We start from the raw sequence: 131,111 nt of genomic DNA on the forward strand, positions 1-131,111 counted from the left end.
GTCCTACTTCTGCAGAAAACCCAGAGAATTACATGTCATGTCCTGAAGGTCATGGTACTAGATAGTGGTAACCAGTGCAAGGAAGTGAGACACAGAAACATCAGCATTACAGTGCAGATGCCCTGGCAGCAGCTTTCCAGATGACTTTAACCAAAGCGCCCAGTGCCAGGCAGAGAGCGCGCTGGGTACCGAGGCTCAGGGCAGCCTGCGCAGCACCCACAGCCACGCACAGCTCGGTCAGGATGCCTCTTCAAATACAGCTCTGCAAAAGCAGTCCTGACCTCCAACACTGCTTATTGTGGTTTTGAATGTTTCTTGAACAGCTACTGCCAGAATTGTCAAAATGAATGAAACAGAGAAAAAAAAAATAGACCCAAAGTGAAAGTCACTTGAATCATTTTTATTTATGACTCAATAAGAATATACATCTTCCACTTTTAAAGTCTGCCAAATAAAGCAATTTTAAAATGATGTAGATGATTCACAATCAGCAATGAATTTCAAAGACAGCCACCTGTTTCCAGCTTGTGTCAATACGTCTGAAGAAATGCTCTCGATTGCCTTTGGTATTCAAAGAGTTAGAAATAGAAGTTCACAAGATATTGTTCCTGTCTTTCCCTTCACTAACCAGACTGCTTTCTGATCTTCCTTTTGTCCTCAATCCGTTCCTTATCCCTTTCACCTCTCTTTCTCACTCTCACTCTGTCTCCTTGATCCATCAGACACAGCCAAGCTATCTGACACCTATGCCTTAAAGTAATTTTGGACAGAAGCAAAATGCCCTAGAATCCTTAGTAATCCTCCTCAGATCCATGTACTGAGCCCCAGTTTGGCTCTTTTATAGCCACAAACAGCCTTTCAGCTATCTGGCCTGGAAAACGAAAGCTGTTTCAGTAACAGAGGAAGGACAACAAGTCCTGAAAGAAAATGAGCCTGTTTGGGAAGGAAAAGAAATAACTCTTTTTTGCAGGTTAACATTAATGAATGAACAAAGCAATTAATAAATGAAAGCTAAAGAACCCTCGAACTACAGGAGGTAAATGAGGAGACAGCAAGTTCACGGTGGCAGGATCTGTCCTTTCCATGTCTTGGTACAAGACAATGGTTTATAAACACTGGTGGTTTTGTGAATTACTGAAACAGCTACAGTGTTCAGTAAGCCTGTAGAAAAATGTCTTTCAACCCTTATCATTCCCTATTGAGTCAAAGTGTAGTTTTTGACATACCAGAGAGGGATTTTTCTTTGTCCTCTTCCAGTACAACTAAATCAAAAGCCATATGGAATTCAGAGAGGTAAATAAAAAATAAAACACAAAAATCAATAGACTACTGCCAAAACCCTGTGGACCGTACTAAAGTCAGAGCTAAATTACCTTTCATGACTAAGCAAGAACCCAGAAAAACTGAAAAGACTGCTCGTACCTCACTGAGTTACAGAGCTGCCCTCCCTGTGGCTCAGGGTGTACCAGCACTCTCGATCCTCTGGTACAAAATGTAGATTTCAGTGGCAGTCCACAGGTCCTAAAGCTATCTCATCTTTGGGAGGAAAATAATACCTGACAAACTTATATATCTTTGTGTCGGAACATAACAGATCCTTCTCTTTGCAATTGTTTGCCTTGTCATCTTCCTGCTTTCTAATCTTTTCATAGAATCATTAAGATTGAAAAAGAGCCTTCATGAACCAACACTTCCCAGTGAAACAAAACTGCTGGATATATCCAGGGAACATAGCACAAGGTAAAAAGCAATGAAGGATTGCTTTTAACTTATGAGTATTTGTACCGAAAGAATGTGGGGATTTTTAGATGGGGAGATGAAGGAGGAAAGAGAAGAAAGAGGAGGAAACTGAGAAGCCAGAAGTTGCTTCTTCCTACCAAGGCACATCGGACTTCAGCAACTAACAGGACATGGAGCCAGACACCATGCGCAATCTATCATAGGGCGTGGGCGTAATTCTTCCTCAGCTCTGCCTTGTTGTTTCCATGGTAAATGCACAGGGATGACGGACACCAGAGAACTTAGATCAAACTTACTCTAGCATAACGAGGACCAGAACCTGGCATTAGGTTGTAGCAAATATAGTCCGATTAAGTAATTCCTGTCACCTCTGCCTGCTGTTGGTATTAGATTAGATTTTTGAAAGTTAAAAACAGCAGCTCACCCATTCTATAGATTTTAAGTGAACAGCCCTTTCTAAATCTACTGATTGATATTTATCTGCAATCAAACAAAGAGAAAAGGTAATATACAAGACTTCTGAGGAGGAGAAAAAAAAAACAAACCACCACACAAACATCAAGCAACATACCTGTTAGTAAGAGCTATGACACAGAGACACAGGCATGGCCAAGCCCTCTTCCTTCCCCCAAAGCAGCAATTTACAACTGTGAGAAGACGCAAGTCAGGGGATCAAACATCGGAAAAGTTTAAAAGCAGGTTTTGACTGCAGTAGTGATGCAACATAATGAGGGCAAGAACAACTTCATGCCACAGAAATCCATTTTTCTGGTAAGGCCAGAGGCTCTGAGGCAGTCTGACAGGTGATTCCACCTCTCCAGGGTGTCAGTGGGCAATGTTCTTCAGAAAAGCACAACCCAGACTTAAAGAAGCTTTACTCACTCTTTCTTCCTCACGAGTTGCAGCATGTGCCACATCAAGAGGCAGACTTCCAGCATTGCCATATCCAGTGCTCCTAGGATTAAGCTCTTGAAACAGACTGTTTTTTTTTTTTTCCTGAAAGTCCTGCTTCTAAAATCCATTTTTGCTTACAGAAAATGGAAAAAGAGAAAGACTGGCTTATCAAATTGAATTTAAATAAAAGCACACTACCACAAAATGATCATCACAAAAGTCATGAGATTAGACAAGTTCACAATTTTGGGAAAAAATGGGGTTTGACTGCTTTAATCAGGCAATAATGGATACTCAAGAATCTAATGTGAGGTAGATCAGTTTCTGTTCATATCTGTATGCTTCCACAATAATTAGTGGAACAATTTTAGGAAAAATACTGTATACAAGCTTTTGGTTTGCTTTATTTTGTTAAAACAGGCATTGTCAAGCAGGGGTTTGACCTTACTTTTGTGGATGGCTGACTTCAAAACACATTTAGTTAGTCTGCTTTACAATAGTCATTAGCTCATTTATTCAGTACTATAGTACCAAGGTAAATTTTTTAGTCACAGCCACTCTAGACATCCACCAATATAAATAGCTCGTAGGTACTCTTCATTTCCAAGGGTCAGTGCCATACACTAGGCCAAAAACAGGCATCCCTGTTTCAGCTCTTGCCTACAATCTAGTCAGTCAAGATACATCTACAAAGACATTAAAATATCCATAATCTTTTGCACACAGTAATATGCTCTACACTCTTTTCTGAAAAAAAGGGATTCAGCCTTATACACTTCATCCACAACAGCAGCAGATCTACTACAAAGTGACAACAAAATCCATACCTGTATAATCTGCATTTCTTCCAATTGTATTGGTACACTAGCTTCAAGCCACAAGCAATAACTGAGCAAGCACACAAGCAATAACTTTCTCTTCTTCTTAGTTAAAAATAATATTTTTCCTCTAAAACACACCTATTGATTCTGAAAGCATCTCCTCCTTATCATGTTTGTTCCAATAGATTTGTCCTCTTTACTCCACTATGCTTCTCCTATGCAGTTATATTTTAGAAGAAGCAGTTGCTTCCTTCTTAATTTTATATGGATTTTTGTCTTTTACATATGGTAATGTTTTAGCCCTAATACAGGTGTAAAATATACCACATCTTGTCCTATTTTCACACTTTCATTTTGCAGCTGCTCTTTTTAATGAGAAGTGTCATCCTTCATAGCAATTTTTTAAACAAATATATGAAAACTAACAAAGTGTTAATTCATTAACAAATGCAACTGACCAATATATAGCATTTAATGCAATTATAAGACAATTATCAATCTGAGAAGAAAAAAAATGTTGCTAATAATGAACCATTATTTAATGCTACTGTATAGCTCAAAAAGTTCTAAACAAACATTTTATTTAAGCATATTTAAGATGGCTGGACCTGTTTTAGCAAAACAGCCATCTGTCTTCCATTACATGTGTAGCTATGAAAAACAATCGTTCGGGACTTCAGTGGCCTTGCCCAGTGCAGGAGTCAAGCTGATATTTGCTGAATCAGGGTCTTAGCTCTAAATGATACCAATTTTTCTTTTCACACTTCAGATTTCCTCTCAAAAAAAAAAAAGAAAAAAAAAAAAGTGGGGGGAGGCAGTTTGTTCACCTGTTCAGAAACATTGTAGAACATCTACTGGTGAATTAAAAGGATTAAAAAAAAAATAAATAAAAAAAATCTACATTTCTCAGAAATTCCCAGTAGGGTTACACTAGTTAAAAACCATTAGTTTTAAAAAATAAAAAGGAAACACACAATTTCCATGATGAAGAGAAGGCAACTAACTATTAGATTAGCAGCATAGTTACTTCCATGTGCTGGAAAATATTTACAGCATCATCCTGTATTACTAGTTTTCACTACAAGGATAACTGGAAATTATCCAAGAGGGGCACAGTACAATTTCATTCGCATTGTTTTTCAATTTGGAGAAAAATATATCAGAATAATCACATCAGATAACTAAGAGTTTCTATAATGACCAATGTCAGTTTGAAATATTCTGGGCCACAGAAGCTGAAGAAGTATGATAGTTTCAAATGATATTTATTTTATTTTAAATCCTAAAGGACTGTTGGTGTTTGTGATACCTTTTATCATGAAAAAAAATATATTTTGCTAAAGGTAATGCTTACAACACTAATAGTATTAGTCCATTTTAGAAACTTAAGTTTACCCAGTATGTTTTCTTACTAAAACAACATATTGTCAGTGAAGTAAATTATTATTCTCCCAGTACTTTTTATTTCGCATGCCACTGTCATTAGAAATCTAGCTTCCATGTCAATGTATCACTAAAAACACTGGTATCTCTTAAGGTAAGTTGTATGTACGCTTGCACCCATTCAAGCTACAATTAAACAAACACATTTGTATTCTTGCTTTTTATCCTTTTCAACCTCATTTTTCTCAGTAGTCCAAACAATCAAGAATTACACATTTCATCTGTTGCCAGTGCCTCAATAATTATGATGGAGTTGTTAAGGAAATGATACTCTCCGCGGATGATTAAATCAGCCTAAACATTCTACTCATGATTCATCGCGGCATGAATGAAGACACCATATTCTTAGCTTTATATCTGTCCTGCTAATTTTCCTTAGCTTCATTACTTTTTTTGCCTGGTATCTTTGACCCTTTTTTTGCTTCTCCCCGTCATCTGTCTCTCTCTTTTTTCTTCTAATTAGGCCACTTCTTTTTTTTTTCCTGTCCTTCTTGCTCCAGGTATACTTCTCTCCCTGCTCTCACCTCTTTTCCACATTATCTCTTTCTAAGCACAATACCAATGCCACTTTTTTTCCCCTTTCTGATTTGTGAAAGTCTTTCTTTCCTCTGTCCCTGCCCAGGCTTCCTACCCCCTGCCTAAGCTTTTCCTTTCTCCTCTATTATGAGGTATGGTCTCTCTTATATTCTGAGCTCTAAAGTTCACTGAGCTTTTGGGGAGAGAAAACTACAGCTGTGGTGAAACAACATAGGTTTGTCCAAAAATGCTGCTGGCAATTCAATTCAGTTACCAGCTTTGTTTGTTCTCGATTAATAGTATAATTGCCCTAATTATTGGAAATTCGGAAAATAAATTAAAAAGAAAACCACACACACCCCACCAAGACAAATCTCTCGGGCAAATACACTTAGAGAAATCCTTTTGCCAGGAGTTTCACAGACTGCCTACACCGTGTGGTTGCTTTTTAGAGGATTATAACACAATACAGCTCAATAAAAATTGCTAGACTTAAGTGATGTAGATTGAAGCATCTCTACTAGCAAAAGCGCACTAACATAATCCAGGTGAAGAGCCAGTCTTAACGTGTATATTTGTGTGGTTATAACCCTCACGTGTAATATACACCCTTTATATCTATTCAGTTCAGCTTTTCTGCCACCTAATATTTAAAATCAATAAGTTTATTATATTATTTTGTCTGCAGTACTATATAAAGCATAAGAAGACTGAGGAAAGCGATGATCAATTGGCAGTTATTTGCAAAGACCTTCGATAAATGCACACAGAGGAAGAAATGCCGTAACAGTATACTCAGACTAGTACTCAGTCTGTCTGGAAGTATACTGCGTTAAGGCTGTTGTAACATTATCAGTACTTCTATTCTTTTGTAAACCAAAATTACACACCTTCACAATGCTCCTTATAAAACACCCTCTTTATGAAGACAACTCTTGAAACCCAGTGTAGGCATTTCTATAAATCTTTCCTGATTTGGGTCCCACATTTTAATTTCCTTGTAGTCTTCTCATTTATATTTTATAAAGACATTCCTACTTCTCCCATATTGAGAATATTATCTTCTATCTGTACATCTTTTCAGCAGGAACACGCATTGCTACAATATATTCTACTGCCTTATATCTTGCTACAAAACAAAGGGACAGGAAGATTCTTCTGGAAAATTAAGTAATCATAAATTACTGCTAGATTAATGGATTCTTTTAAATATTGCCTTTAGCTTTCCTTTTGTTTTACCTAAGGGAAGAAGTCAGAGGGAGGCCTTTGCAAAATAACCTGTAAAGTTAAATGGAGTTTTGTTGGAGTTAAATGGAGTTTTCACAGTTTGGTATCTTTTCTTGACTAAAAATATATCGCTGGGCAATATTTCCAAGGCCGGGTATTCATATATCCAAATAGAAGTGGCCAGTTGTCAGAACTCTGGAACACTTAGAGAAATCTTAATGATCACATGAAATACACTGAAAAAAGGCTAGTAGTTCCTAAGGCAGTAAAGGTTTATTTGGACATCTAATTTTAGGCATCCAAACCCAGAAATTTTGAGGTGCAGAAATTATAGTAAGCTTTCCAGGGAAATCATACCTTTGCATAAATATATTAATGTCTGCACAGAAACTATTAGAGTCAATTTATGGTCTGGCAGTCTTCATACCCAGTAGAAACATACTTGAAAGCTATTTAAAAGAGCTAAACTGCAAAATGTGAGAAAGAATAAAGACTCCAGCTGTTACTAAAAGAGGCATAAACCAGCATAGCATTAATGAAGGAAAAAAAAAATCTAACATACAAATTCTAGAAGGACTTCAATAAGGACTGAGAAGCAAACACACAGGATGTTTGCTTCCAAATGCTGCATGCTGTATGAAGTTTTGCATTCACACATAAATCAGAGGCAGAATTTACAGTCTTACATTGCAGTAGTCTCATTGATGCAATTATACATTCCACTTTAGGAACACTGTAAGCACTCTAAGAAAAAAAAATTATATAGATATATATATATATTCCATTCACTGCCCTTACATATTTTAGAGTCACTTTAAGATAAATAGTGCTGTGATAAGAGAAAAATAAAAGCATTAGCCACAGCATTTCAGCAAAACTATTTTATTCTGAAAGTTCTGCAGAAATTACACTATGCCACTGATAGTTAATCGTAACATAAAAATTAAACACCCTTTACTTGATATAAAATTAGGATAGTGTGTAAATTAAGCAAGTTTCAATTCATGTCTTCTTACTCACATCTGTTGGCAGTTTAAATAGTTTTAGTGTCATTAATTGTTATAAAAGTGCAAGATTTGCTGTATGCTTGCCACTTAGGACCAAAGGCACAAAAGTCTAATTGAACTAAGTAATTAGTAATTTGTCATTTCCTATTGTCAGCAATTACTTTCCATTAGAAACCCTCACTGAAAATTCTAATTTGAAGTGAGGTTTGCACTTTATTGCTGTCCATCCAAATTAGTTTAAAATTGACAGCTACATTTTAATTTAAAAAATTAAAGATATTAAAAGTACTTGAAGACACTGAGGCATATTTTACCCCATGTATGGTTGTGATGACATATCTGGACTCAAAAGAAGGAGAAGGAAAGTCCAAAATTCTTTTCTTCATATACAAAGTATGTACCACCATTACATAGCAGGCCACATCATACTCTTGCTCATGTGAACAGTCCCCTTAATTAGCAATTTAAATGGGTAACACAAACAGAGAATGACACACAAAGTTATATAAGGATTCATTGGATTTCTTATTTGCTTTTACACAGGGAACCAGAAACAAGTATTGAAAGCATAGCAGACTGTATTTTCATGCCTTGTCTTAGAAGCTTTTCCTTGTGGTTTTATTGCAAGAGCAATTTTTCTTTTGTTATTTTTCAGACTCATTAAAGCAACCAGCAGCGTCCAGTTGTGAATGCTTGGCGTGCAGCACGAGGCAGCACTTGGGAGGGCAGGAGTGCTGCAGGTTCCTCAGAAACAAACAGAGCTGATTAGCCATAAGGAGGTAGCGATTCATAATTAAGACGTGTCAAACTGAGACGTGACATCATTTCAGGGCTCGTAACGTGGAACTGCCTAGCAAGCAACACCTTGTAGCCTGGTAAAATGCTTCTGCTGCCCAGTCCAACCCGGTTCTGAAACTGGATGTCCCAAGGGACAAGGTGTCCACCTTTACTCAGCTAGCAGAAAGGCAAAAATAACGGTGGTATAAATTCATCACCTTCCCAGAGCTCTTTTGCAAGGAAGTTACAAATCTGCAAGCAAGGATTGTGGGGGTTTATTATTTTTAATGTAAAAAAATGCTCAAATTCTGATATAAGATCATACTTGGGGCCAATCAACAAATGTTTCAATGCTAAAGCTATCAGTTTAGCCAAGGTTCATATTAAATGTGTTCACAAGATACCAAAAGGATATCAGTTGCTACTCACTTGTAAGTAAGCCACATAAAACCACACACACAGAAGATAAAAGGTACGTGATAAGTTTTCACCATAAAGTGGGGGGAGGGAATTTGATATATAAAGACTTGGCCAAATGTGTAGTGATACTTTAATGTATTAATTTACAGAATTGGAAAACTATTAAGACCAGAAGACAGAGTTGCACAATTGTATGTCTAATAATGGAACAGTTATTAGAGGTAGTATCAAGCACATTTCCACTTCAACTGCAGTTCTGTAGTATACCGGCATCTTTCTTTTTCTCAATTTATATGATAAGATAATTAACCTTTGAATCTAGAAATGGTGATGAATTTCCTTTAAATAGTTATTCTACATTCATATTTCCTGAAAGCACACATCTTTCACTGAAACTCTCGCTGATAACTAGTTAATGCACATCACAGATCACTAGGACTCTATATTAACCACACATTAATTACTGTTAATTTGAACATAATTCGTATGAAGAAACATATCCAGGTGATTACAAAAGGATCATCACAGTTAATGCTATGAAAAAGAAAAGTGGTGAATTCTAATGATTCATCACTAATAAATAACAGGCATTGTCCACAATACGTTCCCAGAAGAAGTAGACTGTACCAGGGAAGCTCTCAGATGGCATCTTCTTTCCTTAAACTGATTTAAGCACTATATCTACTAGGAATAGATTTATTCCCTCTTCTGGGTGGGGTGGAGTAAGGGTACAAAAGAAAACAGGAGAAAAGGTCCACTGGCCTCCCAACACAAGGCCACTGGACTGGCAGAAACCTGACTACAACAGCCCCGCCACCTTCCACTGCAATCAGTTTTTCTTCGTGCTGTATTGTAAGAGCTAATTATAATTAGGTGTTTGATGTGTATTAAAGAAAAAACTGATCTCCAAATGCATAGACTGCTTCCTAGTTATGTGTTTCCTAATTCCTAAACCCAAAGCTAGGGTTTGGAGATATTTTCAGGATAATAAGGATAGTAGGTACATTGCAAACCATTATTCTGCCATTTCTGCAGCTGTGTTTAATTGCCAATAAGCCACTGAACAAAACAGAGAATTAAATTAAAAGTTCAATAAACACTGATCAATATTCTTGTAAATACTAAGTCTATAAAATGATCTTCTCTTTAAATGTAGTTATACTACAGGTACCATGTAGATGATCCACATTTGAATTTCATGTGTTTCTTCAAAGTCTAGTTAAATTTCTTTCCTGTAAAAACATTTTGAATCTAGGAATGGTGTTAAATAAATAAATAAATAAACAAACCTGCCTTTATTCTTAAACTGCTGCTGTCTTCCGATTTCACATTAGCTCACAATCAGCTGAATAAAGAAGTCATCTTCTGTCTAACATGTAAATAAATCATCAGCTTCAGTTACTTTACCACTAGCTGTTTGTCATTCAGAAAAATAATGGTTAATCGATGACTAATCAATGAAGATGTGTAACGTATTAGTTTACAGTCCTTCATCATCCTATTTTCCTCAATTGCCTGGGGGTTTGTGTTCAGTACTTACAGAATCGATTACAATTGTGAGTGATCATTCAGCTCATGTTGAGAGCTGTCAGCTGTGCTTTCTGCTACGAGTTTTTACCCTCCTGTTTAATACAAGATGCTAATATTTAGCTGCATCTGACAAGCTAGATACTATAGTAGAAAATTTTATAAGTAGTGCTTAAGTAACTAATTGCAACACTACATGTCACTTGATGAAACTAAACTTTTCCTGACTTCACAATAACCATAAGCATTACTGGCTTGCTGTGGAAAATTAAAGGAAAATAGCTGTCTGCTTGAGTCTGATCATGCCTGCAGGGAAGGTCTAAGAAAGGCAACTGACAATGATGCCTTTGTGCATAACTGCAGGGGGAAAATAGATAATTCTTCAATTTTCATATAAACTGACATCCTTCACCATATGACATTCAGGTATGTGCTCAGTTCCTACCAGAGCCACTAGAAAAGTTGGACACACAGACTTTTGATACAAAACAACATAAATGAGTAACAAACGTTTCTATAACAAAAGTAATGTTTCACTGCTTAACAAGACTGCTTGCTTTGAAGCAGATTTAAGCTTGTCACCAGCACAAGGAGAAAAGATTGGCTGTTGTTCCCACACACAAGGCAAATATATTACTAACAATGTATAGATTTATTCACTTTAATTACTGTTTTCATACTTTTCTTAGAAAATACGTGTCAGTGGTAGTCATACGGTGTGATGGCGGAAACTAATAATTGTTAATGTATTTCATTAAATATTTAGAACTGAGCAGTATCGATTAAAACGGCAACGTGTAAGGGAGCATTTCTGGTAGTTTCAGTTCCAACAGCTCCCTCTTGTGACTGAAATGTCAAACCTCCCCTGCCTAAACTGAGCTATACTTGGATGCCATGGTAAGCTTACTGGCACTCTTTCCATAGCCAAATTAAGAAAAAGATGGAAAGAGAAGTTGCCTTACCAGAAAATCATGTTACTGTATCTCTTTAACTTAAAACATTGAAATGTAAGTCAATAATCAAAGTCAATATCCAAATTTAATCTAAAAAAGTAAAAGGGGTCATTTAAGGAATATAACTCGCCTAGGAATTATTTTAATATTGTAGGGTATTGTTCAGTTGCTTTATTTTTAGCTGAGGTGATAGACAGGGAAGACCCAGCGAGACCTGGACAGGCTGGAGAGTTGGGCGGGGAAAAATTTAATGAAATATAACAAGGGAAATTGTAGAGTCTTGCATCTGGGCAGAAAAAAACCCAGGTTCCAGTATAAGTTGGGGAACAACCTATTAGAGAGCAGTGTAGGGGAAAGGGACCTGGGGGTCCTGGTAGGCAACAGGATGACCATGAGCCAGCACTGTGCCCTTGTGGGCAAGAAGGCCAATGGCATCCTGAGGTGGATTAGAAGGGGGTGGTTAGCAGATCGAGAGAGGTTCTCCTTCCCCTCTACTCTGCCCTGGTGAGACCACATCTGGAATATTGTGTCCAGTTCTGGGCCCCTCAGTTCCAGAAGGTCAGGGAACTGCTGGAGAGAGTCCAGCGCAGGGCAACAAAGATGATTAAAGGAGTGGAGCATCTCCATTATGAGGGAAGGCTGAGGGAGCTGGGTCTCTTTAGCTTGGAGGAGACTGAGGAGACATATATAAAGGGTGAGTGTCATGAGGATGGAGCCAGGCTCTTCTCAGTGACAACCAATGGTAAGACAAGGGATAATGGGTTCAAACTGGAACACAAGAGGTTCCACTTAAACATGAGAAGAAACTTCTTCTCAGTGAGGGTGACAGAACACTGGAACAGGCTACCCAGAGAGGCTGTGGAGTCTCCTACTCTGGAGTCATTCAAAACGCGCCTGGACACCTTCCTGTGTAACCTCATCTAGGTGTTCCTGCTCTGGTGGAGGGATTGGACTAGACGATCTTTTGAGGTCCCTTCCAATCCCTAACATTCTGTGATTCTGTGATAGTAATAGAATTCAGGAAACACTTTTCTACCCCAGAGGCTAAAAGCTGCATTGACACCCATGGTACTGAAAATAATCAGTTCCTGGTTTTCACACAGTGCACAGAAACAGCCCAAATACATCTTCTAATTCAAAATAATAAGTGACTCATTAGAAGTAGCTACAAAGCAATATTGTTACCTTGCCATAGAAAAGAGCATTCCCAACATTAAATCTTACTTTATTTCTATGGGTTTTGTCCTTCATCTGTATGGAAATAAAATTACCTTTTGGCAAAAGAATAGATATTCAGTTTTTCTCTACAGATCAATATAAACCACTAATTTCTAAGATGATCAGGAAAACTGCTACTTTATCTAATACTACTATATTAAAAAAAAAATAATCAATTAGCTATCACTGACAAGACTAGCACTAGACAAATAAAAATATAAGGCCTACAAATTATGTGTAGCAATGATCTCCCTACAAACAAATAACAAGAAAATATTGTAAAGGAGAAACATTTCATGCAGTGGAGATACTGGTCCTTACAGGTGGGGAGCAGGACACATCCTCTCTGTATTGCTGAAGCTCTTGGGACAGTTTCTCCAGAGCCAAGACGCAGGCCCGTAGGAAGGAAAAGAGACTTTTTATTGCTGGAGTTGGCCAATTCCCCCACAACAGTTGTAAAAGCATGACAACGACCACTATATTTAGCCTCCGTTTTGGAAGAAAATGCTGTATTTAAGATTGGCTACGCTGGCCCCAAGGATCTGAATAAAATTCCTACTGGTAGCTTGGTTGTTTTCCCCCTGAAGCTTCCTATAGTACACAGAAATATTCAGACATGGTCAAATCATCTTAACAACATCTTGAACACCCACCCCAGCTTCCAGCCCTTCAGAATGACAACACAAATAATTGCTCTGAAATCACGAAGTAAAGGAAACAACACTTTAAATCACAGGCAACATTTTTAGTGCAAACTCCTATTGTTTCTCATTTCTTACATTCCTGCCAAGTACTCAGAGAACACAAACAAGCAAAACAGATCCTTTCCCTCTTAGTTATTTGGTATCTACAAAATAGCCATATATTTTGTTGGACCAGTTAAGACAAGAACAAAAATACTCTAAATTACATTTTTTGTCAGCTGATACTTTTTTTTTGTCTAGAAGGCCCCAGCTCATGGTAATACTATTATCAATAATAATCAGAGTATGGTGACTATGTTGACTAAAATCTTATTTATACCTTTGCAAGTCAAACTGTTCTGACATTTCATGAAAATGCATTTCTAACATACCTTTCTTGGGTGAAACTGCTAATCTTCATTTTTAAAATGAAACATTTACACCAAAATATTTAAGAAATCATATTGCATAGGACTAACAAAAACAATAATTTTATCCAAACAATTGATATGAAAAGTCTTATTATCTATGTCATGATTCCTGATGCAGAGATCATTTTTCTTTTCTTTTTATTCCTCCTTTTTTTAAAAGACATAATCATCAAAACAATGACAAATGAAAGACTCAGAAAAGGTTATGACTTGACAAAGTAACATTTTTAAAACTTGGACACCAATCAAATTGATATAAGCATCAGTGATGCAACACTTTCTGACACTAAAGTCTTTACCACTGTCTAAAATATATAGAATAGCCTATTGTGATTGCTTAATGTCAACTTTTGTTCATAAGCTCTTTCATAAAAGTGAAACAGGAAAAAATGATTTAAAGCAGTTCAATTTGTCTATTTACCTTAATCTTTAACTATTCCCATATGTCTTAGCTACATGATGTATGACTTGCCATAAACCGATTTTTCAAAGATATACAAGACAGAAAAAAGTCAGGCTCCTAACCTTTTATGCACTGAACTTTCATAGACAGCTAGCAAAACAAAACACTTTTAGGCTCCAGAAAAAGCTGAAAGGTTATTTTGCTCTCTTGCATACAAGAAACATTTGCATTTGTTAAATAGGATACAGTTGAAATAACTCGTCATGACAAACAATCTCCAGGGAGAATGGTCTTTCTTTGAAACTTGAATTAAACCAAAAAGTTGATGGCTGCTATTTTAATAGAACAAGTAGACTTGCATTTGGGAAGGAAACACTAGAGTTGCACGCTCTTTTCTGAAAACCAGCCTGTGACACCATACAAATCCTGACATTAAAAATTACAAGTAGTGTCATCTCACTATCATCATGTGCATAACTCCAGGCATTGAGTCCAATGATGCTTTTTTCTAGGTATTTAGTAGTAACAGCCACATTAATATGCATCTGTCTGAAGCACAGGGCAATGCAACACACACTCTTGCTGTTGTTTAGCAAAACCTTCACTGGCTATTTAGAAAATAGTAAACACACTACAGAAGAAAAATATCTAACTTACCTAGAGTGGTTGGTAGACTGAAGCAAGGTGGGGATGTGTTAATTAACAGGAAGGTTGTGTTCCAACCAAGAAGTTGCAGCACAGCATCCATACTGGTGTGAATACCAGGTAGGATTATTCAGAAACTTAGTACTCCCACTCTTAAAAAAAAAAAAAAAAGATGGAAATTAGTTTAGTTTTCTTCTATGCAATAGGAAACATTTCTCTCTCTCTCTACTGTAGTAAAACCAAATATAATAAAATTTTCTATTCATATTAAAAAATAGCATTCATATTTTTTATTTCAATTTGAAATATTTAAATAAACTTCTACATTAAATGACAGAATTGTAAACTTCATAACTCAAGGCAGCTTCTCGCTTCAAAAGGAGCTGAAGATTTTCAGTAAACCTAAAAAAATACCTATTGCCTGTAATTTGACATGGCTACGCATTTACAAACCATTCGGTGTCAGAGACAATATCTGACAATAGTGGGGTCTGTGTGTAAATTTTTTAAGTGTATTGCCAGAAACCTCACAGTCATAAAATCCATTTGTGCTAAAACAAAACAAGAAGGTACATATATAGAAAGAGAACAAAAAATAACACACACACACACAAAAACAATACCTCTTCAACTTTAGAGAGACAAAAACAGTTTCAATCTAGAATATATGTATTTTATACATAGATATATATATATATATATATATAAAAAAAAATCCCAGAATTAAAATGGCTGGTTTTTTAAACTTCAAGTAAGCTTGAGAAACTGACCGCAGACCATGTATACAATGTAGGGTCAATGCTGTATTGAATTTCTAGACCATTTTCAGACTACCTTCTGGCAATGGAAGCATTTTGACCACTGACACTCCCTATGGGTATATCTGACTATCCTGGTACAGTGCACCATTCCCCATTATTGAATCTACAACAAACTGCTGTAGGTTATTCATTGATTGAGTGTTTAAGTGTATTCTTTGGGAGCAAATGGAGAACGAAATCTGTAAACAATCACACACACAAAAATCAGCAGAATTCTTCACTCGGATACGGTTTTCAGTTTCAGCACTTAATTATCTGTATTCTTTGACAACTACTCTGTAACTTTAAATGAAGATGCACAGGAATTCTGCCTTTAAAAGATACACTAAGCTACAACGTGGAGCCGCACATTTTATCTCAAAATAAAATTAAGCCATCATTGGCCAATATGACTACATAGGGACATAAGGTTTAAGCACATCTGCCATACTTTACGCTAACATCTTTATCTAGATCAATTACAATATGCACTATCACTGTTAAATAACCAATATAGATGCAGACTGCAGCTCTATAATATTCCTAATGGAGGTTAGAACAGATATTAAGAGCTACATTTTCATAAGCTCAAGCAGTAATTGCATGTGCTTGTACGCCTGTGCATATCTTCAATCAAGCTGTATTTTGATATCACAGGAAAATGTTCCTCTTTCCACTTTAACCAGTGCAAAAACCTATTCCTTTCTCTCATATATATAACTCTGAGTTCATTTGTACAGTGTTTCTGCCACTGTGTACTTATAGCTATTGCCTGAATTAGTGCTTTATACAGTACTACAGAGATTAAAAAAAAAACAACACACACACACACAAAAACCCCATATTTGAAGCTTACTTCATCATAATTTCCACCTTTGATTTAATAAAAAAAATAAGAAAAGGAGTCATCCTGAAACTACACAAATAACACAATTTCAGCTTGAGAAAATTATTTATATGCATCACTGCAATATAAAAGCATAAAATACGCATTCACTAGAGTTAAATCTTTAAGGTTAATTTTACCATAAATCTACAGTGAAGCTTTATTATTCCTTCCCCTTCTCACTGAAAAAAAATTAACTACTATATCATTACTTTAGCTTTCAAAATAGCACTCAAACATCAGGGATACAGGAGTGTTTGTCATGTGAAGTCCTTTCCATACATGAAGCAAAGATTTGACTGTCCTCCAAAAATTACCAGGCTGAGCAGTTTGGAGGAAAACTCACAACAGCAACAACCTGTTGAAAATAACTTTTTTGCCCTATGAACTGAACTTCAAACTACATCATGACTCTGTTACACTAAAGAATGCACAATCATGGACAATAAGACATTGAGGTGCAGCACAGCGAGACTCCACAGGTATAATAATTCAACCATTATAGCCACACATGCCAGACACACATGTGGTTGTGTTGAGACTACAGGTTGGACTGAGATCTTCAGCAAGGTCTGAACTCCTCCTTGGAGAGGTTCCCTCAGAGAGAACCTTATGTTCACAGTCAATCCAGAAAGATTCAGTTTAGACAATCAAGTAGTAAGGCTGTAAGTTGCACCATGGAGAGCATCTGCTTCTGCAGCTCAGACACTCCCAATAGGCACTTTGGAACGGACACTCGGGTGTGTTATTAAATTGTGGTAAGGTATCAATTTCCTCTGCTGCCTGACAAGGTTCAAATCCATGCCTCCTACCTCCCAGGGGGCAGCTCAGCCATCTGTCAAGTAACCCCAGCCAATGTTTTCCCTTCAACTTCAGTGGAATCATGCACATGTACTTGATGGGCTAGTGTGGGATTGGGCAGATTCACGTTCAGAAATACAATGCTATCAGCCTCTAGCTGCTTGCCTGATTGCATAGGTGCCCAAAGCTGTGCCCAAGAATAGGATTCAGTTGCATTCTAATACAAGTACTTTGGTAGGAATCCTAGCATATTGTGTCTGGTCTCCAGCTGGTGCTTCAGAAACACTCAGATTTCCCATAGTACATCATCTGGCTACATGCAGGTTGTGTTGAATACTCGAAGATGGTCTGAACCAGCACAAAGTAGATACATTTTGACACAGCCTACACTTAAACCAGCAATAGCCCATAATGTTCCAAGGGCATCTCAGACACCAGCAGCACTTTAACCATATTAGATTTCTTGAGGTGTGCTGATTAGGCACAGACACAGAAGTCATAGCTGATACAGTTCAACTACAGGCTAAAAAATTGAAACTATCTCTTCATAACACTCACTGAACTATGGAGGCTTACTCTCTTGTTCTGCATCTAAATATGTACAGAAGCATCTTACTCTTGAGGACTGAACAATTATATATCCATACAGCCTACTTGGAAGCTGCTTTTGCGAATGAGATTTCACACACTTTGTCTGAAACAGTTGGTTGGCCAAACAGTCACTGGAGCTGGAAGCAGAGACAGGGTTCCCATTCCTAGCAGAGCACTGCACCCAGGAGTACTGCTTGTTCCCTGCAAGCCAACACATCTCTTCTGCGAAGGGGTGGAAGAGCATCCTAGATACAGTGTAAGATACTGAGGCCTCTCACTGACAAAGGAGATAAAGGTTTGAGCCTCCACCAGTCTGACCAGTGCTCCTACTGCTGAAAACCTTTTACTAGCAGACAGAAATTCCTTTCAGGAAAGTAATATCCTGGTTTGCTTTTTGTAAAGAAACAGCTCCAAGGATCAAACATCACAAGATAACTTAAGGTTATAAATATCACATGGAGGTAGATGTTCAAGCTCTGAAAAATTAATGCAGCACTTCAATACTGCTTGTAATCATGATTTCTTATTGACTAATTTAGATAGTTGCCTTATAAGCGTCTTCACATGAAACAGATCAGTAAATCAGATGGTTTACGCTGTCAGAAAATCTCTATCAGTCAGAGAAGCCAAAGTAGAGGTTTCATATTGCAAACGAGGTTCCTAGATGTCAAGTGTTGCTATATGCAGTATCATAACAGCTGTACTGTGACCTTCTAAGGGCACATATACCTACAGATTCAAACACATAACCTACGGTGTAGACTATACAGAGGCCTTGGAAGCTCTTTAAGCATCACTTTGAGTCTCTTGTGGCTGACTAACTTCATGCTAATTGTGTTATGTCATAAGACTTCCTTTGGAAATTAGGGCTTATGTCATTATGGGAATTTTCATAATACTTCAAAGCAAGGCAACCACAAAAACAGACAAAGCAACAAGGAAAGTAATAGTGGGAGGGGTTGTTTGCTTTTTTTAAATATAATCAATAAAGTTATATGGCACTGGTAACTATGCTTTCTTTGTAAGTTCATCTTGTAAGGCTGAGTAAATCTAATAACAGCAGTATTTTAATTTAAAAAAAAAAATCATCACTTGAATTTTGTATTCTTTTATTTTAGCTGGTAGATGAAGAGAAAAACATGAATTTCTTCCTCTGCATACTAAATACATACAACAAAACAAACTATCTTCACAAAGAATTTTTCCTTTGGGACAGTTCTCTGCACACAGCTATCTTTAAATTATATTAACATGGAAAAACTAGGGCATTCAGCATCTTTCAGCATAGAAGTCTATCATGTTCTATTTCCCATCCTGAGAAAGACATCAAGACTGCATGTAATCAGCTTGCCACTGTTCCACTTTAAGAGTGGTCAGAACTTGTGCCATAAACTCCCAAAAGTGGGGCTTAGTCATTTGACCACAGATGTTTCCCTCCCCAAGTCAGGTTTGTAGATTTGTTAAAAGATACAGGCTCTGCTGCAATATTCATTTCAAAGCTGTTTTATTTAAAGTATATGGATCCTCTTATGTGTGATTACATCAAAAGGGCCACGTAAAAGAAGCCTGAGTGTATTTGGGTGAGCAGCTTGAGATCTGGCAAGGATGCATTTGCCATCAAGGCTATGCTGGGAAAAACTCGCAATTAGGAAGCAACAAGGCTGGAGTTTGCACACACTACATTAGCTCTGCTCCCTGAGGTGTATGTATTACAATACAGTCTTATATGGTCACTTATATATGGTCGCTTCCTTTTTCAGTCATAGTATGTACTTTCTATAGGTAAACACGTGTGGCATCCCTTGTTATATATTCTACTCAGAGAAAGTCTTCTGGAATATCCACAATGTACACGTAGAATAAGGAATACCATTCCAGAAGCATGTGCTAGCAGGCACTTTTTTTAGGAGCTATAGGGAGACAGAAAATCAGATCAAGTTTGCTTTTCACAAATAGTCCTAGTTAAGAGGGAGAAAAAAAAATATTATTTTGCTTTCCTTTTCGGGGTACAAGAGGAATGCATAACACAGAGAAAACTCTCTGAAGATTATTTAGGCACATGTCCAGCTTGACTCTGTAGTACTTGGAAATTACTACCCACCTTCTCATCAGTGAAAACATCTTCAGTTCCAATTATAATGATCCAGAATTTTACCTATTCTGTAAAATTCTGTAGTAAGAAAGGCTGAAAGAACACATTTTTAATAGCATTGTGCTTCTACTTTTACTTTGAAACTTAAGTGGGAATGGCAGAAGCAGGCAAAAATCCTGGCGAATCATTCAGGTTGGAGGAGACTCTCAAGGTCATCAAGTCCAACCGTTAACCTACCACTATTAAGTGCACCACTAAAAAATGATGATATATTAATAGTTTGGTTCTCTGTCTGGGCAACTGTTAGTCTCACATTTGGGAGATAAGACTTGAGAATTAAGTAAAAGTAAGAATAACTTCAGTGCCCTATACTAGGAAATCTAAAGAGCAAAACTCCTCAGAAGCAGTTTTTTGAAAGGATTGAGCTCTGATCTACCTCAACCCCACTTAGAACAATCTCCTTCTTATGAAACTATTTGAAGAAGAAAAAAGTGGCAGTTAAAAGGGAAGATTTCTACATTTTTGAAGCTTTATTGCTGGCAATTAGTAGATTTTTCTGGGTACAAGATAGTCTCTTAATCTAAGACTCTACATTACAGGTTTGTTGGTCTTATACCTTGACAGATTCAAAGAGCCCAACTAGAAGCAATATGAGCATATATATATTTAGGTGTTGTGTGGTACTAAAGGAGAAGAGCAACTTTAGAAGCTAGACTATGACACCTAAAGTGACTTCTGAAGGTGCTACATTTTGTTTGTAATGAGTATAAATGAGGTGAGTGCATTTTTTTATATCACCCCTCAGAAAATAACTGTTGATCTAGAACAGCTGGAAAAAATTAGTTATTGACACATCAGTTTAGAAAAGGCTTAATACAGAAGGACAAGGAAAGGGTTGCATGTTTAACATTAGCATAACAGAATGACACTTACTGCGAGTTTAATTACCTCATATGCATATTTGAAAACTGTCTGAAAATAATCACTGAAAACTTATTGTACTTAATGAAAAACTAGCAGCTCCAACTGCCAAGGATGCCAGAGGCTGGCAGAGGCAATGCTTGCTGCTGTCAGAACAGAGAGAGAAGCTGGTGGGAACGCAGACACATTTTGGTTAACTCAGGTAGGATTGTTGCTAAGGTATCTGGTGCAGATGGTGTGTAAATAGCCAGTTATAATGGGAGATAACAGCTACGAATAGTATCTGGTAGAACCTGAAGAACTTCCTCTTCTTTCTCCTTCTAGTAACGTGCTACTTCCAAGTTATAAAGAGCTAAGTATGCCTAAGAGGGTGGGAAATCAGAAGAAAAACGTAAGGCCAACTGATTGTTGCACACAAAACTGACCCTTTACAAACCTATGAGAAACTAGTCAAAATAAATGGACTTTGCCCATAGCCAGCTGAATGTGTGAGGTTAGCAGGGATGCCTGTGATTGACAGACAATACTTGGAAGTCCTGGAGCAAAGAGACTAATCCATGAAACACAAACCTAAAGAAGTAGGAAGGAAGGAAGGGAGGGCAGGAGAAGGGCACAAACAGCCTCCAAGACCAGACTGCAAACTCCTCTCAAGGATAAGAACTGTATAAATTTGATACGCCTTTTGATTAGTGGCTCTGATGATGGCGTATTTACATTGTTGTCAGAGGTACCTACCACATAAGCACCACCAGCCACTAAACTAACTTGGTCAAGACCAAAAGGCAATGTAAAACACAGCAAGAGCTGGTTTAGTCTCCCCTCAAAATATTTGAGTACTTCTGCATTGGTGTCAGCTAAATATCACTGAAAATGAAACTAATCTGAAATTATATGCATGCTACTAAGCAAAAGAAGTCAAATTTCATTAGGTTTAGCTGCTTGGCTCAAATATCGCTTCCAGACATCAGATAACACAATTCAGAAATCAAGACATTTAGACTGGGATTATATTTACCAACAATGTAAATTGTTGGAAGATTTCATTAAGATTATTTAAATGAAAGCTCGATCATTGTTACAATAATCCATTCTTACCTATTGGATTCACTGTTTAAATAACTTCCAAAAACCAAGACATAAGACAACACCCACAGTCATGTGACAGGGTTGTCTTGCCCTTCTTTCTATTGACTAGGACATGCATTTACCCATATTAGAACTGCAGAAGTGAACATGACACAATCTTACCTTGCCTTAGTTTTTGCAACAGTAGAATAAGTAAGGTCATCTCCTCTGTAACCCAGAGACTGGGCATGGAGAATCACCCATCTAAGAATTTTCCATAATTCAGGGAATTAAGTTAGAGCCCTTTATATCCCACCATTCTCAAGCAAAAGGGAATTCAAGGGAAGAAGAATGGTAAATTTGCAAATGAGATTAGAAGTGCGTTTGATTTCTTAGGGATCTGAGGGAGACACTGTCACTTAAAAGTTAAAAAAAAAAAAAAAAAATGCTTATGAGTGATCTACCACACAGCAGGCCTTTGGTTGTGGTTACTCACAACCTGCTCCCTGACAGCTACTCATCCATTCTGTGCTGGGTGAGTCTCAGAGCAAAAGGAAACGCTGTCCTGAATACTTGCTGCTAAAATTAAACTGTTCTGAACAAAATGAGTGGACATCAATCATCCAGCCATATTAAAACATACACAAGTCACTTGGCTCCTTCAAATGCTCTTAGAAGTACACTGAATTTCTGATCAACATAAGGAGTACAATGAAGTCTTCAATGATCACAGGTGGTCAGGACCTTGAATTTGCCTTGTCTTAGAGACCTGAAGTGTGTTATGCAGCTATACATTGAAAAACAAGAGTCTTGAGCTGTCAAAAGGGTATTCTTCCAGTTAAATTTAAATGTCGAGAAAGACTTAAAAACCCAGAACCATTTCATCCATGAACCGCCAAATTCAGTAAGCACTGTTCATTAAGTCACCAAAAGGAATAAACAAATTATAGAAGTTTCAATTTATGCCCCAGAAACTTCACATGTCTTCACTGCAAATTGGACTTTCATCTGAATAAAGGAAGTAAGAACACCAGTAATTTATTGAATCCAGAAACTTGGCATGAGCGGGAAGAAAAAAAGGAACAGAAAGAGCGGAAACACTGCAACATTTGAGCATATACTATGAGGACCAAAGAGGAAGACAGTTGATCACGCTAGTAATAGTTTATTTTTCTGCTCAGAGTCATTCACTTGAAGGCAAGGGGAGGGAAAAGCTATGACATTTTTCAGTTGCTTTATTCAGCAAACCGCAAGGTGTAACTGCACATCACATGTCATCGCAATGCACAGTCAGCCTCTAAATGAGGCACCAATCCAGGCTGCTGACCAATGGGCACTCACTTCAGGGTTGGGAGAAGGGACGTGAACTCTTCAAAAAAGAGCAAGACTGATCCTTTGCCTTTTTTTTTTTCCCCTGCCTCACCTGGATAAGGTATTCACTGATATTCACCACTTTCTTGTACAGAGTACTGAGCTCAAAAAGGCCATTAAGTCAGTAAACTAGCATTCAGATTTTCCCAAGGGATCTGGCATGCCAGAACAGCCTGAAAGCCTTAGAGGTATAATGCAGATTGTCACCACAAACCATTTGCATCCTAGTGGTGCTGGAGAAGACAACAGCCAGCAGTTTCAGGTCACTCCATGACAGCCATCATCTCTTGCTCTTGTCAAGAAAAGAAACTGAGCCTACACTGGAGTCTTCACTTCCAGGGGCAGCAGTCACACACCAAGACAATTCTTGCCCCCAAACTCTGGCAGTAGTAGGGACAAGAAAGTATTCTACCTCACAGCTCCCTTTGAGATCAGCCCTTCCTCTCCCCATAACAAGATGGACAGTGCTGGCTCCTTCTCAGCAGTACAGGAAGGTGCCAAAGTCTGTGCTTACAAAGAAAATGTAGGAGTCAATTAAGCAGGTGCCTGGTGGAAAAATAACCAGTATACATTGAGAGGAAATGGTGAGGGATGGATTCAGATATCCCAGGAAGAAAGGAACTTGTACCCCAAACAACTGTATCCACCTCAGGACCTCAAATCCAGCCCTTGTCTCTCACTCTTCCTCAAACCTGTCTCTACCATCGCCAAAATTATTTAAGTTCTACTTATGCTACAAAGAAGTCTTATGTCAGCTGAACATCAGTAGCATCAGTCTTCAGCAGGACTTAAATTGCATACAATTTAAGTGTACGACGCAACTTCAGCTTTATTGTGGAACATTTTTTATTGTGGAATGCTTTCAGAAACATTTGCTGCAATTCTCTGTTTGCCCAATTTCAGTCTTTTGCTAATATTTAAGACTTCCGTTCCCTCTTGCTTCTTGCTCTTAAGCCCTTGCCATGTCCAATATTTCATCTGCATTGACAAACTATATGAGGATACAACAGATTGGTTTTTTAAAAACTCATCTTCAAAAGTCAGTTCCTCCCGTACATGCACCAACAAGATTTCTTTTCCTTATCCTACCTCCTCTTGGTTTGTTACTGTGACTAGGATTGGATGGCAAGAATGGCTAGATTTTATCACTACTTTCATCTGAGTAATTGGATAATTCCCAGGTTCTTGAAGGCAACCTCTTTACTTCTCTCTCTCAGTATTTCCGGCCATTTTTTTTCTTAGCAGCCATCTCTTGAAAATAATGGGAGGGAATCAAATACACAAGAAGGCTTATTTCTCCATAGTGGAAGATTTTCAAGTCATAATTAAACAAAAAAAATTTCCTGTTTAGCTGATAGAAACAGTCTGTACTGTTGCATGTATAGGTTTGGGGTTTTTCTCCTCCTATGTTTACACACCACCGCATTTAGCCATAATTAAACTGAATTTGCACCTATGGCATGAGAAAACCTCTTTATACCACAGTTCATATGCAGTCCCAGGCAGCAGATCATTTGCTTGGCCAGTAGTTGTATTTTCATTCAGACATCATTATACAAGCATTTAATCATTCCCTTCTGCAGCCGGTCAGAAGGCAGCTTGCACAACCAACAACTCTGGGCAAATGAAATTGTACTGCCAAGGGCTGGACAACACTTATTGATGTGAAACTGTGCTAAACTTTGTGGTGTTTCTGCTTATCTGTGTGATATAGAGGTATTTCTAGGATCCTTCTATTGCAACATGTAAGCCCTACACTTAAAAGCTCCTCTCTGTACTCTGAAAAATTATGTTCACTCTACAATGAGCAGGAAACAGCTGAAAGCACAGCAGGACAGAGTTGGGGACATCAAAGGAGCAACAGTTGTGTCACTAGCCAGGTTAGCAGAGCCAGCAGGGAAGCTGCACAGAGGATAGAGGACATCAGATGTAATGAATTTCAAATTTTGAAAAGTGTTATAGAGATTCAAAATCAGATAGAAGTAGTACAGTTTGAGCAAAACTAAAAAAAAAAAATAAAATAAAATTAAAAAGTATTTTAGAAGGAGAAAATAGGAAGACTTCAATAATGAAGGCTGTGGTGAACAAAGATACAAAGAACAGCACTCAGCATTTCTCCAGGCACACTAATAGTATCACAGCATTAACAGATAGAGTTAGGGTATCCAGAAGCAAAATCTCCCTGAGCTCATGCACAAGACTACACACTCAGGAGAAGATCCAAGTGTCTAAATATACTGATGCACCTCTCTTCACTAACAGTGGTGCTGTTGTTTTCATCATGCTCTACAGTTTAAGTAGAAGAGATGACCCTTCCTTGGAAACTTAGAGGACCCTTACTGGGAAACTATATAAAACCAGATTTTCAGCAACAGTGAGAAGGCAGACAATTTTGCAAGTACAGAAGCCATTCTTTCAGGTGTTTTGACTTGTTTCTAAATTGAGACCTCTCACTAAGCTCCATTTGATTAATCTGGAAGAGGAGATGATCTAATCCCTCTATCAGTTTCTCTTCAATAACAGTTTTCGAAACAACAGCAAAGATGTACTACATACGTATCCGAGATAAAGAAGAAACCAATACATCTATATCCTACATTGCCATCTACCAATCTTCATTAAGCCATTAAAATTTATACTAGGACAAGATCATACCTCAAAAGAAATTCACTCTCAGTGTAAGATTCTGCTTTCAGTCTTCAAACCGCATAAATCAACAGCAAAATTGACCACTGGAATCAAATACCCCACAAGTCATCATGACCTGAAACAGGCAGTCACAGAGCAGTCAGGACAGAAGATGGCCATCAATTGTCAGGACCACACCATGCTAAAATTATTTATGCCTCTTTCAAAGTTATCCATGGTTTCAGCTAACCACTTCCCAACAACCACTGTGAGACCAAATGTGAATAGAGAACTGATAAAAGGACAGAAATAATATTAATTACTGCAGAATATTTTTTCACAAAACCGTTTCATATCTAATTTCTCAGCCCTGAAGTAAGGAAGAGCTGAAGGAACAAGAGACAAGACCAGAACATTCATAGCTCTACAGTGAAAACTGTAGTGACCAAAAAAAAAGTGAAAAAAGTGACAGGGTTTGTTTGTTTTAATATTACAGTTTATTCACCAACCTTCTACACCCAAATATTGCCTTAATGTTCCACAAACGATAATTATCTGTCTCTTTCTCTGTGACAGAGAGGTTAGTGACCTTGTCACCTCCCTCCTTGTTAATACTTCCCCTTTGCACCACAGGTCCAATCACCTTTTCTTTCAAATTGCCTAATTGATGAACATAATCAAGTTAAGTTCAGAGCAATTTTTCTCAACCTACATTTAATTTTGAAGGTTTTTTGCTTCTATTTCAGACACTAAGAACGGTTTTGCACTCAAAAGCTTGTTTGTATCTTCCCTCCAACCCTGCAACTCTATCAGTTGTTTTCTTACAAGTCTTATCAAAGAGCTTGAGCTAGGGAATAAAATTTGTTCAAACTAACCAAAAAGCTGAAAACCATGTCATTATTACCTTACTTAAGCCTTCAAATATGTGGAAAGTTTATCTAAAGATTCAATTTCTATCTAGAACCTGAAGTTCTGGAAGGAGAGATAGGAGAGCATGACAGTTTTCTGTAGTAATTTTTTCTAGACCAAAAAAACACAAGGTGTATATAAGGCAATGATAATAGCCCCAAGTCTGATGCAAAGTCCCATGTTAAGACAATTCCCCCCCACTCGGTTTCCAAACCAAACTTATCAAGGCTTCAGGATCAAGCTTTATGCCAAGCAAAACAAAGTTCTTCAAGTGTCAGTGGTACACCATTGCTTAAATAAATAAATAAATAAATAAAATAAAATAATGTATATATAACCTTAAACCTTCTTCTACTTTATTTCCAACAAAACTAGACTTCTAAGGTATCCCAGATCCTTTGAAAAATAGCGAGAAAAATATTGATAAAGTTTTTGTTCATGTCATACTCTGCTTTAAACCGAGGCATCAGAGACACAGATCTTTCCTTCTGAGTACAGAGAGCTGATACCAACTAATGTTAACCTCAACTGCATATTGTTACACTGTTGAGCCATCGGACACATCTGAACAGAATAATCCCATTATGGGGTCCAAATAATCAAGCTGAGCTTTACAAGTCCTGATACACACTACTGTCTGCTGGAAAGATGCACATGATTTGTAGTATCAGTGACTCCTTGGTAATAAAAACTATTGAAGGCTTCTAAGTATAATTTTGAAATTAGTCATCATATTAAGTTTTCATTTAACCTTCCTTCAAACTGGCACTGATGTTTCAGGTCTGTTCCCCATACAAAGTGATTCAAGTTATACATTTGTCATACTTTACTGTTATATATTTGAACAGTATATATTTTAATAGCCAAACACTACCAACAAACCACTCCAAATCACTTCTGCAGCTTTCAGTTTTAAATACCATGGAAAGAAAACCAGCTATTTTGCAACTGAGGTGAAACTAATCTATTGCTTCCCTTCTGCCCCTCAATACTTTGGGGTTATTTTATTTCTGCTGAAAGTAGCTATCGATTAATGCTTGCCAACTGACTTGTCACTGGATAGGCATCCTTACATAAGCACACCAAGCCAAGAGCTGCAGTATCCCCACTTTCCAGCTCTCAATGTGCTTATAATTGAAGATGCCGATAGTACTAAATGTTATCGGTTTTTTTATGGCAGCTATACCAGCAGCAAGAGAGAAACCACCAAACTCTGTTCAGTACCTGGAATATCAATAAAATCTAAACTCAAGTCTCCTGAGGTGAAAGGAGAGTGTATCAAGCCCACCATGCCACTAGCCCTCAGCGTATTAAAATCTTAATTAGTCACTTTCCTTATTATTCAGTCAAAATATGCTGGATTGAAACAAATTAGATTTTTAGCACATATTTCACACATTGGATCAAGTCTTGCAAGGGTTTTCTTTTATTATTTATAAGATCATGTGCTGTCTTCCTGCTGAAAATGAGATGGTCTGCATGAGGAAAAAGGTAAAAGAAAAGCAGAGAAATGAAAATCAGATATTCCCTAATGATATTTAAAAATAGAAATTTTGCTACTGTTACATACAGCATGTTCCATCTTTTGAGATTTAATGGCTCTCTTGTGGTTTAATGGAGAATTACTTTCAGTAATTGATTATTAAAATTTAAAATTGCTAACCATCTTCATTATTAGATGAGCGAACATGTTATCCTTGTAATTAAAAAAGCTTGAGATTCGCTTTCATCCTGTTGACAGAATGGGCAGATACGCTCAGCACTCCAGTGTGATTGTTTCAGGGTTCTTGTTTGACAAAAATAGCCAGCAAGTTATTTGATGATGAACATACAGAACATCCACAGAGACTGAGCAAAAAATAATGAACAAGGATAAAATAATAATAAAAAGCTCTACAAACTAATTAAATTTTTCAGTCCAAACTATCATAGGCAGAATGCATAAAGTATTTCACTAAACTCAACTGAAATTCATTGGAGAAAAAATATATATATATACACACACACACATTATTTGTGTTACAAATATATACTACATGATACATTGGAATTTTTTTTCCTAAATGCAGGGCTATTCATACATTTTTTAATTCAGTGCTGGACTTCCTACCTGCAGTAATACAGAAACATGTCTGTGATGAGTCTGAAGACTCCCATCTTCCCCCTTAAGAAATTAAGAGAAGTAGACAGACCTGGTACCTTCAGTCATGCTAGATAGTAAGGAAGAAGAACCAATTTTAAGATAACCTCTTAAGTACAATCCAAATGGCTAAGGCTTCGCACAAGAAAATTAATTCTTTGGCCTTTCCATTGAGATTACGAACAAAATTTTAGGTCTTAATACCATAGGCAGAACACAAAAATATTTATTTTTTCAGTTTTTCTTAATACAAAATTTAAACTTTCAAAGCATCCCACCTTTCTGGAACTGTCTGCATTATGCTGTCAGTTCCCACACCTTGCAAAATTATACAGGACCATGAAAAGTTCAACAGTGTTACATAGTAACTGAGCTTCAATCAGCCTGAAAAATCATCTTTTCACCTTATGTATTTAATAGCAGTTTTGTTGCCAAAGATAGCACTTGTATCAATGTACTGGTATCTTTTCTCCCATTTCTTCAGTGAGATAAGAAAATTACAACCCACATTTCTTAACCTGAAAAGCACAAAGAAGTTTCAAAAATATACTACAAATACGTTGAAGAACAATTTTGCTCATTGTAATTAGAGTAGGAAACACATACTTTTTAACCATACCATGATGTGATCTTTCTAACCAAATGTTAATACCAGTGTTGAATCTCTGAACTATGGCAGGAGCACAGTCTGCAAAGCCCACAGTGTTTATAGACACATTCTCCTGGTTGTTCCATGTTCTGTTTTCTTCCATTCAGTTCTTGCCCAAGACAGTTCTTTCCATCTCCTCCCAAAGCACAGCAATGCTACTTACCATATGTATATGTCAGCAAAGGTAGCACGGTCTCAGCACAATGCCATGGCAGATTGAGGATAACTAACAGCAGATTTTTATGCATCATTCACCAGTAACACCATGGGTTATAAAGTCAATACCACCTTCAAAATATGCCATGGAGGGAAATCCCAGATCCTTATCAGAGCATGTTCCAATACATCACATAAAAAATAGTACTGTTTTTTCTCCATATAGCTACTAGCAAATGAAAAACAGTAAGTATATTAACCATAAAATATATACTGTATTACATTCCAGTCTTAAAAAACGTGTTCGTGTTCATTACAGTATCCCAAGTAGTTTACTCAGAGCAGTCTCTAGAAGTGCTGTTGCTGCCTTTACATTAGTGCTTAAAGGTGCAATTTACTGCATGCCTAGTCCAATGCCACAAGAATTACACAAGAGGGGCATTAAACTATAGCTTTGATCACAAAGTAGGACCAAATAAACAAAGCTCTCTAACTGCAGTGCATCCACAAACCTTTATTGGCTGAACTGTATTAGTAAAATAGAAAATACAGAACCATCAATATCTGGTGACAGAGAACCCCTTTCTGATCCCATGTCTGTAGAACAAGAGAAATGTGCTTTAAGGATTGAATAATGTATTTGCATTACCCCAATGAGACAAAAGACTTTAAAGAATTTTCTTATTTTAAAGGAAAAATGCATATGTTTTTCCTGTGTAACAGGATGCAAGATGTACATAGCCACTAAAAAAAAAAACAAACCACACACTATGGCTTTTTAACATAGGCAATCTGCACCTTAAATTGTGATGGCTTATGATTTTCTGTGGCTCCTGCTACACATATAGCTCTAAAAATTACCTACTTTTTGCACAGATCTGAGATTGTCTTCATCTTCCAAACTGCAAAAATATTTCCATCAGAAATGCAAGAATCACAGAACAAATTAGAATGGATTCCAATAAAGGAAGAGTTCACTATTTTTAACTTCCCTGTGTGAATCGTTTTGCATTTTTATGCATCCCTTGTTTGAACACAAACACCTGGAGGCTCACTAGCAGACAACAAAATTCCAAAGTTAAATTATTTCTGAGAGCAAGCACTGTAGGTTTAGAACTAGAGAATTATGAATTGAGATGTTGATAGGTTTATTTACAGGGAAACAGCAGAACTGTATCTTTGATTATTAAAATCAAGTTCTCCCTGGGGTTTCAAATTATGTGAAAGTTTGTTTGCACATACCTGTGATACTCCATGACAATAACAACCCTACTGTCCTTTTTACTTCATTGTGCCTGCACTTCACAACAGGTATTTAATGTCTTAGCAGTGCAAGGACAAGGACCAGCTTTTACCCTCTTTGGTCCCAGGTAAACCCATGTCACAGAGATGTCCTAATGCTAAAGATATGGATGGGGTTGGGAACATTAAAAATAACAGAAAATCCTGAATATCTCTGTTTTTAGCTTCATCCTGTGAAGCACAGAAAGAGCAGGACACCAGCAGACACCAAGGTTTTAAGTGATACAAGTTACTTTCGCACATTCAAAACATCAGACTACCTGTTAGGTTTGGATTACAGATGAGATCAAGGTTATACAGAAGGACACGAAAAGTTAGATTTGTGGATTCACTTGGGCAGGCTTTCATGGATAGCAGAAAGTATTTTGTAGACATCCAATGCATTACACCTCTCTTCGGTCCGGTACTGTTCACCTATGAAGGCTTGGAGAGATGGGTGTTGAATGGACTATATTTGGTAATCTTCAAATAGTCCCACAACTACAAGTACTTTTGGAGGGGTGAGGGAAGCAGGTAAGGGCCAGGTGGAAGCAAGTCTCAAAAGCTTTATATAAAATAGTAATCCCAGTACGGTCCACAAAGCCTACAAGCCAAGCCAAAGAAGATGGGGAGCAGAAAAGGCAATTCACATTTGCCATAATATGCCCTTTCCTTTAAAGGCACTAAATTCCTGGTAAGCAAGCTCCACTGTTAGCAATGTCAATATAAAACATCTTTACAAGTGTCTAGGTGTAAAAGTTGTACCTCTAAGGCCTGAGGTTTGTTTTTGAAGAAGATGGGGTGGGAGGAAGGGAGAAGGCAGGAGGCACACTCCAAAAGTGTACAGATACAGCTTGGCAGGAGAGCCTTGAGGCCCAACTGTCCACAACATGCAGTCACACAAAACTAGTGCAAATATCCATACAATCACATGACTATATAGCACATATAAAAATCAAAACCCTGTGCATGCTTGTGCTTTTGTTAAGTAACTCATCATATTCTCCTATATGAAAACACTAAACACCTTGAACGTCAAAGGCTCTTTTTCCATAAGACATTTATTAAAATTGCAGATTGCTCTAATTCAGTATGTCATTAACTAATGTTGTTGTGGCTGGATTACAAACCCATTGTTATTGCTACATGTGATACACTGGATATCAGCTGGATGTTTGGCTCTGTGCCTGGTTACAGCATGGGAGACCCAAACCTTCAAAGCTGACCTTGTGTCTTTAGTCCCTCCTGAGAGGGTTTCTCCTTGTCCTCACATTCCTCTACTGTGCTCTTATTTTAATAACAGAATACCTAAAACATAGTGCAAAGACAGATAAGGAATCTCTATCAGGAAGGACAGAGTAGAAATTAACTAGTCAGGAAACATGTTTTTTTTTTCAGAAGTCAATTAATGCTAAACTCACCTCCTTGCACTTACATTAAGTAATGTATGTGTATTTCTTACGCGTGCAGGAAATGCTTTTTTGTCTCCTTGTTTTGGTAACTACATGCTCAGTCTTGGATCCAACACACATCACCCTGCATGAACTGATTTCCATTCCACTAATATTCCAAATGATGAGCTTATAGTAAGCAACTACTTGGATTTTGTAGTTTTATGGATGAGACAAAGAGAACTAATTGTTTTGCTTCTCAAGTGAATGAGGTGAAATTATGTGTAATTTATCATGAACAGTTTTTTAACCAAGATGAAGGGGAAAATTAGATTCTTAAACTTGCTCGGAAGCAGTATCAGAAGTCTATTTGTACTGACTACAAAAAGCTGGGTTTTATATTTTAAAGAAACCTTTTAAAAACACAATACAGAAGCATTTACAAAGAAAAATTCTACGTTAAGTTTCATAGAGAGAGGGAAACAAAAAAAAGCGTATAAAAGCAGGGAATTGACTTTCAACTCTAATTAGAATCTCAGGGATCCAAGAGAACACCCCCCAAAAAAAAAACACCACACCAAAAACCCCATACATAATCTTTTTATCTGCATCCAGAAATGGCAAAAATCTGATGCTGGAGACACTTGTACTACTACGTGTACACTACTGATATAATTTTTCATTAATATCTACAGTAATTCAGTTCATAAAATAATCTATCACACGGCAATTAATGCTTCATTTACAAGAGGATGCGCAAGTGCTTAGATACTGCATTTGGAAGAGGCAATTTAAGAAATCAGTATGTTTTTCAACAGTTTAACTATTTATCGAGACTTATCAAATTCACAGCATTACAAATGAAGTACTAGTTTGAATACTGTCCCACACAGAGAAAGGGGAAAAGTGAAGTGCACTTTGAAGATTTTTCCAAACAGCACCAGTGACAGAGACAGGTATGATATAATCTTATTCTACTGACACTTTTAAATAAGCCTGAAAAATCTCATTCCAATTAAACAGATAATTTTGTTAAAAACTAATAAACTTCAGCTGATAACAAGCCAGCACAGAACAAGCTATAGTGTATATGTGCTCTATATTTAAAGGCCTATGTCACAACCTGTACAAGTACAGTAAAGTATTACCAACTGAAAATAAGACTTCATTAAGAGAAGCTTGTTTAGTTTCATAATAAACTATTAAGTGATGGAAATTTTACTGTTATCTTCACCCAAAAAAATTTCAGATAGACTTCTTCTATTTTTGTAACCATGGCAATTGCTACCTACAATATAGCTATTTAAAAATAGCTTAATTAACATAAACAGTATCAACTTCAGTCAGTTTTGATCTTGCTGCAGGGAGTACAACCTTCGAGAGATTGATAACCCTCTCAACTAACTAAATTTTTGCTCCATAGCAAATCAAACAATTGGTTTACTGATGCATTCAGCTAACAGGATTTATGAAATTCCCTCAGTCAGGTTTTTCCATTGCTTTAAATCTATACCTGCTCAACTCGTAGGGTCTGTTTTAGCTTGCTAAACTCCTACAAATCCAGTTCTATTACAGTGCCAGAGGGATTTATAAGTGGTTTTGCTTTTATAAACCACAGACTGAAGACAAGGGATGTTTGACACCTCTGAGAAAACAATCCAGTCTGGCACACTGACAACTGTGAATCAGAAGTGGGCAGATTTACTGACAGACACAGGGATCCTCTGCAGGCTACGTGGAGCTACAGTCAGTCACCTGCCCCCACCACCTCCAGGAACTCAAAGCTCCACACCACCAGTCCCACAGCACTCCTGTGCTCTGGGGCAGGGGACAAGTCAAGCCCCTGAATCCAAAAAGCAGCTCTGGAAGCTCATGACCTCCATCAGCTCCCTGACTTCTCCTATCACTGCACAAGGAGCTCAGCTCAATCCCACCAAGGGCATCTATCAAGATATCAGGACCCTCTCCAAATCACTACTGAGCTGCAAAAAGGAGTCTCTTTGGTCTCAGATCAAAGTACCATAAATCCTCTATCCTGCATGCTCCCGTTCCTCTGCTTTCATACTCATTTCCCAGCAGAAAAAATGGCCCTCAGCCAGTCAGCTCCCATTTAACTAAGTTGTTCACAAGCAAGAAACATAAGTGACTAGAAACACTTGGATTTTGTGAAGGTACTAAACATCATTGCAGTAAGGTCTCTCCTAATAGCCAATTTTAGTTTGGTTGTTTTAGCAGAAGAAAGAGGGGTAAATAAATGAGTAAATAAAATAATTAAAGAAAAAAACCCACAACACCACACAACACACTAAATTAGTTTTTCCCCAAAAAATAAACATGGAACCTGATGTACATGCATACACAAGCAAAATATTCTTAGCTCTTTGTAAAAATCATACAACAAACTATTAATAAGTGTGCGGACTGAGAAGCAAGTCCTAGTCTGATAGCATGCCCATAGCATTTGTCTCCATGGAAAGCAAGGTGATGGGTGCACAGATGTTCAGAATCTGACCAGCATGATGTAGGTATCAGATATCATTTCATGGGCAGCACAGCGAAAGCAATAGTTTTTATTTACTCTCCATGGAACGTATTTTTTTCCTCTCTGCAGTATTTCATGAACCTTGTCACTATTCCTTTTCGCACAGAATCAATGAATGAGTTTTGTTTGTGGTTTTCTTGTTGTTGTTTCCTGAGGTTTGGTTGAGTTAAAAGCAAAAAAAAAAAAAAAAACACAAAAAAAAAAACACAAAGAGTGGTCATGCATATACATTGACTCACCACCATGGGAGCCACACACCACATACTCTTCATTACAAAATGTTCTTGGACCAACAAGAGAACTGCATGGCAGCCCTCATTTAGAGCCACAGGGAAGAGTATTTAAACTACGGTTATGTTAACCAAAAAAAACACAGTGCATTGAAAATGATTCATTTTCCAGTGCTTATACAATTTATATTTTTTCCATTCCACACATTTGCACAAGTACTGCGATAGCAACATCGAAACTGTTGTATATAGTTTATAACTCAAAGTTTGTGATTTAAGAAGCATGACTAATCATAAATACACAGAGAATACTGAGGATATTAACTATTACTACAAAAATCAGTGCAATGATGATAAAAGTACACTGACCTCTGAACTTGTGGCTATTGTTTAGTCATAGACTCCACAGGCATTTTACTCTTGCTTTATAATATACCAAATGGTTTAGGTTACAGATGTTACAGGTTTCTCAGTCCCACATTTGCAAGAAGAGCGCTGAAAGCCTGTAGCCAGTCTGAGACTGCAGCCCAGCAGCAGAGTATGTTACAGTTCCCTGCTGTGCCCGACACACTGATGTGGGAAGTGCTAGAGAACAAGGACAAAGCTTTGCCTCTCTAGCTCTAACAGTTCTGGAGTGCCCCAACTAACAGCCAAGATAGCTGGGCTTTTATTTAGCTAGAACAACCTAGAACCTGAAGTACCAACTGCCCAAAAAAAAAGACACCACCTCACATTAACTAAGAAAATTAATCAAACTATGTTTTATCCAGAGCCAAAGAAGTGCAAAAAAGCAATTCAGTGGCTGCTGGGAAGAAAGAAGTGCTGCTTCCAAAATTGATTAGGAAAAGAATTGCAATTCTAACAGTTTTCTTTTGGAGTGGGGGAGAGAAACAACAGACTGAGAGACATTTTAGCATTGTAAATATGTCTTATTAAACAGACACACTAAAAGCTGCCAGCTCAAACGGGATGTTTTCTCTTTCTGAAGGATTTTGAAAGAGACACCATTTTGATCAAAACCCAGGGGAAATTTGAAGTCGTAAGAGCAGAGGGAACAGCTCTTGCTCAGAACAGTGAAAAACAAAGATCCTGTTGTTCATAACTGCTCTGATCCTGGGTCACGTTAGCTTTCTGTGGCATTAGGCAACGGCTGCTCAAAAACTGTCTTTCTGCAGTCCAGGGGACAAAAACACAGCAGTGTAGATCATTACTTTTCTGATAACACTAAAAAACCTAGGGTACAGTTGAGCTGCTAATAAAGCCCGAAAAAGCCATTTTCTCACACCTCACATACTCTTCTGGTGTGTCTTCAAGGCACAGCTATTCCTTTTTAATCATATATTACCTGTTAGCAGTTCTTCATCAAAAGATTCCCAGCCTCCCTTCCTTTGCTGTGTAGGAGGTAGCTATCACCCAGTCTTTTAGCATTCTCCCTCAATTCCTGCAGAAAAAACTCTCCAATCCTGAAGTCACAAGTGTCCCTCTGCTCAGGGACCATCACCACCTATCTTCTCTTGTCTGGTTGCACAGCGTATTCGATTCTCTTTTTCTTGAGGTAGAGCTGAGTGCAGCCTTTTACATCCGGTTCCCTGGGGCTGGCAGATGCACCACTCTGCCACCCAGGAAGGTTTCTAGGCCTCTCTTCTACTTGGTGGAGAGGAAGGTGTTCCACAACACCTGCCTAAGTAACTATTACTGAAGCTTATGATCCTTTGAAACTTCACCTCACTTTTACAGATTTTCATCAGTAAACCAAGAACAGATCATTGACCTTCCTCCAGCCTCTCCTGCACTGGAATTTCAAGTGCAATAATCGCCACATTTTGTTTCAATAGGATTTTTACTGCTATTAAATTTAAACCAAGTATAAGTTGCAAATTGCTTCTAGCCTAGGGCAGATACATCTTACTCCGGGGCTTAATACTTTATTTGACCCTGGCTTGACTTCATATCAGGATCTACAAGACTAATCAGACAGGCAGCTTTAAAGAAGCTTCAGGCACTAGCTTTTTAGGCCTTTTCCTTAGAAATTTCTTCCTCTAAGAACAACCAAAACACAAACAGTAGTCAGTGTAAGAACATCAGGGCAATTGTTTCCACAAGGCTTTTCCTTTTCTTCCAAATAGGAACACCAGATTCAAGGACTTGCAAGTCCTCTATATACAGCAATGACCTTATCTAAAAAGGTTACGCATGAGGTAGTAACACAGGTACTATGAGGTGCAACACCAGTGTGCATTAGCAGTTTACTACGTGCAATACTCAGTCCACCCTCTTCAGGAATTCTGACCTCCTACTAACAGAGTCAAGAACAAACACAGACTGCACCCATAATAAATAGGCCTATGAGCAACACTAGTCATATTTTGTATTTACAGTAAACTCTCTAATGGATGCAGATACACAGCACTTAAAAGGTCTGAAAGCTTGGGATCTTCTTGTTGAGTTCATTGCTTAGCATCTGGAAGGATTATAGGAAATCTTCCCCCCACCCATTTTTGACCCTTTTGCCAAAATTCATACACTTAGTATCTTATGTACTGTGATAGATGAAGCTGCTTTTTCACCTCCGTTTGCATGGCATCCCTATAACTCATGACATTATTAACCTCTGTTTTTCTGCATCTAATAGATGTCACCAGCAAAACAGTTTTAATAAATGCATCCTGAAACTTTCAGTTTGGAGCTAAGGTACCATATCTGAAAAAGGAAAAATAATGATAAGTGATAAATGGGATAAAGATTTTAGGGAAATTTTATTGTATTTAATTAACCTACCATTTTTACTAAGTTGCTTTCAAGTGAAATGGCTTTTTACCAACTCCTTTTGAAAAGGTTAGAAGGGTATTCCCTGAGCTACAATCATTAGCATATAGATGTCTCTAAGTGTTAATTTCTGTTTTCACTGAATGAATGTAATTTAAAATGAGGTCCTTTCAAATCAGTTAACTTCGGCCATTTGAGAAAGATAAGAAAAACAGACTCAAGCAGAAGCCCCAGCAAAACCTGATTCTTAAGGATAAATACATGTCACTATTTAAGAGCCTCCATTGCCACATGCTGCAAATGATAGATTTCAGGAAAATTATGGGAAAGGGTGGGTGCTAGGATTAAAGTCTTACCACTAGGTGATAGAATACATTAAGAAGGTTAACAATAACAAAAAAGAAGGGTTATTTTTATAGTTAATTTTTTAAAATAGTTGAAAACCAGCCTAGAAATTAGAGTTTGTGGCAATTAGTTTTACACCTACAGCAAAACTCATTGAGGTCCTTCTTTCAGTTTTATGCTACAAAGGAAGAATAATTAAGGAGCTGATCAAGCTTGCAGTGAAATGAACAGTTCACCAACAGTTATCTTCAGCTGGATCAGGCTTAGGAGTGTTTAGAAGTTTTCCATTTTAAAACAACCTAATACAGGTTCAGTATGAGTACGCAAGTATATGACCCCGACGCAGCTATTCACCCAGGTGAGCAGGTCTCCAACGTATATACACTCTATGATATAGCTGACAGACAATATTTTAGTTAAGCATGTCTCATTCTACATCATGAAGTCATATCCTCACCAGATCATAACCTTCCCAAAATTACATTTCTCCCAGAGTGATTATCTCCTACTTGAACATCTTAACTCAAGAAAGAAAAAATGAAAAGAAACAACCAACTTCAATCTTTGAGAACATGTTTCCTCATGAGAAATATGAGATTTGGGAAAGTGAGTTGCTCTAACCTATATAGAAATTCCACTTGTTCTGGCAAAGGTACAAGGCTTTTGATTATATTTAATTTACACATAGTGAAATTATCATTGCCACATTTCGGCAGTTAAAATCATCAGTAAGTATGTTTGCTCCAAATGCAACAGGACCTGCAGCAGTCAGACCCAAGCCACACTATTTTCTTGGCAGCAGAAAATTTCTAAAGCGTGACAAGTACCAGAAAAAGAAAGCAAGATGACCACTCTTTGTTTTTCCCATACAAGATAAAATGATATTAGGGAGTGGAACAGTGCAATGATCAAAAAGCCAAAACCAAAAGTCAGTAAGAGGAGAAACTAATGCCTTGTCAGCCTTCTTGCCATAAAGAGAAAGCAATAGCAGCCAGAAGACCAGGTCTCATAGGTGAAAGTTGAACAGAAAGGCATGTCAGATCACACATATCAGAAATATGAATCAAAATCTCCAAAACCCAGGTTTTACATTCCTGTTCAGAGATCAATACTATTATCTTTCTATTTTTTTTTTTGCCACTTGTACAAGTTGCTCCATTAAGTCAAGTAAGGATACATACTGTAGGATATACTAGATGGATTGGACAAGAGAGAAGACAATATTGTTCTTTAAAGAAAAGTTCTCTTTGTCCCTACTTTATAATCAACTATACTGAAACAGCATTTATGTTGTAAAGTCAACATTCAACAGGGAAGAAACACTACATTAAACACACACTGACAATTACATGTGTCCATCTACTGGTTTAGCTTCAAATGAAGCTGTCTTCCTGAGAAAGGTAAGTGCAAGCTTTCCCCTCCAATGTGTCTTGATCATGCTTGAGATCAGTTCTCTTACCTCAGCCTTCCCTGTCCTCCACCAACAGCCAAAAGGCAGGCCAGCTGACGCCAGCTATTTTATGGATAAAAGTCTATTTGGACTAAGAGCAGCAACATGGTATATGAAATAAATTGAACAGATGGTAACATTCAGCTTTGATATTCTTTTTTACCCCAGTCAATTTTCTGCATCAGACTTGCTTGAAATATGCTGATTATGCAAACCCTGAAAATGAGCTTTATACTCTTCAAATATACATACATTATCGAATCTAATATCGTACCAGCAAGTATATAAACATACCAACTCCTAGTTGGTATTGCTGTGAATCCTTGCTAATAAATCCAGCTTGTTTAAATAAGTCATGCAGTGGCACTGCAGGTACTCCAGCCTCTGCTCTTCAATATGAATTGGCCACAGAGGGAGAGATTTCCCACCCACAGAATTCTTCATAAGATTTCCCAAATGTGCACTATGTATGAACATTATCTATGCTGCATATTGGCTTCAACAGCCCTGTTCTATGAATAAGAAGCATGTACGTGTAAAAGGCTGAGTGGAAGTTATGAAACCACCTTCCACAGTTATGAGCATATCTATACCATCTTTTATCCAGCGCTTTAAAAAAATTCTAAATTATAGCTTTATCTTTGTTTTAATTTTGGAAGATATTCAGGAAAAGCACACTACAGGTTTCACATGTATTTAAAGCCCTGAGATTCTATTTTATTTTAGGTTTTCCCACATATAGTTCCCATACAATTTCAAAAAAAAGTTCTGTTCTCTTCCACATCAAAAGTGTAAGCCTGTTTTTAGCAGAGCTCTAAATAAAAAATGCTGTCATATTCTCCATTTTTTGTAAGGCCCTTCATGTAAGCAGAATCCTTGTGCTCTGTTCTTAGCATGTATGAAATGTGCAGAGTCTTTAGAAATGCAGATAATCAAAAAAAAAAAAAAAAAGAGCCACTAGGGAAACAAAGTAATAACATTAGCTAATGCCACACAGTAATGTTTATTTAACAAATCTGTGTTGCATGCCTGACATTTCCCCTGGCATCAATTTATTTTGTTTTGCTTTTCTCTGATAGCAGCACAAATGCATTTAAAATGTAAACTTATTTTACACCTACCAAAGTGTATACACAATATAATAAAAACATATACATCTTTTTTAATATCTTATGGGAATACATACTGGAGATGTGCAGAAAGCCCAACAGCCAAATTAAACGATCTAGATTATGGAAAATGTTCATTTTTAGCTTTCCCAATAGCTACTAAAACTGCAATTGTCAGTGCGCTGTACATCACTGCATTATGTTATTTATAAAGTGCCACAATGTGACAAAATGATGCTATCCATCAGGATCCAATCTTAGCTGAAAGTGGCAGGGAAGTGGAGTGGATGGAAAGGTTTCTTTGCCGTCCATCCAACTGGCAGTTTGCAATGGTTACAAATGGCAGTTTTCAGAAGTTTAATTTACTGGTCATTTGTAAAAGTATACACAAATGATTCTGTGGACCAAATTAGAAAAAGCTTCCTACTTTCAAACTTCTTCATAACCAATCTCTCTCTTGCTCCACTTTCCTTCCAGCCAAATATACTGTTTCATTCACACCACTCTTGCTTTCTTCATTGCAGTCCTAGATTTGTCAGCCTTTCTTTTCAGGATCAGTACCTTTCTTCACTGAAAAAGCCAGCCCAGCCAGCTGTCTCCACAAAATCCTTCTTAATTCCCCTTTTCTGTTTCATCTACCAGTCTCTTTGCTGCCTCAATGAACTTTTTCAGAACATTGCAATCCCAAATTTTATGTTTTCTATTCTAAAATATTCAAGTTATGTCAGAAAACACCGAGAACATCATCAGACAACACACCAGGCAGAATGACATCATCTCTCTCATCTATACCCACATTCTACTCTCATAGTAATTAAAATTTTTAAAATATAGAAAAATAAGTGCCATTAAATTCAAACTAATGTAAAACACTAACCTGAAGCATGCACATACAATGGTTGGCCACAACTTGGATACTACCATTCTAAAAACATTAGAGTTTAAAGCTCTGCAGAGGTCAGGAAAATAAACAGTAAACTGTAAAGAAAGAAAACAAGAACAAACAAACAAATCTTGAAACACTATGTGACTTTGTAAATCCAAACACACACAGATCTTTCACTCTAAATGCACCTCTGATAACCTCATTAAAGGAAAGCAGGAAGTTTAGAAAAGTACAAGAATCATCAGGAATATAGAAAATGTCCAAAATGTAGAGTTCAGTTCTTCTCTTTCCCAGCAAAGGAGAATTACACCCCCATCTATAAAGCAGCAAACAGTGAGGTAAACATGATAACAAGTCACCTAGTCAATACTTGTCACTTATAAACATCTGGTAAACATATCAAGCAGCATGTTTTAAAAACCCACAGAGAACTTCTTCCACATAATGAGAACTGCAGCTCTTTGCCTGACAGATGGAAGTGTATAAATGAGAACACACAGAGCTGGGTCCATCCATATAGCCCCCTTTTCCTATTTCCTCTACCATTATTTACTATTGGCCACTAGTAAGAAGAGAATATTGAGTCCACTTAATTTGGAAAAATTACCAAAAATCATAATGAGCGTTTTCCCACCCTTTCAAGAGTTTCTGGGGCTGATGGGAAGAGAAAACTTTACTCTCAAATAACCGGTTCCTAGAGGCAAAGGTTACTCCTCTTTTCAAACTGTTTAACCTCATTTCTTCAGTGCTTCATTTTTGCTTTCTCCATCTCTCATAGAGAACTAGATAGCTTGCATTTCCACCTCTGGTAATCATTAGCAGTGTTCCAGGTGCAGGAATTTGGGGCAGAAGGTTTCACAGGAGAGAGGATACATCAAAATTATTCCTTGACCCAAAGGAAATGATAGCCTTCGAGTAATCTGCATGGGCCCTGTACCTCCAGTTACAAGCCAAAGGTATTCAGGAATTGAAGAATGAAAGCAATCTAACTGGAAAAAGAGTTTTGACTAGACTATGAAATACTGTAAGGTTTATGCTTTGTTAAGCTATCTTTAAGAAAAAGGCCTGCATATAGAATCTCTTTTATAACATGGGAGTCTTACTGTTATTGCTGCCACAGCAGAATCTGGAAGGATATACTAGGATATGCTGCCATATGGTCATATTTGCTCAGTTGCCCAGCTCCATCTATTTTCCTCTCCAATACAGGAGCAACTTGTGGTACTCAGGAGAGAGGGGGAAAAGGAAAAAAAAAAAAAAAAAAAAAAAAAAAGAAAAACCACAACAACAAAAAAAATCCACTTTAAATGAAAGGTATTATTCCAGGTATAATGCGTCATTTAAAAATCTTTTAGCCCAGATGCAAATATTGTTTACTTATTTGACTGATAACTCCTTTACGTGACATAAAACCAGAATGTGAACACTTACCCAAAGACACATTTTGCATTACCAAAAAAAAAAAAGCCACTTGCAAGTTGGTGTGCAATAACACTTGTACTTTAATGCCATTAAATGTACTAACAGCACATTGATGTATTTGGTACACTGCTATTCACTGTTAGTATGTACACAGTATACACGCTATACTTAACAATATTTCCTGCTGGGCACCAGTAATAGAATACTTGAAGAAATTCTACGCAATTAATTTGAGACTGCCATCTTAAAAATGGTTTAGCTAACGTTCAATAAAAAGCAAGCAACTGAAACGACACCTCCTTATCTGACCCCAGCGTATCACACCAGCATGATTCTTTTCTTTCTGTCACCAGGATCAACACCAGGTAAACTGACGGATAACTCATTTACAAAACAGAGACACCTTCAATGTTAGGCACCTAGCTCTTTGGTACTCTCTTCCACAGTTTCACGTGTTCTTGCTCTCTGTTACCTCTGCAGAAAACTAACCTTCTTTGGTCAGCTGAGGAAAACTGAAAATTTCACACAAATAGGAGTTTTAGTCACTATATTTATTCCACATTCAGCAGCATGATATAATGACCCTTAATCATTCTTTCTTATAAAGATTATTTTTTTTTCCAGCACAAACACTGGACAATATAGAAGTGTTTATTCCAGACTAATCTGCTACTGGCTATAGTCTACATTGCTTTCTTTCTCTTCTTCGGTGCAAGTGTTGTTTATTCTCCTATATTAATAGCATCACTCTAGTCCTTCCTGTGCCACAACTGTTTTTCCTAAACTGATAGCTGCCCTTGTCTGGGTCTGTTATTGGCTCTACCCCAAGTTTGGAGATCTTAAAAAGTTACAGACAAGATTTTCTATAGAAAGTCCATTATGTAATCATTACATGATTATGAAGCATCGGCTGCAGAGAATCTGCAAAAGTGACCCCTCCTTGAAGCCTTTTTTTTTTTTCTTGGGCATCTCCTAAGCATATATGAATCCTTTGGTTTGGATAAGGTGTTTGCATAAGGTGTTTTTAAAAACATTATTCACCACCTAAAAAAAGGCCTTATTCTAATACACTCATAATGGGGGTTGTTTCCCTGCCCCTGCTTATACCAAAGATACCAGAACGTTTTACAAAATGCAAAACTGAGTTGGAAGTCTAATTCAATACACAGGAAAGTAGTAATGCATTGGGATTGACAGAGAACCGCGGCTGACAGACTTGATTTACTCCTCTTCCCACTACTCATAAATACACATATTAATCAGAAAGATACCCACAAGTAACATACACATATATTATCATAGAGAGGAAAATCTGTTTGAGACCACTAATTAGAAATAAGTAGCATTTTGCACAGATTTTCCTTTACCAGATGGTTTCGACTAATATTCACTAATAAAAAGCCTGTTAAAGGAGCTTATGTTCCATTAGATTGGAAGAGGCCAGAAACAACACAACCATGTCAGCAATTAATTTCCTTAGAAAGATGAAGTCAGTTCTGTCCAGGAACTCTGTAGCTTTTACAGCTTCCTTTACAGCATACAGCTTTCATTTTCCCAGTGCTAGACACCTGACAACCTTTCTGTAGCAAAACTGTATTTTTTGGCTGTTAAGACAAAGTCTTAAATAGAATCTTATCAATATTTGTACATGCATGTATTCACAGGAAGCCTTGAGGAATTGCCTCATAATTCTACCTTGGTTTTCCATTTATTAGCAAATTAAGTAGTATCTAAAGTTTTGAATGACTACCCTATGACAGAGTTTGGTAAACCTATCAAAATGCTTATCATATCATTTACGATAAACACTTTTTCTATTGTCAAAATACTGATTTATTTCAAGAGTCAAAGCTCAAATGATTTTTGGCAACACTCATCTCTCCTGTTCCTTAGTACATGACCAACCAGAGAGGAAGTCATGGGAATGTATTTTCTATGAAAAAAATATTTTAATTCAAGTGGTAGGAAAAACACCACACTATTGGCCATTTATCAGAAGAGCTAAGGTAACATACACATTTAAACATGAAATGCAATCCCTTCCCAGGCAAATATAAAGCACCACCATGTAAAACCTAGAAGCTATTTGTTAAATATGACAAAATACAAGTAGTTCAGATTACACACACATATTTTGGATACGAACAGCAGCCACAAAATCCTTTCCAACTCAAAAAAGGGAACACCACCACCCCCCACCAGGAAAAAAAAAAACCACACATACACAACACCACCATACTATGTTTCTTTAGTGCCCAAGAACTGTTCCAACTCAAGGTCTGTCACTTGCTCAGCTCCTCTCACTTGACAACTTTTTGTCATTTTCCAGTGTTTTTCATTACATATGATTACATTACTCATTACATATCATTTACAATTATTCTAGCTTCCAAATACCATCAAATACCAAATACCGTATCTCCATCCACACAGAGGAGACCAAGTGAGTTGCTCCTCCTCTTTCCTCCTACACCAATGAGTAAACAAACCTGAGGTCACAACCGCTTGTTCTTGTTCCTCAGAGTCTGCATCCATAGGAAAAATACTCATCTCTCTGTACCAATTACACTTCCCCTAACCAGGTTAATATCATACCCTACTTTACTGAAACCATGTACCTTGAATGTACTCAGAACAGTACTGAAAGAAGAGGTTGTTCAAGATCTTCTTGTGCTCACTGTCAAGGCATTATTACATGTCCGGATACAGTGCAACTAGAACAAGAGAACCTCTTCCCTAAGACTAGTGCTGGAGCCAAGAGATTTAAACTCACATCACTACTCCTGCAAAACAGAGATTCTTTGCAAGAAAACTGTACAGAGGTACAGTCCATGAACAGGTAATTTTATTTCTTTGAAAAGGACAAGTATAGCATTATTCAGCTTATTTGACACTTTAAGACATTATGTAATGCGTGCATTTTTAAAAATAATCATCTGCATTATGAGGTTTGTGACATCATGAAAGATTCTTTACAGTACTTTTTAAACTGTCCCAGTTATATATGTGAAAAGAAACTATAAAAATCAGAATGAAAGAACAATTCTTAAATTAGTACAAGGGCAGAGCAACAGCTTTTTTCAAAAACAGCTTTTATGCTGAACATGTTTGCAGTTTTCAAATTTATGGGTGTAGCTGTCAACATGTATATTCACTTTTAGAACATCGTCCTGGCTTAATGAGGTCTTCTGGAACGATTTCTTTTTTATTAAAAGTTAACATGCTTACATATCTGGTTTCCACCTTCCTGCCTTTTTTTTTTTCTTTTTAATTATCTACACTGCTCTATAGCATCAAGATCACAACAAAGTTTACTTTAAAACTTTACAGTGCATTCAACTACTTCAATACTTCAAAGTCAGACAGCTTCCAGTTAAGCTTCCAAGTAATAGTTGTTGAAGCTTAACTCTTAAAAAGTATAAATCCACATCTTCAGCATAAGAAACCTAAGCTAGAAAAAAAGTCATGATACAATTGCATTTTAGTTACAACTACATGCCATCAGCAAATAGTACCACATTACTAAATAGAAATGAGACTTCTTAGTAGTCTCTCCATCTTCAGTCAAGCCTCATAACTGGCACATATGCCCTGCATCTATCTCGCTTCTTTCTGTCTCACTGTCTCTCCACCTGTCTCCTGTTTATGCTCCCGTTTCTGTTAAGCAGAACATGAGAGGATCCAATTCAGAAAACCTGCACCCCCTCAGAACAAAAATTCCCCTGTAACATCAGACTACTGAGTGCCAAGTTCAGAGTGATTCAGTAAAAATACTGGTGTTTCACTAGCTCGGAATTGTTCCACAAGACTCCACGCCTGACTGACAGAATCAGTGGCAATTTCCAAATTCAGACACATCGCACAAGAACGTCTCATAATCATGGGTTGAACAGATTAAGACTTCTCCCTGGCTCTAAGCAGCTGAAGTAGTTGTTTTCCTCTAACTTATTCCTTTCCATTTAATCTTTGCATTCATTCTTCCACTTTTCAGTGTTTTTCAGGGTTGAAACTGCCACAGCCTACTTGGCTAAACTGCCGTTGTTCTCTAGCTTTTACTTGGAGCTCGTTTCTTCCAATCTTATCACAGTTCTCTCCTTCATGAGCTCTCCATTTGTTTCATTTTTCTTCTCTTGAGCTACCCACAATCAGTCTGATATACCTCAAGCCTTTTTTTCTTGTCTGTACAACCCAGTGTAGCAGAATTTCTCTACAACTGCATTTCTTTGCAAGGAGCCTGCATAACATCAAATACATTTTTCTCCTACTGTTACAACTTTGAAAGCATTCTGAACAGTGCGTGTGCATTACTCCATTCAGTATCATGCTTTCAGCACTAGGTTCAGCAACTGTAGGTACAGAACCAACAACGCTTTCAGATTACATCCATAGTTCGTTAAACTGCAAAACAACAACACTTCGTAGAGCAAACACAGTATTTTACTCTTTTCCTAGAATAAGTTCTAGGAAAACAAATATCTGACCAAAAAAAGTATTTCAAAGAGAAAAATATTATTTTCCCCAAGTACTAAAAATATAATCTATAAAGGCAGAGACTTGAAAACCTAGAAGAATGTCAATAGTTAACAATCTTGTAGCTACTTGGATCAACACAAAGGCAAAAGCATATTCATTCTTCCCTGTGTTTCTAAATCCATACTGAGTGATTTGGCCTTATTTCAAGGGGAAGCAGGAGCAGAACACACATTCCTGCAGACAAAGAAACATTTCACTTAATCACAGAACAACCTAGAATCCATTTGTTGCAAACTTCCATTATCTTAAGCAAAGGGGTAATACAATTCACCTGTACTACTTTACTATGAGGAGGCCACTTTGAAGGACCACCTGTACAGCTGATACTCCTTGAATTAGTGTGTTGGTTTTATTTTGAGAAAAAAAAATAGAAATAATTAGATCATTCCCATAATGCTTTTTAGTTCCTACCTCTACAGTGCTGAGGAACTTTTTCTTCAAAGGTATCATACATCTTACACTTTCACAAGGCCAAGGCCATTTCAAATGTAGATGCCCATTGCAAATGTTTTCTTGTAAAGAAGGATTTGGTTTTTGGGGGGGTTTGTGGGTTTTTTTGGTTAGGTTTTTGTGCATGTGTTTTTTTTTTCTTAATCACACAATAAAGGATAAGTGAAAATAGCATTAGCAATATTCGAGTACTAAAGAGAAAAAACATTCTTAATCTTTGTTTCAACTTCATATGCTGCTCGTCATTTACCTCAAAAACAGAGATGGATATTGTTCAGTCACAGTGAACCTAGTGACCACAGTCCATCAATAAATATAATATCTGCTACAATTTCCACTTTAGCATCAATTGAAGTATCACCTTATTACACTTCGTGAATTTCCACAAGCCCTCCAAGTTATTTTTGACATCTTCGACTCTGATCCTGACAACACTTACACACATTATCTTACGCATATTGAAAACCATAGCATTATGCACAGCACACAAACAAGCACATACAGCACTTTAGAAATGAGGACTTCATTAATTGTTCAGTAGAGAAGAAAGCCCTTTCAGATGTGAGGTATACAGGTTAGGGGGAAAAAAAAAAAGTCACTCCAATAGCACATCTATTGTTGTTCCAAGTGTTAGTATTTCTTTTAAAATTCCTTCCTTATCCTTCCACCCTCCTACACACATCACCTCCTTTACATTCTCCTTAAATGCCTAAAAATAACTAACTATGCATATGGTCTGAGCGCCACAGCCCTATACCATGTAACTGGGGAGAAAGTATTTTAGTTTGAATAGCTGACCTCACATCCATCATCAGAGGAGATTCTTCCACAAGATTTTTCCAAGAACATTTAGCATAGGCTGTAGATGTGGCAATTGCAAAATTCCACACAATTTAACAGTTTTTTTTTGTTGTTGTTAAAAAAATACCACAAACTACAAATAAACAACCAACCACAACCTCTGAAAACTTCATGCATTTTTTCCTCCCACCTGCATCCTCCTGCATTGTAAAAAGATTTCAAATATTTCCTTTGACTCAGTTTAAGGATTTTTCTTCATAGTAGGAAGTTTTTGCTGACATTAAAAACCAATCTAAGGTTCTAATCCCACTTGGGAGCACATTGGCCTACCCCATACTTGGGAATGCAGGACTAAGGACTCATTCTTTTGTTCAGCTTCAGCCCACAATGATGAAAGCAGGAAGCACCTCATTCAATGTCCTCTCTGTTTTTTCTACCAGCTTGCCCACCCTACTTAGTGTTTTTTTCTCTGCTCCTTCTCTTTCGCCAAGGAAGTAACTGGCATAATAGAAGGGAAAACTGAAATACATTTGCGAAAAGTGATATTTTGACATAGCTCAGAGCAAGAAAGGAAAGCTGTACATCTAAGTCAGGGAACTGCAAAAACGCTTCCAGGACTATACTCTCCTCAGGAAGTTCCTAGGTCACAGTCTGATTTCACACCAAAGAGACACACCTGCTATTTTGGTTAACAACCATTTTTACTTCGATTTATTCTCCACAGCAAGATCCTAGCCATACAGGTTCAGTGGCAATTACAACCCCAACACCTCACCCTAGAAAAGGCTGTGCTCCTGTTCTGCTGCCTACTATGGCCAGGGCTAGAAACACACACTGCACTTCACATAACCAAAGCCTAAATAATCCTACATAGACCTTAGTATTTGAAAATAAAGGCACTGTAATTTATAAACAGAACAGAGATGAAGAAGAAAAAAAGAAAAAAAGCAGTTCAAAAGCTACATAAAAACCTCACCTCATACTTTCCCCTCCCCACCTCAAACATCTGATCTTAAAAAAAAAAAACAATTTCACCCACCTCAAATGCTGACCTCAAATCAACACATAACATGTCTCTTCCAAACACACACTTACTAGTTGAGCCTAGGGCACACACATCGATTAAGGGCAACTCATTACCTTGGATGATCTCCAGCTGGTGGGGCTCATCAGCCTCACCTGAGGGGTGACTCCTCCCTTTCCAGGAGATGAAGGGCACAGCAGTAGTTCCTGGGATGCTCACAGCCCCCTTTGCACAGGGCCTCCAGAACAGGCCCTCACCTTCCTTTCAGCTTCATACACAGCAACTCACTCTTGTGGGACACCTGGGGCCGTTGGCCATGGTCTTGGTCTTCAGTGCCACTGTGCCAGGCAGCTCAGAGGCAGAGCTGGAAGGAGAATAATGAATTTTTTGGCTCTCCCCGCTGCAGAGCGCAGCGCCTGAGAGTGCTGCGTAACAACTACCCCAGCTGCCCGCTGGGCACCAGTGCTGCGGCACAGCAGCACACAGTTCAGCCCTAAGCCTCCCTACACCCCCAGCCTGTTCCAGCTCCCAGTGCGCAGCCAGATCTTGTCACCTCCTGTACCCCCTCACAGAGGCATTACAAAACTCCTAACACATACAAGCAGATGCCTTGGCTGGCTCCAGCCCCATGAGCTCCCTCAGTGCCACAGCTGGTGCCCACCACCTTTGCTCTCCAGGCTGATCCCACACTGCCATGAGAGTTTGCTTCTCTCAGGAAGGTGGAAAGCAAAAATCCAGGCCCCAGGGCCACCTCTCCACTCCACATATTCTCTTTATGGGTAATAAAGTTATTTTATTTTCCCTGTGGTAGAGGAGGGCAGGCCTGACTCCTTCAGTGCCAGCCCTGCAGGTTCAACACCACTTGGCTGTTCCCACTCATGTGGTGCTCCAGAGAGTCCCACCTGCCTTCACCCCCAAATCTGCTTAACTGCTGCCTTGGGCACAGCTGTGGGGACATGGGTTCCTCTCACCACCACCACACATGCACACACCACTTCAAAGAACTGGTATGGGGGACAGCCCCTCTTTCAGAAGTTTTCCCTGGCATGTGCCACACTGCCCGGCCAGTCGTTCCCTGGTGGCATTAACATACCTGAGCAGTTCCTGTGGCACCCCAAGATTACTCACATGCCTAAAATCCAGCACATGCTTCAACGTTGCTGAAACTGCATCTTGATATGTTCTGGTTTCTAACCATAAAGTTTAGGGGAATGATCTGTATTATCAGCATTAATTACATAAAGTTCTGGTTTGAAAATATGACTCACTAGTGGATAGAGTTTTCCCAAATTGCTTAAAAGATTAATAAAATAATCAACTTAGCGGGGTGGGGAAGAGAACCACAAACTATTCCTGTAAGGAAATAATTTTATTGCCTATACATGTGAATGAGCTGGTTTAATACTCAGGTTCACTACCTCCTCTGCATTTAATCTCTCCTCTTTCATGTCCTACTCTGATTTTTTTTTTAAAGACTTTCAGGCTTTTTTAAAATTAATTATACAAATCATTAGTATTAAAAAGGTAATATAATGGTTTCAAGAACAAGCTTCACAGACTATCTGCATATTTAATCATCTCTGCTAATAAATTTTTAATCATTCATTGAGTTCAGGTTTTTGTCTTGAAGCTTAACTTGATAACAAACCTAGCAACTGGTAGAACTAATTGGTACAGGGTAAGTGAATAATTTATAAGAGGAAAAAGCACTGGGTGTTCTGGAGGTGTGCAGAGACCACAAGTCACAGATATTTCTGGGAGGAAGCAGGAAAACAGCAGCTGATTACAGGGATTTCGTGATACACTGCTGACATCCAGAGGCCAACAGTCAATACTGTTCACATATGTGAACCAGGCTGTAAAGTGCGCTGTAAAGACAGATTCATTAAGTTTTAAATATTAATGCATTTCATTAAAGTTAACGTTAATTGCACTACCATACACATTGATTATGCATAGACCATAAGTGTTTAACCTCTGAAAGCTTGCAAGTATATTCAAGTAATGGGGTATGTCCCATGTTCGATGATTTCAGTGAAAGCTTCAGTTATGAAGTTGAAATTAGAAACAGAATGCATTACAGTGCTAAGGAATGGTAGTTTGAAATATCAGAGCAGCGATAAAAATATTTATTTTACTAACCAAACAGAAATGCTGATGTAAGCTGTAAGTTGCCTTGTGTTTTTTCTAAATTAAAGTAATAAAGGTAACAAGAACTATGTGTAAGATTTTCTACTGCCAAATGCTAGACTGATTTGCAAGCTACATCTATGAAATAGGTTTAAACAGTTAAAATCAATTAACTGGTGGCTCAGTGGCTTCTATTTTGATGAAGACGACTAGCTTTAAACAATGTAACATCAAAAAAAGGCTATTCCCTTGAAATAAGCTGATTTATGTTTTAAAATTAGACACCAAAACCCACTTACACTACAGAATAATTCTACCCCTAGGGAAGCACACAATGCTACAATTCTTAAACCAGGATGTAACAGACAACATTTGACAGAAATTCAATTATCCTTGAAAGATCCCACTTGTAGTTAGTCACATAAGTAATCCTCTTTCATTTAATGGGTTAAAGCTCTCTTTCAAAACATTTAGTTTGATGACCTGAAGACTTGCTACATGTCAAAAAATTCATTAAGTGACTTAATAAGATTGTTGAGTAAAAACACTCAGAAATTTAAAAATGTCATTTAATGCTGCCCATGCAACCTTAATTCTGGCCGTGTATGTATACACACTATGAAACATCAGAGAATTAACTTTTAATCTCCTTTGAGCCAGAAAGATTTTAACATTGGAAACTAAGGCACAAAGGGCATGCCAACAAATACAAGGCTCAGCTTTAAAGCAATCTCGGCACTAGCCCACATCTTTCAGAGTGTACCCCTGCAGGGCTAATTACCCTGGACAGTTACACTGCTTCTCCTACCACTGCAGGACAAGCTCGGTTTTCTCTTCCTGGCCCTGCACTGTACTACACAGATAAATGCACAGAAGTATAAAATTTTAAATCTGAAGAAAGTATGAAGTGTTCTTCAAGTATCATGCTTCAAACCTAGCTGCTTTGGCACTGATTTTCCATCAAGAAGTTTAAGACTGTAGGTTCTGACCTCCCCAAAGTAAAGGTAGAAACATAATGATTTCTTATGTCTTTAAAACAAACAAACACTCCATAAAAATATCAATTGCAATTTTTTTTTTCTTTCAAAATCAGTCCTTAAATGCTCTTTGAGGTAGATATAAAATTGTCCATATTTTGTAGAGAAGCAAACCATCCAAGACAGATAGACTGGCTTGCTCAAAATAGTACTGATTTCTCCCTGAGCTGTTAAAAACCACTGGTTAGCCAATTTTCTTTGTGAAGGTGGGCAACAAGGAAATGTAGTATCTCTATTTAGAAGCCACAGTTAACACACTGAAATTCTGTTTGAACAGCATTGCCTAGACCCTCAAAGAACTTCATAGTCAGACATATCCTGGGTGGTATAATAAAAAAACTTTACCTCACATTAAGACTACCTCCTTCACGCTTCTTCCTTTAGTAGTATTTAAACAAGGAGGTGGCCTGTTAAGTCATTTAAACAACAAACTAAATTTTACTAGTTTTACTGGGTTTTATGGCATAGTCATGAACAAAAACACAGTTCAGGAAAGGTATGCACATTTGTAAGAAAAAGATTTTGTATTCTCAGCAAGATTTCAGCTTAGATTTTAATGGAGAGAGCTGCCAAAATGCAGGAGGCACCAGTTTACAGGGTAAGAATGCTTTGAATGCTTGCCAGTGAAAAACTTTCAAATACCCAAAACTCATGCTCAGTAAGTGATACATCATTTTACTGGGGATTTTTTTAATGTGCTTGTTTTGTTTGTTCTTTTCACTTGTGAACAGAACTGAAAAGGCAGGCAAAGATTCTTGATGGTTGATGGCTCTCCATCACATGACATAATCTCCACATTATCTTTTCTTTTCTGACAGGTCCAAAGGTGGATAGGTACTGATAGGTACTCAGCAAGAAGTTCGTTTCTCTACCAAGCATGCTAACAAATACATAAATACAAATAAAAATTATGGCAAAGTTTTCACATGTCTAAGTAGAAATGGACTACAGTAGACAATGCATTTCATTTGTCAGAAGATTATTAAAAAAAAAGGGATGCAGAGAATGTTTCTCCTTATTCTATATCACTCTCTGAAATAATACTAGGCCTGAGAAGTAATAACATCATTAAACTAAATCTGAAGAGGTTTTAATTAAAACTACATTTTTGTAATTACACTTTGAAATTGTATTCAAGGTTTAAGAGTTAAATTTATTAGACTGTGAAGAGTTTCACAAGGCATTCCTAATGTAATGAGTTTAGGCACCACATATGCTGCATCTTTGGTATATGTTATGAAGAGCTGCTTTTTTAATGAGCTTTAAAAACTGTATTTGCATACCAGAGAAAAAGGTCAGTGATGTGTGGATCAAGTCAGTAAATTAAGTATTATCACAGTATTACGTTATTATTATTGCCTTCCACAGACATACAATAACAAAATCACAGACTATAGTTGTCATAGTATTCTAATGCTTCCATCTAAACGACTTTGTTGGTTTATGCATATGGGTGCTGCTGGACCCCAGGTCCATGTTCCTCTGTCCCTTGTCCAGGAATCTTTCACTTTCTCTCCTCACCAACTCCTATATCAAAACAGCTGGTACGTCTGACGATCAGAGCGCCAGAACAGGCATGGATAGGGGGACTGGATTCAGTGTCCACCTCCAAGCACCGCCTTGCAGTCCAGGCCAGGTCCTGAACCCTCATAACAAGATCAAACCTACTGGACTGCAAAGCATCAGGACAGGGACATTTCCTTCAATCCAAGCCCCATGCCACTCAAGTCTTTGTTCAAGGATGCAGCAGTATCACCAGCAGTATCATCTCTTTTTCAAAACAGATACTGAAACTATTTCTAAGGCTATGGTCCAAAATTTGACCCACTCTACTGTAACAGTTCTTTCAGTTGGAATGTCAGATATTCAGTAATTTCTAAATATCCGTTGACTATACTGAAATTTTTATTCTGTGATAAATAATAAAATAACCTGGAAGCTGACACCTCACCAGCTTTTCAGCAAAGAGTAAAGTTCACTGGACTTACCTTCATTTATACGTATTGTAAATATTATAAAGTTACGTTTATTTTTTAAGGGCAATTGAAGATGATTCCCTCCCCAACTCTGAAACAATTCACAGTACTTAATAGGTCTCTCTTTCCATCTCTCTGTGTTAGAGACTGTCGTTACACACTAAACCATGTTATGTGCTACATGATACTTTATGTTTGTCTATACAGATCACAGCCAAGTAAGTGACACTCCAGCTCTGGATGAAGATTTAGTCAATATATTAGAGAAAAAAAACATTTAAAATATTACAAAAGTAATAGCACACAATACGACTGATCAGTTATAAGTAGTTTTAATGATTTTTCACTTCTTGTGTATGATAATCCTTGAAGTAGCATTCAAAAATATAGTGCAAAATATTTGTTCATTTTATTTACAAATAAAATGTGCAGTTCAGCTTTTTATCCTCACCACAGTAAGTGCTATTCTTCTATGTGATGAACAGAAATTATGAAATATTTGAAGAGACAAAAAGTTAATTTTAAAACTAAGAACAAAGATCTTCCCTTCAGTTGTATTTTTATAGAAGTTAACACAATATTATTTTTTTAAAAAACTGTTTTCAGTTGAAGGAAAAAAACAAAGTCCGAGAAAACACTAAAGAATTATATAATAATGTTTTTTTAAACCGTAATTTTGCTGTAACAATCACAAATTTCTTCTCTATATAGAATATTTTTTTTGCAGCTTTAACATAGAATCTTTACAATGCAATGCTTTTTCTTACTATACAAATTGCCTCGAGGGGAAAAAGTATTCTAGTATCTTCCTTTCCCTCTGATGAAACAACAGATGCTTTGGTTAAAGAGCAATTCGTGCACAATAGTGTTTTAACTTGCAAGGCAGTACTCCTTTATTAAGTTGGTAGAATTCCACTAGCTGGATGAGATCAGTAAATCTGGTGTGACCATCATCAAGGGTATAGAATAGCTTCCCATCATCTTCCAACTGTAAAAATGGAAAAGAAGATCAAATAAAATCCTCTTTTGCTATGGTATTTCTTCCCAATTGAAATATTTGTTTGTGAAGCCTTCTTGTAGACCAAGATATTAATAATCTTATCACTACCGAGAGAAGGAAAAATACAGTGATCATTCACAGCAAGATCAAGAATAAACAACAGAAAAATAATGCATCTTCAACTTCCACTTTAGGTTAGGTATGTGTCTAAAAGGAAAGAACAGTTAGACAAGCACAGGATGATTCTTTCTGCACTAACAACACTACTTTATGCCTTTGCATTGGAATTATAGCTTGAATTTATATGAACACTTGAGTTTTTACAAAGTAACAAGAAACAACCAACTTACTCATAGATTTCAACCTTTGTTCCATTCACAATTTGTGTAACTGTTCCATTTTTTATCACTTATTTTGTCAGGTGCAATGAGGCTACACAGGAGTGCACTGGTGAACTGGATGGTTTTTGCTACACAAGAAAATGCCCATAGCAAAAGTAAGGCTCTTGATGTAGTAATAAGTTCTTTGTTGCAGGAGAAAGAACTGCTGCAGCTCCAAACACGTGTAATAGCAGAGACACAGGAGAGAAAGAAGAAACTGCAAAACGTAGCTCCAAAGATTACTGTAGATTTTTAGATGCTTAAAAATTTACAGTCATCATTTCCCTGTGCTAGGTTACCGAACTTTAGCTCTCGCACCATTTGTATTGCACTGCTGACTATATACTTTCTCGATATATTTCCTCTGCTACTGCTATGTTCAGTATCACAAAGCTTGAGTGAAATAGTGACTAATTAGTATTAATGCAAATAGAGGGTAAGAAAACCTATTTAAACTATATTTAAAAAGGGATTGAGAGAGTAGTGAACAGATGATCCTGAAACGGGGCCAGCAAAGAGCAGCAGACTGTTTGCTAGGGAAACATGCAACTGTTCTACTTGAGAAAGGTGAAGGGAAAAAATCATAATTAGCTGTCTTACCTGTAAATAAGATTTCTGATCTGAAGCAGCTGTTGAACTGCTTATGACTCCTGGTTATTCTATCCCTTTCTACCATGTCTGGAAGTAGTTTGTAATCTCTTTTTTCTCAGACTTGGGTCAATCCAGGTCAACCACTGCTAGTTAAGGAATCACCAATGTGTGCATGTGTCAATTCCTATGCTCAGCCAAGAATCTGAAAATGGATTATCATCCCTTGGACTTTCCTTATCCAGGCAGTTTTTCTGACAACACACTGAACACAAGGAAGAGTTGACAATTCAGATGTCTGTTGACCAAGATTTCATTTTTAGCTTATTTTTCCCCTTCCAAGTTAATCCCAAGCCTTGAAGGGAATACCAGACAGACTGCTAATTCTAAAGCGATCAATATTTTGCAAAGTAAAAACTCACATAAAAGTTAGCCAGAAACCTAACACCTTCTGCAAGCTAAAAAGGCTGTTACGAGAGAACACATATTGGGAAAAGACAGTCTCAGAAATGTGTAACAATTCTTCTTCTTTGGCACGGACTATGGAACAGCTGATTTCAGAACAGACTACACTAAAGCTAGCTTGTATCAGCGCAGAATAGCAAGGCTGAAATAATAAATTTAAGCTATGAAGTTCTCCAGTTTTCACAGTGTGGGATCACAGAGGCATCCCAAAGGCTTTCTTTTCAACTTTTTACAATCAATTCCCTGCCACCCACCTGCAATACCTGCTGCACATGTTACCAATGTTTACATGATGCACCTGTTAATGTGGGGGAAGCCTGACTTGGCAGGCTGCATGTGCAATCTGAAGGGACACATTTTTAAATGCAGTATAACCTAAAGCGATCTAAAATGTAAGAGAAAAATAATTCATTTAGAGACTGGCTGCTTTTTAACTTGTAAAAAGACCTTCCACATACCATTTATTTCTTTACATTTAGCAGGAAAGTTTATGTTCTCAATGACTGGAAAAAGGCAAGAGTTTCGAAGAACAGTAGGATCTGAGTTCAGAACGTTAACCTTGTTCTCCAACTAATAAGCTACCAACTTACTACAGTAACACAAAATGCCTTGTTTCTTAGAAAATAACTTCATTTAGAAGATGAACAGCAACTGGAAGCAAAACCTTTCCCCCCTCAAAAAATACTTTTCTGAACTCCTTAAAGAGTATTGTTCTAGCAAAAGCAGAGCATGTGGTAAGTCACAATATCGAGAATAGCATGAGTGATATTGAATGTGACTGGAAATTAAATGACAGAAAGGAACTGAAATATGACCGTGTTTGAGGAACTAAGAGTTTCCACATTCACATTCTTTCTCTGGATTAAGTTGTTCTCATTACAGATTTTTTTTTTTTCTAGTAACTAGCATATGATAAATGGCTTTACTTCAAAAACAATTTAAAAAATTCCCTTCAAGTAAGACAGGTTTTGCACTGAAGTGGTACAGGCCTTCTAGTCCACCAGCATGGAAAAAATTGACCCAGGTCTGTAGACAATCTATGACAAAACAAAGAATTCCTGGTTCCTCCAAAGACTCTACAACAGGAGCGAGAGGTTTTAGCATGCATGTATATAATTAATTCCTCAAATACGCTGTTTAGATCTACAAAAGAACATTAGAATTGACCGAATAATTATTTTGAAGGGAAGAGCACCATCCAACTCACAGCAAACTGAAGGTAACTGCAGCTACCTGTTACATCTGCTCTTAGAGAACAGAGTCTGTTTCCTGATAGGGAAAGAAAATGTGGTCTCTTAAATCTGAGAGCTAGATGACATCCCAATGAAGTGGAATCATACCATATTTGTATGGAGTTCAGAAGGTTTTCTAAAGCACAAAACAGTTATCCCAAAGTAAATAACAGAAGTGACTACAGTCAACAGAAGCACAGAGATCTTACACCTGGGATTCTGATCACAAGAGCGTATGCCAATGCTCATAGGGGGATCCAGGGCACACCTATGACTTTTGGATGAAGGGCTCCTCTATTGTTGGTACTTAAAACAACAAAAATCCTGAGCAATTATTTTAACTAACTTTGATTCATACCTTTCCCAGATGCTTCAATTTATTCTACAGGAACACTTTTAGGGGAGGATATCAGCTACAAGCCCTAGGTAAGGCATACAGAAATTTGATGAACATTCATAGTGGATCAGCAGATCATAAACAAAATTAAAATGCCACTACACTAATTTCTATAATACTGAGGCACAGCAGAATCTGCTAGTAACTGCATTAGGAAGAAACACGGAGGGTAGACTATTATGTAGTCTGGAAGAACAGTTCTTGTGAAGAGGGAAGAAAAAGCTACAGGTCTGCTCAGTTGTGTCAAGCATTTGCGCCTAAACCACATAATGTTACAGTGTTTCTCGGCTCAACAGAAGCAGCCTGGAAAGAAAACAATGTAAACCACCTCTGGAGGAAGTGGAAGGCATGGGGAAAGCTGGCCATTCTGGCAGAACTGGATGACCTCTGCAATGAAAACTGACGGAAATGTGATTTCAAGTTAGAAAATTTCAGCTTACCTATAAGTAGCTTTACTAAATAAGGATATCAATTTTTTGCTAAAATTGTCTTCCTGAAGAAGACTTAGACATTAATATACCACAATGACATGAATCAAGAGGTCAGCAAATAATGTTTGACTCCAAATATTGAAACTATCCTGAACAGATGAGATATGAGATACACACACATGTTGTAGGCAGTCCACCCTAAACAGATAACTAAAAAGAAATAGTGCACATACTGAAATATGTAAGGGCAATATGGCCTTTATTATTAGATTATGTTCAACCTATCAGGGTTGCCTCTATTCCAGTTCAAATAGACTTGTCTGTTTTTTCAAAAGACTTTTTAGGATTTCATAATACTAGCCAAGCTTTATAGAAAATCAAACAGCAAAGCTCAAAAATGTCCAGCTCTACTCAAGAACACTAATTATTTTTAGTGATACCGGTATTATGTTTACATTTTCCATCTAACAGCAAAAGAAAAAAATATCCACCAATATTGTATCACAATGATTCAATTGTTTTGTTTTACAGTTATATATATAAACTGAAAAAATTACTTACTGGTACAATTTGAAAATGCTTAATTTTTAATCCATGACTCAATGACAATACAAATGTTTTGGGGTTACTTTGGCTATCACGTACCAGGAAAACCCTAAAAGAGATTGAAAATTTTCACAGTAAGATCACTCTGAAAAGCTTTTTGTAAACATCCAGTTAAAACTGTTGTAAAACTATTACAGTAAGTATTAGTGAAAAGCAAAAATAACACTAATGACCTAAGTTATTATTTTAATCGGTATTTCTTTGCAAATGTGTCACTGGAAATACTTTTTATTAAATTCTTCTTCACCTTGTCTATTATGTGAAAAATATGCATTCTCAGAATGAATGACACTGTAGGCATTAGTTTTCACACTGCATAGAATTACTATGCATCTCTTCAGACAGAAAAGTGTCACAGGGAAAAATCGAAAGGTGGTTCAACAGGAAGTTTACAGAAAAGCTGATGTAAAACATAGCAGAATGATTTTTACATCTGGCTGCAATTCGTAAGTGCACACTCACTTTTGCACATTGGCAAAATTCCCACGGAGAGCCACAGTCTGCTTACTTCACAGCATTATTCAAATTGCAACACTCAGTGGCCAACAGAGGCACTGCAATTAGTGAGTTCACTGATAACTTATTCCAGCCAGGTCATGGACAGACATAATTTTGCCATTATCCTGGTAGGATAATCTGGTACAGGCGAAAGACGATTAGCAACAAGAGTTAGCTTTCATTGAATCATGGGGTTTGGAATATCATCAGAGAACAGTCTGGAGGACAGAGGGAAGTATCTGATCCAAAGCTTTACAGTGGAGAGACTCTGACCTGCTTGTACTGTGCAGGTCTGGAACAGATATAGCTAACAAATGTACCATAGAAGGGTAATGGAGGGACAGCCATGGGCAAGGATGCTCCTCTTTCAAGACACAAAAAACGGGCAAGATGGACTTGCAGGTGTCAACCAAGTGAGCACTAGAGGCCACCTACTTTTGCCCAACCACACACCAGGAATTAGAGCACTATTATATGAAAAGAACAGATTTCAGGGAAAAAAAATCAGACAGAGTGGATTTTCATTGACTAACAGCATGGATCCAAACTACTAATTTAACCCTGAAGTTTCTAAGAGCTCTATGTGTACAAAGCAAGAAAATACCTGGAACTGAGAAATTTGGAGTCCATAATCATTAACACTTCTATCAAAATCCCCATCCAGTCTAATTCAGAGCTCTGACAGTAGTTCAGTTATTAGTGAGAGATAATTGCCAACTCAGCATAGGGCTCTAAAGAGCACACAGCAAGTCCAAGGACACGCTGGAGTTCCCAATAGCCTGAGGCTCTCCTAAGGGGCCCTCCCTCACCACCTACTGGCCTTCCACCTTCTCCAAGACATGAATTAAAATTTTCAAAGCACAGTTAGACAGGTTCTTTGCATAAACTTAAATCTTTCATATGTTTGCCATTAAAGTCAGGCATTTTATTTTATCAAGAAAAATAACATTATAAGAATGTGCCACTTTGCAGATATCCAAAATGGGGTTTCCACACCCAAATACTGAGATCTGCATAAAACAATACACAAAGCAACCACACTGGGTAGGAAAGAAAATACAGGTTGATCAGGATTTATGTTCCCATTCATCAGTTCTCTTAAAGTCAATTTTCTTACTTTTTTCCTTGTTTTAACAGCAAATACAAGCAACATTCGTCCTCCTTCACATAAAAAGATCTTTACTCTTTTCCAACTTTATCACAATAGAATTACTTTAGTTGTCAAAGAACCTTTAAAAAGATGACTTTATAATGAAGAAAGGGCAGCAGTTCACAGCATCTCAGAAATGCTGATTGGAAGGGAGCTTTTTAGCTGGATGCAGGATGACTCCAAACAAGTGCTCCTTCATAAACTTATAAAGAATTCTCCAAATGATCAGTTGCATTTTGTCATGGGCCTTTTGGTAATGCCATTATCCCATTCATCAATCAGATGCCGATCAGTTTGCAATCCTTTCAAGCATCTGTCATTGAAAAGTCTTCCAGTGTCCTTTAGAGAGCACAATAATGCTACAAAACATTTGTCCTGGATTTGGCTGGGATAGAGTTAATTTACTTCCTAGTAGCTGGTATAATGCTGTGTTTTGGTTTTAGTATGAGCTTAATGCTGGTAACACATTGATGGTTTAGTTGCTGCTAAGCAGTCAAGGACTTTTCAGCTTCCCATACTGACCTGCCAATGAGAAGGCAGGGAGTGCACAGAAGGCTGGGAGGAGACACAGCCAGGACAGCTGACCCCAACTAACCAAACACATATCCTATACCATATGACATCATGCTCAGTATATAAACCTGGGGGAACAAGAAGGAAGTAGGGGACGCTCGGAGTGATGGCGTTTTTCTTTCCAAGTCACTGTTATGCTGAAGGATCCGAACTTTCCTAGAAAGACTGAACACCTGCCTGCCCATGGGAAGGAGTGAAGTAATTCCTTGTTTTGTTTTGCTTGCGTGTGTGGCTTTTACTTTGCCTATGAAACTACCTTTATCTCAACCCACACGTTTTGTGACTTTCACCCTTCTGATTCTCTCCCCCATCCCACTTTGTGGGGGGGAGTGAGCAGCTGCGTGATGCTTAGTTGCCAAATGGGGTTAAACCATGACAACTTCTTGAATAAAGCTGGTTTTAGACCAGAGCAGTAGATCCAAAAACTTTATTCCTTCATACCATACCTTAAGATTCTTGCTGTCCCTAATTCTGTTATTGGGTTATTCACATACTGGGACTACTGTAGATTCTTATATAATAGTCCCTTTATCTTCTCTAAGCCATCATGAATAGCATATTTGTTGGTACATACAGTATTACAGAGGTCCTACCACCTCTGCCATATATACAGGAGATCTCCCTGCTTGGGATCATCTTAAAAGGCTCAATATGGATTATTTTCTCTGCCCCACCACCTCCCTGCCCCCAGAAACGAAAATCTTGTTATTCCCATGAAAAACTTTTATTTCTGGTGATAATTAATCCCTTCAGCCAATCAAAAAGCACAGCATTTGTCACCTGCTGTAATGTATTCATGACTTCACTGTAACACCTGATCAGGTATCTGACAGCGTATGAGCACTCATACTGCTACGTTCTAATCAGTTCTAGACAGTCCATGCTAGAGTTTCATCCTCAAAAAACCCACAATGTATATCTATTAATAGATCCAAGAATATAACATAAACAACACTATACTAAACTAATAGGAGCAAGGTGTTCACTTTCTTATCTCTAACACCATTGCTCTTTACTTGCCAGATCTTCTTGGTTTCACTAAACAGTACGTGTGTGCACCCATTGAATGGCTCAGAAATAGATGTTGGATGCACACCCATGTCCCGTCCCTCCCATACAACAAGTGCAAAAGTGAATGCAGAGTATAGAAGCAGTTTCAGGATTATTAGCTGGGCTTAAAAACAGGACCTTTGAAATTTAAAAAATAAGAAAAAACACAAAAAGGGAAGCCCAATTAGTCATTCTTGCTGAGAATCACTTTTTTCCCTCCCTTTCCTTCTGATCTATTTTTTCCCCCTAAAGTCCTTTCTGCAGATGTAGAAAACAGTATTACAACATATTTAACCCAAAACTGAAGGAATTTAACCAGTAATCTGGTATTACAGGTACCTAACTGGAAACAGAGAAACTAAAGAGTTTTACGGTATCACTCACTGAATGAAGGAGGCCTAAGTTTACAGTTAATATAGGAGTAAGGATAAAAATAACTAAATGAAAAACAGGAGGATCTGAACAAAAAATTCCTACTTGCTCTTTCTTTTTTTTTTTTTAATTAGTATTCAAAAGAGAAAAATAAAAGTGAATAATCTTATCCTAATGGCTGTCCCTGCACAGTTCATCTTAGGATACTGTTAGTCAATGTTTTGAGGCTTGCTTTCACTCTTTCATCAGTAATAAGAGATAGAAAAGACACCGGTGCTAAACTTGACAGTTCCCAGAGAATATTGTGCAAATACAGAGCTCAAGTGCCTGGCTCTAAGCAGATATAAGTAATCTGTCAGTGACAGAATCAAAGCATTAGATCACCACTTTATAGCTTCCAAAAGATATAAAATAGAAACCAACTGATCCCCAGATAGCCCTATATAAAAAAGAATTTTTATTTCTATTACGTAAGTAAAAAAATCTTCCTTCCTCCATCTCCCTCCCAATAAGAAGTACATGGAAATAGCAGTTGTTGACTAGAAATTTGTCTCAGAAGAGTTATGTAAAGAATTAACTTACCCATCTACAAGTCCATGCTGCAAAATAAGTCTCTGAGCCTCTTCTCTAGAGATTTTATGATGAAACCATGACTGAGATCTGTGTATAGCTATAGAAATAAAGATCTTTAAAAAACATTTCACCTTGATTGAAAGAACCACCAATCACATTTCTCTGGCAATTAATTAACTCACACATACCCATGTTAGACATGGCAATAGGACTGCCATGTGAGTTGAGTCGTAGACACCCTCTCCTCTGTACAAGAGAGAAGTAAAAACATGATTTCAAAGCTTTTTTGTTAAAAAATAAATAAAAAAAAAAAATCCAGAAAATACTATTCTGAGAAAGCAAAGGTGTTTATACCCGCCAAGCTAATCCTTCTTCAACTGCAACTGAAAGGGCTTCTGTTGGATTTTCTATAATTCTGCTTCTGTGTCCTGAGAAATCCATTGCTACTAAAGAATTTTCTGAAATGCTTCTCTGCAACAAAGAAAAATACATTTAGTTTGTTCATTTTTTAAAAGATCCATTTAAAAGTGAGTTTCTGAGAAAACATTATGTTTTATACGTGGTGTTTCAAGTATCTGCAGCGTTTCCCATCAGAGCCAAACACATTTTACCCTGGAGAGCACTTGTAATTCCAGTATGCTGCTGCAAAGCTCAGTTTTACAGTCTGGCAGGACAGATCATCCTTTTGCATTACTGCAATGGATGATAAATATAAGTAGAGTTTATGGCAGAGCAATGTATTTTTAACTATATTTAGCCCTTTGCATGTCAAAGCAAGTCAGGAAACTGTTATTAAGTTGCCCAAAAAACAGAAAAATGAGAACATATAAAATTCTTATGCATAACCATCAAATTAACAAATATTTGAAATATTTTTCTATAAATACGTCATAAATGTATATACTATCTATATAAACCTTCACTCAAAGTTTACCAGATTGGAGCATTGAAAACAGCCATTTCTATGGCTGTTTAACTTATTTTTAATACATCACTTCTATTCTCATCATAGACGTAACAACTGTAGGATCTGTTATTTAAAAATGCTTGGGATTTTTCTCCCAGTGAAGATCAAGTTTGTAACAACATAATAAAAAGCACTGAAGTTCGACAAAACCATCTTAAAACTCATAAAAATACTTAGCAGAAACCAAGGTTTACAAAACGAAGTTTAATATGTATTGTAATAGTTCGAATGTTGGCAGGCACTGGAATCTCAAATAATTAAAAGAACATTCTAGCATTCTATAAGTTGAAATAACATCTGGAACACAAGAGGCCCAGATTTCTGTAGGGTTAGCAAAGCTTCCCAGTTAAAACCAAAGCGGCTCTGTTTTGTTTCTATTTGGTTACAAACATGAATATAATTAGAAATGGAAGACAGCAATTCTGTAGTTCACTGCAATTCTCGACACTGCAGTCTAAGGTCTGCCTGAGTAACTGTCACCTGTAAAGGACTTTGAAAAAGTGAAAAAAACCAAGGGTAAAAATAAGAGAAAAGGTTTGCCTCTAGGAGAGCGGCAGGAACTCCTTGTAGCTGCCATAGTTGTGAGCTATGGAGGAGTGTGAAACATGGCAGTGGTTCCCCCATGAAGTGTGCTCACTAGCTTGTACACTTAACTCCCAAGTTTGTCCAATTTGCTGTTTAATTAATGAATTATATGCAAGTAGAAAAACAGTGCCATGCTTGGTACTGTTTATAGATTCTTCCTGTGTTAGGAGCTACAAAAGCTAAAATGCACCCTGCAGTGTAAGAGCAGAGAGAACCAGTAATGGCTCCCAGATCCCTTATAAAAGCAGCAGTTGGCTGTTTTAACAGCTTTACGTAACAAAACATATAGACACAGTCAGTGTATTAAGCGCAGTTTTGAAGCCACGCTTATTGGTAATACCACAGAAAACTACTTTTATGGATATCTCTTAATAGAAAATGCATATTTAAATACTTTAACAGCAAGAACTATAATAACAGCTCAAAAAATCCACCACAAAATCACTGCAACAAATAATTTTTACCTAATTTAGCCAATAAAAAACACAAAAGTGGTTTTCAGCCATGAAAAAGTCTGAAGCCAAATGACTCATAAAGAACTGGGATAACACAAGATATTAAAGAAAAGGACAACCTGATCCAATCCCAGCTGTCTGAGGAGATGGACATAGTACCTAGTATGGGCTGTCTTTCCACTAAAATCCAGTTCTGGCAAATTATTATGTTCCTCTGAAGTCCACTCATTATTACATGAGCTGAAATTCACCTCAAGTACTTAATGTTTTACATTAAAAAAAATAAAATGAAAGTACTATTGTATCTGAAAAAGGAATTTTTAGAGCTTGCTTATTCATCATTTACAGCATGTGTAACCTTAAACACTTTGCTTCTTTTTTTGATGCATTTATAGTTCTGCTGCTCTTTTTTCAAAATCCTCTTTCCATTCTTTTTGACAGTGATAATAAGCCAATGAACTCCCAAAATGCTAGAGATTTGACAAAGGGAAAAAGCCTGTTACCTAGTCTGAACTACTCAACTTGTATTAAGTGAATTAATTAGCCCTTTAGTCAACCCTGACACCCCTGAAGATTTCGGCAAGCATTCGCACATGCAAAGATTTGCAGGATCAGGTCAATAGTATAAATGACATAAGTTACTTCAAAATAGCATGATTGCAGAAACAGTATATTTTCATGGAGCTACTATGGGACATACCATAGGTGTTAGATTCAAAGGGCTGCAGCCACTTCTACCTTGATATGGTTGCATGTAATTCTGATACAGCTGCATCCCATACTAAAACCAGAAAATAACATGGTTAGCATTTTAAATTATAAACCTAACCAAGTAATTTTTTTCCAGATGTGCAAGATAATGTATGCTTTTCTTTACCATTAAAAAGTAAGTGAAAAATGCTGTGAGGATAAGGAAACATGTCGTTATCATTGCTGCTGCCTTTACAAAAGTACACTCTGCATTAAATATTATCCATTTAATACAGCAAGTGACCTATTCCTATTTTGTCACAAACAGACACATTTTAACCAATATTTAAGTTTCCTTCTTGTGCATTCTTGTAGTTTTGTTCAACATTACTCAACAATCTCACTGAATTCAACATGGTTACAAATCAGCCTAAGCTTAATGTAAAGTATTTGCAAGACTGAGGCTTCAGTTCATCATACCATCCCCTACAATGATTCCAGTAATTTGGTCTCTCTGTATTTTTGGAATGAAGAAAAATAAGCTTTCAGAGTGCAAAATGGATATTGCTATTGCATGGGAACCTAAGATTATGTTGCCACACAGTATCAAAATTTCACATAGTAAACTTAAGCAAGAAGTTAACTTTACACAAAAAAATTACCTTAAGCAACCTAATTGCTGTCATCCAACAGGTCCTAGTTTGTTCATCATCTGCACAGAGCTGTTTCAGGTCTCTGGTTCCTCCTGATTTGTTAGGCTAGAAGGCCACAGCACATTTTTTTTAGCATTAATGCATATCTTGAAGATAATACCTGTTGAAATAAAAGCCACTAATTCTCCTATTTTATAATAGACAGCTCAATATTGTTTTTAAAAACCTTAAGGAAACTTAAGCTTACCTAAGACCTGTGGCTTGCTTTAATACGTATGAGTATAATAAGCTTGTACCTTAAAGCAGAATCCATAGTTTGTTGGTGCTCCAGAAATCTTTTTGCCTGTCAAAGACATGTACATATCACTATTGCTGAATTCACAGAAAAACTGCAGATGCCTTGGCTCCTAAAAAGAAGAGCAATGAAATAAAGTTAGATTATTTTTAGCCATCCTCTCCAGACAAGAAATTCAGACAAGTACAGTAGTTATCCTGTTCCAACATATAGTCTTACATACTGCACTTCTAACTGTGACATCACGAAATCCAGAAAGAGACAACATCAATTTTATAATGCAAAGAAAAAAAACCTCAAACTGGTCAAAGTGTTCCTTCTTCCAGAGAGGGAGAAAAACCCAAGTATGAGCGATTTAATTTCTAGGAAAACATCCACTAAATTCAAGCTACGATAATATTAGAGTAGGAATCAAGTTTTGAGAGCAGTATGCCTTTCAAACATCAAAATAAAATATACTTTCATAAACTGAAAAAACAACATACTGTAATAATTACTGTCCAGTACTATTTCTAACCATTATCTCCATCCTGTAAGGTTAATTAAGTCAAGGAAGCAAACAAAATAAATTTGCTGAAGGACACAAAAACAGCTCAATGAACGTTCTGTCAATTAACACAGAAAATTCAGAACAAGAAAAAACATTGTCTTAAGTGGTTTACGTAGAAGATGTCTTAACTCCAGTGTACCCTATTTAACATAACCTGGTTTAAAGTACATCAAAAAGTTGCACTAGTAAAAGAAAAATCCAGTGACTAAATTTGAGAACTCTCAAAATCTTCCTGTAAAGTCCTTGTATACATAGGTTTTTGTTTATTTTAGATAATGAAGCATTATGTCCACCTTTCAGAGCATCCCGTATACTTCGGATTTTTAACTACTGTTTGAAAATTCATTTTAAAAGGGTATTCTGTTAACTGCTTGGAAAAATAGTAGCCAGAATGAAGCAAAGTTATTAGGCAAAAAAAATCTATTATTTCTAAGACAACATTTTCCCAATTGTATATCTCAATATCTGTCTAGGTTTTATCTGTAATGAAGTGTGGGTTTGTTTGTTTGTTTTTTTCCTTTTTAACACTGTAAGTTGAAATTCAAATTTTGGTTATTATTACAGCAAATGATAAATAGATTCACACTTGCTCTAACTTCATAGTTCTCTTTTTTTTTTCTTCCCATACCTTAGATGTACCTTTAGTGGAAAAATAAAGGCCAGATCTTCTCAAAATAAAGTACAATTTTTTCCACGATTTTTTCCCCTGTTCCTTTGCATACAAATAACCATGAATCTCAGGATACGTGCTGGAGCTTAGGAACATCTGAAAGAAAATATCAGACATGCATTTTTCTTTTCAGCTGAAACCAGCTTTCAGTTTCATTAATATACTCAGACAGGACCAAGGGGATTAACCCCCTAAATGCACTATCACAGTACACTAATTCAGTTATGAGTGCATCTAATCCCATTAAGAGTACCTCTGCTTTAAGGTGTGTAGAATGTTACACAATTCAAAGGTATGCTAAGCAAGCTACATATTTATTCGGAACATATGGTTTGAAATGAGAGCATTAGTTATGCAATATGTTGACTTCAGCAACAAAACCAGTATAAGAAGTTCTGATCCCATGCTTCAGACCATATTTAGATAAAACTGCAAATCAATGCTACCAAAAGAAAAGAAAAATAATGCTATGCCTCCTCCCCACCATGTTACAAACCAGATAAGGGAACTGATCTGAGCCAAAATTAACCCAGCAAACAACTCACAATATCTGAATCACAAAACCATGCAGGTCAGGCAGATATTACCATTTTCAATAAAAAGGGAATAAAAGTCTCAGGACCTGAACTTGTGCTTAAGCAGAAGCTTTAGGAACGTTAGTTGGATTAAAGACAGGAGAGGCAGATACAGCTCCTGTCTGTGCTCAGGGTCATGAGGCATGGAGTACTGAACAAAGCTGCATCAGAAGAAAGGAGGAAGTAAAAGTTGGAGAGATCAGCTATTTTGGTTCCAGAACTGGAAGAAAAAGGCGTGCACCCTCACAGGTCACAGAAACGCAGAATGCCATGGACAGACAGAGAAGTTAACTAATGCCCAGAGAAGCTGCGTGTTGGGCTGTCTCTACTCAAGGTATTCACTGGCTTCTCTTCTGCCATTTCAGCCAAACAGTCAGAGCCAAAACAGCTGGGATCTTGCTAAGACCAAGTACATAGTTTCACTCAGTCTGCAAAAGTACCCACTAAAAGCTGGAAACCATGTTAATTTTATTCTAATTCCATGCAATGCACTCATTTTTATTACTCTTCTTCCAAGAAAAGTACTCGGAACTATTACTCATATCTAAAGAGGCTAATTTAAACTTCTTCCATTTCCATATATGCAAAGGAATCTATATGGTTACTGATCTCTTCAAGGAACCTTGCCCCAGACTGGACTACAGCATCATAAATGCTATCAAAGCTTATATATAGGTAGGGAACAAGGGATTTTCCGGTTGGTATCTTCAGCTTTCATTGCTGCATTTTCTTCCTGTCCATTGCCATGTCCAGAAAATCTGATTTGAGGACAAGAAGAAACAGATTCTCAGGCAAGAGACAGACTGGCCAGTGCCAGAGTGCTGCAAAGTGATGAAGTAAACTCAATTTTGGAAGCACACAAAGTTCTTGGGCTACTAAATAATGTAGTCCAATCAAGATACACCAGGACTCTTTCGCTATTATTGTGTTCCTACCCTCCAGTCAGGTGCACTACTGTACAACCTGTAGACCGTCCTGAGCTAATTAAATTCAGTTGGCACAAATGCAGTAACCCTGGGAGGCTTCAACTGATGGGGGAGGGCCCTAGCCCACAACCAGGAATGCATTATGAATAGCTTCACTGCTATTCACCTGAATAGTTAAATTACAATAAGACCAGGTTCATCCATCTACATGTGCTGCTGGCACACTGTGTGCAAATGCAGTTTAAGCTATTGCAGCCACATTGAAGCAGACGGGTAGGTCCTGGTAGGTGTTCCAGCCTGTTAATCTTCCCATTTGCCACATATTAACAGGCTCGCTGGTGGTGAATATAAAGGCTAAATTTAAAAAGTATTCCAACTCCATAAGCAAAGTCAAATGGAAGTTTTAGGAAAATATAAACCGGTCAATGTATGTAAAAACAACATCTTTTTAGGCTTTATTATCTCTGCTGAAGATGAAAGGAGCGGTTGGCTCCCAGCCCGCACAAGTGTCTACCCCAGGATTTCTGCCATAAGAGCTTCAAACCAGAAGTGCTGTCATGAAAATCTTTTTTCTTACTCAGCAGACCAAAGTGGAGGAGCAATAGAAAGCTCAGCTTCAACAGTCGCTGTTGTACGCCTGCTATCAATTAAAATAAAGTAGCAATAATGCTAGGAAAAAGGCAATCCTAGATCCATCTTTTTCTTTCTAAGACAGCTGAGGACTGTGCGAGAAAATATAACATGAACAAGCCGTAGTAAAAACCATTAACTGTCAGAAGAAATAAGCAGTAAAAATATTTCACAGTGAGAAATGAATGTCTGTAATAAACAGCTACAACTAAAGATAGTAAAAAGATAACTTCCTCAGGTTTTTTGGTTGCGGGCTGGCTTTGATTGCACTTTTATTGTTGTTTTAGCTGAGTTGTGGGGTTTTTTGGTGTTCTTTTGGTTTGTTTGTTTGAATGGAGGTACATGCAAGTCTATTACAGGGCAGAATGGATACCTGTTTGTGCAGATAAGGGGTAACCAAAATAGGATAAAATAAGAAAAATAAGAAAAGTCCTTAATATATGAAGAAGAAGTGGGGAGAGTAAAATAAATGATGGTATGCTGCAGACAGGTATTACTGGTCACACAATATGCAGAAATAAGCTTTCAGCCTCTCCCCCATGCAGTGAAATACTTTATACGATATGTAGAGTGCTGTCAAATGTCACCATGGCTTTCAGATACTACTATATGACAGCACCAAGGACTCGATTACAATTTGATTAGCTGTAAAACCAACCAATTTAAAACCAATCTAAACAAAAAACAAAGCAAGTAAATTTCTTTTGTTGAGGTGAAAAAAAAAATAATCAACAAGTGAAAAAATAATGTAACAGGAAAAACACCACACCATCTCAGATGAATATAATATTAAAAAATGCAGAAATACTAGATATCACAGAATGCAATAAAGATTGAGAGCTGCACTCCTAACCACACAACTTATTTGTCTGCATCTGCAACATTTTCAATGAAAGGATGCTTGCAGTAGCAGAGACATTTGCTAAGGTAGATGTTTGTCAAGCGCTCGCATGATTTTACGGAGTTAAAGGAGCCATCGTTTTCATGACACTCTGTGAATCAAGTTTGAATCTGATGACTGATTTCTTCAAAGATGTGATCACAGCTGGCCTTGACCCAGCCTCGTGCTACTGGGAAAAAGCAGGACTTTCCATAGAATCTGCTGATAAATTTTAAAGGCACCAATTAACTCCAGAGAAGAACTGACAGTGATCCTCTGTATTGTCTCCTATAGTCCTCACTCAATCTGAGGGGTTTAGACTGGGAGAAAGGCTGACAAAACCTGGGGTGGAAGATGGGGAAAGACAACGGGCAGACTAGGACATGTTTAGGAGATTGGCAAGAGACTGAAATTCAGTGTGCGGCTATTCCAGCCGAAGATTGGAACAGAGTCAGATGAGAAACTGGTCAGGGACAGAGAGACTTGCTGTGGCAGAGAGATTAAAGAAATGAAAGCTTATATCTTTAATCCATGAAAGCAGAGAATGGGAACAACTAAGAACATGATAGCAATGGGGACAGGACAAAAGGAAAAGACACTATCAGTAATTCCACCTTTCAACAAATTATGAGTGTTTATGTTGGTAATCCTGTTCCATCTTTAATTTTTGCATCTAGAATCATAGAATATATAACATTGATTTTTTAATGTTTATTTAGGAAATATATGTGCTCCCATCTTTAATAAATTCTACATCAGGTGCAAGTGTTTTTTCATTGCTCTGGAAGATGGCTTGGACATGTGCTACCTAAACCAGCTTTTTTTAATGTATTCACATTATATGTAAAAAGCTATTAGAAAGAAGCAGCAAAACTGGTCATTATAAGACTTGAACTCTGAACTTCAAGTCTACCTACAGAACCTGAATATCAAATGCCTCTATTAAAACATGATGAAGAGGGGAGGAAAATAGGTCTATTCTTCAAGTAAAATCAGAAAAAAAGTGTAATTACCTGAGTTAATTTCAACCTTCTATTTTGAAAATGTCACTGTTAAATTTAAAATGCTGATTGACATACTGCATAGCAAAAAAAAAAATATGCTATAAATACAAAGATCAAAAAAACAGAATGACAAAACTGTGGAAATGTTATTCAAAGAAGAAAAAAGAAAAGAAAAGAAACCTAGGATAAAATTCTGACCCTTTGAAGTAATTAAAAAAAAAAAATTATTGACTTCAGTGAGACTAGGATTTCACCTACTAACTCAAGAAGACTCAATTCTGTCAACACTATCCATGCTGTGCAGTCTATTCATTGCAAATGTTGTAATGAATAAGAATACAAGAGGATCTCGTATGTACATGAATTCATCTAAAATAAGAGTTTTTCCAATAAACAGCCCATGTTTTAAACAAGTCAGAAGCCTCATTTAAAATTACATTCAACAATGGTTTCACATTTAATCAGACCAAGTGAATTAATTTGTTGACCACCTGTGAAAGCTGTGATTCTCAAAAAACAACCAAGCCAACCCAATGTCTAAAAATTATAATAGAATGTTTCATTACTATGCGGAGAGGCCACAGATGAAAATCTTCATATGACGTTCATTTTTGACATGTTTTAAAGCATCCGATTTGCAAAGCAAGTTCCAAGTGATACATACTGTCTACCACCAGTCACATACATACAGTACTCTGTCTCAAAGCAGCCATAATCTAAATAATATAGCGACACACTTTTTTTTTTTTTATGCTAAAGATCTTACTGTCAGAGATTAAACCTCTCTCTTTGGGATTCATAGACATTCTGCGTATGTCAGACCTAGTGATTTTACTTGGAACACGCTAAATGGATAGGAGACAGCTAAATGGCTTTTTGGTTTTGAGGCTATTTAGATGCTCTGATTCAAAGTTATCAGCCAAAACACTTCTTCACTATCAACGAAAGTCAATAAAAAACATACTTGAAAACATTTTACTTCCTTACAGCTCAATCCACAAAAAAATATAAAAGTATCAGAAATTATTTTTTCATCACTTGTAAACACTGGGTTGTTGAAACTAATGTCTCTCGTGATAATTGACCAAGCACATCACAAATAGTAACAAAAGCCCGTTAACTTGTCTTAATGAAAGTTTCCAAGGAAATAGCGACACACTGTACACAATTTAGATGTGTAAGGGCTGCACCATCCACAAGGGTGATCTCTACTTTGTGCCTAAGCAAGTTTTATTCAACAAAATACAATTAAGCAGACAATGAAACATGAAATAGCAACAGAGGAGATTTTGTAACATCTTTTCAAGCTATCAAAATGGGATGTAACTATTCATATTTAGAATGATTTTTAATCTTGCCCACAAGCTCTGCACACATTCTACCTATCACAGTATGTTCTATTTCCAGGGCTAAAGGAGGTTCTGTGCAAGACTATAGGGCAAACAGTTCCATTATAAAAGTCTTTATTATTTTTTTCAAAATACCAAATCACATTTATGAGCAAAAAATATTAAGTTCTATTAACACTGGGGATAATTTGAAACATTTTTCACTATATTTGGGATAATCTTAACCTCCTGACTAACACTAGCTTCTATATGGATGTAACTATTTAAAACAGAAGAATGCTTTGGGAATTGGTTCTTTCATATTTTTAATTTACTCATTGATGCAAAGGTAGACTTTATTATATAGATGCACAAGAAAATTTCTAATTTCTATATTTCTTTTACTTCTACCTTAAAAATCTTGTGGAATTATGTTGCTTTTCCAATCATTCTTTATCCCCAAATCTCACACATAGGACTGCTGTCTTAAGACCAGTGAAAGTTTGTCTATTAATTAATTTTTCTAGTGACAAGCAAACAAGAGTGATGTGTATGCTTCCACCTTTATTACTCATTTTTCCCCTCTTTGAGAAGTAAGATGATGATCCCTGACATGGTCATTCTGTGAAATTATTCCCACTGTAAATTAAAATCTTTCATCTGCTTAAAAGATGACTAACACTGTTTTTTTTTATCAAAGGCTACAGTAGCCTTCAAGCCAACAAATCATACTAGTCAGTCTAAATTTTCTACTCATTGAGTTTGACCATTTAACTCTTTTTTATATCCATTTGTATCACATTAGCAGTTCCTCATTATTCCACCAAGGCCTGCTGCTGAGCATGTGCTGAGTACTGCAGTACCCCATCTTTTTTAGGAAATGGGGTCTTTCAACTGAAATACCCAACAAATGTAATAATCATTTTTAGTGCATTTTGTCTGGTTTGGCACTCCTTGATTCTGAAAGAACGTGCAAGTTTCCAGGTGTGGTCATATAATAACTATCTGGAAGAGACACGTCACATCTCGTAAGGAAGAAGAGTTATTAACCATGTTTGAGGTATTTAAAACCTAGCCACAGATCCAACAGTGACAATGAGCTGTGCTCACACAACACAAGGGAAACTCTGAGCTATGGTGGCTCATCTTCATTCAAAGATTACAAACCTGTAATATCCCAGAATGGCTTACAGCTGCACTGGTCTCACTTGGAAAAGATATCATATGGTCTGGAAAAAAACCCTGTAACAAAAACAATTTGTATCAAAGTTCCATAAAGATAAATATAAAACCTCCTGTCTCTTTTGGACATAAAATTAAAGTTCTCAATGCAGTGCAAGACACTGCAGATTATCTGATCCATCAGTTTAAGTTTTCCTTAATATAATTCCTAAATTTGTGACATCCTATATATTATCTGATGAAAAACTTGGAATTTTGAGAAAACATCAATGGTCCCTGGAAGCAAGAGCGTTTCAAAAGGATGCATGTCATATTGCAGTACTTGGCCCTTAGTGCTATTTTTCTAGTAGTAATTTCTGTTGCTGTTCATATAGAAGACTTGCCTGGGGCTTCAAGATGCTACAAAGTAGGAGGGTATACAACATGCTGAAAATTTGCATTGTTTTCTCTTGTCTTGTTTTCATTACACTAGAAAACCAGTAAATATTCTGGAGTAACTTCCATTAATAGAGAACCAGCCCCCTCAGCTTGCTTTTTTGAATTGTCCATTTTGTATGATACGAATATGAATTAATACCAAAACACAGTGTGGTTACAAATTCTGCATGTAAAGTGCCAATTTCATTAACAATGATAGCTCAAGGTATAATTTAGGGACAGACCTGCAGCTGGGGAGTTCAACAGGCTGACAGGAACCAGCCAAGAGTTTGACTGTTACAAATAATGTTTTCTCAAGGCTTTGAGAAGTTCTAAGCCAATATTCCATTGGCAGTCCAATGTCCACTGACTTTAACTTTCAATAAAAATTAACTACTGGTAGGGTTAATTCATATCAACATACTTCTGATAAAGCATTCTTGCTACACCTGGACCACAGTACCCAGAACGGGACTCAACAGGAACAGGAAGGACTCTGATTAGCCATGTCTGCTGATGCTGGTCATAGCGGCATGTCAGCCACACTCCACACCTGGTTCCACTCACTGGTTAACCAATACACAAACAGATTTATTCTTTAAAAGCTTCTCTGCTAACTGTAGAACATCTCAGGCTCAGAATTTTTCACTAGTGCAGTGATACTTCCATAGTAGAGGAGTATATGATTTACCCAGAAAAACACAGGTGGAGGATGAAAAAAACCCTCAGATCTCTTCTACCTTCTGGTATCTTAATATTTATCTTTTCTCAGGTAGATAATTTGAGTTCCCTTGCACCTTTCACCTTTCAAGTCCTCATATATTTCTGCTGCTTCTCCCTTTGACATCTGAAACAAGCTGGCTTTACAAGAGACAGCATTAGGAGCGATCCAAACACACCATGCATTTGAGCAACCAGGCGGCAAGTTTCTCCTGCTGAGCCAGGACTGTTTCCATGGCCTTTGCCATCAGCCAAGATTCAAATCAGCAGCATTAACCTTTGGCAACATCCTTGAGCTACGAGTTGTCTCTGCTCTCTTTCCATTCCTTACATACGCTAACTTTGACTTCGCTTTCACTTACTCCTAATACGTTATGGCTGCTCATGCCCTTTTGTGTCAGCTGTCATTTAGCTGCAGCTGTGAGAAGCTGCCATTGGGCAGCACCGGGCCTTAACATTCGACTTTCACTTCAACAATAAAATCATCTTTGCTATAGATGCCCCTTCTCACACTGCTTCATTTTGTATTTTATTGTCACTTGATGGAAACTTCATTCAATTTCATAAACTTTATTTTGTTGTAGATCCATGTGCACACTTCAATAAAATTAAACCCACGTCTGCACCCCTCACCCAAAACAAAGTATAAACATGGATGTTTCACAGTTGCAACAAAAAGACTAGCCAACAGTTACAAACACTGCAATGTATTCCTGTATCTCACATATTCCCTTCTAATTATTGCTTTTGACTCACATTACACTAACAGCTCTAAACTCTGCCTGTATGTTAACAGAAAAGACTTTTGCAGCAACAGCAACTGCATCACTTCAGAGATATGTTAGAACTTACCAGTGGATTTTTAAAAAACTCATACTTGGCATAATTTTTTCTAAAATACAGTTTGTTTTCCTCTTCCATTATCCAGTTTGATTGGACTTCCATCACTAATTCATGATCCTCTATAGCTCTTCCTGTAAAAAAATAGAACACATTTTAAAGAAAGCAACACAAAACCTGCACCTAAGAGCCTAGTCCATTAGTCAGGCCCGCATTACACCAAGTTACTGTTCTACCTCAGCAGGGCCGCAGTTCTGAGGAAGGTCACATGAGGGGTTTTTTGCTCATGTTTAGTTGTTTTCTTTTACAGGGGTAGCTAAGGGCTCTACTCCATTTCATGACCAAATCCATGTTGTCTTGCAGAAGCCAAGCAGTGACACATGGGCCATGCAACTCACAATTTTCTGATTACATTTTCTATGCTTGACTGCATTATCCTAAGGGACCTTATTATATATTTTAAATTAATGTTGACGCTCTCATGTAACTGCCCCTTGTTAAAACCTTTTGAAAAAATCTTAGATAAAAGAATAGTATAGATTTTTTAAAAAAATCATAAATTCTTGCAAGTTCTGGCTGAACAATGAGCCTACCTTTCATAAAGTGTAGCACCTTCTAAGAAACAAAAATCAAACGTCAAATTTGAAATCATTAAAACCTCTTTAGAACTACAACATATTTTACTGATCTTCTCTTGCCACCTCTTTTACCAGTCACTGCTTCATGCTTCCACACTGTCTAATCTGGTGGCCAACAGCCTCACTGTAGCCCACAAATCTACAACCTTCTTGAGGAAGTTTCCAGCCAGCAAATTTAGAGACAATACACTCATACAGCTAAATCCCACCTCAGTGAGAAAATAATAAACTCATGACTAGCAGAGACAAAGCACTCTAATGATCTACAGATCTAGCAGGGAAAAGTTAAACTTCCATTGAATTTAATTCATTCTTCACTGAATTTAACTAATTCTTGAGCCCATAAAAACAGGAAGTAAGGATGCTACAAAACTCACATTTTGTAATCAGATCAAATGAAGCTAATAAATAATAGAATCATAGAATACCAGGTTGGAAGGGACCCCAAGGTTCATCTGTTCCAACCTTTCTTAGGAAAAACAGAGTGTAGACAAAATGGCCCAACACCCTGTCCAGCTGAATCTTAAGAGTGCCCAATATTAGGGAGTCCACCATTTCCCTAGGGAGATTATTCCAATGGCTGATCATTCTCTTTGTGAAAAATTTCCCTCTTTTGTCTAATTGGAATCTCTCCAGAAGTAACTCTTACAAATTACCACTTGTCTTTTACATGTGACTCCTTGTAAAAAGGGAGTCTCCATCTTCTTTGTAGCCACCCATTAAATATTGGAACACAGCGATAAGGTCTCTCCCGAGCTTTCTTTTCTCAAGGTTGAACAAAACCAGTTCTCTCAGCCTTTCCTCCCATGGCAGCTTCCCAGTGTTTTCGTCATCTTTGTGGCCATTCTCTGGACTCCATCCAGCCTGTCCACATCTTTTTTGCATACTGGGGAACAAAACTCAACACAGTATTCCAGGTGTGGCTTGACAAGTGCTGAGTAGAGCAGGATAATGACTTCTTTGTCTCCGCTGGTGATGCTCTTCTTGATGCAGCCCAGCATCCTGTGGGATTTCTTTGCCACAGAAGCACACTGTTCACTCATATTGAGCTCATACCGGGACCCTTTCCACAGAGCTGCTCCCCACCCTGGTAGATCCCAGCCTGTGCTGCACACCTGGATTATGTTTTCCTAGGTGCAAGACCTTACACTTGTTCTTGTTGAACTACCCAACATTCTTGTTATCCCACTCTTCCAGTCTATCCAGGTCTTCCTGCAGGGTGACTTCCCCTTCCAAAGTGTCCACTTCCCCACTCAGTTTGGTATCATCAGTAAGCGTCAACTTGATCCCATCATCCAGATCACTTGCGAAGATATTAAACAGCATTGGGCCCAATGTCTGTCCTGGGGAGACCCCGCTCATGACAAGTTGCCAGTTTGAAAAGAAGCCATTTACCACCACGTTCTGGGTACACTCTGTCAGTCAGCTCCCCATCTACTGCAGAGATCACCTGTCTAGACTGTAACACACCAGTTTCTCTAAGAGAAGGCTGTGGGAAACCATATCAAAAGCCTTGCTGAAATCCAGGTAAACAATGTCCACTGCTCATCCCACATCAACCAAGCAGGTTGTTTTGTCATAGAAGGTGATCAGGTTTGTTATGCACTGTTTGCCCTTGGTGAATCTGTGCTGTCTTTTCCCCATCACACATTTCAACTGACTTTCGATAGCTCCCAGGAGGATCTGTTCCATAACTTTCCCAGGGACAGAGGTAAGACTGATGGGCCCATAATTTCCTGGATTCTCCTGTAAGCCCTTCTTGTAGATGGAGGTGACTTTAGCCTTCTTCCAGACTTCTAGGACATCACTTGATCTTCACAACTTCTCAACGATTACAGAAACCAGCCTTGCAACAACATCAGCAAGTTCTCTTAAAATCTTTGGGTGGATAGCATTGGGGCCCATCGGTTCATAGGGATCAAGCTCCTGTAACAGTTCACATACCAACTATTCCATCTGCTGATGGTGGGTCTGTCTCTGCTTGCATCAACCTGGATTTCTGTTCCCAAGGTCTGGGACCCAACAGTGCTGGTAAAGACAAAGGAGAGGAAATTGTTGCAAACCTCGTCCTTTACAGCATTGTTTGCGACCAATTCACCCCTCCTGTTTAACAGAGGGCCAATATTTTCATTCTGTTTCTGCTTGTTGTTTACATACCTGAAGAACCCTTTCTTGCAGTTTTTGACAACTCTGGCTAATTTCAACTCAAGCTGAGCTTTTCCTTTTCTAACTGCATCTCTGCACACCCTGGCAATGCCCTAGTAGTTCTCAAGGGGTATTAATACGATTGTCCATCTCTGGTACACTTCTCTTTTAGTTTTGAGCAAATAAAAACATAAAGCAATTCAGAAAACAAAAAATACCCCCATAAACAGTGAAAGAAAAGTGAGAATCTTAAAATATTGTACAGGTTGCTCTACTCCAAAACATGTTTCTCAGATGCAGGGGTAAAGAGACACTAAAGAACTGAAGCCGTTACTCAAAATCAGCACTTTTATTCCTTTCAGTTTTATAGAAAGAAAGTGCTCCTCTGGGATGACATTTAAACAGTTGGCATTGTGACATTTTAGAAAATACCATTCCCTCAAGGCTTACTTCTTGGTAAAAAAATAAGACATTCTGCATCATCCCAATGGATGGGTAAGGGTGCTTCAACTTCTTTATTTTTTAGGTGTCACATCACAGAATATTTTACCATTGCTTCAACTTACTGAAACACTAACTTAGTGCCCTCCAAACCACAGCCCTGTAATCAAATCTCTAAATGTTGCCATGAAAAAGCTGCACTTCGGTTTAATTAGATCCTTTTTGCTCTTCCAGCTAGACTGGAGAGCTTCTACCTTACTCGCTACCACCTCTTTATTACGACTATCTCTAGCGTGAGGAGCACCTGCTACAGCCCAAAACAACATCTCCTTAACTATGGAAAGTAACTAAAGCACATGGAAGAAGATTCAATATTGACGTGCATGACAGAACACATTTCAAAAAGCTTCCTCTCCAGCATCTGCCACTGGACAGCTGTAAAGTCTTTTGTCCCCTTGGCAATAGCCATGATATCTGTGGCTTCTTCATTCCTTTAATACCAAATCCCAAACACTGGAAAGCTAGTGTTCCCAAACTAAATTCAAAACAAAATACCATGCTAACTACTAAGAATAAAAGTTTCTACCTGCATGAAGAAGGCTTACTTGATTTCCGTCAAACCATCACAGCCACCCAGAGGGAGAAGAAAATTTAAATGAAACAAAAGCAGAGAAGCCATTGCCCAGTACTCTCACACAGATAATGCTTTGTGAGCCTTCCCACAAGCTACCTAAAAGAATGTGGACAGTGAAATCAAAATGAGAGACTGAAACACAACGATGATGTATATGGCCAAGGCACTACTGCCTACTTAAAGACGAACCCTCAACACATCTGTTGAGCTGCAGAAGCAAATGGAAAACTGTTTACAGTCAACACAAAAATTTCCCACTAGAAAAGGAAAAATATAGTTCCACACTAAAGGGCATATAGGTTTGTGAAAACAGGAATATACAGACTATGTTTTTGTGTTTCCTTTTGGGTGGGAAGTTTTGTTTTGTTTGGTTGGTTGGTTGGTTTTGGTGTTTTTGTTTGGTTTTGTTTTGTTTTTTGTTTTTCTTTTTTAATTTTCACATGCACCGACCTCCACACAGCAATGAAGGCACACTTTGGTGTTGTAATTAATGTCTGTCTTGATTAAAAGCAGAACACTGTGCTCAGCTCACTAAGATTCATGCAATCATATCTAATTCAGGAGTACTCAAGACAGCTGTTAGATATTAAAGAAAATGTTCACTAATTGATGAATGAATTATTAATCCTCATACTGGAATTCACACAGACACATATGCTCACACTTCTCATCCAGTGCTTAAGAATTTACTTAATGCAAGTCAAGATCAGTATGTTAAACCTTTCAAACAAAACCCGTTCTAACAGTATCATAAGAATAAATCCATTATTATTCAGTATTATTAAAATACAAACAAAAAGATATCTCAAGTTGTTCCTAGTAATGTTGAATCACTACCCTCATCATTTAGAAAATTACTTTGTTTTTAAAACGAACAATTCACTTTTTTCTAAAATGATGCCTCAAGCAGCTGGAGCGATCAGAAGACTATATGGTGAATGCAGGTCTTCAGACCTGCATGCCAGCTATTTTGAGAATTTCAGACTCTTAGGAAAAGCCACTTTACTAATGATTTGATATTGAAAACTTCCAAGAAATCCTTCCAATTGAAGCTAACACACTATTTGACAAAAGGTGTATTGTGCAAATAAATAAACCTGGAGAAACAATGCCACTGTTGTTCTCGCATGGTTTGTCAAGTGTGTTCTTCTGTAGTTACTACACTACTTAAACACCACCACCACTATAAAACACAGAAAACACTTCTACTATTTACATAGTAGTGTTGTCTAAAGCCATTTTTATGCCTCTTCTTCTGTAGCAGTCAGTCATTTACAGCCTCAACCCAGATTTAACTCTGACCTTACTCTGAGCTGGAAGCATCTTACAACTGATACATTCAGTGCAAAAGGTTATAAATAACTTTGAAATGTTACAAAGCAAGAAAAAAACTTGAAAAACGTTTGAGGCTGCCTTCATAGGATAAAGGAGCAGAAAAGGGCAGAAAACAGTTTAGCTTTTCTAGTTCATCTTTAAAATACATCTATTAAACATAATACAGTTGGAGATGTACAGTCAAGTTTGTTTTACACAAATGCATGAGTCCAGATTCCCTAGATACATACAAAGAAAGGTAGTTAAACAATAGCTTTGTGTGTATGTTGGGCAGGTGTTTATTTTTCTTGTGGTGGCGCATGTTTTTGTGTTTGGGATTTTTTTTTGTTTGTTCGTGGGCTTTGGTTGGGTTTTTGTTTGGTTTGGGTTTGGGTTTTGCTTTTGCTTTTTTTTTACATCAACAGTACTAGAGTTACCAGGTACCAGTGCACTTTCTTCTAAAAATTAAGGACTCCAAGGAGTTTTCTATGTATTTTAGAATGCAGGAAGGCCCCCAAAACATCCTCTTCCTCATGCCACACTTTGCACTGGCAACTAGAACCGCCCTTGAGGTTGCAGAAGTAGCACCTTTTGTAACTCCAATACAGTGCCAAAGTTCAAGAATAATATGAAAACTCTGAGTGACATGGCATTTGCCTTCTAGCAGATTTTTCTGATATAATTCCCTATCAAAATCAAACACAATAGAGAAGCGAAACATGCTTTAAAAGGAAGTAAGATTGTCTGACTAGAGGATCAGTTCAATACTACAGCCTAATAGTGGGCTTGTAAAATCATCTTCTGCTAAGTGAAGTCTTTCCTGTCTTCTGCATTTTCGACATCTCTGCAAACTTCTCCTTACTCCCTATATTTAATTTGTCTTAATGGGTTTCTATACTGCAAAATTATGTCTATACACTGCAAAAAGGAACAGAGATCAGAAGTTAAAAGTACAGATGTTCGTACAGTTAATTTGAAATCATGGATTACTCCTTTTAAACTTTATAATAGAAAAAGAGGCTTTTTACCACACTAGAGGAACACCGATAATGTAGAAGGAGTTCAGAGTATTTCTTTTCAGCAACTTAAAATACTAAGCATAAAGTCACTTCAACACAGTTCATTGGTCCATAACTGGAAATTTAGAAGAATGGCTTTGTTCTGCTTTTTAAGAAGGCCTGTCCCAGAGTTCACAATAAATCTGGCCAAACTGATTGTATTGAAGGAAAATACTGACAGCCTACTCTGATGTTTCTGAAGACTGAGCCCTGTTGTCCAGATAGAATAGCACTATATGCAATGAAAATAACCCATGTCTTGTTAGAGATAAGCAGGAAACATCAGTAGAAAAGAAAGAACTGCCAAAGAAAATAAAGGAAAAGTGAGAAAAAATTTGCAGTGAGAACCTCAATGGTTAGTGTCTTTCAGATCAACTCTTACAGATGTAGAATAGATCAAACAGCGTGAGGCAAATGTACTGTGCCAAAAAAAAATAAAAAAGATAAACAGAAGAAACAAACTCACAAAATAATAAATTCACACAAGCCCTCCCATCATTTTACTCCTAAGCCCTTCTATTACAATTGTTCTTTTATGTGAAAATGAACACCAAACATGTTATGCACTGCCACACCATTGTATACTGTCTAGTCTTACCTAAACCTGTGTGGGTAAGTTGTTCAAATAGAGTCCAGCTGTGGTCATCAATATAGTGGTTCTTCAATATCAACAGCTGACATACATCCCTGGCTGTTATATCACGTGGTACTTCCAAAGCTCTGCTAGTATCGTCTTCACTATATACTTTAATTACCTGCAATAAATAAAAAAGCTAAAATATCCGTAAGTTTAATATTCAATTCAGTTAGTCCAAATATGTTCATCTCTCACCTTCATGACTGGGACAAGAACTTATATACACAGAATGCAATATTAAAGCAAGCCACTTCCCGGTAGTGCAATGGTGCAACTGAGAACAAAACAGCTGAGCAAGCACATCCCACTTCTAACTTTGGCTACTGGACCACTCTTTGTATTTTCAAAAAAGCACTTTCACCCAAAAGCCACTCAACATCATGAGACAGGGAAGTGAATATATTAATTCATCTTTAAGAATGGGACTTGTTCTCCAATATTTACATTTTCCAGAAGCGTGGAGTAATACTGAGCAACATTGTTCCTTTACTAAACTGTAAGAGCCTGTGTGTCCATGCCCAGCGCAGAGCCTGTGCGGAGCCGTGCCAGAGGAGACGCTGAGCAGCTCTCTTGCCAGAGATAGTCTGGCCACAGCAGCCAGGAGCTCAGCACAGGTCAAACCACCTGGGCTACCCTGTCTGTGCCAAAGCACAATGTCCTCAAGACAAAGGGCATCCAAGACATTTTAATTTATCTCAAAAATCCTCCTCCCACTTTATTCAGTTTATCCATATTCATCAGAATACATGACACACCTCACCTGAACTTCATGCACAAAAACTAAATACCGTTGTAAACCCTTCATTAAACATCGAGACACAAGTTCCTACTTTAAAGACAAACATGAATGTTACTGTCAGTCAGTCCTTAATTGCCACCTTACTAAACACATACTCATTTCAAGCATCTAAGGAACAATCAGCAATGTATCATTGCCTTGTTACAGCAGCTCCTTCTCTGGTTTGTGCTGAAGTTGGTAGGAAAGTGAGCAAGGAGATGCAACTGTATCTCCTGCCACCTCCTTTTCTCCCACCATCAGAAAAAATCCAAAAGTAAATAAATAAGTAAATAAATAAATAATCAGGTCAGCTCACCCATGCTTTCCAAACATCAGAACAAGGAAAAAGGACTCCATTTGGAAACCACATAGAGATTAAAGTACATGGACAGTCTTACTCCTCTCCAAAATCTCATTTTCTCTATGGAACTACATATACAGCAGTTCTGTTATGAACTTTGACCCTGCACTAAATAAGCATGATGATTTGCTTTAATGTTTCTGCTAAAAAATGGTAGCAGCTCCAGAGTTCCACACAAGGTTCAGCCACCCTTGCCACAACACCAACATTCAGGATACAGCAAACATTAAAATCACACCTCTAAAGTGGCAAAAATCTGTCTCTACTCATGAAGCAACCACCTCAAAGCAGAGTCTTCCAGGGAAAACAGGCAGACAAAGTCAAGCCAAAGTTTCCACAGGACTAAGCTACAGACCAGCACTTACATTTAATACAAAAGGCAAAATGACCACATCAGTATTGCATTCAATGACTGATACTGCCAAAGCAGCCCTGGTTGATGGCTACAGTTGGTTTTACAAGATGTCTGTGCTTTGGCAGCGTTCCCACTGCCAAACAAGACCAGCAGCAATGCAGCTGCTTGCAGCAGGGTCTCATTCCACATGCTCAGCTTACTGAAACTCCCGCTCCAGTCACACAGAAATGATCTTCTGCTGTTCAGGATAAATCAGCATGAACGATTTAAATTCCTGCAGTATTTACAAGATGAAACTAAAAGAGGTGTCTGGCAGGATGCACTGTGAACGGGATGGGGGGCTGTACAGGTGAGGAGAAAAAACAGCATCCCATCACTTGAAAACATGTTCTACTCCAGGCAGCACTGAAGGTCAGGGATAGCTTCATTAGCCTCCCCTGTAAGTCTGTGTCAGGCTGAATCTAACACATTTTACAGGCTGAAGTGTCAGAAAGGAGACAGACAGTATAGAAGGGAAAAGGAAGGGAGGGAATTAAAGTGACTTTCCTAGTATTGGACTAGATGATTGCTGTAGATGGCTTCCAACTGAAATATTCTGTTTCTCAATATTCTTGCAATAAAGCCCAGGTGAGAATCCATGCCAGCGCCCTGGCTACGGACCCTGCCAGCATGTAGTAGCAACCACAGTTTTCTCCAGGTACTCACTGAGGTAGGTGGTGAGCTTGTTTTACAGCAAGAACACGTACAGCCCACGCTGAAGCCCTTGACGGACAATTTTTACAGAAATTCTTTTTAAAAGGGTTAAGAGGCGCAGTGCAGATGACTACACTCTTATTGCTGAAGAAACAGAAAGAGACTTTTTAAAATGCTGAAGACAGCAACACAAGTCACGATAATGAGCTGCCTGTGGCCATTCAGCTCGGGGAGTGGGAAGCCTTGGAGGTGGCCTTGGATTACAGGAGCACAGCTAAAACAAAACAACACAACACAACAATGAAAAAACAATGGAAAAAACCCCCAGAGTTTATATTCTCTGTGAGTATTCTCGCTTGGCTTTCTCAGTATAGGGAAATAAATCCTGCTCAAGTCTAGGACACCGTATCCCCATAGCTCACAACTATTCCATTTGCTAACTTATAAAACACAAATGCTGTGCCCCTTTTCCTCTTCCTTGCAAGGGTTTCAAATACAGCAGGAGACAACAGACAGGCAGTCACCTAACAGACCCTCTTGAACTTGTTTTACAGTTTTAGTTTAATGAATTGAATCTGATGGTGTAAATCTCATCAGTTAGAGTGACCTTTGAGGGGTTTTTTAATTAGAAAAAGCTGCTCAGTCTGCGGTTTCTGCTGTGTTTGAAGTGAAGTCTCTTGTAGGATTTGCTGGGAATATGTTTGTTCCAAGAAGAGTGGATCACATGAAAAAAGATAAATTCAAAATCCCATTTTTCCTTGGAAATACGTCACAATAAATACTTCTCTTCCCAAAAGTAGAGAATGGTCCAAGAATTAAAAGGTGGTAGGATTATACTAAAAATGCAGTTGTACTGACCTCCTATAGAGATGAGGAAGCTTGAGTGACCACTTCTTTATTTTTATTAGCTGTTATTACTATGCATTAGGCTGGCCAGTCATCCCCACTCTCTTCCATTTTTTCCCCTGAAAACTTGTCTGAGAAGTAGCACACAAGAAACAAGCTGCTAATTGAGAACAAGCTGCAATTACAGTTTTCATTACCATACACTCTTAAGCTTTGCTGTAAAGCAAGCTATTTAACCTTCCTTGACTACATCTATTAGTAGAAAGTCAGAAAAAAATGGCTCAGTAGTGCTCAGATCATCTTCTTTCCTGTCTAGTTTATAAATACAAGGAGATTTTAGTTCTTCTCAAGGTCAGAAAGAGAAACTTCTCTATAGCTTCCACTTAAGTCACTGGAAGTAAGAAATCAGCAGCTCCAAGACCTGGAGGAAAACACCAAGCTGAGCATGACAAGCATTCATCATTTTCATTGCCTATGGGAGCAGATAAGGAGGTACAGCTTTGCTGCACGTCATCTTTCAATTTTTCAATAGATTAAAATTCAGCCAAGATCCCAGAAGCACGTGCAATGCATCTTCATCCCTCAAAACCCCTATTTTGATGAGAAATGTTGTTTCAAATAAAAATAAAATACATTATTGTTTGTATTTCGCTGATCATCTGAACTCAGAATGTAAAATCAATGCTGACAAATATAACCTAGTATTTAATACAGAAAGAGAAAAAGGAGACTCTAGCTTTCATACTAAAAACCAACCAGAAGAAGCAAAAAAACCCCAGAAACTGTTTAAAAGAATAAGTACAAGAGCACATAAGGTAATCAGTGTGGGAGGAAGGAGAAGGAAGAGAAGGCTGGACTCTACTCCCCCGAGTCTTCTTCCACACTCAACTGTCATCTCCACTACAATAATTAAATAAAATGTTTCATAGACTTTTAAGAGAGAGCATCCAAGCCTGATTCTTCAGAATCTTCAAGCCATCTGTTTTGAAAGTTCCAATCTGCAGAAACAGCACAAACATATGGAAAGACCATACCACACACCGAGAAATTTCAAATTTCAAACTGAGTCCTGACGTGTGAAAAAAGCCAGGTAGATCCAACAGAAAAAGAATCACTCAGCACATGGAGTCCACATTTAGGTGCCCGCATCAAAATGACCTGACATTTACATGTTTCTTAATGCTCCTGTACAGCCATTAAGACAGTGGATGATCAGTACCTTTGAAAGAAAAATCAGGCCACTTTCATCTATAAAGATACAAGCACCTAACTTCAGCTTATTGTTTCTACAATTGCTTTTCTCCATGAATAAAACATCGCACATTTTGTACTTATATTATAATTTCAGTCACATTTATCTTAAATGGAGAGTTATTGTATGCAAAAAGAGACCTTATAAAGTCTTACACCCCAGGGTGTCGCACTTCCCCTGAGATCCTGCCTGATACTGTGCTACCCTCTGTCTTTAGTGTTAACTAACAGGCTATTTGCCTCAAGCATTTGTTCTCCAACATCCAACCTTGCCCCCCAGTAGGCAAAGTTTTTTCTTATTGAAACGGGTGGAGGGTATGGGAATTTGAACTACAATGGAAGCACTTGGAAATTTATGGCATTTTGAACTTTTTAATGATTCTAGCAATAGTCTGTATTGGTTGTAGAGGGAATCAGCAAAATTTCACATTCATAAAAATATTTAAGGGCAGCTTAACTCACTAGTTTAAAAAAAAAGTGTGTTAGTAAAGTTTACTGTTTTCATTATCAGGTGTGAAGGCAAGAATTTCCGATTAAATATGGCAGTCTGCAGTTAAAAGGCCAGCTTCCAGTATTTCCTCCAAAGGGAAGAAGAGTTCCAAAACAATTCTTACAGTTTGCAGAGAGGAATAAACGGTAGCTGCTCATTGTAAAGCAACTGCTTTCTCAAACACCAAAACAGGAGCTTGCAAAATTTGTCCTGTACATGTCCCTGCAAGGAATGAACACAGAGAACTGGAGCACAGACACAAACCAACAGAAGACTCGTTAATATTTTAGGCACCCAAATCCAAAATGGTGGTCATTAAGCCTGCAAACTTCTCCTCTGAAGGAGGGTTCACAAGGCACCACATGATTTCTGCACAGACTTGTCAATGCATAATTGGGCAGGTTAGTACCATCATCCAGTAATCAGGGACAATCACCTGCAAGCCTCTCCATGGGGGAAGAGGGCAAACCTGAGTTCCAGCATGTAATCCAAAAGAACAAACTTATATAAAATATGGGTCTTGGTGAATCTATACTTCTTATTTGGAACACAGCATGGCTTCAAGAGATGGAAGGAACACTGCTTCCATGCAAAAAAATATACAGGATAGATACATGGTAGCTTAGGTGGCATGAGCATTAGACTTAAAATCTCTGTCATGCAGAGGCTCCCTGTATTCCCATCAGCTTCAGGAAGGGAAATTTTAAGATCCTGTTGCCAGCAACATTTTCTATTCTATGGCTGCAATTTTCTGAAATACGTTACTTTCTTCTCAAGGTACAACTCAGAACATTCTAAAATTCATCTATAATAGGCAGACTGGATACTTCGGAAGTGACACGAAATGAAACTGTCATCTTATTCAATAGGACCATCAAGGCTATTAAGACAAAATTAAGTAACTTCTACAGCTTGTGAAGCCATATAATGAAGACTTGAGAGATCTATCTAAAGAAACTGAAAGTAAACGAAGTCACTGATAACAAGGACAGTAAACATCAAAGAACAAAGTAGTTGCCCAAAGAAGGAGGAGCTGTTCTTCCAAGTGACCAAAAGTGAACTTTGCATACACTTACCTATTATTGATGGATTGAGGTATGGTCCCACAAGCACTAATAATCAATGATGTCTGTCTTGCAATGAAACCAAAGTGCCAAGAAAAGAAGGGCAAAGTCTAGGAAAATTGCCTCCCCTTCCTACCACAACCTAGAAAAACCTCATATTGTTTCCAAAATCTAACAATTTTCAAAATGACATGTCAAAGACCAAAAATAATGTCAGTTTCCAGCCTGTACTCAAATACGAGACGACTGACAAGCTCAATTTCTCTTGCAATTAATAAATTTGTTGCTTAAAAATACAATGAACTTTTTTAGACCTGAATATTATTAGCAGGTACTCAAAAATGTTTCATTTCATAGTAAAAGTATACGCACATTATAAACTGAAAAAAAATTGCTATTTATTTTCTGTAGTAGTCTTCTGATAGTTTACCATAGCACTATGGCAACTGCCTATATTATATAGCCCATATAGTCACTCCCCTCCCCCAGACTCTTAGAACAGACTTTGTGTCCTACTTCATCCAGCACAAGATCAACCAAGCCATAAATGAAAAAATCGCACACAAAAAAGTAATTAAATAGCAATGTGAAGAAGTAACAAAAAATATCAGAGATTACCTGTAGGCAACAGAGGTCCAATTCATAATTTTAAAACACGTTTGCCATCTGACTTTGGGCAAGTCACCATTAGTCCCTCAGTTTCCTTTTGGTAAAATGGGGCAGGAGGACTGAAATTTGTTTCTCTACAGCAGGGTAACAGATTGAACTCATTAAGGTTTGTAAAGCATTTAGACTTCTTCATATGACTACTGCTTTAGATGTGTAAATATGTTGTATTATAAAAAGGAAGGTTAAATTATGCAGATCTCCAAATTATAATAAGCTATGTGCAAAAACATACCAGTAAAGTTATTTCAAACTAAGGTTATGACAATAACATAATGATGTTAGAAAAAAATGGCAGAATGAGGACAATGCTGACATGCAATCAACTCAAAGACAATTTAGTAAAACTGCAGCGAAACAAGGTTTGAAAGACAACAGGAAAGTTAAAATATAAATATCATTATTTAATCCTGAATTTGATACATTCACTTTTTCAATATTGGTCAACAGAAGCAAAATATTAATGGTAACACAACAGTTATAGAAGATTTCATTTCTCTGTATAAAACTAAACAAAAGGCAAGGTCTAGAGAAAGCAACTTACACACTTTTGACAATTAACTCATAGTACAATTACTTTTAGAGCAGAAAGTGAAATTCTTGTTAACTATACAGTTACTGTAATTATGTTGCTCAGAAAGTTAGTATAATGGGAGAATTAAATAACAGCTACATTATGAAGTTCAACATAGTGTAAGAATTGAAGTAATAAATAACATGTAGATTAAACATAGAAAGTGAAAGGTTTATCACCATCAACAACCATTACCACAACAAAGGACCAAATCAAGACTAAGAAATGCAAAGGAATCTATAGAAGACCACAATAAAGACCTTAAAAAGAATGCATATTATTTATACGGAAAGGTAGGTGGACGGGACAATTTATTTAAATTGAGTCAAATTTAAATAGTGTCCAATTATTCTGCCTTACTAGAGATTTTTTTCAGACTACGGAGATTCCAAACAAAAGTAGCTAAAGAGGAATTTCAAGTACAACTGATAAGATGTGTATGAATAACTAGAAAGCTTTGAGGAAATTCAAACATCATTAGCAAGAATTTCAAATAATACAATTCTAAGGAATAGCAGAAATGAAAGAAAATTAGCAGGTTTGCTAGATTATTAAGCAGTCAAAGGATCACTTATACAAGATAAATACACTGCAGAGCAGCCAGAACATTTATTTGCATTAATTATTCACAATGCATATGGAAGAATATGTCCCCAGATCTACTCTTTACAGGTGAAATAAAATTGCTGGTCTAAAAAAGAAAAATGAAAATGCAAAAAACCAAATAGTTAACAGAAGATTATACAGTCTAAAATTTAAAGAAACTTAAATAGCAAACCTCAGCCTATCCTAACATCGAGTGAAATGGAGGCTTAAGCTCCATCTATTACTTCATCTGATGTGCATAGGATATAAACTTCTGTTCAGTCCCAAGAAAGAGGAAAACCCCAAGGGTTATTGCAGCAGATTAGTTCTGGGGTTTAGCATTGTGAATTTGTGAGCCACTGTTGCCAGACAGATCGGTAAGAATCTACTAACATTACCTGAATCTGTCTCTAGAAGAAAATCCACTCTCAAATTTACAAAAACTCTTCCCCATCTTGTTTACAGCAGTTACTAGAACAGTTTAGAGTAATCAACGTACTTTTGAAAAATCTCAGTGGGGTAACGCAGTTCACAGTGATTGGAATCAGTAACTTTGCACGGGTTCTTCAAAAGATGAGCTGTTATCAAGATTAAGCAGCCACGGAGTGAGAGACTGCAAAATACACTTGGAATGAACAGTTCATTTTTAGGACAGCTGGCTAGAGTAAAATAATTTCAGATTCTTACTCATACTAACATTTAAATCAGAGTGGAGAACCCAAGTCTTACAAACCATGATAAAAATACGCCTTAGTTATTTTTATTACATCATTGAGCAATGCTAAGTGTGTGCATTAACATCTGACACAATTGTATCTGAAAAACCTCTTGGCCCTGGAAAAGATAAAAGGTTCCCTGTTCCTCTCTTGTATGTAACACTTACTTAAAGACAGCTAAAACAAGCTAGGCCGCTTCTCAGCCTCAGTGCATAGTGCACGTGGCTGTCCATTTAATCTAAATCCAGTGCATACACATGGAGATCTCAATTAGGAAGAGAAGAGAGTTTTACATCTTCCTGTCTACTAAAAATAAACAAATTATGACAACAATCCAGTGAAACTTGGGTAAAACTTCTCAACCAAAGGCAAGTAATTGTAAAAGTCAGTGGAGAACACAACATAACCCAACTTCCGAAAAAACACATTTGCATGCCAGCTATTCTGCCTTTTGGCTGTGCATCACCACCTCTTCATGTCAGAATCACCATGCTCTTTCATACCGTTCAGTACGTCCAACCAATATAGCTCACAATACAAACTTAAATTCTTCAGGTCAAATGCACATGCTTTATGACCCATTACCTTCACTCGGAGATAACAATACCTTAATATCTCTCACAAAATCCATAGGAAATTGCTAAGATAACTAGCAAGGTACAAAAATCACTCACTTTGGTAGTGGCTAAGGGTATCATATTTTGGTCCCAAATCTAGTCCTTTATGATAAAAGTTCAAAAGCCTTATTGTTCAATTTAAAAAGATCAATATTCAGACCTGACTTGATTATTGCATTAAGGTTAATAAGAGCGTACTTTCACATGGAATTTTCTTCATGAAAAGTTAATTTACTGGAGGTGAACGGCTTATTAGCCCTATTAGTAAACTTAGGTTACTTAGTATCTTCAGTCCTTTGCTTCCACACTACCTTCTAAGTCTTAACTTCATACAGCTTTTATATGTTAAATGGTAATACACAGCTGTACATTTTACTATATACAAAAGCCACACTTAGAATGCACTTACCATATACTGATGGAAAAATATCCAGTTAGACTAACTGGACTTAGAAAGAGGGATGGAACGGAAAATCATACTGTAGGATGCAAAGAATCTGACTTGGAGGAACTTCAGTATTTTATTTCAAAAAAAAAAAAAAAAAAGATTGTGAAATAGAAAATGAACAGGAAATGAAAAACGTTCCCAGTGCACCAGTGTTTTTCATCCCCCGAATCAGAAATACGGTAGAAATTATCCACACACTACTCTACTTTCCAAAGAAGTCTTGTATGAAGATCGGGGGAGAAAGAAATTTAAATATAAAGCCACTAAAAGACACTTCTGGTTTTTGTTTTCTGTGTACAACAAAGTTAAGGGCAGAATGTTATCAGCCTCATGTTTGAATAGCTTGTCCCTATTTATGTCAAAGAGCTAGCATTATTTAAATGAGGCTTTCTGTATTTAATAGTTCAGTTTGTCCAACATCTCCTTCGCTTGTCAGAGATAAATAGAATGCTGTGTTCCAGTACAAGAGAAAGCAAATCTGTTACTGCCACGTTCTGGCTGCACTCTATGTTTCTGAAGAGATACAAACTATAAAAAGAAGAACCTATTGTTTCTACCAGGTTTTTCACACTGTGTTGCTGGTTTCTCAGTAAAGCAGATCTCTCGCTGAAGCTGAGAAAGACCACATCTCTGAACAACACCATTAAGAGACCAGTTAGCTCCCCATTTCCTTTGCAGCAGTCCAAAATAATTTCTTAAATTAAGAAAAAAAAAATCAATTCTCAAAATGTTCTTTCACTTTTACAATTTAATACAGATGTTGGGGTTTGAACTGCAAGACAGACTGAAAGCGAAGAATGCCTTTTTCATCACCTTTATCACCTAAGTATTCCCACAGAGGTCACTAGAGGAAAAATGAATGTACACTCCATAAGACTAAGCAAAGTTTAGACTTTTAGCTAAAGAAGATAGAATTTGGAAATTTTCTCGGAATTTCTGGACTGGTACAAGGAATGTCCAGAGCAAATAAGACAAAGGCTCTGTAGGTTAACTCACCATAATAAACAGTTGGTTTAGAACGATGAAGTACTTTGCCATTTGCTGTAAGACAAAAAGACCTGCTTTGCTGGGTCAGACTACAGCATCCTTCCAGCCCAGCACTGTCTCTGGGTGTCTGTTTCTAGTCACTGGTGTTACATAACAGCAAGGTTTAACTGCTGTAGAACAGTTATTCTGATAGAACATTTTACCCCTCAGCACTTTTCAACTTGTCTTTCATTCTATTCACATAGCATGTTCCCTCTGGCCAAAACCTAAAATCCAAATAAAGAGCAGATTTTGCAATCAAGCTAGTAAGTCTACTCAAACCATGTGAAACATTGAACTATATACTGTTGCGTTACTACAGATTTGGCAGATATTATTGCCAGCAAATCCAAACCACCACAGGAACAGAAAAGAAAAAAAAAAAAGGAAAAAAAAATAAGACCAGGAATACAAGGGCATGGAAAACAAGCCCTATAGCTGTCAGCAAAAAATTTAATAGTCACCTAATGCAGGAGATGCTCACTAAAATAAGTGAACAAAGTGGAACAAAACCATGATGTTAAGTGGATGATGTAGAAATAAGGAGATATGAATCATTTCAGAAATTCAGTGTATTTTGACAATATGTACCTCTAATCACTTATTCTAAAATGAAAATGAGGTTTGTGAAAGGAAAAGCCTTCAGCCATATAGGAAAACTGAGAAGTTAGTAGCACATTTTTCATCCCTGCACGTGCTGTGACATCCTGCATTCAGAGGTCTTCTGAGTTGTCTGGCTGCTGCTCCTCTTCCCCACATACAAGCCATGTTCATATAATCAAAAATGTATGTATTTTATTTGTGTTACGATCATCCTAAAAGTCTTGTCAAACGGGGCACCCAAAAAGATGGAGACAGACAGCAATCCAACAAGTTAGAGCCACCAGGACCAAAGGACAAATGACAACCCTGAGAGCTTGCCTATGCAGCTGGTGGATAATCTGACCAGCTAAATCTGACTGTCAAGCCAACACACGATAAGCAGAGGGCTCCGACTGCTATTCAGTCTAGATACCATTTAATTACCAACCCCTTCCAGAAGAGAATTAACTGGTTCAGAACAGCAGTCTAAGTGGTCTAAGAAAAAGGTACAATGTTATGTTAGGGCAGAGATTGGAGATGGAAATGATGCAATACACAAGAGCAATGAAAAAGACTGTGAAGAAAGCAGTATGCTGAGGAATAGTGGGGAAAAAAAAAAAGAGGATTCTAGCAGGAAATAAAGGAAAAGCATTAAGGGTGTCAACTGAACACATCCTCCCAGGTGTCAGTTCTTCCTAAGAATTTTAGTGATGCCAAAGACACAAACAGTAGAAACTTGTAACCTCAGGGATACATAAGGCACAGGAAAGAAAGGAACCAAAGATGTGATGCCCAAGCATGTGTATTGGAAGAGATAGAGGTCAGCAGTCCAAGACAGCCATTAGGATCTGCCAGAGAGAATAAATTAAATATGTTATGCCAAATATGATAAAAAATGAGAAATATTATGACCATCTATCAACTCTGGCTCAAGAAACCAGAGAAGTATTCCTGGGAAGTGTGACTCGGGAAGTTTGACGTGCCTTGCTCTGTACTGTTTCCTGGGCACCCACTATATGCTAAACTGTGTCAGCATAAATCTGTTCTCATATAACTACTTCAAACTACCAAAAAAAGTTTGCCTTGAAATAATGTAATCAAAAATGAAGGGGTGAAAGCAACTGAATAAGGGTAACTTCAAAAAAAAAAAAAACAAAAAACAAAACATTTTACCACTAGCGTAAGAGACTAAAATGGACTGGAACCAGGGTAAAATTTTCAGTTAAATTGGTTCAGATTTGTTCAGAAGTTTTGATCATGCAGTCATAACTTCTTTTGTAGGTCATTAAGGCAGTTGGCATCTTGTTGGGTTGGTCCTGCTGCTGTTCCTGACCCACAGGCAGAAAAACAAGTGGGAGAGCACAGGGCACGGATAGTACCCATAGCAACACCATGAAAATGAGGAAGAAAGCAAACTTAAATATGTATAATTCCTTGGTGTACAGTGATGAATTTTCTTTGTGTACATTAGTATATCTTCAATTTATCAAAAGTAAATAAAATCTTCTAGTTTTTCAGGTACTTGCTTATGTATTGTGTGTTGAAAGTAATGCACATAAGACATATAAGCAAGGGAAATTTGATTTTTCGCATAGGACTGATGCAAACACTTTGTGTGCAGTTTGTTGAGTTTCTCCCTTCATATACAGCAGCGCAGCAAAATCAGTGCAGGGTTTTCTACCAGTAGAAATAACTATTCAGCAATAACTCTTGATATACTTCAAGGCCAGATAACACAGTCTGAAGGTCAAGTTTTGACTTCTTGAAGCCTAATTTATTCGAGAGGAGACTAAAGTACAAGAGCTAGAAAATGGCCAAGTACTTTCTTCAATTGATGAAAAAGCTGTTTTTTTCCAAAGGATTGCTGCCAACAGAAAAGGATTATGAGCAGAGTAGAGCACTAAACACTGCCAATTTCCTTGGTTACTGTACGAAGAATGTTAGATGTTCAAAGAAGGCAAGAAGAAACTGAAAAACATATCAAAGATTTGTTCAAGAACTGAAGACAGAGAGGAGACAGAGTGCAACGCTAATTGTGCCACTAAACCTTGTCAAACTACAGAAGAGACAAGTAATGACCAAGTGTATTAAACCATTGAGCTTTTAAAAGACTTTTTTAAAAGCTCTGTGCACTTATTACTCTCTCTCATACACATACACATCCTTATCTACCTTTCATAGCAACTATGCAGCATAGTGCTGTACATTTTAAACTCCATAGATGGTTAATGATTTTGTGCACAAAATATTCTGTAGAGTCTGATGGCTTGTAGAGACTGGAATGTCATGGGATAGAATAAAACCTCTCTCCCCACCTCAGCAGCTGAACCATAGGGAGTGCTAAAGTTAGTCCCAGTGTGATTTCATTTATATATGTGGGATCATTTTTACATACAACAAAACCAGTAGGAAGCTTTACCAGTTTCATGTTATTCAAAGCAGGAAATAGGACTGACCAAGCAGTACAAGACTGCTATAGCTGGATCCATTTTTAGATGCCTGCTAATATTCTAAGTAAAAACTAGTCCCGGAACCGTTCTCAAGTACAGTATTAGATCTAGATTTATTTCACCAACATCACCAGGCAGGGGAAAAGTCCTACAATACCTACCCCTGAGGAGGTGAGGAGGCCCTCTCAGTAGCTCTCTCCTAACAGTACCCTGGACCTAACCAGATCTTCCACAACAGAAAATTATAGTCTGCCACCCTCCTTCCCTACCATTCACAAACCAAATCTCCAGCATCATGGCGGCCTCTATCCTGAGTAGGTAACTTAGCATCTGCAATTAGTCTGACAGATGACCAAATTTTAGGCAGTTCATTAATCCTCTCACAGCTAGGATGAAAGTTGTACACTCCCTCAAACTAGGATCGGAGGTAGATACTTGTAAAACTAGTTTGGACAAAGTTTTTATGTACGATCAAGAGGAAGCAAGAATTCCAAATCTCCGCAAACAAAATGCAGCTACTTTAGCACATGTTAAATACATAAAGGTGGCAAGACCTTTCCTTGAGCCCACATACTAGCTTGGTCTTCTAGCAATTTTAAACATAAACTTCTTTCAAAAAACACACTACCAGTCTCTTGAATTTGGTTTGGGTCTCTGCTCATTCATTCCCATATATATTCCTCTTCCTCAGCCTTCCTCAACTCTTATTCTGGCTGAAAACCTTCACTATTTGTATCAAACTCTGCAGATCAAGTAGCAACTTATCCTGATGCTTTATCCTAGTAAATGATCTCTAAGATCTATTTCTATACTGAATTACCAGTCAGGCCTATTTTACTGCTTTACCTGTGGTTATCTCCATTATCTTCTCTCAGACCCCTCAGTAAGTCATGAAAACAAACATTCCATTAAGACCTTACAGTGATTCAAATACTTCACCACAACCACAATAGGATTTCTGACCACTGCTCCTAAAGTCTTTAAAGCACACTGAAGTCTATCTCCCACTTAAGCCTCTCATCTGTCTTCAGAACTTTGCAGGATGTTACCTTTTCTTTTATTCTATTATTGTATTATACTATTTATTATTGCATTTCTTTTATTACTGCACAAAAGACAAAAAGGGCATGGATGTTATTTATGCATCTTTAAATGCCTATTTTTCAAACTGTTCTTAAGAAGAGATGCTTCATTCATGAATGCTTTGTCTGCCTCCAGTTATTTTCTAAAAGGTATCCATTTAATGACAGCATTATCATGTCACTTAAAGTGCCTTATGTAAAAATCCTGGATTAGCACATTGGCCTTTCATCTCAGGGAAGCCAAATGCAAAACCGAAAAATTACTTTCATGCCCTTAGCCTTCAGACAGACATTACTAATTCTCGCTACAATTTCGCTTAAGTGACCACTTTTCCTTGGGGGAGGGGTGAGTACTGATTAAAGCAGCGCGTGATTTCAGGCCAGAAAAAATAGATGGAATAAAGATGCAAGAGAATCTTTAAATCTGCATGCTTATACCAGTCCTAGATTTGAGCAATCTAAATCACATGCTCATTTTCTAATCAATGTTTCTTCCATTTAGAAGACACTATGCAGTCTCTTCAGGTATCACTGGAAATTATTCAGCTGCAATATATACCATCTATGTAAAAAAGGCTTTTTAACACTGTCTGACCTACGATGCTATGAAGTTTCCAGCTGCTGTGGAAAAACCCACAACTGTCACTGTTTATTCACCTTGCATCCAACATCAGGTGCATAAGTACTCTTCTACTTACCACATTACAAGTCTAGTAGATGTGTTTATCTTGAATAAATCATTCATCTTTGACTGAAAAACAATGTTTTGAATGTATTCTGTCCTTTTAAATCTAATGTCTTAAAAACATTTTTAGAGGAGTACAAAGTTATTCATACAAAAGATAAAGAAGACATTTATTCTCACTGTGTTGGATTAATTTTATGTCTAGTCTATATACACATTATAAATCTGGTTTTAATAGTACTCAATATGCATAATTCCCCATGCTTATTAAGCAAGTCATTTTTCTGCCTGTGCTAAAAGACCCCTTGGAATCTAAATGAAGCCCTGTAGCTTCAGTTAAAAATATATTACTTAAGAATAAAACATGTCAACTGTGATAAGTACTTCATATCAGATTATAAACCAGAAAGAAGTATGAAATAATTTTGGACAAAGCATATTAGATAATTCGAATGAAAATTAGAAAAACCCATGTATTCAAGAAACTTGCAGAACAGCCAGATTAGCACATTGATAATGCAAAATTTACCTTTTGTGAGAGAGGGAAAATAAAGACTTGCAATTTTTGCAGTATCATAATTTAACTAGACTTCTTACCCAATTACCCATTCCATGAATTTAAGAAACAACAATAGAGGGGTGATAGATAGTCTAAAATAATACTTTATGAACTAACACTTAAGTTTCTCTTGACTATGCAGTGCTAATGTAATATTTTCACACTTCCAGATCCTTCTTGCATTGCAAAAAATAGAAGCTGCAGAAGGTGATGTTTAAGGTTCTAATGTCCATGAGAAACAAAAACAAATTTACACATGCATTCACAAATGTTACCCCTTACAAGCAAGGCTCTTTCTTGCCGGCCTTCCTGCCCTCTTTCCCTGCAGTACTCCAGTTCCAGAAATCAGGGTACTGCTACAGAAATATTAAAAGCACCTTTTGAATAGAGACAAGACATACTTTCAGGAGGAATTCTGCATGCGTAGATGCAAACATCACAAGCATAAACAGGAGAATTAAATTTGGCGTATTGTGAGGACACATGCCTTTGAGAATTTTTGCAACTGTGTGTAACTCAATATCTACCTACCTACCGAAGGCAACATCCTGTGCTGCTTCCCCCTCCTACTCCCATTATTTTTATTTAGGGCTTACAAAGATAAAGAGAAGTAAAGCAAATAACTGTTGACAGCTAATTTGATAGTAGTGTGAAAATATTTATGTTTTAATATAGGAGAGAACGCAGAGGAAATGATCTTACTTGCCACACATTTGTCAAAAAAGAAAAATCCATAAGTTTCCTCGGAGAATGATGCTCACCTCTCAGCAGGAAAAAAAAAAGAAAAAAAAAATAAAAGCAATCCATTAAAATATACAGTACAATTAAAACTGCGTTTCCTAGTCTTCTGAAAGCTACGTTCAGCAAAGTTACATATCTCTCCCCTCCCACATAGCACCAAGTACTGCTGTATGCATACCAGAGGAGTCCAACACAAAGACACACTGCAAAAACAAAGACCTTCATCTCCTAACACACAAATAACCAAAGAACAGCCAAAAATAAAGTAACTATGACAATTAAAGATTTGAGACCGGGGAGGGGGGTGTTGGGAGGAGAGAGAGCAGAAGACAGGGGAACCACACGATTGAGAGGATGAAAGCTGAGAAGTTAAAACACAATTTTTAAAAGGGTATTTTTGAGGAGTATAACAGACATATACCAAATCGTTAGCATAAAACTGTTTAAGAGCACATCTTGCACACATCTAAATCTGAAAGGGAAGTCACTATACCAGAAAAGTAGTATATGATCATGTTATTAAGACAGTAGCATAATCTGTATCAATGAATCACAATAAATTGTATGTTCACAGGCTTCCCTTCCAGCCCAATGAAGTAATCTGAAAGAATACCATACATCCCACATCAATATGAGCTATGTGTTCATATACTACCTCAGACACATTGGACTTACACCACAGAAAGTATATGCTGTGTCCCGTATAAATTGCTCATGAGAACCATTTAACACTGTATCAATATTTCAGTGAAATTTCATTTTTCAGAACGCTGGCATACTAAAAGCCTCTGAGGAACAAAAGAGTCCATTATCAGTGATTCAGGCACATTACAGAGCAATGAATTTTTGAAAAATATGCACACATTTACAAAATAAATCAAGCTAATGAATTACTTACAGTTTGTTTGAACTAACTTCTTAGAAGTTAATATAGCTGCCTTAGCAGAGAGTCATATTTCCATACTTCACTTCTGCGTGTATTTTTAACTTCATAGATATCCCCAATGCATAGAGTTACATTGGGCAATCCTAGTGCACACAAGCATAATGATTTTGCACTGCTTCCACATTTTAATGAGAGAACCAAAAAAGGCAAGTTACAGTGGCTACAGGGAAACACCGTAGAGTGTTAGCCTGATTCCCAAAATACATGATGGAACATCTACTATTGAGGCATTAGCCAGAGAGAGTGTGGCAACTGTATGTTGTCTTTAAAGCTGATCCAAATCCTGTGGAAGCAGATTCCAATAATCCTCTATTAGGAACAGTATCACAGCCTTCTACAGATGCATCTTTTAATATTCTGAGATGCAATTATGACACTTTAAAAAAATAAACTAGTCTGTAAGCAAAATCAATTTCTGGCACAAGGTACAGAATTATAATAACAGAGAAAAAAGCATAGTAACAAACACACTATTGTGTACACATATATTTATGTTATGTAAACATATATTTCACATAATAAAATTTTAAAATCTAAATTTATCAGAAAAATTCTTATTAGACTAGAGAAATTAAAAAATTAAGTGAAAAATTAAATATAGCTTTGTTTATTTTAAACACTATTTATACTAAGCAGATATATTACCAACCCGTAGTACAGTTGGAATTACAAGGCTGCTTTAAAATGCCATACCCATTTCTGCAGAGTTATTGGCAGAACTGCAGGCAATGTTACTCTTCTTGAAGACAAACTCATGTCTGCTTTTCACAGAAGTCGCCAACCTTCATCCAGGTGATAACATGAAGCAGAACAAAGTAGCTTGCAAAAGTCCTTGAAGCCCAACTTCCCAAAAAAGGAGCAGGAGAGAGTCAGTGCAAAGTGAAGTCTAAGAAGGTAGTAAATGTCACTCTGTTTATGTGAATCCAGTCCTACCCAAAGCTAATTACAGAAGATACTGGGGTAGGACTAACTAGAAATCAACCAACCAAAGAGCTTGAAAACTCATCTTCTGTCCTTGGAAAGGCCCACACTGATATCTCTGGCTATAAAAATAAGCAAAACAACAAGCATTTCTATCACTTGGAACCCTGTCTTCAATGTCAAAACAAAATCCAAATCATTAAAGAATGTGTTTAGCACATTACACTGAGTGGTTATTGTGTTGTTGGGGTTTTTTTTCCTGGCTTTTTCCAACAAACAGAATTTTTCATTGCTTCTGATCTCAGGGTTTCAGAAAAGTAACTGAGCGTAAGAAGAGATGCACTGAATCCATGAAGCTTAATTCTGATTCTTAACCATCTTTATTCAAAGCAGCAGGAAAACTCCCCTTTTACTTAAAGCAATGCAAGTTCTGACTTTGCAGTGCAACAAAAGCCTGAAAATGTGGCACATAAAATGTTAAAAGTGAGTGAAATTTAGGACTATTTATGAGCTCAAGTTGTTGATCAGCCCCACTCATACATGTACTTCATGGATCAAATACCTGCATAACAAGGCTAGTTTCATTAATGTGTTTCTACCAAAAAGGCCAGGGTTTTTTCTTTCCTTCTTTGTCAAAAAGGCCAAATTTTTGCATTGCTTTTATGATAAGGCAGGCTATAATCTTTTTTTAAGGTCTTGTAACATGATAAACAGCAGAAAAATGTTTTCTGTTTTTATGCAGCATGAATAAGCAATAAACCTGTTGTAAACTGATTATTAAACAGATGTTAGAACTGTGACATTGGATATTTCTTTTATAACTCTTGAACAAGCAGTTCGCATCAGAAACATTGCCCACCATAGGAGAAGACTGAAGACATTCTGTAAAAATTATTTGTATTAAGTATTCATGACATCTCAAACAATAAGGTATCAGATATGCAGACTACTGCAGTTCCACGGAGAGTTACTGGAGGTATATTATTTAACACACATCTGGTACATGTGTCCTAGAAGCATTCAGAAGTGACTTGGCACATATTATAATAATCCATGCTAAAATTCACTAAATCATACTGATCGTGGTTTTTCCTCAGTAACTGGACACGAGCACACTCTATAGTAATCTCAAAATGTCTAGAAGAAAGTCTCATCTCCAGGACATAAGATACTACAGTAAGATACAGTAAGATACTACAGAATCTGTGGATTCAAAGCATCTGTTTTCATGCTAAATCATTTTCTTGAAATCCTAAAATTTGTAGGGCTTTGGTAAATTCCGCCAACGAACAAGAACAACAAACATTGTAAACACAAAATAACGCAGGTCTCTCCCCAGAATGAAAACCCACAATGCAGTGGCATTTTACCTGCAGCTCTCAAGTAGTAATAAAATACTGCCAAGGAATAGGAAGGCAAATATTTCCTTAACTTTCAAAACCTGTTGTCCTTGATTGAGACATGCAGGGTGGAAAAAACGTGATAAGCAACTGACGCCAAGTCACAAAAACAGTTTGGAGACACACATTCAATCTTTGTTCCGTGAGCTTTAAAACAAGCTTTTAATTAAACCATAAAACCAGTTAAAATACAGCAAATATTAGCCATTTCCTTGGCTCAGTAATAAAGGTTCATTTTTAACTTGACTCATTTTACATTGGGTCTATAGCAGCAACAGATGCATAGCAACTGATCTTCAAGGTTTAAGGTATTTATTTACTTTTATTTTTCTCTCTTAAGCTCCAGTCCAAAATCCTGACGACTGTTTTGAGAAATCAGGAGGATAAAAAGCTATTCCAGAGATCAGGTTTAAAGAGTTAATTCTGTAGTATTTGGAACGAACATACTTTTATATTAGAGATAGCTATGATAAATGTCAAGTGTTCGCAATTAGGTTTTTACCTTTCAGGCACAAAGTTTTTATTTCCTATGAGAATATGTTCTCAAAATACCATTACACAGCTTCAAAATTTTGGTGCAAGGTTCAGAAAACAACTTGTGGTACCAGAGCCTGATCCTGAAGGCATTTTACTCCCAGGAATATTAGATATGCTTATTTTTGCAGCAACACAAAAACTCCCTTTACAATCTTTTTTTCTTGGATCTAATGGAAAAATGTTTGGGAAACAGTAACTGTAAATCTCGGTGCGTTGCATTAGTGCAAAGAAACAAAAATAACCCAAGCCATTTTTCCTTGCCCCTGGGTACTGAAGGTCCTTGGCTCTTGAAAAGCACATGCAGCTTTTTGTTCTATGAATAATATTGACCTATTTGTCCGCAAGGTGCAGCAGAGGATTATCTTCCTCAGTGAGACTATCTGTATTTTATCTTCTCCAGTCGGATATAAAAAACAGATCTATTTAGAAAGTAAGCAAACACTTAAGTGCTGTGTTACACTTTGTAATAAAAATTCAATATTCAGATCTGACTGATTTTAAGCAAAAATACTACAGTAATTTGCTTATACTAATGAAAGTACACATTAGTTTCACGCGAGTACTAACAATTACATTGATGAATACATGAATACATTCATCTCTTAAGTTTCACAAACACCAAAAATAAATAAAATAAAATAAAATAAAATAAAATAAAAAAGAATAAAATAAAATAAAATAAAATAAAATAAAAAAGAATAAAATAAAATAAAATAAAAAAGAATAAAATAAATAAAATAAAATAAAATAAAATAAAATAAAATAAAATAAAATAAAATAAAATAAAATAAAATAAAATAAAAACAATACATCTTAATTTCTAAGTGCAAACCTTGGATAATCACTTCACCATCTGAAAGCCAAGAGGAGTTCTATTGATAAATGTGAAATACAGAAAGGCTCTGAAAGCCCATTATGCCTTCATGGAAACATATATGATCACTTTTTGTCCTACAGGTAGAAGACTTGACTTGTTCATGGCAGGTTTGCAAAGAATTTTGCTGGTGCTATTGGACAGGAAGGAAATCAGATCCAGCTCAGTTGCTTGAGAGCTCTGTAAAATGAATATGTTCATGCAGCTTTTCACTCCTATTTTTGTCACTAAGCTACCAGATACAGTTCTGAAAACATTGTGTGGATACTTTTTAGATACTTCAAAATATAAACCACTTCTGCTTCTTGCCACTGCCACTAAAGAAAGCATTACTAAATTGAGTGGGCAAGAATTGAAAAGCTCTTAGGAAGAGTTAGTAGCAACAAGTATGGATTTTATAACAACATATGGAATAGAGATATCTTGTTAGTAGAGGAAGGTCAGTGATGTACTTAAGGCACTCGATATGGAGTCACAACAGCTCATCTATTCCTGGCTCTGCCAGACATAACTCAGGAATGTGGGCATTTATAGGTAACAAGAGCAAATCAGACCCAGCTTTTGCTTCTGAAAATGAAAAAAAAAAAATAAATCTAGAGATTATATGTATTCATTAAGGCATACAAAAAACTTTCATGCTATTTTTTCTATTTTTTTTTCTTTAAGCTGAAGCAGAAGATTATTACACAAGACCAACATAAAGTCAGGTAAGTTATTTATGGGACTATCTGCACTCCTTGACAAAGTGCTCGTGTCTGCTTGACACAGACTGTCAGTGTCTCTTTACTAGAAGAAGAGTCAGTACCATCAACATGACTGTAGAAACACGTACAGGGTATTTTCTGCACAGGTACATTTGCATATGTTTGGCAAATAACAATTTTCTCAACAACCATCTCAAAATAGAAAGGTTTCAAAGTGACTGAGGAGCTGTCTTTCTACTCCTATAGTCTCTTATACAAAGGAAGGTAACAAGGTCTTATTCCTTAAGCAGAACATACAGGACACCCTCTTTGAGGGCTGATAAAGACTGATTCCTCTGCGGAAACAGTTGCACTAGAACAGACTATATTACCTGTAAAGCAACATACATATTATACCTAAGAACTTCACAATGAAGTCTGAGCCTTAAGGATGACTCTTCTTCTGTCTCTTTATACAATTATCCACCTATTAAATGCTATTTTAAGAGGCCCATGTGTCATAAAAAAAAAGCACAACTTATCTTCCAGCCTGCCCATGGCACAACAAACAATACACCATGCCCACGCAGTTTAAGGGAAAATCAAGATAACCCTAGATCCCAAAACCTGCACTGAAAAGCCATCTCCAAATACACCAGAGTTCTCAGCAGACTGCTGTCCTTTTGCTGGCCAAGAAACATGCACCACACGAACTCTGAACCCCTTTTCAATGCTATGCTTGATTTATTAACCCATGTGCCAGTTGCCTTCCTGCCTCTGGTTATAGCTATAATTGACTTGAGTTGATCCTTAAACACACTTAAAACAAGATGCTTGGATAAAAATTCCCAGCTACTGTACTTTCTTGCAGTCAAGACTACAGGTTGGTTGCATTAGAAAATTTTTTTTATCAAGTGGTAGTTTTCCACGGGAAAATGTGTTTAATAACAGACATAGAACCAAAGCAAAGAGAAACACAGGTTGCAGGAAGCGAGTGGACAAAGACACATCAGGCAGCTTCTTGGTGCCACGCCTGAATCACTGGCTTCAGTTTTACTGTCTCCATATGTCTGTCTTCCGAAGGAGCTGGTTTCATTTCAGAAAGAGAAGCCTTTCTCATGTTAGTTCAGTTACACAGAAATTGACCAACAACAGCAGTCAGCCAAGCACGTGCAGGAGCTCCCCAAACCATGTATGTTCCTCACTGTACACTGAGACTGCTTGGACTGAACTGGTCATGTGTTTTACCTCAGAGTCACAATAGTAAATATCCTCTTCAATCTTACTTAGAAGAGTGTATACCAACAATTTCCCAGAACATTATTTTTGTATGTGGTAAGTACAATCCCTGCTTCAAAACTGTAATGCTCCTGGAATAGTTTAGAAAGATATAAACAAGATTCATGTAAGGTTAGTATCAATGTATAAGCCACAAATACAAAGATTGGGAGTATTTTTTCATCACTTCTCCACAATACCTCTATAGAAGCCTAGACCTACTCAGTCCTTCCCTCTCCACTAACTTACATGCTACTTCTTTGCAGTTATCCTAAAAATGCCTCTCCTTTGGGCCTGAAAAGCTGAGTAGCTTCTGTTTTATAAGCTCATTTGGGATTTGGGAAGTCTCCATCCCAGAAGAAAAATAACACCGAACCGTGATGAGTTCATCATTCAGCTGTTCCAAAGACCTCTTTCTTTAGAATATCATGTCTTCTACATGTCTTGGTTGGCACAGCAGTTACATATTCCAATTTTCCTTAAAGTCTGTTCCTCACATAAGCTTTCACCAGCTACTGCCGAGATGTTAACAGGAATACTATAAGACTGACCTTACCTTTCATACCTGTGAGTCTTCTATATGTTTGCACAATGCCTACTAAAAGGGAACGAAGTTACAGAACTCCTGCTGGATACTTCACTTACTTCAAAAATGTACTAATGCTTTAATCTTTGATTATTTAATAACAACAACATGGTCAGAAGTACAAGGCTTTCTATGAAGTAACTTAAGAGGAACTCTCCTTCAAAATCCTTTAAACTGACCTCTGATGTAAACAAAAAAAAAAAAGAAGAAGAATTAAAAACACACACCAACTCACAGCATATCCTTTTCATAGTTGCTCCTCATTTCCCTGAATGAGAAGGATATTTACCCTATGATCATACCAATGAGTAGTTATGTGGACACTTGGGTAAAAATGGATCTCACTGCCCAATGAGTTGCCCACAGGAGACAACACAGAAACTTCCTTTGAACATTCCATCTTCCGAAGTTGCCTGAACACAATAAACTCAAAGTAATTTACTATTATAGAATACTGCTTATTAAAAGTTTTAACTGTGAATTATCTCTATCAGAATTATTGGTTAGAAAAACACAAGGAAAAGCTAAATTTGCTCAATCTAGAGCAATGACTTGCTATCCAGATCACTTCAAACTGAGGAAAGGATTTAAACCTTCTTCTTCAGCATCACAAACAAGACCCTTAATATTCAACTGTGAAAATCAATTCTTTTCCCTATTTAAGAAGTCCAGATGACCTTGTTCTCTCACAGGTGTATTTTAAGTGAACAATTCATATTTAACACAACACTACTGCAGAAGTAAAACAGCTCTCCAGGACAATCTGAAATTACACAGCTGCTACCTCCTGAACAAGTGAGTCACACACACACACCCCTTGTCCCCCTGCACCACCATACTTTGAGAAAGTTTCAAAGAAGGAAATGCTTTAAAAATATAACTTAATGAGAACAATCACTTATAAATATTAAGTGCAGCCAGTCAAAAATTACAGATATGGGGACTAAGATAAAGTATGAAAATCAGAATGTGGACACTTCTCCTTCAGCCCTAAGAAGTAATTATTATGTTAGACAGAAACCAGGCAGATTCTGTGTGCTTACCAAAATGGAAGAGACTATTCCTGCATCCTAATGCTACAACGCACTAATCAGAGAGGAGCTGATGATAGAGAAAAGCCTAATAATAAAAAATCACACCAGCTGGAAAAAAAATCCTCTCTTACCAGATCATTCATGTCCCCTTGAATGATTGTGGAAGGGCTCACGTTGCAAGAACAATGGCAAAAAATAAAAAAGCAGCTGAACACTGCTCTCTAAATATTGCACTATCAAACAGCATAATGCAATCTTCTATCCCCAACAGCTCTCCTCACAAACTTGTAGGATCTTAAAGCCTTGTTATGCACACGCCTTGCAGTGCTTTCCAGCTACCTATTTTTGCAATCAACAGGTTCAAGCCTGATTGAAAAGTTCTGTCAACTGAGTTACAAGAAAAACCTCATATTGCACAGGCTTCCCTCTCACTACATAGGAGTATATTCTAGTGATTATGAGAAGAAATTCTTGGAAACTTCCAGCCTGTTTCTCAACAGTTGATACCATTTCTGTGACATTATCAAGTGCTTGCAGCTGTTCATAAACTCCAGGTCTTAATGTAATCAGTAACAGGAGTTATCATAAGTAAAAAGGCTATTTATAGCCTAAGAATGCACTCACTGAAAAATCCAATTCTGATCACAAGGCAAGCTACTCTATCTTGTTTTTCCGTGGATATAATATCAAGTCAAGAAGCAAACAGACAGATATATTGGTATGCAGCGTATGCATACACACTAGAAATAGGAAGGAACAATCCATCACTATCCTAATTAGAAGCACGGGCACACCTCTAAGATAACTGATATGTATCTCCCTCTTGAGACTTAAGTATTAAATATAATGTACACTATTGGGCTAAAATGTGAGCTGATTAGCTGCAAATGAATTTACTGCGACTGAAACAGGAGAAAAGAAAGTTCACGCTGTTAGTAGAGCAAAGAGGTCTAATTTCTTCTCCCTCTTAATTCCTCCTCCCACAACTGCCCTTCTTGAAAAATCTTCTTTGGCCTGATTAGCAGGTTTTTTTAATCTTCCCATTTGAGGCGACTCCCATCAGGACTCTAACATGAGAGACACACTTAAGTATTCTGTCTTGAAGGTTTCCCTTTATCTTCATTCCCAAATTAAAGGCAGTCATAAAGGCCTGAATTCTCTCAGATGTAACAGCTTTAAACATGTTGAAGACAAAGAGAATATGGCCAGTGGTTTACTGTCATCTGTCCCTTATCATCACAGCATTTCACCATTGCTAGAGATATATCCCAGCTTGTCCATAGAAATAATCAGCTGCTAGAGAAGTCTGGAATCCCTGAGCCCTGAAATCACCAACTGGCAGCTCTATCAGTTCTTGCCCCTGCACACACACAGACACGAGATCAACATCAATTGTCAGTAACAGGATTCTGATGCCCTTTCACTGCCCGGCCATCACGGCTCCAGCTATGCAAGTACCAAACAGAAGACTACTCTTATCCTAAAGATACTCATCTAAGTAATCCGCAGATGTCAAGACATGGCTATCAGTTGTCCACTACTATAATATATGAAACAGGCTGGTGAGAAGCATGAGACATCTCAGGTTTATTGTCAGTTTCTATACTTTTTCTTACACAAAGGAAACTTGGTCCTGAAAGCAAAGGCAAGTAAAGCATGGAAGAGATGTAGGGAGCCTTAACTATATCCAATTGGTACAATTTCCATTAAAATTCTAGCTAGATTTCTCTTCTTAAATACATTGGTACAACTCAAGATTTACCACTGCAAAGAGCTAAAAAGATCATGAAGGAAAAACTGTGGAAAAAAACCCACAATACTGTATTAGTGGCTCTGGAATTAATCATGTGAAAGAACAAGTCTTCAGCTATCTATTGTAAATAATTTACAAGAAAATATGTATAGTGAATATAAAATTGGTTAACCAATCACAAATATTTAAGACTATTCTATATGCATGGTCAAGTTAATTCCACCTGGTGAAAACCAACCAGGTTTAATGTTGATGTTTATGCAGAGGTATGTTTTGTTTATATAAAATTTAAATTATTCTTATTGTGGCAATGTTTACACACAGAAGTAGGATGGGGATATTCCTCTGCTTGTTTTCATAGTTCTCAAGTTCTGATTTGAACAGATAATAACCCTCAACATCAAAAATTAAACAATCTAGTGATACGCTAAGAAATTAGCCAAAACTCCTAACAGAAACTGATCCAAGTTTGAGCTCCATTCTTCAGTTAATGCCCAACAATAGGATACTAAAGTTATACTGTTATAAAAGTTATAAAATTCCTGATCATCTTATGTTAGTTCCAGTACTGAAAATGTAGGGTAAACTACTCGGTATTTTCTTTGTTGCACAGCTTTTACTTCAAAGGAGGTGAAAGCTGTAAACCTTCAATAAATAAGAAACATCTAAGTTTTCAGCTTTACCAAACCTAGCATTTCAGGTAAGTTAACTATTCATCATTGACTACTCACATCTCATTCAATACTATGCAACTATTAAATAGATTATGTTACAAAAACAGCAGAACATGAAATAAAGCAGGTGTTTAAAATAGTAGTAAATGAGATGACAAAAGTAGACCAGAACAGCAACACAGAATCTTTGTAAGACCAGAAAAGAAAGTTAAGTAAAACCTAAATGGAGAAAAAACACAAGAAATACAAAAATACATAAGGCTCAGTCTCATTTTTATCTGCTGTGGCAACGAAAAAAAGCCATAGAAAATTATCAGTGGAGCTCTCATAGATATGCAGACATGAACTTTAAATATACATACTGTCATTTAAATCTTTTACAACTGTAACAAAAGCAATCCTCTGAGAAACAGAAAAGCTCTCAATACCCTGGGAGTACTGCTTCAAAAAACAACAAAATTCAGGTCTTCTAGTTTAATACAGCCTTTGAACAGCAATGCACATAAATTCTTCAATATGAATCATAATGTTAATCTAGAATAAATGATACAAATTATGTATGCTACTAAACACTATCCTGATTAAAGTGGAAGTGAGATGGGAATGTTTATCTGTCTTGATCAAAACACCATCCAGACAGCGGTCCATAAAGGGAAGATGTCAATAGCGTTCTCTTGTTGCAACACTGACATCTTGCATCCCTCACTTACCACTGGATGACCTACTGATGATGCTGTCAATGAGAAGCCACCTGGAAAAAGACCTGTCCATAAAATATTTATTTATTAATAATTACAGATCTGCCTATGGCAGGTATGGAGCTGCTACAAAATGTCCTGAACTTCTCATTTCTCCAGTCTAACCCTAAACAAATGCACCCATCCCTGGAAACAATTATGAATAAGAACAGTGTTAGTATCTACCACATCTCATTCCTTTCTGAAAATTATGAGAATTTAAGCTCCATTCATCAAAGTTTAATCTTTTAAAGCCAAACTCAATAAAACTGAGTTATCAAAAGTGATTCAGCAACATCAGAGCAGAAGTTCCCTGCAGTTTCAGCTGGCTTTAACTGTCAAGTCTCTTTCTTGTATTTCAATTTTCAAGTAAAAAATTTCAAGTAAATTTCCGAATTTACAGAGAAGGTCTTCTACACAAAGAATTAGATCTACTGCAATGTACTAGAAGTTTCTTGTTCCAAATATAACTTCCCAAACAGCCAAGAAAAAGCAGTTTCTCGTACTGAGAAAACAGTCCAAACCGAAAAGATAAGAAACTTCAGTTTTTACTTCCAGCCTGATGAAGGCCAAAACAATCAAACTGAAAAGGATGATTAAATCATTCAAATTTGAAAATCACTGGCAAAATGCATACCAGAATCTTTAACAATACTGATGATTATTTTATTTTATATAGCTACAAATAGTAAAAATTTAAGCCTAACATTTGCCTGATGTAAGTGAATTAAGCAATGAGTTTGCAGAGGCAATATCCTAGTAACCAGAAAATTAGAGTGACCTTGTTTTCTTGCTTATTAGAAATGAAAAGAGAAAAAAAAAAAAGACATGCTATTTTTGTGAAGTTAGAATGTTTAGAGGCTTGGCTTGGGTTGTTTTTGGACAGTAACAAAGTACAAGGTTAATTTGCAACAACATTGAGAGCCACTCTGAAGTTTGACAGAGAGCAATTTATTTTCTCTGTAAGAAAGATACACTAATGAATGGACCAACATAAGGAAAATACAAAAAAAAAAAAAAAAAAGACACAAACAGTGATTATTCTGAAGCTTCTTCAGGTTGTATCAGACAGCTTGTGCTAGGCCACCTCAAGATAAACCAGGTGATATTCCTTATTGCTAAAATAAGAAATTGTTCAAATCTGCCTCCTGATTTTTACCTATATAGACCTGTGACTTTCTGCAACAATGTTAAGGTGACTGGTTAAAGCACGAAAGTCCGTGCCTTAAAAAAGCAATTTTTAATAGAGCTCTAAATAATTTTAAGATAATCTAATAACAATAAATCTTTCCTTGGTGGGAGGGTATGGCCATTTAAATGAACAACAGAGCACAGAAACTGGAGTAGAATACCACCAGATGAGACACCACAAAAAACCCAGAGCTCTTTATGTTGGTTCTATATTGGATGTTTTTTCTGTTAATCTGTAAACTGGTTGGAAAGAGTTTTTCTCTTGCCTCTGCCTCTCAAAGTCTTTCTTTGTGTAATTTAAGGGGAAGATATAGGAAAACCAGATATATGTTTATGAGCTGGAAGGAAAAAAGATTGAGAACTGATAAAGGAGGATATGGTGCAAATTTCTTCAACATGGGAAGAAATCTGGCAAGAAACAGATAGACTGGAATCACAGGGTAAATTTAACTAATGCATCTTTCGGTTGGAAAAGATATTTCAGCCCTTGGAAATTGCTTGCAAATTCATGAATTATTAAGTTTCAATAAAAAATCCTTTCATATTAGCATTGTTTAAAAGCCAAGAGAAAACAAGTATTTCAGCCAAAAAATCAGTCATGAAAAAATCTAAGTACCAGATACTCAGCCATTTATGTCTGCTAATTAAATGATATGCAAAATTTTGAAGAATGGGGTTTCAAGTGAGTAAACTAGAAGACCCTGAACTGTAAAAACTGAAATGGTAATCCAGTTACAACAGTCAATGCTCGATATTATTACTAAACTTAGAATAGAGCACATTTAAAGAAATACTTGCTCTTTGTCATAAAGTTCCTCTCAGTTTGTCTTTGCCAAAGAGCTTTACATTAAATCTTTGTTAATGCAAAAAGAGAAGTGATGATCCACTACAATCAAATGTGCATTTGAGGTTTCTTTATACAATTGATTTCCTGGAAAGAACACTGTGGGAGTATATTTGGATTCTAAATGATAAAAATATCTACATGTTTAGAACATCAAGAAAAACAAAAGAGGCAAGATAAAATTCCAAAGATGTGAGTGTTCTTCACCTTGAGATTTACTTGAGTTTTATTTTTGCACTTCTAATTTAATTTAAAGAAACAAGGCACTAATTACCTTGAACTACTTTTATGATGAAACACTTTTTGGCTTATCCTTGAGCAGGGCAAGAACTGTCACTCCAGTGCAAATTATTCAGGTTTTATTTTCAGAAAAACTTTAAAACTAAGCTTTTGTAAAACTACAGTAACCTCTTTTTAGTTCATTTGGCCAAAGAAAACCAAAATTACACTAAAGAACAGAGTGTGTTTTCTTACAGTTATCTTTTTTCTCTACTAATATCCATTTTGATCATAATTAGAGACAAAAGTACAGAGTGTTTTATATTTTCAGTTCTTTGTCACTTCTTAGAGAACACGGACTCTGAGACACAACTAGATTTCCCACACAAGTTCACACACTCCACCTAATAACAGCAAACAATCAGTTCTTTGCAGGAAGGCAACATTTCCCATCGTGAACCTAGCTGACCATGCTGTGTTGGACATGAGTGGAAAGCTGGGGTTTTTTTGGCCTTTCAGATAAAAGTCTTCCACCCTCTAGCACAAAATTCAATTTATCTGAACATATATAATATTATTCATGCCAAAAGCACCCAACCGCCTCCTACATTGCTTGCAAGGATACCATACTTGGTGATTTCTTACAGAAGGGATTACGCAATCTACAAAGTGGTCTTCCCATCCAGATGTCCGGCAGTTGATTTTATCTCCACATTATTCCCTTATGGATGAGGATGTTAAATACATAATCCCACCCTCCTTGAGAAACATCTCAAAGTACCATCTTCCCAAACACAGGTGTGATACTGTAATATCAGCTCCACAGGGACACATCCAAGAAATGCTCTCCTGAGAACAGGTCATCTGAGGCACAAGTCTGGATGTTGTCAGCAGCTCAACAGAGGCCTGTTCTTTCCGTTCTCCCAGGTGCCAGTCCTCCCTCTAGGATAATAAAATTTGTCACTATACTGACTCTGTACTTTTACTCCTTATTTTGACCTCCATCATTCCCCCTCCCTTCATTTTTTTTTTTTAATTAAAAAAAGAAAATAATAGTCAAGGTTACCTCTTAAAAGAAAGTTTGCTCTAATTACTGTTACCATATCATGATTGTCTGCAAGGATATAACAAAAACTCTTCCAAACTGCAGTGGGGAAAAGGAGCTGGACAGCTGTGTTGATGAGGCAGACCAACTAACGTTCAGATACACAGATGCCCTACTTTCCAAGCACAGAGGCAACTCACTATTCTGCTACGTGGCTTTTACCAATTTGCTTTTATAAACTTATTGCCAGTAAGTCAACCCCACAAACAGACATGCTGTTCAAGGAGCGTGTTCCACATTTTGAGAGGCTTATGATAAAAGATCATCAGAAGACAGTAAAAACTTCAGCTTAGAAAAACAAGAATTCAAAATAATGTTAATAATCTATTCATAAGAGGAAAGATTTCAGATGTCACAGGTTCTACGAATAAGAGAGCAGACGTTCGTGACAAATTCTTTTTTCCCTGGAAGAAGAAGAAGAAAATCTTTTCTGGAGAGAAAAAACAGACAAGAGAGGCATAACTTCTTTTTCTTTTCTTTTAGAAACACCTATTTTGATAATAGTTACCTACTAGACATAAGTAGAAACTCACTCTGTAATTTTTCTTTATTATGCATGCAGTTAAAAGCACAGCTGAAAATGAAACTACATCAGAAATAAAGCAATATAAAAGAAGAACCACTGAAAACATATGTAGATCATCAGAGAGGCAACAGAAAAAATTCTGGCAGCTGCCAACACTATTAAAAAAAGAAAAAAGTCCTTAATTGTAGCTGGTTTCTCTGAAGAGTTAGGAAACCATCAAACTGTGGCAGTAATATGCATGACTTAGGGGGCTATATTCAATGAAATCTTTGTACATAGATAAGGCATTTGCAGACAGAGCTGTTATGAAGTTGGCAAAATAAGAACATGGGGTGGAAAAAACAACATTTCCAAGTACAGCCTCCACAGCCAACTGTGAGAAGTCAAAGTCACAGCCAGTTCATGTCTCTTTGCGCACCTGCTTAACATTCCCTCCCTTTCCTTTTTAAACCTAATTAATTTTATAAACATATGAGAATACTTCAACCTGAATGTCAAAGATAGTCATTTAACTGAACAGTTGCCATTTGGCCTTAACTTGTAATAACTTCGGACGAAGAACTTTACAACAGTCATGCTGAGTCTGACAAAGGGTCTAAATAGCCCAGTACCATTTCTCCTGCACTGGCCATAAAGGGACATCCAGGTGAAGGGCTGGCAGAAACCAAGGCCTTGTTACAGTGACTTCAGAAAATAACAGGAAGATTCCTCTCAGTTTTGCTGGTAACTGGAAAATGGATTGGGCCCTCCACAGACACCATTATTATTTTAGCTCACTTCTGTCAACAAACCAGTTGCTCTTGATCCTCCTTTTACCATGGAGAGCACTGCCTTTTTAAATGGAAAACCAGCAGAAATGGAAGGACTGTGTGCAGTAATGGTCACAAAGGTAGGACAAGACCCTTTATGAAGAAACAGAAGTGAAATCAGTGAAGCTGTGAACTTCAGCTTCTGAGAGGTTGAAGCTAACGCTTAGCTGGCTTAACTGATCAAGCCAGTCAGTAATTTCAAACATGACAGGCCACAAAAGCAGATTGTTGACCTCTGTGTGTTAAATCGTGCTTGGGAAATCTACTTTCCAGTTGCAAGAACAAAGATTACCACAATGAGTGCAATTTAAGCCAGCAACATGAGTCATTTAAACTAATTTTTCAAATGTGACTTCTAGTCTTTATGTCCTGAAAGATAATGTTACCAATTCAGTGTTTTTCCTGCCTCTGCAGAGACAGCCAATGTTTCCACCTTCCCAAGGACAAAACTAGCACAATTTTATCCCACTGCATTTGCAAAGTTTAGATACGCACTGGCCAGAAATGCTTCAGATTAGTATTGCTGTTGTAGGAAAGAACTAAAAGTAATAAAAGTAGTCTAGAAAGACACCATAGCTATTTTCAGAGAACATGCAAAACATAGTCAGATAGATTCAGTTTCTCAGACATATAAAAGTTTTTCACTGGAGAAGAGGGGAGAAGATTCCTCCTTAAGGTGCTGAAAAAAGAAGACTTCGCTAGTGAAGTTGTCTGGCAGGTACAGAGAAACAGACAAGGCTGGTCAGCTTCAGAAAAGTTAACACAACTCCAAGGAACTTCAACTTCCAGTCAATTTCTTAATGCAAATCTAAAAACTGAATAAGCAGCAGCAGTGTAAGTTCTTATACCTCCAATATTGCCCCTGAAACTGTTAAGCCATGGATCTCAGAGACCACCAAAAAAGATAACATGAGGGAGTTAGAACCCTTCATCTGAGAGGTGCTCCTTGTCAGAATGCTTTCCAGTCTCAAGACAAGAGAAATGAGACAGGTAAACTCTCAGAGTGAAACAGATCTTCAGCCCAGTAAGCTCCATCAACTGAAAACTTTTCCTCTTTAACCTCTAGCCCTGCTCGGGATAATAAATACACTGTACGTGAACAGTACTAAGAGCACTGCCAGACCTGTCTGTCCACTCAGAACCTCCCTTGGTTTATAGTTTAAGGTAGTTATGGAAATACAGTAACATCAGCCACACACACATAAAAACACATGCATATAAAATATAGCCATGTACACAGCAATTGCTCCTTCCCCATCAATTTTGGTTTTATTCAATTATCCTGGCAAAATTAGACCTTCAGACAAAAGAAGCTGCTTGGTGACTGTTAAAACCCTCCGTGCTATAGCTCTGATGACAGTAATTGGAGGTGAGGAGGAAGAGAAAGAAATTAACTTCTCATTTAAGGACATAAAGTACTGCCTGCCTGCCCCCTGGTTCTGCTTTACCCGAAAATTTTGCAGAGTCACATGTAGACTCCCTGAAAGAACAGTCACGCCTCAAGTCACAGATTCTGAAACCTCATTTTCTACAATCATCGATGACCTACAGAGAAAATTTCACCAAATTACAGAAATATGGAACACCTTTATTAGAAAAATAACTTAACAGGTAACTGGGATTTTCCTCAAGCTTTCATGAAACCAATTTAGAATTTGTCAAATAGTAACTTATAAATCTTACCTGTTTTTTTCTTGAAGTTGCCTTGGGCAACAGACTGGTTGACAAAACTGATGCAAATGGAGAACAACACAGTTCAGGAAAAGGATTTGGAATTGATGGAATCTCCAAAATATTGTCATCTTTCTTTTTTCTCCTAATTCAACAAAATAAAAATATATCAAGTGATAATTGTAACAACTGCTGTTAAAATTGCAACATTCAACCACAATGCCTGAAATACTAAAGCACTAATAACACGATGCTTCCTGGTTGCAGCAATTAGCTGTTTTGTGCAGTTATTTTTTTAAATCAGTAGGCTGAATCTATTAACATACAGTGCTTAACACTACTTGAAAGCAATCCAAGTATTCAGCTCCAAATATAAAGTTGTCTGAATATGTGTCTTTGCAGAGTAAGAGCACAGATATATTTATATTGGCTCCTAAGGACAACAGTAAATATTTTGCTGTCCCTGTGTTCATGGCATTCCTTATGTACACATATTACAACAGGGGATGCATGTAACTTCTCAGTAACACTTCCTGAGTACATCACAACTGTATTTTAAACAAATGGAAACTTTTTTCCCTAGAAGCAGGAATGAAAGTGACAGACAAGACAAAATAGTGCAAAGCAATACACTCATTTCTGGTTTCAGTTACTTTTGTATTTGAATCTCCATAGTTCCATCATAAAAAAAAAAACTCTCAGCAGTTGCGGGTTACTTAAATCTGATTGCATCCTAAGTATCACCAAACAGTATTTGTAACAGTGAAGATAACCACTGTTGTACTTGCTGAAAAGCTTAGTTACGTGCTGGTTTAAAGTATCACATTAATAATGTGGTTGTTTAGACTGCTGGGTACATTACAGTGCGTGGTTTTCTCATGTAAAATATTGAGTAGCACTTTTGTCTACTTGATTTCATTTGAAGAGTAGTACCCAAGTACCCCAAGTATGTGAGTCTGCCAACATATAACCAGATTTTTCTACAAGTTGATAGCTCCAAATTTAGTATTTTTCATTACCTTCACTGTTACCATTCCAAGTTTCGCATACTAATTGTTACGAAGCAGGGAAACCCATCATAGTTAGGTAACAATGCAGAATGAAGATGCTTGACATTCTGGATATCCTCACCAAACATTCATTTAAAGTGATATTTAGCATTAAGAAGGAGTGAAAAATCCTGTGTACAGTATTTTGAGATTTTCTAAACTTCAGTCCACCAAAACTGATCAGACGCTTCATGAACAAGCTAGCTCACAGCTTCCTTTACTAAGAAGAGACCAATGCCTTTAGGGAACAGCCTGAGAGGTTAGGAACACAAGGTGCACATCACTGATAGCAACCACAGCGGCATCGCTAAGGGGGAAGCCGTTTATCTCACGAACATTACGAGACATTGCACTGAGAGAGTAGCGGCTCGGTTCGGTCACCTCAAACTGGGAAATCTCAGAAGAAGAAAACAAAAAAACAAACCAACAACGAGTAGGGGGGAGATGCATCCACGGCGGAGCGAAGTGTCTGCATGGCCGGGAAATAACTTTTTGAGTTCCAGAGAGGAGCGGGCCAGTCCCGGACCGGGCCGCCCCCGCCCGCCGCTCCGTCCCCTCCCCAGCCGCCGCTGCCGCACCCGCCGGCCCCGCGCTCCCGCCCGCAGGACGCCCGCCCGCCCCTAGACGGCAGCAGGCGGCCCCTCGAGGGAGCGAGCAGGGCTGCCAGCGCCTTCCTGGGCTCCGGCCTTACCTGTCGGGGGGCGAGGGCGGCGGGTCCCCCGCAGGGGGTCGGGGAAGCGGGCAGGGGCAGCGCGCCGCGCCGCGGGGGCCGCCACTCGCGGGCTCCGCCGCCCGCCCCGCACCGCGCGGCACACCGGGCAGCGGGGCAGCCATCGGCCGCGGCGACGTCCTGGCTGCGCGGCCGCCCGCGCGGGAAGCACGTCGGCGAGCGGCCCCGGCGGTGTCGGGCGGAGGCTGCTCTCCGCTCCGCCGCGGAGGAGGAGGGGGAAGCGCCGCCCGGGCGGCGAGCGGCACCGAGCGTCTTCCCCGGCACACGTGCGCGGGCGGGGGCGGGCGGCCGCCGGCTCCGTGCTGCGACGGGGAGGCAGCGCTGAGCGGGCGGGGGCCGAGCTGCGCCCTGCCGGCTGCCTCCGCCACGCCGAGGCGGGGAAGACCTCCGCTCCTCGGCGGCAGGGCGGGGCGGGCCCTGGCAGGTGTGCGGCCCCGGGCCCTGAGCCACGGTGTCACCCGGACGCGCCTCACAGGGGTCGGGGCGGCTGAGGGGAGGTGGCGGCCCGGGCTGCCCCGCCGAGCGACACAACGGCCCAGCGCTCCCGGGCGCTGCTCGCCGGGCCCCTCGGCCCCTTCGCCTGAGCGGGGCGGTGACGCGGCCGTGCCCGGGGTGGCCGGTAACCTCCTCCCGGGCAGCGCCGGCCCGTCGCTCAGCGATGCGCAACGGGGCCCAGCCGCGCTCCCGCGGACGGAGCTGGCACTTGTATAAGGGCCTTGACAAATCATTAACGGAGCTGCCCCACTGCTCTGCGACGGGGGCCAGACCAGTTACCTGTGTGCCAAGAAGCAGCAGCTGGACCCAGGACTGGGCGTCAGCCACAGCTCCAACAAGAGCAGAAAGTGGAAAGGCCTCGGACCTTGGGCTCTTCCACAGCAGCCTGGGCCACTGAGGAAAACAGGTCCTGCTCTGCCTTATGTACACGAAATCCGATGTGGCAATTCTGTAGCCATCCTTGCCAGCGATCATCCTATTGCGAAATCAAAAATACCCCCTCCCTGTATGAAGAACAGTTTGGTGGCACCAAGCAGAGTGGGTAAAATCGTCCAAGTCAGTCAGCTTGGTAAAATGTCAAATAATTCGAGCCCAGCCCCCTGTAGAAACAACTCTGTGGACAAACCTTCCGGTTGTACTTGGGGGCAGTAACTGTGACATCAGATGGTTGAAAATACATATTGTTTTGGGATAGGTGCTTTGCTGTTTTCTTGAACCTACTGAAGAACTCACACACAAGCCAAAAATTTCAATTCTGAAGAAAGAGTTTTCAGACATACAAGCAATACAGTTTTCATTTTGGCTGAGTCACAGAAGATTTTGCAGGACATTTATTTTCAATGAAATGAAGGATTCCTTGTCCTTTGAACAGCTCATTCTCTGCTGACAGCAGACGTGCAACTTGATTAACAATTTTATATAGAGACACTAGCAAACATATCTGGAATTTTACAGATGAATGTCAGATGAATGACTGGGTTTGCTCATTGCCAGCAAACAGCTCTCTTTTTACACAGTTGCACAGACCACACCACTTTTTTTTTGCCTAATTGATTCACTGGCATAAGTGTGGCACATTAAGCCTCACTATCTTGAGAAGACTAGAAAGAGCTGGTGTAGGTGCTCTAGATAGAAAACTGGGCAGTTGTATGCTGATATTAATCAACATTTTAAAAAGGCCACAAAACAAAAATATGGTTTTGACTTTTCACCCAGTCTGTGCAACTTGTGCTGCCACCTGACATATATGGTATGTCTCTTTATGTCTTCAGCTTAGTCATGTAATTGTTTTAAAATGGCAGGCAAATAAAAAACAGAAGGAATATTAGCAAATAAATTGAATAGCTCTATGTTTCAAAATAACTTCACTAGGTTTCTAATGAGTCATGACAGCAAAAATGCCATTTATTGGAAAGATCAATAAAAAAGTAATGCTATTATAATTTCTCTTTAATGTAGTAATTTAAGAACCAAAATTACTTTAAAAATTCTTTTCTACGTCTCATAGTCTGTCCTGGTGCTTGATGCTTTCACTGCTTTCTGTGGGAATAGCATTTTATGAGAAAAATACAGTCATTGGAAAACTGAGGCACAGTAATTGTTCCAGTGTGGCATTGGAAACGTTGCGTAGGTGCAAGGGAATGTGAAACTAAAGTTTCTGCTGACTTACTGTCTCTCCTTGCAAACAACTGTATGGATAAAATGATTGCCTGAGCTTGGCTAGCGATATCTGAGAGCATTTGACCTCGACTCTGTTCAAGTATAAGCTTTTTAACTCTTTCTTTGAACAAGTAAAAACCCAATTAATGGTGTTGGTATTAAAAGGCTATCAGATTTCTGCAAAGTCCTGACACCAAAATATTTGTTGAGCTATGTGACTTGCCTTCCTATTTTATTATAAATATACCTAAGCTGTCTGGTTTTTGATACTTGGTCTGCTGCTGCAGCACAGTGGTCCTTGTTCTAAGACTTATATTTCCCTAAAACTAAATTTCTGGACTTTATTCAGTTCTTAACTTGGTAGTTTTGTTTTCTCTTTTATTTTTGTTAGCCCTAACTAGGCCCAGGTATTTATCAAGTAAGATTAAAAGTATATATTGAGAAACGCCCCAACAGATTCAAGCTATTCAGTATGCACCCCACTTACAGAAAAACAAGCTTTTCAGTTCTCAAAAGCCTGTGTGCTATTTAGAACCACAGCACTTGATTAATGTGACAAAATTAAGCATTTAATTAGAGTAGACTTTCACAGTTATTCCTGACAAAGTGAAGGTTTAAAAAATCCAAGCTATCTGTGATTATCTCTGAAAACTGTATAAGGTTTTTGTTGGATTTTTTAATTTCACCCTTCCACACATCCCTCCTTGCTTTTATCAAGATATTTGCCATGTCGCTTTATATGTATAATGGCTTTACCATTAAAAGCTTCACTGTAATTTCTTAGAGATGGTTACACTAAGAGAACTAATATCATAACTTTACACTGTCTCTGTCATAGCTGCAGTAGCAAAGGAAGGAATTATCTCTGCTGAAGTACTAGATTGCAGCCACAGGAATAGCTAGTTTTTCCAGTGCAAGGCTATATCCAGGCCTATCTTGTCTCCTAATACAATGTTTTCTCTATAATCACCCCAAAATTAAGTGCATCAAATATAATGATACGGAGGATCACCTTAAAAAAAAAAGAAAAAAAAAAAAGTGATTTGTCCAGTAAAACTGACACGCCCCAAGATATAAACCTGAATTTGTAATTTACATGTATTTATTATCTCAATAAATTTACAATATGTAGAACACATATTATGGTCCTATACAAAAAGCTCTACATCCTTGCACCTTCTTGAGCATTTCAAAAGCCCATGTTTAACTCTGAAAACTGGCCCATCTGTTTGGGCAGTACTTCAAGAGAGCCAAATTTCTGCAATGAGGTATCACTAGCTAACTTCTTGGCAGTAGTGCATAACTCTTATTATCTGTGGTTGAATGTTTTCTGAGGCAGCTCACACTGAATATTAAGTTTAGAATTGCTGTTAAAATGTGTATCTTTTATTGCAGATGGGAAAAGGTTCCAAGGGAATAAATCAGTACTGCCAGTCTCAGTCGTTTCCAGAAGCTGCTTTTCAACCTGATCTAAAACTCCCTCTGCATTCACGTGCACAAACAACAGCACGGTAATACTATGGTGTTCAGTTTTCCTCTTCTGCACTTGCTATCAAGAAGCAGATTTGCACTGCATTTTCTGTTGTTTTTTGGTTTGGGCTTGGAATTTTTTACCTGTTGAAAAGCGTGAATACTTTCATATGAAATGTGAGTAGGGGGATGGATTTTATTGCTAGCTTTGACAACAGTGTTTGCTGTTTCAGTAGCAAGTTCTGTGATTCCCTGTGGTAGCTTTGTCCTCAGCCCAGAACATCCCCCCAACTGGAATTTTGCCTTAAACTGCAACACAAAAACAGAATTAAATTCTGTGCAGGATTTTAAGAATGATACCCTTCAAATCAATTAAAGCAAATAGTTTCTGATTTCTGAAAAGTAGTTGTAACTAAAAACAAATAATTAGGTTCAGCACAGGGTTGACTGGGCTTGTGAGATACAGGTCAGACAATGTGACATGCTGGCTTCTGCTCCCTTACACTAAGGCTGTATTAAATCAATCGTTCAGTTGCATCTATAGTGAACCATGTATTAGGTGTTGCGATCTGCACGGGCCAACCTGGAACTTCTATAAGGCACGAAGTTTCTCCTAGAGGGACATGTAATAGTCCAGGGTGAATATCACAGAAGCTGGGTCTTCGTCTAATGGGTCTAAATCTACTGGACTAGATGTAGTGGATGAACGAACAGCATAATATACTGCTACGGGTATTTGTGGAACTAAATTGATGAGTCTCAGGGAATTGATTTAACAGTGCCAAGCATTTGCAACAATAGCATTTTAATGGAAGGAGCATTTTTCCTTTAATACATTTATCTGTTCTTATTAATCCCTTGTAATTATTTGTAATATTTAATGCTTTGTTAGTTCCTCTGAAATAGCTACTGGTAAATTTTAAACATCACATAAGAGACCAAATATTTAGATAAACATGTGATGTTTCACAACAACAGAGTACTGCTGATAGTTTTTACAGTCCTTTTTCTAGAACTTCACCTTACACAAAGAACATAACTTCTGACCTCATATACCTTCAGAATACTGCACCCAAACTTCTAACTATTGTGGAGGGAAGCGTGCAGGTGACTATGCTATCTGGTACTCTTTGTGATTAGCCAGCACATAGAAGTTCCGCTTCTGTAATGTGAGTTGTTGGAAAAACAGATTCAAGATCCTGTAGCACTACTCACTTTATAGGGTGGGAAACAAAATACAAGCTTTAAGGGGGAAGGGGACAAAGAGAAAAAAAAAACAAACGAACCAAACGAAAAACCACCCAACAACAACAAAAAACCACCACAACACCAAGAAATGCGGAGTAAAATGACTTTTCACAAACAGCCACATCACTCATAAGTCTCAGCCATTTCTGGGCTGCTGCCAAGGACACTGAAGCAATAGTACATTTTCTGTACAAAGCACAGTAAGAGCCACGAGATGTATGCAAAGAGGAATGGAGATGCAGAGTTATTTTGGGAAAAAAGAAACAACATACCTGGTCAGACTCAAGGCAGGCAGCATTCTGCTTCTGTTATCAGAGTACAACGCTGATAGATGAAATTTAAAGACAAAATTAATTACGTATTTTGAAAAATGGATGTATAGAGATTTGTTTACCTAAATCCGGGCATCTAATACCAATTTAGATACCTGTTCTACGATGCCCTAAGAAGGCATGTATTTCCTGTTCTTCCTGTGTCTTACAGCCCAGTGTGGATGTTTCAGACATACTTGGATATTAAATATGGCACCAGATGCTTGTATTTAGGTGCGCGAATTTCACTTATATTGTTTATATTCTGGTTTCTCTAACATGCAGCTCACAATCAACTGTCCATGACTTTAGAAAACAAAATGAAAGTCTCGTAACTTCAGACATACTGCATTGCACAATTGGATTTTGGAAGCTTTCATTAGATCTAAGGAAATTTTTCTCTAATTCTGGCAACAGTAAGAAATTTAAAACGTGATTGTTTGCATATCTGCACACGTGTGAGAGGAGGAAGAATATCTATATTCCAAAATCACTAGAATACTTTAGCCCAAATTTGCAGCCCCGAATTCTCACCAGCTCTCATTGAGCAAAGCAATTTCCAAATCACTCTACCTGTGCATATGCAATTTAGAATGTCTTGAAAATGGGCTCTGAAATGGAAAGCACTGCTGAATCTTAATGATGGAATCACTACGTTCCTCCCAAATGACAGAAATAAATAAATAGATAAATAAATTTAAACAAACAAAACCAACCAAACAAACAAAAACCCAAACAACAACAACAAAACCCACAAAGTTAACCGAGCAGCTGGAATTCCTGAGGTAGTGCCACTGTATGGTAACATATCTGCCACCATTTTAATACATCACCTGGTAGGACATCTCTAGTACTCTGTACTCTTTGGAATTAATTAATCCCACAGAGTTTACACAGAGAAGGAGCATTTGCGCTGTCTCAAGAGCTTTTCTAAGAAATCTGTATTCAGGGAATGAGTTATTCAATAAACCTTTGAAAAACCAACCTACTGTTCATGGTTTTTTAAAACATTGTGCTGACTACTTGGAAGTTATTAAAAGGTTATTAATGCAAATGTCTGTAATTCAGGAACTCTATCTAACAACGACAATCTCAGCACTCATTATGAACCTAATTATCACATCAGTGCACCTAACATTTTAATGTATTTATTCCCTTCATACGGATGAATAACCGTTTGCATCTGTGTGTGCCTGAATATGTTTAAAAATTAACCCTAAGTGGGTGTTCAGAGTACCTGATTTTAGGCAGGGTACCAAGTTAGGTTGGCTATTTAGCACAGAGGCATAGAAATTCCATGGAGAGAAACAGAAAACTACAGAGGTCAAGTGAAAAACACATAAGAGTTTTAGTGCTGACAGCCATCCCAGAATAACTTTGTTTTGTCTGACTACATGGGAAACCTGCCTTCTGACATAAGCAGCTCAGCTGTTGAAAATTAGACAATGCAATTAATTTGCTAAGTGATTTTCTCAAGATCTAATGGAATTTGTGGCTGAGTAAGGAATGCAAACTCTGAGTCCAGGATTAGTACTCTAACAATCAGGCTGTCCTTTGTAACTATAATGAAGGTTTCTTGTTTCTAAAAATAAAAACCATAAAATGTATTAATACTTCAGTACTCCTGACAGTAAGTCAGCTTTAAATCTGGTCAAAAAGGTGATTTTCCTTTGAGCTGGAGAAAAATTACCTTTTCCTTTGGTTTCATGTTTGCTGAAGCTGTGCTCTGGAGTTGTTTAGTAGTGATTTTTTCCTAATAGTCCTAATTTTATCATGACAAATAGAACAATTTCAATACACTGAATATAAGAAACCTTCTAGTTCACTTCTGAGTATTTATGAAGAAGATATAACACAATACACAAATAATAACATACAAGATAATTCCAGACAATTGTGTTATGCATGGGGGCCCTGTAAATTCTACTTAATCAGAAAGTCTTACAAATTTTCCCTTGGGGTAGGGCGAAATCAGAAAAATACCGGCTACTGATCAGGTTGATAAATAATTTGCAGCAGACTTGAAAGAAATGTAACACCTGATGTATCTGAAGCAGGGGTACAAGTGAGATCGCATCTAAAATTACGAAAATCGTTATAGCAAGCCAACCCTTTTAAATTGAACCTTCAGTGTTCTCCATCAGTTCCAGAAATTTAGCTCGGTTAATTTAATTGTCCGAGAATTCAAATACGAGGAAGCAATACGTGGGGTTTTTTTGCATTCTTTGAACTTATTTTGTAAAACAATGATAATGCAGTTTTCAGACTTCTAACCCACTTGATCTTCTACCATCTAAGAAGAACTACTGAACTAATATGTTCCCTTTTCATAAAGTCCACGTTTCTATAAATCCACACAAGACACGAAGTAGGTATTCTTTCTCGTAACTGGATTTCTGTGCTACTGGATCACTCAAGATGACATACCCATTCCACAGAAAGAAAAGCACACAGTCACATTTCTGTCAAATTAGCCACAGCACGTGATAAAGCATCTGTAGCAGCTTTATGTTTCTGTGCTGACTTTATGCAGGCTGTGGGAAGACAGACAGTATCTGACCTGGTAAAAAGCCTACTGGTAAAAATTCAGCTCATTGAAAAAATCTCTTAAATTTGAACTAACACGGTGAGTTTGAGGATTCTCCTTCCTTTGGCAATTCTTCAAGGTCTCAAGCCTGTGGAGGGGTTTTGATAGATAAAGATTTGTTGCTGAATTAGTCAGGCTCAAAGGAACCTCAAGGCCGCTTCAAGAAGCTGAGAACAGAATCTGCTGTGAGAAAGAGGGGCGTTCCTCAATCAGCGGGGTCCTGGCGTGGCCTGAATCGTCGGACGTATCATCAGTGAGACTCCAGCGCTTGGACAGCCCACGATACTCATTTAGCGAATCCATGCTTGGAGTGTGGACATGTGATTAGAATACAGTTGCATATATAAGGAGGCTGGTTTCTGTAATAAATGGCTTTAGCGTGATTCACATTGAATCAAATTGTTTGCTGAGTCCTTTATCGCTCCAACACAAGCCCATTTTAGTATGTTGTCAATCCATGGCCTCAGAGCCAATACCAAACCTCTGATTGAGAAAACATACTGAAGCCAGAATGTGGAGCTAAAGGTGATACATGAAACCTCCTAACTGATAAATAGCATTTGTGCAAGTGTTAGATGGTGCCTTAACTAAACTCCAATTTACATTCCACCAGCCTGCACGGTTTAGTTGGAAAAGTTACTTTTCACTGTAGCTGGAGGTAGCCTGTTGAATATTGCATTCAGTCCAAATGTAATTGCAGTTCAGCAATGGGTGAAGAGTTAAGTGTTGCGTGGGCTCTTTTGCTTCATTGCAACTTGGTTTCAAGTGAAAATGGATGTACAGTTTTAACACTGTTTTGAGTTTCTGTGGGGAGTTAAGAGGCCACCATCTAAATAGAATACAAGGGTTCCAAACATTCTAATTTCAAAGTGGCTTTAAAAGAAAGGTATATTCCAACCTCTTTTATTAGCACAGTCCCTTCAGAACATTTCTCCTTTTGTTTATTTGAAGGGAAAATCTACCATTAAATGATTTGTTAAGGCATTAAAAACCCATTCTATTTTCTACAGATACTTTGGCTGGCTCTCAAGCAAGAACGTAGGCTTCTATTATAACATATTGGGAGCTTTTAGAACCAAAGCAATTCATAATAAATTTATTCAAATTGACACATTTCTGGTTACAATGTCTTCATTATTTCTTCAGAGTTACGAAACATGAATTATATCACTGTAACCACAACACTAGTCAAGGAAATCTAATTTGCCGTGAAGTCTGTCTGTACAGTCATCACGTAGCTCAAGGCATAGATTCGATTAGTTTCCTGTACTGTTTCTTATATTGGTGATATTCCCAAAGGCTAGAGTAATATTTTAACCTCATTACCTCTAATTTTGAAAAATAGTCTTACTTGGGAACTCAAAAAATAAATAGCTACATAACAAATTAGAAAGAATTTACTTCAGTAAAATCTATTAGGCATACATTGAAGAGAAGTGTATTTCAGATTATTTTATATATTTCAAACACTTTGTTTAAGCAGTACATGTATTTTTATCATCATAGCTAGCAAGTAGCCAATATTATATTCAATTCAAATTAAAGCTGAATTAAATTAATATGGCATAGAATTCTGGAATTATGAGAACAGAATCATTAAAATGATCAACATAAGCCAAAAAAGGACTTTTTAAAGCAAAATGAAAAGGTTCTCCATAAGTATATTTTTCTCTCTTTTACTTCATTTATTAAAGTCTTCTAATAAGAATGAAGTGAATTATAATTAATAAAAAAAAAAAGCTGATAGCCTCTTTTACAGCTTCTTAGGATGGAAAGATTTTTTCCTCTCTCACTTTGCTGTCAGAAACGAAAGCCTGAGCTGCAATTATTAAAGGTCTGAATTTGCATTTTTCAGCAATCCAGAGAAATGAGAGCAGCTATTGTTATGATCATTATCATTATAAAGTTCTTTGTCTGTAGATCTTCTAACAAAGTTGCTGGTCAGCTGTTTGTTACATGCCTTGCCAGTTATCAGATAATCTCATAGTAGATCAAAAAGAGCAGCAAAATAAAATGAGAACTTTGTATACTCACAGATGGTAAATCGACTACAAACTAAAGCAACTGGATGCAGTGGCTAGTTGTAGAAGCTAACGCAGGACATTTGCAGAAGCTAAAAATATATTGATGGGGTTTTTTTCTAAATAACTGATAAGATTTTGTTTCCAAACCTGGTTCTCTTTCCCCTCAGTCCTTCTTGTTGAGACAGCTGGACGAGACAACCTCTCAGAACTAAAAACTCCCCTAAGCCAAGACGTCTCAAGCTGCCTGTGTTTTGAACAGCTGTTTGACAGTTAAACGCAAAAAGACTCCTGATAAGACCTTACTGGCCTGAACTACCTGAACTGACCTGAACAACTTGAGAGAGCAGAGAGTGGAAGATTCCTTCTGGAGCAGTGGAAGAGGGTATCTTCTCTGACAAAAGTCAGACAAGTTCAGCTGGCTCTTTAGGTAACTGAGCTGATTGAGTGAAACATGCAACCCCAGCCTTATTTTATGAATGAATCTTTACAGACCTACCTTGGAATGTCTCCAAAGCACCTCAAGCAGACAGCCACTGAAACAGTGT

At 37.6% G+C, this 131,111-nt stretch overlaps 1 protein-coding gene across 8 annotated transcripts; it reads right to left on the reverse strand.

Annotated features, from left to right (window-relative positions):
- Positions 1–55,403: 55,403 nt before the first annotated feature.
- On the reverse strand, positions 55,404–121,565 carry GRB14 (growth factor receptor bound protein 14). Of its 8 annotated transcripts, XR_010473674.1 has the most exons (15): positions 120,734–121,565; positions 119,006–119,138; positions 84,598–84,772; positions 77,782–77,903; positions 75,778–75,852; positions 69,226–69,363; positions 68,049–68,159; positions 67,762–67,857; positions 67,110–67,190; positions 64,757–64,873; positions 64,591–64,648; positions 64,412–64,499; positions 60,142–60,235; positions 57,068–57,320; positions 55,943–56,075 (listed from the first exon to the last, which is right to left on the reverse strand). XR_010473674.1 is itself a non-coding variant. In XM_065068684.1 (14 exons), the coding sequence occupies exons 1-14, from the start codon at positions 121,498–121,500 to the stop codon at positions 55,929–55,931; spliced, it is 2,202 nt and encodes a 733-aa protein (XP_064924756.1). In that variant the 5' UTR covers positions 121,501–121,558; the 3' UTR covers positions 55,404–55,928. The 8 variants fall into 8 exon arrangements, 7 of the variants coding, with proteins under 7 accessions (XP_064924756.1, XP_064924757.1, XP_064924760.1 ...); XM_065068684.1 differs by lacking the exon at positions 57,068–57,320 and having other exon boundaries at positions 55,404–56,075; positions 120,734–121,558; XM_065068685.1 differs by lacking the exon at positions 57,068–57,320 and having other exon boundaries at positions 55,404–56,075; positions 84,598–84,754; positions 120,734–121,556.
- Positions 121,566–131,111: the final 9,546 nt, after the last annotated feature.

This window comes from Columba livia, chromosome 7, assembly GCF_036013475.1.
Source record: "Columba livia isolate bColLiv1 breed racing homer chromosome 7, bColLiv1.pat.W.v2, whole genome shotgun sequence".
Lineage (NCBI taxonomy): Eukaryota > Metazoa > Chordata > Aves > Columbiformes > Columbidae > Columba > Columba livia.

Coding starts and splice junctions, on each gene's coding strand:
- GRB14 (XM_065068684.1), bottom strand. CDS start 121,500: ATGATTTGTCAAGGCCCTTATACAAGTGCCAGCTCCGTCCGCGGGAGC. Junction 64,874..67,109: donor CTTTGAATCTAACACCTATG/GTATGTCCCATA, acceptor TCTTTGTTGCAG/AGAAGCATTTCAGAAAATTC. Junction 56,076..60,141: donor AGCATTTTCAAATTGTACCA/GTAAGTAATTTT, acceptor CCATTTTTACAG/TTGGAAGATGATGGGAAGCT.